We start from the raw sequence: 121,896 nt of genomic DNA on the forward strand, positions 1-121,896 counted from the left end.
TTAGTCAGTCAATATTTGACTCGATATACATTTACATTTCAAAGGGATATATATATTCAATATGTCAACGGGGCAAGTTTACTTTCTCTTAAACTATATAAGTGCTTGATTTGTTTGTTGAGGAATATCTGATTCCTTGTGTCAAGCTTTGGGTCGCCGAGGAGCTGCGCTGACTCGGTCTTATTGACCAGCCGAGAGGTTTAGTGAAACCAATATCCTTCTAGACATAACTTGTGTTCTGTATTGGAGTGAATCACCCTTGTCTTTTGATATTAGATATATCACCACGACTTGATAAAGGGCTTGCCCAGTAATTTTTTCACTTTCATCAACGAGTGTTGATATATTTCTTAGACGTCATAGCATTGTCATGTCATCTAGTTCATGACGCCATATCATTGTGAGGGCATTGTACAAAAACTACTGTAAAAACGATATGCTAGGGGAAAGCAATATCGCCTGTGGGACGCAGTTTTGGGGAATAAACACTTAATAGTGAGTGAGTGAGTGAATATGGTTTTATTTAGCTTTTAGCAGTATTACAGCATTATCATGTTGGGGTCACTAGAAATTCTGCGTCGAGCACTGAACTCATGTGGGGAGTCGAACCCAGGTCTTCGGCATAACGAAAGAACCACTAGACTACCCTAGGAATGCCTCTTTGCTAAAAACTGCAAATGAATTATTATGTTAGACATCTTCTCTATGCCTTGAAATCTATTGATTTGCTTTTTTTTGCACAAATGTACAAGATATCAAACGTGACCGGGTCTCATCATTGGGGCCATGTGATTGCAGGTTAATTACTTTCCCGAGTGTTTGCTAATTCATAGAGTTCGCACATACGAGTTTAAATTCCACCACAATGACCTGAGAGGCCGGGGGAGGGGGGGGGGGGGGTGGTGGGGGAGGGGAGAGACATGTATGGTTAAAAACTTCGGCCTCATATTTCCGGTACTGTTGTTTCAAGAAAGAGGACGTCAGTCTGAATATTTAAATCTTACAGCTGATGATCACGCAAATTATCTACAGGCCGCCGTTATGTAACTGTTATCGACAAAGAAACGAAAATACCGGGGCCGTGAAAATATCATTTTACGAGCGTTTTCATCACTATTAGATCGCTTCAGGCCTTGACGGTGAATGTTTACATGTTAGAGTGACCTGCCCTTGATTGGGAGGAGTCACTATGCATTTACGATAGTTGAGGTTCAGACTGCAAGTCTAGCTGTCGCATAATTCACCGAAAGCGTATCAACGACAGTGACCTAAATGAAAAGAGAAATGTACACACCAGCGATATCATTTCGCGGGGTTCATATAAAGCGTCTCCTAGCACTGGTTATATGCGGCGTGGTCTTAATTTGGATAGTAGGTCGATCACGCCACAAGTCGCAAGCGCAGAAGTCTTTGGGGACCGATCTACTGGCAAACGGAAAAGACAGATACGTTTTCAACATGGATAGCAATCGCCGAGGCATGACAGACGGTACAAGTTTGAGTTTTAGCAATGGACATTTTGTTCTGGAAGGAAAAGCTATAAAGATTTTAAGTGGAGCGATGCATTATTTCCGTGTGGTTCCTGAATACTGGAAGGACAGAATGCTAAAGCTGAAGTCTTGTGGACTGAACACTCTGGAAACGTATGTAGTTTTGTAACAATCTTTTAAAAGTGTTCCTGGTAACTGAAAGATTTGCACAACGTTTAGGAAGGATTTCCGTCCTTAACAGCCTTTTTTTATCATTCTATACCTAAGAATATTTTTTTTTAAATAAAAAGAAGGAAAGAAAGCTTAACCCAAGACCTAACCCATAACCCTAACACCTCTAAATAATCCTAGTAAATAGAATACATTTCAAGCGGGGATTTGGACGACACTCGCCAGGGTGACTGTTGTTGTGTCTGTTGTCGCATTCTGGAACCATCATATAAGACCCCACTAACTCTTGTAAGTCAAGGAAAACTTTTTCCTAAACGCACGTCATCTTTCTAAGAGCAGCACCGCTCTTTTCAGCTGAGGCTCAGGGAAATCATGTCCAAACACATACAGTATGGTTCAAAATTATTGAGAATAGCTAAAGCATTTCATATTATTAAACGAGAACAAATCAGATAAAATTGAATGTATTGTGAAAGTGAACTGACCTTTTCATGTTGTGTAGGTAACAATTTAATATTTTATCAAGTCTCCTTGAGCTTCACGGCACAGTCTAAGACGGGTAGGCATACTTCCTATCAGAGAGGTTAGTGTTTCGTGAGTTATGCTGTCCCAGTATCGGACCACTTCTCTCTTCATGTCTTCAATTTTTGTCAACCCCTTTTGATTCACACATTCCTTCATCATCCACCAAATGTTCTCAATGGGATTTAAGTCAGGACTATATGCAGGAAATGGTAATGCAGTCACATTTTTCTCCTGAAACCACTGCTTGGCATGTTTTGCGGTGTGTTTAGGAACATTATCTTGCTGCAAAATCCAGTCATTTCCATAAAACACATGTGCACTTGGAAGGAGAAAATTATCTAATATGTTAGTGTAGCGTTGACTTGTCAGATTTCCCTCAAACACACACAGCGGGGTCGTTCCTAATAAGGATATCCCTCCCCATACATGAAACTTTGGGCTGTATTTAGGTCGTCGATACAACGGTGCTGACGCAGACTTTGTCCATATTTTCACATTATTGGGATATACCCATATTGAGCTTTCATCAGTAAAAATCACATTTTCCCAGTCAAAGTTTTCATGTGCCAAACACCACTCAACACGCCTGTCTTTATGTTCTTGTTTCATGAGAGGAGAAGGAATTCCAGTCTTTTTCTCCCATCCAAGATCAATCAAATTTCTTCTAACTGTAGATTTTGATACAACTGTTGATCCACTTTCTATTATTTCATACCTGATGTTGGAGATGCTTGCCCTTTGCTTTTTAGACGCTAAAATTCCCAGCCGGACGCGATCTGAGAAGTCCAATTTTCTGGGTCTCCCTGTTCCTTTCTGGTGCCCAAAATCCTTTCCCTCTTTAAAATTCTTCCAAATCCTATACACAGTAGAAAGAGGAGTTCCTGTTCTCTCTGCCAATGTATTTACATCATCAATTCCTTGATTACACAACTCATAAATCAACCTTCTTTTATCTTCAGCAGACATTGTTGACAGTGCTGAGGAAAATGACGTCTGCTACAAATTCAGGGGAGGTAACTCTAATTGTACTATACTCAGTAGGCCAAGATGAGTTACCTCCCTTATACCATTACTTAGTTTTAAGTATCAGTGAATCAGTTGAGGTGTTAGGATAGCTCAAAGTAAGAAGAAAAATTCTCAATAATTATGAACCAGACTATATAATAAAACAATAAATAAGGAGCATTTTCATTATTAGCAGCGTAAATGCACTTTGGTCACACACATGTGAAAAAGCACAAAATCTGATTTTGTGATGCCTGGTTTTAGCTGGTTGGCTGATATACATCTGTCACTCATTACAAAGTTTGGGTGTGCCAGCCCTATCTGGTACAGTGGAAGTTGTCTAAACTGTCGGTACAGAAGAAGTAATCCGATTTCAACAGCTAGCCGGATTGTTGACTGACATGGTTACCTACAACCAGTTTTGCCACTCTCATATACATTGTGTCACATAGTTCTCTCAGTTACTGCACACATTGACACAACAGACTAATTACAAGTACAAGTATACCCATGCTGAACTAAGACTAACTTATCTTTGTCACCAACCGTGTAGTTTCAAGCAGCATTAATTGGTGCTGCCATTGTAACACATACCATTGACTCCTCGCCACACACTGGATTAGACAGTGCTGATTACTGTGTAAACACATATTTGTCCGACTCATTTCATGCCAAGATCCGGAAATGACAGCTGCTGGTTTGTAGATTTGTATGATGATAAATGTATAAGCCACTGTTGGGACTGAGATCTTATGCTAGTATTGACAACCGGCTTGATTAGACAGCTGCCGGTATTGACAGCTTTTGAGTGTTTTCTTCAGGTAGCAAGATAGGATTTTGAATAGTAAATTTGTTACCTCAAAATGTGAATTTTGAACCCTGTACAGTAACAAATTATAAAAAATGTGAATTCAGCTTATAAAGTTGAAAAATAATGCAATGAAAAAAGTCCCGCAAAATCAAAGTTCAAATGATTCACTAATTTCTCCCTATCTGGCGTGAAAAGTTCTTTTAACAGCTGTGCTGAGCTGCACTCATAGTGCATGAGCAGCGAAGAGGTTGATGCAGCTTGAAGCGGGATACCCTGATAAACACACCACAGCCCTGACAGACAGACAGACAGACAGACAGACCCTATGCAGTCCAAACAGACACACCATATGGAGAAACAAATAGACAGAGCCTGAACAGACCATGTAGAAATACCATCTCAGAGATGTTTTGATGTTTCTATGTTCTCTATATATGACAATGTTACTGCTCTTGGATTTCCAGCAAGGTTGCCTTGGCGGATGTTTAATGTGCTGCATCAGGTATAATTAGGTTCAGTATTGAACACATTTTCATTCTTGCTAGAGTATTGCCATAGTCAAGTCAAGTTCAAACTGTCATCACTCTCTGACAGTATGTCACCGAAGACATGGTTTAAGTCTCCAAATGGGTCGTGTCTGTGTAGCCCATTCCTGCTGTCCCCAACTGTATTGGGGAAATTGCTGGAATATTGCTCCAACCATACTCACTCACTCACTCACTCACTCACTCACTCACTCACTCACTCACTCACTCACTCACTCACTCACTCACTCACTCACTCACTCAATTATGAAGTACCTGTTTCATTCACTTTTTTCCATTTTGTTGAATTAAGTGCATCAACGTCACTCGCTATTTGTCAGTATTGTGTGCAGTATAATTTGAACATTCAGTTTGTCATGTTCTGAGAGGTCTGTTTCATTTGTGTCACTATGCTGAAGACCCTGGTTTGATTTCCCACATGTGGTCAGTTTGTGAAGCCTGTTTCTGTTGTCCCCAACCATGCTCGAATATTACTAAAATCAGCATAAAACCACACTCACTGGCCCACTCACCCACCCAGCCACTCACTTACCCACCCACCCACTCACTCAAAATAGATCGAAAGAAGGATGAAAAATAATTATCGGTTGTAAAAAGGTTTTCAATCAGAATTTTGTTGATTTAGTATAACACACATAACTGAAATAAACCAACCATTAAATCTGACAAATATTCACTAACGTCTGCCCCATCGCTTGAATATTACGACTAGGGCCTTTCAGAATGCACACATTTTCAAGGCTTATGAGGCTACACATGAGATGTCATATATATTTCTATATATATAATTGTGTATGAAAGTTGTTGGTTCAGAATCATCACAAAGTAGTGTTTTGTAACATTGTTCCGCATGATATCTTTGAAGGGCATTTAGAAGTGGAAAGTGTAAGAAAAGCCAGGTTTATTGACAACTTCCTCATTGTGGATAACACAACGTTTCGGAGTATAAGCTGATGAAGGAGCAAGCATGCACTCCCAAACACTGTGTCACTGTTACCCACAGTAAAAAAATGGCCTGTTTTTATTGTTGTGCATGACATTGAATGTTAATAACAGATTGCAGATATAGCATACAATGCAGTTATTATTAAGCCTCAACAGCTTGCTTGCCTGCTTGATATGTCCCACATTAATACAAAGCTGATATAGCATTGAAATTCAGTGTGACTTGCGCTGCAGCAACGTGATGTCATGAAACACTAATTTGTAAAATATTAATACCTTTCACCAGGACTGCAGGTTATTACTGGTATACAAGTATGTCACAATACGCCTTTCAAACTGTAGGTATTGCAGTATTTTCCCTCAAACTCATATGTTGGGTAGTAAGAATATGTGATGTGTTGTGACTGTCTCCATGGTTTAAATTAAAAAACACTCATACTTTCATTCACACTAAAATTTCATTGTAATTGACAAAAGAGCGTGCTTCACTTACAATAAATTTTGCGAAAAAAGAGAAAATAAATCCCTCAAAATCAAATCTGAATTTGAAATTTTGTTTATCACAGCAGTAACATTTATTTGAGTGTGTTAGGAATAATAATAGTTTGCAGAAAATAAGCTCTGCAAATAGAATTGATGTCTCTCTCTCTGTCAAACGCAGAAGCACCCAGTATTGATGAAGTGCTAGTATTGATATTTCTCTTGCACATTTTTTGCCAAGGAGGACAAGGGCAGTAGGACTTTTTCAAAAATGTTTGATAGAAAAAAGAGTGACGAGGGAGGAACACATCTTAATTTTTTTCTCACAGAAATACTGCTTGGAAAGATTATGAGTTGCAGATTCAATCACACTCATTCTTACAGACACTTGTTCTTATAGTTGACAAATGATGATCGGGATGCAGCAAAGTCAAAATTAATTTTTTTGAATGGCAATAAAAAATTGTTATGTGCACAAATAAAAGTGACCGATGCCCGAGAAACTGTTATATTTAGCCTAATGCAATACATGTCAGCCCCTGTGGTGGCATGTGCATGGAGCTCAGGTCACAATCAGCTCAAGTTAAACAACATCAAACGCTGAAAATCCAGTATAATTATAGATATTAATACCAGTATCAGAATGGCAATAAACTGCAATGTAATACAATTTCTTGTCAGTACACACCCTACCTTTGACAGTTTTTCATGCATCTCTTCAGTGTGTCACCAGAGTCACTGTCGGGTACATCACGACTACATCGACTCCATGCTGTTATACAACAGACTGGAATATTAATAAATGTGTATCATATTTCATTTGAAAAGAACTGGTATTTTTCAAAGTCATGCTTGTCTGAGTTTATCACCAAATCTTTTTGGCTGTCAAAATGTCAACGAGAAGGATTACAGATTGTTTCACATTTGGTTATCAGCCCACATTTCCCAGAGGTAGGGACCAACTTGCCCCTTCCAATAATATCCTGGCTGTAGTGTTATTGTCAATTTGTTTTAACAAAGTTCATAAGAGAAAACTTTGGACAAGTTGTGTTATTTTAATTTAATTGTGAAATTGTGAAATGTGCTACTGTTTTTTGTTTCTTGTTTCCTGTATACTTTGTAACTGATACTAATTCTGTCATGAGCATAGCAACAGCCAACAATACATTAATTTGTCAAAATTTAAGGGGGATTTCTTATGTAGTTGGGTTAAAAATGAAAACACTCCTTGACATGTGTATCCATGAAGATCTGTGTTAGAACTGATTTTCAGTAATTTGTTCTTTGTCATGAGAGGCAGCCAACAGGATTGCATGATCAGACTCGGTGACTTGGCTGACACATGTCATTGTATCCCATTTACATAGATCGATGCTCATACAGTTTATCACTGGGTTGTTTGATCCAGACTTGATTATTGACAGACTGCCGCCTTTTATAGCTGGAATATGAGTGCTGCTTTGAACCACAACCAAACCAAATACTGACACATGCTTCTTGACGCATGTCGTTCCATTGTCTTCATGGTTTCATGGTTGTCAGGTTATGGTGGAAATATTGCTGATATGATGTTATATTTCAACTCACTCACTCAAACCCACCTACTCGCTCGCTCACTCACTCACTCACTGCCATATGGTCAATACCTTTCAGAATACACTTTCCTTTCTTATGCTCATTGAGACATGCATCTTCATATACAGCAGAAGCTGTCAAAACTGATTCTCTTTGAGACCAAATTCTAGTGCTGATAATGAGTGCATGTCGGTTTGGGTGGCTGCTCTTTTAGGAGAGCTACACTGTATGCGTTTTGTTGGCACACTGAAGTGCCAAAGGGCACGTCTGTAATTCTTTATGAATCACATTTTGCTGTCTTTCATAACACATTTTATCCCTGGTTTTCTGTTTGTTATTTCAGATATGTGCCGTGGAATCTGCATGAAGCAACTCCCGGAATATTTGACTTTGAAGGCATGCTCAATGTCCGGTATGTCAACTTACTTAACAAAACATAAACTAGATCACAGGGTCTGGTGATACTCAAATAATACTATTTTCTTTGAGAGGCATTTTAGAAGTTGTGTAGGTGGAAGAAAACCAAATTCTATGTACAGTCAATTTCTTTATTGCAGTGAGTGTAACATTTCAGTGCAGGTTCAGTGTAAATATTACCAATCTGCTTCTGCAATTCTCGTTCATTAGGAGATCCAAGTTGCATATCATTTACATTTTAAGATTAAGACTTGTAACTGCCTACAAAACCTCACTCAAATATTGACTTCATACAAAACCTCACACCACTTTTGACATACTGTCATCAACTGCAACACAGCAACCCATACATATCAATATCTGTTTCACTTTAATTGTTTGTGACTCACTCCTGAACTCAATGCTTTGGTCCCACTGAAAACTGAAACTGAAAATTAACATTTGTAATATGGCTAGGACAGATAACCCGGATACCCGGGATGGGTGGGTGATGAGTTGGACCTGGGTACCCATCTCAGTGCCCGGGATGGGTGGGTGATGAGTTGGACCTGGGTACCCATCTCAGTGCCCGGGATGGGTGGGTAATGAGTTGGACCTGGGTACCCATCTCAGTACCCGGGATGGGTGGGTGATGAGTTGGACCCGGGTATCCGTCTCTGTACCTGGACCCTTCTTGATCATGTGACTAATAGATTCAACAGTGTAATAAGTTAGTCTGTCATAATTAAGGGATATTTCCTTGAACATTAAGACATGATTACATGGTTAAGATGTTGAAAACCTCATAATTCTAGTAACATGTCATATTTGGAATTACACTTTCTTAGTAAAGTACAAATTCTAGTTTGTTGTTGGCCGAGTCCCATTTTGGATTCAAATCCACTCCCTCAGAGTCCGGCATCTAATCGCCAGCACACAAAGTTAGCCACAAAAATGGAAGTGTTACGGTTAAAGATTTGCCGTGACAAAAGGTGTAAGAAATCCCATCAGAACCAGCAATATATATAACACTGAGAAGTTTGAAATTTTCAATAATTTGTATTCAGCAAAAACAAAGGCAAGATACAAAAGGTTCACAGTAAGTCAATTCTAAAGTAATGGGTCACAATTATGATCTCAACTCACTGAAGTCTTGGTGTGCAAGTGAGAAACAGTTTTACTGAATGCAACATAGTGAGCACATACGACCGTCGCCATCAACGTAGAATACGAAAAGTACTGAACATTTACTATATGGAATGTAACCCATAATAATTATCATTCAAAGCACTAAATGTTGTGACCCAATAATAATTAATACTTACTTAATAGTACAATTTACAGAAAATACACTCTCATAACAGTAGTCTAAACTGCGTACTTTGTGTACCCCTCTGAGTAGTGGCTGAGCAGGTTGAGAGGCTGACTTTGTCTCCTGGAGATTAGGTGCCTGACTCTGTGGGTGCGGGTTCGAATCCCAGATGAGACTCAACTGAAAATGTAGTGGTATTTGTACTTTACCAAGATAGTGTAATCCCAAATATAACATGTTACATTTGACCACTTTCTATATGGCATTGTGTTATCATGGCCGTGCCAATTTACTCTTATCAAGAGTACACAAAGTACGCAGTCTAGGCTACCAGTTGTCCATCTTCCATTTTTGTGGAAGTTGCAGTGGCTGATTGGAGTAGGCAGCTGAGTTTGTGTCTTGTAGATTAGGTGCCTGACTCTGAGGGTGACGGTTCGAATCCCAGATGGGACTCTACCAAAAATTACTTTGCACTTTACTAAGAGAGTGTAATCCCAAGCATGACATATGTTACTTTTGACCACTTTCTGTATGGTATTGTGTAAACATAATTTTAGCCTCCAAGCTTAAGAAGGTGATGCCATTTCTTACAAATTTGATGTCAGGAGTTAGCACAACAGTTATCAGGGTTGGGTAGGGTAATAGTCTGTGAGGTACCTGGGTAGAAAATTTGGACCCATCCCGGTCTTTATGCACAAGCAGTCAGCTTGTCTAGGAAGCACCAAATGGAACATTACAGATTTAGGTCAGGCAAGCCAACAGTGTTGGGCTGGGTTTCTTGTGGTGTTCACAAGCACCTGCATTTATAATAATACATTGAAAATACAGCCTCAGAAATCTGTGTGCTGTATTCATTGCATGTATGTCATTTGCATTTCTGGTGTTCCCTTTAGTGATATTCCTTGGAATAATGCTAACAGTTGGGTGTAGATAAACTCACTCACACAAGCATGTCATGTGCAGTAAACATGCCCACATCTTCAGCTGTTGAGTATCATCTATTTCTTACCTTTGGTGCAGAAAAAATGTGTTTCCCTTTTCAGTTCAGAGAAAGGGTACTCAAGACTCTGTTTCATCTCTTTGACCTGATTTTTGCATAAAATGCCTGGTTCATTTGCACTAGAGCAAGCAAATATAGGCCAGCTTTCTAAGGCTAGTGGTGGCAGGTAGCCTAGTGGCCATAGCGTTGGCTCATCACGCAGAAGTTCTGGGTTTGATTCCCCAATTAGTATGGTAATCCATGATTCCCCTAAGCCTACATGTTTAATACTTAGGGTGAAATGGTATACCACAGTATTAGTAAAGGTGGTATTTTGCCTTTAGTTCGGTATGCCGTTATGCAATAAAGTTTTCTTGTATTTTTGGTTTTCGTTATGGTTTTTCTGTCAAGTCATAAAATGAAAAGTTTGTTAATTCAAAATAGCAAAAAGTATGTTTAAGATTATTTTTCATGTTATTAGACAATGAAAGTCTTGATTTTGTGCCTTTTGATCATAAATCTCAAGTTCCGAACCAAAACAGGTCAAAGCCAACTCCTTGTACTGCAATACATAGTGTACTATGGTAAGAGTGTACTGTTTTGAGACTATTTTGTACAGTGAGTGATTTATGTATGACAATATCAAAGCATTACCGAAGTAACCATGGCAACATTTGTATGGAGACATTGATACAGGTGATGATTACGGCTGCAGGGAATCCTCATGACATGAATATGACACATATCATGAATACTGGATGATGAATGCAAATGTTGGATGACAAATGCAAGTGTTGGGTGACAAATATACAAGTCAGCAGATCATGCTTTATTTGGAATATTCAGTGAAACAGCAATTAAATTGCTATATTCTTTGATGTTGTGAGAGTCTAGACTGATGTCATGAGTACTTAGACAGAAGTCATGAGACTTATGAGTGATTCATGAGACTGAAGAGTGATGTCATGAGAGTCTAGACTGATGTCATGAGAGTGAAGAGTGATGTCATGAGTGTCTAGACTGATGTCATGAGACTGAAGAGTGAATGTCATGAGACTGAAGAGTGATGTCATGAGACTGAAGAGTGACGTTATGATTGTCTAGGCTGACGTCATTAGAGTGAGGAGTGATGTCATGAGTGTCGAGACAGATGTCATGAGAGGAAGATTGATGTCATGAGACTGAAGAGTGATGTCATTAGAGTGATGAGTGATGCCATGCTTGTAACAGTGCCATTTTGTCCCAGTCCAAAGTGTTGCAATGTTTGTCCCTTAGTACAACAGCCCAAACGGGGGACTATGTATTCAACAGTGACACCAGTCAATTTTGGTGACCTTGACCACGACATTTTGACCTCTTTCGAACTCTTGTTAAACCAATATGTCAGACACCAGTTGATTTTGTTCACCTTGACCTAATTCTTAAAGGTCACATGCAACCAAAAAATCAAACATAATTAAAACACATTTATCACTTATTCATGACATATAATATACATTGCTGCTTTTAAAAAAACAAATAAACAAAATTATAAGTGTACAATCGCGATTCAAAAGTGCAATATTTTGTACTTGGGCTTACTTCCCCCGAAACGAAGCCCTCGGGAGACCGAACCCAGTCATAGCGGGTGGATATGCACTCAAGTGTAACGACGGCTTCCGATTGGCTGTTCCATTTGCTGACATGCTGAGGGTTCATTGTGTGTACAGAAAGATGATCTGTTTGATGGGCATTTTAGAAGTATAGCCAAGAAAGTAAGATTCTTTGTGGATAACAACTTCTTTTTGTGTACTTGATGCATCGTTTCAGTATGGATTCATATTCTGTTGTCAAGCAAAATCATATACACCAAAAGAAGTCGATATCCATGAAGAATGTATATAGAGATGTTAGGTTTTGAAAATACATGTTCTCTGAATTTGCGCTCGATCCAATAAAAAATCATGTCAGTAGAGATGGTAAACTACTGCGTGGCTCCAGCCATCTGTCATTCGTCCAAGTACAAAACAGGACTGGAATCTGGAGTTTGCACAAGTTTCCGTCACATCCAGTCATCCGAATAAAATGAATGTAGTTTGTTTGCAACCCACAGACATAAAAACATGTCATGTGTATCACACGTGCCTAATTACATAATGTGGCAGACACGGGACTCGGGTGCACGAGTCATAAATCAACTTATTTTCTTTATGTCGTATAGTCTGATAGGTGTTAAGTTCAAATTGCACGTTGTCAATGATTGAAGCTGTGTATTGCATGTTGTCTTTAGCAGACAGGCAGACAGACATATAGGTGTGAATAAACGAGACACTGAGTTTTCTCTATGACAGAGACTGCTTGCCACAGTCAACAAGTTGTTTTACGTAACGAGTAGATTATGTACTTGTTTGTGTACACAACCGAGATTAGACTATTGCTCACGACCTCAGACGCTGGGCATGCATACTGTTTCAAGCTCCGCGAACCTATTCACTGCGCATGCGTTATGGACGCAGCGCAGCACAGCTGTTGAAACCAGTTTTCCCCCCAGCGCTGGGGGGAATTTAGTAAAACGTTTGAACTCCGATTTCGCGGGCTTTTTTTCATCGCGTTTTTTTTCAACTTTACAGGTTGAATTGGCATTTTTTATGATTTGTTTCGGTAAGTGCACACCGAAAGGTACCAGAATTGCAAAGTTGTATTTTACGTTGCATGTGACCTTTAAGGTAACCACAATACTTTGACCAGTTCTCAAACATTTGTAAGCACAATATCTCATAAATTATTGCACCCAAAAGTCTTCAATATTTTGACAACCTACATTGCGGGATCATGCAGACACCTGTCATTTCAGGCGTCCAGTATGTGACCAAAAATTAAAAAGTAGTAAATGCGTTATGAATATTTTGTTCTTCTTTAGCGACGGGGGACATTGCCATATTAATGGCAAACACTTGTCTGTGCAGAGATGCATCCCTTTGGCACACCAGAAACCTGTGATTGTGTTAGAAAATTGTTTAAAGCAGTTATAATCAAACCCATATATGTGATTCACAGGTGTTTGACCTCAAGTAGAAAAACAGATAATAAGACATTGGAACTACTTGTCATGTATTGCAATAAGATTATAAATTGTTTTCCAGTTTGTTTCTCAGCATTTAGTAACTTAACATCAAAAGATAATTTCCAACTAGACCACGGGGCAAAAGAGTGCACCATAAGTGCCAGTTCACTTCGTCACTTCCTGTTGGGTCCCTTCCTCCTTTCCTCACTCTCTCACTCACTCACTCTTACTGGCTCTTCACTCCAAGCCTACCTCTCCAACTCATTCCTTGTTCACATTCTCTCCAAACCTCTCTCTCACTTCAACCTTTGTCCTTTGACTCCTTCCTTCCCTCCCTCACTCACTCCTTCCTGCCACCTGTCACTCTTCCACTCACCTACAAACTTAAATTATTATTACAGGAAGTACATCCAACTGGCCCAAGAGGTCGGGCTCCATGTCATCTTTCGACCGGGACCCTTTATATGCTCAGAGTGGGACTTTGGAGGACTCCCCAGGTAAGATCATTGTCTTTCTCTGCAAACTAACTGGTAAATGTCATTGTTGGTATTTTCCAGGACTAATTTTAGTTTGTTCAGCTATAATCTAAAGCAAGTGTCCGGGTTCTAAGATATGATTCGTATGTATAATATTGGTCAGTTTGTTGCAAGCATTGTTTACCTGTAATCTATTGTTGGTTGTCAGCTGGCTCCTGGCAGATCCCCACATGAAGATACGCTCCAACTATCCCCCCTACCAGAAGGCAGCCGACAGATTCTTCAGTAAACTGCTGCCCCTTGTCTCTGACCTCCAGGTAGGTTGAATGATGAAGACCTGGGTTCGATTCCCCATGTTGGTACAATGTGTGAAGCCCATTTCTGGTGTCCTCCACCATGATATTGCTGGAATTTCGCTGAAAGCAGTACAAAACCCAATTCACTCACTCACTCACTACAGTACTTTACAGAGAGGTTAATGAACAGGTAGATGTAAGGGTACTGATGTCTATGGGGTCCCAGACTTAGATGCTGTTCCCAAATGTTATGCTTTGTTTGTTCGTGTGTTGTTGTTTAACACTGTAATAAGCGATATTCCATCTATGCAATTGCAGTCTGTAAGTATTTGAGTCTAGACTAGAAAATCCAGTGATCAACAGCATAAGCATTGATCTGTGCAGTTGAGCTGCATTGATAAGTGTAAACCACCTAGTCCATTTCATTGCCTCTTACAACAAACATGGGTTACTGCAGACCTGAAGTTATGCAGCTATATAACAGTGTATGAAACTCCTACAAAAAGACAGGAAGCCCACAGGGCTGATAACTAAAAAATGTTGCGGGCCCTGTTAACATGTAACCAGCCCTATATTAAATATAGGAAACTGAGACATGGTGTTAAAAGAAAGTAATTAATGAATTACTGGGGAGTGAGGTAAATTTAAAGGTGTGCAAAAGCAAATTTAATAAAACCTTGACTTCAATTCATTTAGTGTCACTGCCATCAGGAAAGAACGACATTATTCATTGGTGAAAGCATTCTCTAGACCAGTCACATGTAGTGTTAGATAAATGGGTAGGTTGATCTGTGGAAGTTACAGTTTGATTGATCATGAAAGTAGTATAGGGAATGATAGTCCGAAAACACTTTTCAAAAACCCCTCTAAAAAGCCTCATTTACTAAATGAGGCTTTGGTGGGACCCTTAGCTCTTGCTACTATTGCCCCTACTACAAAACCACGCCATCACGTTTACCGTGACTTGGCAGGCGGTAACACTGTGCCGTACGGTACGATCAATAATTCTTCTCTTACAAACCCCCTACCCGGCCCATCCCTCAAGTAGTATAAGTTAGGTTCGTCGGCTTTCATATCCACTTTATCTATGTTGTAAGTTTTGACTGACCATATAGGATCGGTGGCTCGCTTACGGCTATCGCCCTCGTGTTCCCCCGGCTGGTATAGATACCTCACTAGGGCCCTATCTGGTATCTGTTTCTCCTTCCCACGCAATGGAGCGGCCGACTCTGCAACTATTGATTTTAGTTTGATAGCGTCTGCCGGTTTCTTACCGGTGAGACGGGTGACTTCATGGTTGATTGCCGACACCACCTTGGGTAACCTCGTGACCCATTCAGTCGATCGTTTTCCAGGGGTGGCCATCTCCCTAGCATACTGATAGCCGAACAAGCGCTCAGCCAAAGTCCTATTAAATCTCTCAACTATGGCTTGGCTGCGATGGGCTCCGGCCGTGCCACGCCTGACCTTTGTATCGTGTTTGGCTAGCAGTTGTGACACGGCACCCATGAACTCCCGTCCGGGGTCAACTTGCAGCTCTGTTGGCCACGTCAGCGGGCTGCGTTTGTATATGCGTTCAAATCCTCTGGCTACCTGAGCCGAATCTTTCGTGGTCAAGGGTTCGGCTTCCTTGTAACGACTGGCTACATCCACTACGGTTAAGGCATACTTGTACCTCTTGTCGTGGGGTAGGAACAGTAGGTCTGCCTGGTGAATGCTATTAGGTATGTTAATACCGAACCTCCTTCTAGGCACGTAGCGTGGTGCCGGCAAATAGATCTGCCACAGGGCTTGTTTTTCAAGCCACGCTTTGGCTTCCTCCGGGGGTACTCGCGCTAGTTTAGCTAGCTTATCTACTGCGCTAGCTCCTTTCCAGTACCCACGCGGGCTGTAGTAAATAGCCTCAAATTTTTTCATGTCCATACGCGTATGTGTTTATTCCATCAATAGCTATCCAACGTTTCGTGTCCATAGGCGATAGGGACGTCTTGTTTATAGTCAGTCCGTATATCTTATGCCCATCACTTCTAAGTGTGTTCATTTTATGTCTAAAGGTACGGGTCTTGAACAGGGCTTCCTTGAATCTGGCGTGTTTGATGTGTTGTTTCACCACATACTTCTTAACCCCCTTAGCTTTCCGGATCTCACTATTGTCGGCTTTCAGTATGGAGTACATCTTAGGTCTCAAACCTATGTACTCGGCTATGGGCGTGCCAGCACACTCGTCCTTCATCTTACCTAGGACCTTTTTATTTACCGTACTGTGTAGGGTATGGGTCTTAGGGTAGTCGCTGGTGTCGTATAAATCGAGGTGTTTTTTCATGTCCTCGTACACGTCCTCGGTTCGAATCTCCATCAGCAGGGAATCCGTGTCAGTGTACAGCACTTCACACCTGTCGCCGTACTGTTTCTTGAGCTCGTTGTAGTAAAAGTCGTACATCAGGTGTTTGGATAAATCGAGGATGCTCATCCCCACGTAAACAGGCCGGTTAAATTTTATGTGGCTTTTCTTCATGTGTAGGGCAACCAGGTTGTCTGTGAATATCTTACTACGGTTGAATGCCGGACTGGCTATCAATCTCCTGAGCTTGTCTTCCTCACTCGACCGAACCAGCTTCACGGTCACGCGTTTCCTCAGGTTCTCCATAGTCTTACCAAACACCGAGTTGTTCATGAGCTTGTAGAGATTTTTCTCAAAATCACTGGTGGCTTTTTTTCGTAGGTCTGTGTTCATTCTGATGTAGGGCTCCATCCATGGACTCTGGTCGAACATGAGCACCCTGTGTATTTTGGTCAGCCTCATACCCAACGACAGGTACAGCTGTAGGTTGCGATAGTGAACGATGTACTTGGTCTTATTCATTAAGTTAGGCACGAGTTTTTCAACGTCTGTCACACGACCACCTGACAAGTTATGTTGGTACTCAGACATCCAGTCTGGGTTAACCCTCATACGTTCGGGTGCAAGGGGATAGCTGTTGTGCGATGCGTGTAATGCCTTGGGATACTCTAAGTCAACTTCGAGGATATAACCTTTGTTCGAATCTGGTGCAACCCCCATAACATCAACGTGGGGTACCCATTCGAATCCCCCTGTAGGTAGATACTGACTCATGGCCCAGCCGTAGAGGTTGTTTGCGTCGAGGTAGAGAATGTGATTGGTTGGTTTGTTAGGATCGTAACCTTTCACGTATTGATTATTTGCTTTCGCGTATCGTTTGGATGCCATGGAAATCCCACCTCGCAAGCCTTTCTCAATGAATAGGTGCATGTCGTAATCTGTGAGCAATTCTAAATTAACTCCGGTCTTTTTAAGCAAGGCGTCCCACGACAGACCTGGGCTGGTGTAATACCATGCGGGGTCGAGTTTATACTGCTTTAAACATGTCTGCCGAAACGTTTCAAACACGTCGGCTAACAGCAGTACATCTGTCCTCAAGTACAGGTCGTGATAATCACCCAGGTTCTTACAACCCAGTTTATTCCATACGTTAGTCGCGTGCGAGTAATCATCTCGTGAGACGGACGCCTCATTCAGCTTGCTATAAAAGCAGTCAATAGGGGGTAGTCTGGTCTCGGTGAACTTGGCCCAACTATCCATGTACTCATAGGGGTACACACCCTTCCTCATAAGCAGGGGTCTAGTCTCGGCGTCTGTGTATCGATCGGTGATAGGGAAGGTATTGTTGGCCTTGACCAGACTGTCGAGTGACGACAGGAGGAACTGAAACGAGTCAATGAACCTAAGTCCGTTTAAGCTGAAGGAGATGTATCTCTCCATGTTGTTGGGGATGCACGTTATATTACCATCGATTTTCGCGATGGCCTGCATGATCAAGTGTGAGTCGTACCCTCTCAAGTTGTGAAAGACAACGGGGATGTTTATTGTCTTAGGGTTGATTTTAAGCTTGAGGTTGCACGCGTTGTGAGCGGCGCCTCTATACTTACCAGTTATGTGACAGTGATCTCTCACCGAATCACCGTTAAGCGGTGAGTCACACACGTGACAGTTAGTGCTACTAGCGTGAGCTAGCCTGTCGGCTCGGGTCATACGCATGGGAGCGATTCTATACAATGTATTCCTAATAATTTTTTCTTCCTCCTGCAAGCACTTTAGAAACCTTTCAGCCGCGTCAGGGCCCCTATACACTACAGGAGCTTTCGTTTCCCCGTCACAACGGACGACGATGTATCCAAAACCGCAGGCTATATGCTCTTGTGTCTTGTGGGTGAAGCTACCACTGGGGGAATCCCCACACACAACTAAGGCTTCGAAGTCGGCGTATATGATATAAGGTACAGACATTTGGTTCTTGTGGTTGTCGAATTTTAGGATATTTTCACCTTCCTTAGGCATGTCGACTCGTATGGCCGTCTGCCCCACACCTTGGCAATCCTCCCGGTGGGATTCTAATAAATCGGCCCGACTGAAACCGTGTAGGCATCGTACACAAAAGTGTTTTTCCCCAACGTGTTTCGACTGGTCGTGCAACAACCGGCTGAGATTTTTTATCCACGTGTAGTGATACGTTTCACCTCGCTTGATCATGAATAAATTAATAACTTGACGATCCTTCACCGGGCTGACCCTGTGTACTATTGTTGTGTTACCTTCGTGTCCAAAGACATATATAGCCAGATTATTCTGTTTTTCTACTTTAGTGATCTGGGATATTGGGGTGGGTTCATCTATACCATCCCAGTTGAGCCCATCGTCCTGTGGATAATTAGAAGGCCTGTTCGGATTAGTGGCAGCTGGAAATAAGGCTGACCTGATAGCTAACCTCAGGCAATCGTTTCCTCTATTCTTAACGTTTACTATGGCTTGTTTGTTCTTATAGTAGGGAGGCAAGGCTAGGTATGACCCACCTCTGAACGGCACGTAGTTAGCTATATCTAGATAGACGTTATCGATTTTATCTACAGCCCACCCGGACCCCATGTGCGTGTAGCGTTCTAGGTATTCTCGTATCTGCTGAAAACTATTATCGATTGATGCGTCAATGGTCTCTGTATGTGTGACGACCTCTTGTTTGCCTCGGAAGTAAGGTTGAACATACTCAGTGACCCCTGTGGTGCCCTCCTTATCGAGCGACATTTTCACTGTGATCTGAAACTTGATACTTCCTAAGTTATTTAGTTCCTGGTTGACCTTATCAGCTATCAGAGGCTTGATATCTGTAATGTCCATGTTTCTATCAACGTGCATGCGCCAACCTCTCAAATAGTTGCCTACAGCGCGCTCAGTGCGAACGAACTGCAGGTCAACAGCTCTATTCTGTTGTAATAATTCTACGAGCTGTGGTTTCCTCATACGGGAATACCCGCCTAAACCCAAATCGTGTGCCTCGGTTTTCAGTTGTTTTACAGTGGGTACGGGGGCATGTGATAACAATGCGGTTAACCCGGCTCTCCCCAGGTGTGAATAACCCGTGTGTCCAAGCTGTTTCGCTTGAGCTTTTAACTGTTTTACCGTAGGGGGGACTTCTAAACCTAGTAATCTCAACAATGCTGGCTTCCGCATTCTAGAATACCCGATCACACCTCTCTGCTTTGCGACCCGCTTGAGCTCGCGCACAGTAGACATCGTGTTTACACCTAAGAGAACTAATGTCTAATTGGTTCACAGTAAGGGGAGGTAACTCTTAAGTGGCTATCTTGAGCAGTCGCCTACGTTCTTTTATGTAGCCTTTTTTATTCTCGTAGATGAGTTGATGTCTGACTACGTTCGCTCCGTGAGCTTTACATAGACAGTAGTGTCCTTTAACCCCGATACCACACACAGAACACGTGTAGTTAGGACTTCCCATATGGAAACAACAGAACCCCTGATTCCTGCATTTCCTACCACAGGCCTCGGTCTTCCCCATAAGTATATATTCGCATCGGTATGGAGCGGGTCTCATGTTTACTTATATAGGTATTTTAGTTTAATTGCTTCGCAACCAACGCAGTAGCTGCTATACCCAACACTATGAAGCCCAGTTCACGATTCATTTGTCCCTTGGATGGTGTGTAGTACTGAGCGAGTGTGGGTTTATTGAGCGGTTCCAATTGTTTACCAGTTAGTAGATAGTATTCTTTCATTGCTTCATCGACATCGTTGAATGTTTGAACGGCATGGTTTTCACGCGTGAGTTGTTCGTTAATAAAATCGATCCTCTGGAGGCGTTTTTTAGCGTACTCGGCCTGTGCTCTTTGTAATTTCTCAGTAGCGAGATCGTGTCGCTTCCTTTCTTCCTGTATTTCAGCCGCGTGATCATCTCGTAGTTTCGAGAAGAGGTAATTACTCCCGGAAAATGCCAGGGCATTCACTAACGCCCCACCGACCATCATAGCTATCGTGGCCATCCCTATATTTATTTCATTATATTATCAGGTATTATTCCTTGTTTTACTAGGATGTCTTTTGTGGCCATCGCCATACCAAGGTTCATTATGAGCATACCCATATCCTGCAGGTTGAAATCTAGCTTGATAGTTGGTTGTTTAAGCACCATTTTAGTCAACCGAGCGTACCCTACGGCTAGACTAGCGACCACTGTGGCGTGGTATGCGTCGTTGACGAACGTTTTCCCCTCAGACATTATATATATGATATAAAATATTAAAATTATAACATGATATGCGGATCAATAGTGGGGGTGGGGGGCTCACTGTTGTGGGTGGGTGGTGGCTCACTGTGGGAGGGTACCCCCACGTATAACCATGTTATAACCACGGCAGCAGTTACACCTACAGCCAACAACAGTCGGGTTGGATTGGTCACTTTATGTTGGTTACACCACCGTTTTTTACCGGCAGCTACTCTCTTAGGATTCTTCTGTCTGGTTACTGTTGGGGGTATCACCTCGGGACTCACTGGTTCCGTCACCTCGGGACTCACTGGGGTCTCCTCCTGTGCAGCATCCATCTATACTATTATTATTATTCTTTCTCTCAAATTGGCAATGTTTTGCCGTGATAATCGCCGCCGTCACTGGAGCCAACAACATACCATATTTGTGGTACAGCCCGCAGCTGATAGAGCTCACGGCGTGTTCGATAAAAGGGTCTTTCTCGAGGTCCTCCCACAGGTAAAGTCGGCGCTCTGGTGGAATGGGAAGGAAGTGTGATACAATACCGGTGTATATCTGGGTCATAGCCGATCCTATTGTCTTTGTCATTTCTGCTCCGAGCCGGGACTCGTATCTAGCGTACAGCTTATCGATTTCTTCGGCTGACATTTTGTGAATTTTATCCGGGGTGTAGTCTCCAAAGTAATGTTTGGCTTTGCCGCCAACAGCCAACGCCACCAGTTTCTCTCGCTTGGGGGAATCCCCCACACCCCCACTGGGGGAACCCTCCAACGACAATTGTTCGAGCAATTCCTCACACTCCATCTTATAATATAACAAGTAAGATTTAGTTTTAACTATATAATACCCGATACAGACAAAACACAGAGAAATGAAGGTTAAGTTGCACACGACAAATACTTCAAATATCATAGCTATGCTTAGCATTTGCTTAGCTTTGCTTAGCTTTGCTTAGCTTTAGCTTAGCTTTGCTTAGCTTTAGTATACTATATATGCTACTGGTTGGTCGGTCTTTAGAACGAGCTTAGCGTGTTTAGTTTCAGCGAGCTGTTTCTTCACCCGTTCCCGTTCTAATTTACTCATCACATCGTTCTCTCTCAAACACTCCTCAAACGAATCCCTGTCCTTGCAGTGAAATAAGGCCACCCATCGCGTCTGCTCCCTGAGGTCTTTCAACACCGAGTTGAACTTCTGCGTTAGCACCCAGACGCTGTGATTTGCATGCCGGCCGGAGAAGGCCAGGTACGATAGCATGTCTCTCTTTTTTGTTATCTCGCGATTAGCGCTGCAGTCGTCCAGTATGAACAGCGTCGGTTCCCCTTTAAATTTCTCGTGAAGAGCTTTCAACCAGTCCTGCAGGCGTGTTCCAGGGTCGATTTTGTGTACGTCCGGGTCCGTCATTACCCAAGGTCGCGCGTACGTTTTATTCATGCCCAGAGTAGGGCACATGATAACGATGTTATCGAACACATCCTTGTAGTAACCCTCCAACATATCCAACACGAAAACGGTCTTCCCACAGCCAGTCTGCCCGCACACTATAGCGCAGTGTGGGTCAGTGGGTAACCCCAGGGGGGTGTGGGGGTCTTGTTTATTGTTGGGGGGTGTGGGGGGGTACCCCCCATCAGTAGATGGCTTGCACAAATCTCCCATTGTCTATATTAAGTTGCGCGTCCATAATAACGTACAGATATAATTTCAACTTACCAGCGGTTTGAGCCTTCTTAGTAATCTGGATAGTTATCCCTTCGCTGCCGTTATCTATACGGCGCCCGCTACCGTGCAGTTTATCATCATCCGTGGATCGCATGTCCAACCATAGGGCGTACTTGGTGGTCAGGTATTCACCGATCTGCACGGAGCCGAGGTCCAGGTCCTTTGTTATGTAATCCCCCACTGGTAGCTTTTTTATCTCATCCCACTGCTGGTGTGGCCTCATACCATGACTGAACAGCTGGTTGGGCACGCCCTCGATGGTAACTTCCACCTTTTCAATCTCGGGGTTGAAAAACTTCTCGCTGTCCCTCCGGAATGGATCATAATCCTCCACGGGGACGACCAGGATACCTTTCATCGATCGCGCCGGCACGTTCAGGTTGATATTCCACACAGTGTCGCTCTTATCTCGCACGACTGATCTATGCCTCAGTACGCGATCGTACAGGATAGCCATCTTCCCAGAGTACTGGCTTCGAACCTGCCTGGCCAGCTCCGGGCTAGTGACCATGTCGAACTCCAGAGAGATGTTGTCTATGGCATAACTGGCCTCATCACCGTTCGGCGTACGCACTACTTTGCTATAGTCGTTAAACGTGAGCTCGTATTCGAGCCTATCACCCAGCGCGGCCTGGTAAAACGGCGCGTGTCCAGTGAGCAACTCGAAGTCGAGCGGCACGCAGAATCGATTCCCGTATGCTAGAGCGATGGCCTTTTCACCGTCCGATAGCTTGTCTTGCTGGTCTGTCGTGAAGACGTACCCTATGCGCGCCCGGGTTGATTTGCTGATACCCTGGTACACATCATTGACTCGTTCTCTCTCGCTTTTCCAGAGATCCTTGTAGCAGTGAAACACGTCGCTGTCGTCGATGCTCAGCACCTCGTTACCGCTGATCTTGACGGTCGTTTTCTTGATGATGGCTCGACCCACGTTCCGCACTAACTCGCGTTTGTCGTTGTCGGAGGTCAACGTGATATTGAACGCCAGTCGAACAGTGCCTGGTACAATGAGGTCATTCTCACCAAGGTTTGGAAATCTAACCAGCAGAGTTTGGTTCTGGTCTATCTTGCTGGGATTGTTGGTGATGGTCACCGACTGTCGCACGGCTCTGGCACCTAATGGCTCTCTCAATTTTCTGAAAGGATCTAATTTTCTACCGTACATTGTTATATAAAAGAAATATATTTTTAATACTAATGGATAAAGACATACCTATGGATGAGATGCCGGGCGCTAGTGCCCAGGCATATGATGAGCAGGAGACCTCATTTACTAGTTCACCATTGAACCAAGAACTCTTGGAAACAACGGTAGATGATTATTTCGAAAGTTTAAGAAGAGATAAAAACTACGTTGAACCACAGGGTCGATACCATAAGGATTTTTTTATTGATACAAAGGGTGTTCTACGCCTTAAGTCTGACCCAGGGGTTGACCTCTTTAACAAGAGCAATAAAAAACCACTGGCCTTGTCAACTCTAGCCAGCCGCTATGGTGTCGAATTTATTCGTAAAAATCTAAACATGAATGATTACGGTGGTGCAATACCTAAGGCCGTTAAAGAAGATCTGCAAGCTACCAGATCCCACCTCACCACTAGAGATGAAATGACACCAGAGCGTGCTACAGAAGCCTCGGACAGCATAGAAAAACTGTTGAGCACCTACTGGGACAAACCGTTACCGGGGTTTGACTTTCCGGTAAGGGAACTGTACGGCTTAGACGAAGCCGTGAAACGCGTGCGTGGAGAACTCGTGAACAACATGGGGAAACTGAACGAAATCGACGAGCACATCGCTAGGGAAAAAACCAAACTCAACGAAACTGAAAACGATGATATGAAGCGCCGTATCAATGAACGACTACGCGATTTAGAAGACGAGAGACGTACACGATTGGAATCCGCTTCCTCGAATCGTGAACAGCTTCGATCCCAGATCAGTCGTATTCGGGAAACAATCGATAGAATACTGAACGAGGATACAACTTTAGCCAACAGGATTCGGATATTGTTCCGGGAGCAAGGGATCACCATCGCCAGCATTCTGACTGCATTGGGTTTCATTATATCAACCCTCGTGGTGTCACTGACGGGGGGAACCCCTGTGGGGCCTGCCGGCGGGGGAACTCCCAGCGGTGGTGGGGGTGTTAAAGACTGGATAAAAAAACTCGGGGAAGGCCTAGCTAAACTGGCTGGTAAAGCCGCCGAAGCCCTTCCCGGCATCCTGGGTAGCATCGTCTCGTGGTTGTTGAGCGCTCTGTCTAAAACTGCCATGTGGCTCAGTCAAAACCTGTGGGCAGCCATCGTCGCCGTGGCGGGTCTGGTGTACGTAGCGGCTAAGAAATCTTTAACCAAATAAGTCCCAAAGTTACCCCACCAACCACCAGGGCCGTTTTACTATCAATATGCTGCTGTACCCCCACATGTATATTAGGGTGTGTGGGGGGCACATGAACTTTAGACTCCGGGGGCGGCGCAACTATACCCTTTTCACGTGGTGGGATGTGTGGGATATAGGTGGTGTTAATATCGGGGTTGATACCCAACTTTTGATTCTTCGTGGCTATGACTATTTCGTTGTTATAACCCACCACTTTTTTTACTCTCAGTTGCATATCACTCGGAGCCATGTACAACCCCACGCCGAACACGTAGTCGACTTTCGACCTGGCGTATTCTAACACGTTTTGGTAGCGTTCGATAGCCCGCGGGAGATCAACTGGAGAATTGATAGCATCCTCAACGTTGGAAACGAATTGTGTCTGAGCGTCGTAAGCAGTTCCCTTACCGATTATGTTGGAACGCGTCATCGACTGCGCACCCAACAGCGCCCACACGTACGTTCGAATCGAGTCGTTCAACCTGACTACCCCTGCACGAGTGAATCCTTTCGACGTGTCCAGCATGAACATTTTCCACCCGTCTGTGGTTGACTGCTCCACTTTCTGGATTGTGAAACCAACACCACCTTTTTTAAAGTCCATACGATCATCCCTCCATTCATTACTCGACAAAGCAAAGTCCTGCCTAAGTATACCTAGTGTCAGTAAATCATCACTGGCATCTTTCACTGGTTTTGGTCCAGATTTGTTAGGTTTAGGAACAAGATCAGCTAATGCATGGGAAAAACGTTCCGTACTAAACATTTTTCGTTGCATAAATTTTATTAGTATATGTTTGTCAAATGCCTTTGGCGAGAGCCCATGAGCGTAAGGAATACCCAACCCGTGGTTCAGCCCCGGCAAACGCCAATCCGTCTTCGGGTTTATTTCGAATTCGTTGCAAATACGTTCGTAGGCCCGTCTATCATACGGGTTGTTTGTTGCGTCCCACGCTTTGTCCTGTGGGAGGGGGGCACTGATCTCTTTAAGGATACGTCTGACCTGGTAGTACACGTGGAACTTGAACACAGACTGACTCAGCGGCCCACGCCGAGTGTCGGTCAATGTCACACCACACCCCGTTGTAGCGCACCACACGGCAAAGTTGAATTGGTTCTGCCAGAACTGCATAGGGTTGTTGAACCAAGCGTGGACTGCCTCAATGTTAGTCACCGAAAGCTTATACTTATCAGGCATATCTATAAACTTGGCATTGAAATACAACCCAGGAGCAACCACGATCTTCATGGTGGAGAAATCTACGTCCAGTTTAGGGTACAACACACCAGGGGAATACATTTTAAAACTATTATATAATAAATATATATGTAATATGTACATAACACTTCCAGGAATAACGAGCGGTGAGGCCGTTCAGCTGACGCACGCGATCGATAACACGTCAGGCCAACTCGAAGTCGCACTCTGCGATATCACCTACCTACCGCAATGGACTAACATTAATATCAGCAACAATAAGCTGTTCGTCAGTGGAACTCGCAGTCAGATAACTGACGGCTACTACAGCGTGTGCTCTCTAAACGACGAGGTCTTCAAACCCCTGGGAGCCGAACTCAAGATGAACGACTCGAACGGCACAGTGGTGTTAATCAACAATGGAATAAACCCTTTGAGGCTCGGCCGACCATTAGCGAGGATACTCGGTATGTCTCCTGACGAGATAAAACCAACAACAACCGTCACAGGCACGAAGTTACCCGACCTAGTACCGTACCGAGAGCTGTACATTCATCTCAGTCAGGTGAGCACAACGTATAACATTCAAGGAGGTCACCCTTCCACTATACTGAGAGCAGTGCCGGTGAAAACTGAGAAATTCAACGACGGTAGAACCGAGTCATTTTCACCACGGCAGTATAAGAGATTAACCCAGGGCAACATACCTGAGCTGACAATATCGGTGTTAGATATAAATCATAATCCTGTAAATATAGGATACCTCAGCTTAACGCTTCACGTAACATGACCAGCGCACAAGGGCCCGGAGTGAAAAAATGCGTCAATATCGGGATCTCCGACCTTGGAGACACACGCGGTTTCGACGCTCCCGGAGTAGATGGTAAATCGTATGCCTTGCAACTGAAAAACAACATTTACAAACGCGTTGAAATCCCCTCCGGTGGAACCCTAAGTGATATGATAGATACCACAAGAGCAACAGTAAACACTAAGTACTCCCTTGTCAACACCGGTGATAATAGTTGGGTAATATACCCATCGTTCGGAGGTAAACTGTTCGACTTAGACGATGTTGAGAGCACTACCGTCGTCAAAAACAAACCATATATGCTCGTCTTCACCGAAGATGACAAGTGGGTGTTGTTACCCGATAACAAATGGTTTCTCAATATTAGACTCGTCTCCCCTTACGTGTTCACGGATAACAAAGACAACCACCTAAACAAAGTCGTGAACAATGGAACCCTGCTCGTGGCTTACGTCCCAACTCAGAGACGTAGCATAGTCGTCAGCCCAGTCAACACTATAGCAGCCCACATGCTATCGAGTAAACCGGCCATACAAAACGTGAAATTGCAGTTGGTGTCTGAATTCGAAGGCGTGGTCAAGATACTAGAGAGTCTACCGGCAAACTCAACACTGTTCATCAAAGTCTACCTAGGGGAACCATCGGTGAATGATGTCGAGATCGTGAAGGGGATCAAACTCGGGTGGGTGAAACGACACCAGTATCAAGTTTGCAACGTTTACGTGCGGGTGGGTGTCGACTCCAAGACCAGTCTGCAGGGGGTCAACGTGATCGTGGAAAATAAGATATCACTAATCAATATCTTCCTGCCTGACAACATACACTTCATGGGTATTAAGTTAACCCCTGAATTATTATCAGAAAACCAGTTGGAAATTATATCGTAATAGTATAATAATGACCAGTCATCATCCCAACACTACACTTAACGACCTGGGAGATACAGAGGGGTTTGATCAGCCTGGTGAGGAAGATGAATTTTATATCCTACACTTCAAAGACAACGTGTACAGACGGGTGCCGTTACCAGATTTTACAAAGCCTAAATGGCTGATCAACTTAACACTCACCTCACCTTATATCACAATAGACGAAAATAATTGGATCACTAAGATTAGGAACAACGGTATCTGGGCCGGGGATTTCATTCCGGAGAGGGGATTAACAAAAACTGACAAAAATGGGTTATCAGCTTTCTTCGAAAATAAATTAACATTTAGTAATCCTGAAATAATAACCCCCCCTTTCACACTCATCATAGAAGTCTTCTTTACGGGTTCATTCGATGGAGACCCCCCAATAGTACACCAAATTTTACCCGGGGTGTCAATACGCTGGTCTTACACATACCAATATTGTCGTATTGTTATACAACAGGATACCACGGGTCCTATAAACCACTTAATAAGCCTCAGTGGGGTTTTTATTAGAATAGGATATTTTATTAGCCTCTCACCTATTACCCTGACTAATAATCTAGAACTTATAGGCTTCAAATACATTGATAGATTTTTAACTGAACCCCAATTAAAATATCTTTCAAAATATATATTATAGGATGGGTCTGTACCCAGTCGTAGAGGAAGTAGCTAAGACGTTAGAAACCGTAGATGGGTTCCGCTTGAGGCAGTTATGTGATGTAAAACGTCAACTAGAACAAGACCGTGACACGCGGAAAGCACTATGTAAAAAATATAATAGAGCTTTCAATATCGTGGATGGGGCTGACACTACCCTTATGGCAACCAGTATGGGACTAGGGGCGGCAGGCGTTGGATTGTTAACCACCATCGTGGCTGCACCTATAGTGCTAGGTATTGAAATAACGGCTGGGGTGACAGGGTTGGTAGGGTTGGCTCTTAAGTTAGTATCACGCAGACTTAATCGTAAGGCATTGAAACACGACGAGATCAGGGTTCTGGCCGAAGCAAAGCTGAACACAGTGTGTGAGCGAATTTCCACGGCACTCTCTGACAGTAAGATCTCAGAAGAGGAGTTTAGTTCAATCCTCTCTGAACTCAAAAAATATAACGGAATGAAACAAGATATTCGATCCAAGTCTCGTAAGTCTGCTATCAGCGAGGATGAGAAAAAAAAGTACATAGCACAGGGAATACAAAAAGCCCAGCAAGCCTTTATTATGAACACCAAAGAGATCGTAGGCGGTTCACGTTAAACTGTTTCCTCGATATAAACATGACATAGGGGCGATAGCCGTAAGCGAGCCACCGATCCTATATGGTCAGTCAAAACTTACAACATAGATAAAGTGGATATGAAAGCCGACGAACCTAACTTATACTACTTGAGGGATGGGCCGGGTAGGGGGTTTGTAAGAGAAGAATTATTGATCGTACCGTACGGCACAGTGTTACCGCCTGCCAAGTCACGGTAAACGTGATGGCGTGGTTTTGTAGTAGGGGCAATAGTAGCAAGAGCTAAGGGTCCCACCAAAGCCTCATTTAGTAAATGAGGCTTTTTAGAGGGGTTTTTGAAAAGTGTTTTCGGACTATCATTCCCTATACTACTATGAACTATACAGACATCATCTAGTTACCATAATTGTAAATTATTTTCGAGATATTTCCCGTAGTCAATGACATGGTCAAATATATACCCTTGGAAAATGTATTGGCACACAGGGCTGGCTACAAAATAAAGTTGTAAGCCTGCCATGTAACTAGGAAGCAGCGGACCGTTGGGCAGATGCTATTTTATACACTGTATATAATGGTACCCACTGGTTTTATGTTAATAAAAAAGACCCAACATTTCATGAACATTACACCTCTCCAGCCATGTTTTCAACCATAATTTAGTGAATGTGGACAGATTCAAGAGCTTTAGGAGAGATGAGAAATGATTGGATTGATTGTTTAATACATCTGTCCCTTCGGCTTTCAGGTTATACCAGTCCTCAATGTTTCACTATTCCAAGGATTCCGTATTGTTGTATCAGTATTCCCAGTATTCCATATTCTTGTTTCAGTATTCTCAGGGTGGGCCTATCATTGCTGTACAGGTAGAGAATGAGTTTGGCTCCTACAGCAGTGAGATTGAGCATCTGGACTTCCTACGAGGAGTGAGTTGTACATTTTGTTTATTGCTTTTCATGTGCAGAAGGAAATAGAGAAAGCAAAATGTTTAGGTGATTTTTGTTTGATTATTCACTGTAAAATTTTTCAAAATGAATTAGAAATTATTTGACTGTTATGACTTTATGATGCTGTTAGCTCTAAGGTAATGAAGTTTCAATTAGCTTATCTTCAAAGTCAGCAGTGATGAATGGTATGACCTCTTTTTAAACTTATTTTGTGATTCTTTTGGTATATTAAGTGGGTTTCTGGTATCGATGAATGCATTTTCCTGTAATTGTTCCAAATTGTTTTGCCACATGTGCACAATGTGTGAGGTCCTTTAAACTGGGAGTCCCCCCCCCCCCCCCCTCCTTCCCCCCCCCCATCCCCTTGTGATATTGCTGACATATTGCTAAAAGAATGTAAAAGTAGAATCGCTCGCTTCCTCACTCACTCACTCACTCACTCCCCTTGTGATATTGCTGACATATTGCTAAAAGAATGTAAAAGTAGAATCGCTCGCTTCCTCACTCACTCACTCACTCACTCACTCACTCACTCACTCACTCACTCACTCACTCACTCACTCACTCAAGCAAACAAACATCCACTCACTCAAGCAAGCATCCACTCACTCTGAACTCCTTAACTTCTTTATTCTCCTTCAACCACCCACCGGTGGTACAAGAGTACACAATATAAGATTGCATAGAAAATTACAAGATGGGGCATAGTTAGTGTTTAAAGTGTGATAGTATATAATTAATGAACATCGAGACCTTTATCACTCACTCACTCACTCACTCACTCACTCACTCACTCACCCTGTCTTCATCTACAGCTGCTCCGGCATTACGGCATCACAGAGCTCCTTGTCACATCTGACAATCTCTCTGGTATGAAAAGGGCACCATTCCACGAACGTGAGTAACAGTAGTTTTATTTCCATGAAAATGTGCTCAACACTGACTTGTGTTCTGTTATCAGTTCTCAGGTGTATTGTATCATCAACCTGAAGTCTTACCTGTTGTACCTCATTCACAGTTGTTAATGGAACCTGCAGAATATATGATATAATTCAGTGTCAGCGATGTCATAGACTGGTCTTTCAAGAAAAAAATAAAGGAACTATCTTGTATTGTCCATGTGATACAAGTGACCTGAAAATGTATGCATAAAAGTGAAAGACGTTCAAAATTTTCAAAAAGATAATTTATTATTATGTTACTTACTATATACTAAGTCAGGACAGGATCAAGACTTGTTATCTTTATTGCATAGATCAGTGCTCATGCTGTTGATCACTGGACTGTCTGGTCCAAACACAGTTATTTACAGACTGATGCCATATAATTGGAATGTTGGTGAGTGCGGTGTAAAACTAAACTCACTCATTCACAACAGAGTGGAGATTTAATACTCAGTAGAATATTGCTGAGTGTGGCGTTAAACAGCAACCAAGCAAAACTCAACTCAGTGTCTCCTAAATACTTTATGTGATATCAAGGAACATACTTGAGAACCCCCAAAGTCTTCAGAAGGATTTTTGTTTTTGAGTCATATCACTTGCTTGGTAACGGTGTTAGAAACTACACCAAAACCAACCAACTAAGCATGGTGGATTCACGGCTTGGTTAAGTGTTAGAAATATAAATATAGATTTAAGCTACAGGTGAGAAATCCAGTGAGATAACTTGCAATAACTGCATATGTTAGATCAAAATCCAGGCCTGTGATTGGCTTTGCTTACACACCAATGGGTAAGCTCTCACCCACATGAGATTGAAATCCAGGACCTGTGAAGGTCCCGGGATAGAACAGGCCTTCAGCAACCCATGCTTGCCACAAAAGGCGACTATGCTTGTCGTAAGAGGCGACTAACGGGATCGGGTGGTCAGACTTGCTGACTTGGTTGACACATGTCATCTGTACCCAACTGCGCAGATCGATGCTCATGTTGTTGATCACTGGATTGTCTGGTCCAGACTCAATTATTTACAGACCGCCGCCATATAGCTGGAATATTGCTGAGTGTGGCGTAAAACTAAACTCACTCACTCACTCGAAATCCAGGGCTGTGATTGGCTTTGCTTACACACTAATAGGTAAGCTCTCACTCACATGCGATCAAATTCCAGGTCTGTGATTTGCTTGTCTGTGGTGATGACCTATCATCATATTATGACAAGGACATCTTGACATCAATGCGAATGAACTGCTGCTCCCCTTGTTCTGTTTGTAATCTTATCACTGTTCCTCCTTACTCCATTTCACATTTTTATCAGTCCACATTTTTGTGTCAACACAGTAGTTGTCCATTGTATGCAACTAGTAGACCTTGAACCTGTACATCTAAACCTGGTTCATGAGACTAATCCCTTTGATAACTGCAGTTATATCTCTCATAGGATATATGACATGATGATAAGATATACCTTATTATCCAATGAGAAAAGATTGTTACTTCTTGTATGGAATATGATCCAAGAATATATGATAGACAACAAACATAAAAGAGGTAGAGGCTTAGTACGAAACAGGGAAATAATGCTTTGGAAATAAGTAACAGTATTTTAAGAAAGAACTCTCTCAACAATAAATAAATATATGTTGAAAAATTACTTGTAACATATTTTGGATTACAATTTACTCTTTCTTAGTATAGTACAGATTCTAGTACTTTTGTTGGGTTGCTTCACATCCAGAATTCAAACCCATACCCCTTAGTCAGACACCAGCATACAAAGTCAGATGCCTAGCAAGCTCAGCCTACATGACTTCCACCAAAACAGAACAACTGGTGGTTTAGCCCAGGAACCTTGTGTACCCCTATGTTAAGTGTATATGGATGTGACTCCCACGGCCATCTTTGATGTGTCAAACTTATGTTTCCTCCACACCAACACATTGACTGTTATATGAAATTACCTTACAACAGCTTTATGCCGCATTCACTGACTCACTCCAGATGCTCTGCCGACGGCAAACTTCCAGGACTATGAGAAGAGCAGTAAAGAGTTTAATGCCATACGACAACTGAACCCAGACTTTCCCCTGATGGTGATGGAATACTGGACTGGCTGGTTTGACCATTGGGGAGCCAAGCACTCAACTTTCCCCCTTGAAGGTGGGTTGTGTTACCACACTTTATCTCAAGCAGACCTGGCTGAACAAATGTGTTTGGTGGTAGAACTGATAGTCAGCAAGGTGGAAGCACATTCAAAATACTTATTTTGTATTTTTTAACTGTTTTATTGAATATGTTAAATACACACTTATGACCTGTTTTTTAATTCATTGCCAAGTGTTTGTATTCGATACCTAATATATATCATGTCTGCCTCATAATGGATTAAACTCATGAAGATCCAGGTCAGAATTGGCATTCAGTAACCAATGTTTATTGTACGAGGTGATGAACAGGATTGGGTGGTCAGGTTTGCTGATGTGGTTGACACATGGTCCAATTGCATAGAAGGATGCTCATAGTATTGATCACTGGATTGTCTGGTAGAGGCTTAATTATTATCAGCTCTACCATTGGTGGAATATTGCTGAATGAGCTGTTTAACAGCAAACAAGCAAAAATGAACTCCAGAATGCCACAAGTATACTCAGCCACGTCCATATTTCTTCAGAGTTCTCATGATTAAGCTCCAGACTTGCTGTGATGTTAATGCATCATACAGATAACCCCCAAGGTCTCGAGAAGTGTTTTCATTTTTTGAGTTATATCACTTGCCACGTAACAGTGTTGGAACCTACACGGAAATGTTGCTCTCACTGTAATACATTCATGTATTGTTATTTTTCCTCGTTACCGGTAATTGTAGATGCCAACCTGTGAAGATCCAGGTTAGAATTCAGTGTTGACACAAGAGAGGGTTTTGGAGTGTTTTGACTCTATTTTGTATCTGCCCATCTATTTAACATTGGAGGGGTCCAGAAACATTATTTTCATCAATTTGGACCCACTCAAAATGTCACCCAAATCTAACACTGAGAATTGGTCTTCACCAACCCATGCTGGTTGTAAGAGGTTTCAGACTCTGTTAATTACAAACTGCTGCCATATAGCTGGATTGTTGCTACGTTCGGCATCAGACAACAAATCAACCAATTTCTATATGCCTGTCACTGAGGTGTACTGTTTATTCTACCCTGGTATTGTGTAAACATGTGCCTTTATAAACGTTCATTTCAGATTTTGCCAAGAGTCTGTCTGGAATTTTTCACAATGATTCTTCCATCAATTTCTACATGTTTCATGGTGGCACCAACTTTGGTTTTATGGCTGGTGCCAATTATTTTGAAGACTACAAGCCAGATATTACCAGCTATGGTATGTGCCAATATTTCCTTACAAGTTCTATTTCAAGCCTAGTGGGATAGCCTATTGGTTAAAGCATTTCCTTGAGTTGCCAAAGACCTGGGTTCAATTCCCCACATTGGTACGATGTGTGGAGCCCATATCTGATATCCCCTCCACCATGAAGTGTTGGCATACATCACTGATGTCTAGTGAGTAAGGTTAGTTTACAAGGAAATGTTTATGTAATAATTCCAAAGTTAAAATGAAGAAGTTGATTTCAGTAAAGGCTAATATAGTACAAATATACATGTTGTTGTTCACTGAGTCATTATAAGGCAGTGAGGAAGCCTAATGGCTAAAGCGTTCGCTCGTCACACCAAAGACAAAGGTTTGAATCCCCACAAGGGTACAAATTGTGAAGCCCATTTCTGGTGCCCAACTTCCATGATATTGACTGGAATATTGCTTAAAGCATCATGAAAGTCAACTCACTCACTCAGTAGTCAGTAAAGCATATCATACAGAAGACATATTCAATTCTTCACATTGGTACAATGTGTGAAGCCCATTCCTGTTGTTCACTGTCATGATATCGGTGGAATATTGCATCAGTAGCAAGTGTTATTCCATTTGTCACAGTAACAAAACAATCAGTGGTGAAGGTCAAATAATTGAGGTCCACATTCTGGCTTGATTTAGGGGTTCACAAACTAACATTTATGGGAAGTGGTAATGAGAGAATAAACTTGTCAACATGTGTACTGCACAGTATACCTTAGCATTACCATGAAGTTACATATGGCACATTTGGTGAAAATAGAATATCAGGTTTCATCTAGACTAACACTTAATCTCTGAAGATAACAAATTTTGATAAAAACAAACTTTGAGAACTGGAAAGGAGCCCAAGTGAGATGGGAGATTCGGAACTTGAGGAAATCTAGACTTGCTTCATGTAGATCTTTAGCATTGCTGGAAGGTCTGGTGGATGGGAAACTAATGTGTTTAATCAGCATTTAGCTTGATATTGATTTTTGAATCTACATCGTAATGTAGCTTAAGGTAATAAACAATAGCTTGTTATCCATAAGGTTATATTAAAAGTTAGAGGCAATATGAAGAGTAATACAGTAGATTATAACCAGAGTCAGGATACTCATCAGTCATGGTATATATTATATATTTAGTAACATGGAATGAAATAATCAAACAATGAAAAGATGATGGTAGGCATTGTAAAATTTTAGCCAATTACAGTTTAAATACAGTTCCGGTGTTTTTCTTCCATGCGTGCATTTCACTGCAAGACAGTATTGGTTATGACAGCATTGATTAGGAAAACTCTTGGGGAAACCCTTAAAATGGCAATTGCATTGATAATGTATATATTTTGATTATAATCAATAATGATTCATCATAAGTTATCCGATAAGGGATAGTGGATTTGGTACCAACTCCCAACACTGGTTCAGGGACTGTGAGACTCTCAGTTTAACTCTCCACCTGTGTGTTTTTCAGACTACGATGCTCCTCTAGATGAGGCTGGCAATATAACTCCAAAGTATGAAAAGGCCAGGGAGATTATCATGGAGTATGTCTTGAAAAAACAAGGTAGGTAGGAGTTCTGGGTGAATTGGTCCCTAGCAACCTGTGTTGATCACACGGGACAGCTAAATAGATTGAGTGGTGATGCTCGTAGATTGTATGACATTCACATGCACAGAGAGACAGACAGACAGACAGACACAGACAGACAGACAGACAAATGGATGGATGGTAACACGGAGGGGCAGACAGGCGACCAAAACCATACACACATAGAAAAAACAAACCTACCCACAGAGAGGGACACAGACACCACAGACAGACATGTGTGCATGCATATACACACACAGATGCACGTGCGCGCGCGCACACACACACACACACACACACACACACAGACACACAGAGAAACAGACAGAAAGATTAATTTCCAATTACTGAAGTTTTGAAATGTTTTTGAGCGATTACGGACACTGATAGACGGCCCTATCACATGCATATAACATTTCTTTGAATGTCATTTAGAAGTGAAAATACATAAGAATGAAGATTTTTATGGATATCAACTTCTTTATGTGAGATGAAGGAGTAAGCATTAACTCCGAAACGTTGTGTTCTCACATAAAGAAGTTGATATCCATAAAAATCTTCATTCTTAAGCATATAACATGTTTACAATCCCATGGGATAACATTTGTTTCACACAACGTACATGTTCACAAACCAAGGGTTACATTAGATGTTATAAATCATGGTGTATGTTTGAACCATGTTTGTATATATAATGTATAAAATGTTTTAATCCCCCAGGTATCACCAGTCTTCCAGAGCCGCCACCAAACAGTGCCAAGGCAGATTATGGTGAGTGAGTTATCATCACAGCTACCATCCTGCCACTTTCAGCGTTTGCGTTAATGCAGAAACCTGCATTTTTCTCGCCAAGAAAATAGTAACAACATGCAAAAAATATTTTGTGGGTGTGTTTTGAACGTATAGATTCTGATCTACTTAATCTGAAACAGTAACTTAGAACACCTACGTATAAAAAACCTACAAAACCTACTGCTAACACTGACTTTGAGACAGTTTATGTCTGAAGCAGCTTGTTATTCTATTCTGTTCAAAGTGCAGCAAGACTGTGTGGATGGTCAGTTGACTGAACACTTGTGAGAAGTGGCAGGTATAATCAGTAATATACAATACTAGTTGCCACAGCTGTAATTCTGTTGCATTAAACAATCAACATGCAGTAGACACAGGCATAAATTTAAGATTCCAAACTATGGCTGTTCTAGCGGATAAATTGGGGAAAACTGGTCTTGTTATATTCTTTTATAGATTCAGTTTCACAGATATTACAGCATATATAGCCTTCATGGGTACTACTTTGTGGTCAGTAAGCTGCTTGGTGGACATGTAGTTTTGTCCATTGTGTGAGGACAAGCTTTCTTGTTATGTTTTTCATATTTTTTATTTTTTTCTTCTTATGTTACGTTTCGGTACAGTCAGTGTGCAAAAGAGTCACTGGCCTGCTAACCTATTACTAGTGAAAATCCTATCGGGCCAGTAAATCTCCACAGTCACCAACTGGCTAGTGAAGTTTCATAGGGTCATTGTAGTATCTTCTTGAGATCCATGTCTGCTCAGGGACACACACGACATGCGAGTAGTTCCAATCACCCGCTTTATTATTCTGACGTAGTACACAAGTTCACAAGTTACATCATGTGACCTCAGATGCTATAAGGCATACAACTACATCTCATAACTATGAGAATACTACAATCCTCCCACAGTTAGTATTGAAAACATCCATTATTTTCAAACATAATATTTGAAAATATTTAAATCTACCACCAATCAAGCATGTAATAAATTCCTAAATGTGTTACAACAAATAAATACACCATCAAACATATCCCACTTTCATTATTATACAAGTCTAACAATGACATAATGAAACATTCAAATATTCATTTCTTTACATAGTCTTTCAAATATGCAGGAGCACGACGTGTCCTTTGAGATCTTCTTAAACAAGCAGTATCTGCTAACAGTGTAGCAGATCCACTCAGTTCATTTTCTTCTTCAGTTTCAGTCACATTAGTACTCATATCTACAGCTAGATCAATACACAAGTTATCCTGCTGAACAGTAAAGTTCTCTGGCACTGGCACTTGTACTTGTGACTCAGTTCTGTCTGATACTAAGTTTCTCGGAATCATATCTTCAGGAATCTCAACATTATCAAAGTTCACTGGATCCTCACACGGAGCATGTCTAAGAAATTTAGCATTTCTTACACTGATAACACCTGTATCACAGTTCACAACCTGGAATGTATCACGTTGTTTCTTGTTGATGATCACATATTTTACAGGTTTGTACGTTGGAGTTAACTTACCACGCACAAAATTAGCAATGTACACCAGATCACCAACACTAAACATATGATGTTTCACACTGTTCTTCACATCTGCATATGTCTTCATCTTCTCTGCATAACAGAGTTTTCTTGATAATAATGGATCAGGTTTTGAGGAGTACAGCATTGGATATTTAGTTTTAATGTTCTTATGAAGCAATAACATAGCTGGAGTTTCACCAGTAGCTCGATGTGGAGTAGCTCTATACATTTGTAGAATTCTGGGTAACTGTCGTTTCCAGTCATTCCCATCAGTTGCTGCAGAACGGAATGCATTCTTCAAGAATCTATGAAAGCGTTCGATCTTTCCATTGCTCTTGGGAAAATATGGTGACGAACGGATATGTTTAATCCCTGCCATTCTCAAATATTTCACAAACTGTACGCTCACAAATTGGCGACCATTATCTGAAACTATGCTCTCTGGGAAACCATGTTCAGAAAATATTCTTTCCAAAACTTCAATGATAGCACTTGATGTAATGTCTTTAATCACCACTGCAAATGGATACGAAGAAAAGTAATCTATCAACGTTAACACGTAGGCTGAATCAATAGGTCCAACGATGTCTATACCAACTTTCGACCACGGTCTTGGTGCTGGATCTACAGGTTGTAATGGAGTGTCATTTCTTAAAGGTTGATTCAGAACACAGGTAGCACACTTGTTAACAAGTTGTTCCACATCAAAATCCATCTTTTGCCAATAGAATCTTGTACGAAGGAATTGTTTAGTCCGTACTATGCCTTGATGTGTCTCATGAGCTATACTCAAAACTCTCGACCTTAGTGATTGAGGAATCACTATTCTCTCTCCTCACAAAAGAATTGAGTCATATGTTGAGAGTTCATTCTTGAACTTCAGATATTCCACCGACACATCACTCCAATCATCCGAGTTTATAGCACTTAATACTTTCACAATTTCTCCATCTTTGGATGAACAATTCCTAATTTCATCTATTGTAATTGAATCAATATCTAGTACACATGTGTCAACCACAGATCTGATATAATAGTCAGCCACATTATCACAATTCTTGGATGATAATGATTTTCTTGAAAAGAAATCTGCAATATTAGATTTGCCAGCAATGTGTTTAATTTGGAAATCATATCCATTTAACTTCCATGCAAATCTTTAAATTCTAGGGGGTAACTGAACTGTTTTCTCTTGAGTTAGCATGTGAATCAACGGACGGTGATCTGTTTGTAAAATAAACTTCCTTCCCCAAAGATACTTGTGGAAATGTTCCACAGACCAGATACATCCTAATGCTTCTCGTTCTATTTGTGAATACCTACGCTCAGTTTCTGTCAAAGAACGACTAGCAAATGCGATAGGTTGAAAACTACCATCATCTTGCTCTTGAAGTAAAACTGAACCCAAACCAACTGGACTAGCATCACAAACCAGAATAGTTGGAGCATCAACATCATAGAAAGCTAAAAATGTGGCTTTACTAATAGCCTTCTTCAAAGATACAAACATCATTCCATCTCCATTTCACTCCAGTTCTAGTGAGAAGACGTAATGGTTCACACAGATCTGCAAAACTAGGAATAAACTTCATCAAGTAATTGCACACTCCTAAAAATGAACGTAACTCAGAAACATTTTCTGGAGGATTAGCTAATTCAACAGCTGACACCTTCTTTGGATTAGGCCTGACACCTTCAGAAGAAACCACATGTCCTAAAACCTCTATCTCTGTCATACCAAGTTTACACTTGTCCTTGTTGAGCTTTAAATTATACTCTCTACATCTTTTAAAAACTTTTCTGAGCAAATTTTCAAGTTCTACAAGAGAATCTGCATAACAAATCAAGTCATCAATATATTTCTCCAAACCTGTAATATCACGGAAAACATAGTTCATAGCCTTTTGATATGCTTCAGAAGCTGAATTCAAACCAAAAGGGAGTCTTTTGAATCTAAAGATACCTCTGTGTGTAACAAAACTTGTCAAATCTCTAGATTCTTCTGCCAATAAAATCTGCCAAAATCCCCGTTTACAATCAAGCTTGGCAAAGTAGCGTGCTGATCTCATAGCATAGATTGTATCATCTACAGTAGGAATAGGAAACCTCTCACGAACAACAGCCTTATTGACCTCACGTAAATCACAACAAACTCTAATCTCAGAAGTATTTGGTTTCGGAACACAATGTATATTTGAAACCCAAGGTGTAGCATGATGTACTTCTTCAATGATATCATCATCAATCATTCTCTCTAACTCAGAACTGACTGCTTCCACCATTGAATAGGGTAACCTACGAAGCGGTTGTGTAACCGGTGGGACTGATTCATTAACCTTGATTGTATGAGTAAAATCTTTAATTTGACCCAATCCATCAAATACATCTGAAAATTCATCAAAAAGATGATCTAGATTTGTTGAAGAACTAACCTTGTTTATGTTGATCTGAAGCAAAGACAACTCAAGACTAGACTTCCTTCCAAGCAAAGATACCTCATCACCAGACATGACATAAATCTTATCTTCAACTTGATTATCACCAACTTTCAGAAGAACATCAAAATAACCAAGACATACCATAGGCTGCTTCTGACCATAAGCTTTAAAATGTTTAGCTGTAGGAGAAAGTGGGAAATGTTTGAAATATCTATCATAAGTCACCTCTGAAATTATGTTCCTATATGAACCTGAATCTAAGAACATCTCCAAATCTCTACCATTTACATTCACAGAAGTACAGAGATCTGAATCAAAGTAATACACAAACTCAGCATCTTCTGAAAATGAATCTGATTCAGATGTTTCATCAATCAATACTGCCTTCAATTTCTGCTTATCATTCTGTTGCTGAAATTTAACCTTACCACCTTTCTTTTTCTTTTTAACAGCCTTCTGCTTTGAATGAGCTTGCTTATCAATATCTAACTTACCTAACTGAAACCTTGATGTATAACTAGACCTACTACCTGGAGCTGAACTACCAGCTGACTGTCTAGCTTTACATACTCTAGCCAGATGACCCTTCTTTTTACAGAACAGACAGTTGGCATTAATAGCACCACATTCAGAAGCCTTGTGATCTGAAAAACCACATCTGTAACACCGGCTATAAGACTGATTACCAGACTGAGTAAAGCTAACATCAACTTTGTTAACAGAAATTCCTGCAATAGCTTTAGAATTCTCCATAGCCATCTCATAAAGTCTTGCAACCTTAAGAGCAGAATCCAAAGTTAAATCATCCTTCAGCAGAAGTTTCTCACGGAGGTGTTTCGATGCACATTTCTCAACAATCTGATCTCTGATCATTTCATCATGCAAAGCACCAAAATTACAAGTTTTGGCAAGTTCTCTCAAGTCAGTAACATAATTATCAATACTCTCATCTGACCCTTGTGCTCTAGAACGAAATTTGTAACGTTCTGCCACTACATTTCTTTTTGGATTGAAGTATGCACTCAAAACAGTTTTAGCAGTATCATAAGTGTCCTTTTGACCAGGCAATGTAAGAAAAATTCTCTGACATGGAGTACCTAAACAGTGCAACAATGTTGCCCTTCGAACCTTATCCTCTTGTGTTTCTAGACCACTGGCAACCTCATAAATAGAAAAAGATTCCATCCAAACAGTAAATTCATTACTCATATCAGTGGAATTCATATTTAGAGCTGGCGGGGGACGTAAATGTACGTTAAAGTTCACAGGTGCTGCGACTAGTTCGGGTTCAGCCATATTGGATACACACTGTTTACACAGTTTGGCAAAGTCAAAGTTTATGAAAGTCAAGACAAGTTCGACTAAACAAAATATGGAGAATGTTCTCAATACCCAGTTCATGATGACAAATATGATAAATATTCACATTGAACACATGCTGTTGAAAAGGTGTAGACAGCTGTAGACAAAACTTGTGACATACTGTGAGTCGTGACACTGACAGGCGAGATACATGTGATGCACGAGAATAAATGGCGTCTTCATGAGTGCAAAAGTTCTCACACAAAGTTCTGTTCAGAAGTTCCACCAATTAGTGAGAGTTCGTATCACTAACATAGTTCATGTCGCGTGTATATCACCTTCCCTTGAGGCATTACGACGCATCCCATCCTCGTCGCCATTGTAGTATCTTCTTGGGATCCATGTCTGCTCAGGGACACACATGACATGCGAGTAGTTCCAATCACCCGCTTTATTATTCTGACGTAGTACGCAAGTTCACAAGTTACATCATGTGACCTCAGATGCTATAAGGCATACAACTACATCTCACAACTATGAGAATACTACAGTCATATTGCAAAAATATCTCTTCATTCGACTTGTTAACAGTGTTCACAAATTGTGTTTCAAAATAATAGTGCATTGGGTCAAATAAGTTTCAGATGTTTGTCTGACCTACTGAAAATTCACAGGATAGAATAAAATTAAACACACATTTCAGATTTAACACTTTCTTAGAATTAGCATCGGAATTATCATAATAATAAACAGGCGATTTAAACAGCAAACAAGTGTCATGTGCCACAAATAATAGCTTCAGAAAAACTTATTGTGAAATATTCAGTCAGACACAGGGACTGACAGGTTGGTGACTTCTGTTTGACCGTTGGCGAATCAGCCGGATTTGTCAGAGAGTCTGACGCTATTTGTGAACACTGTGGTAAGTTATGGTACACTTTTAAGTAAGTGGTAGTGGGAGTGAGCCAGGTAAAATGTTCTTCAATTAGCAGCTTTATGCCTATATCTCATTCTCCTTTATTTCTGTTATCTTTGCTTAGTTTCTACATTCAGATTTCGAGCTAGTTAATTATTTTGTGGGCTAGTAACTTTCGGCAGGCTAGCCTGAATGAGTAGCAGAATTTTGAGACTATTTCACTCACTGGTGACAGTAAACGTATCTGTTTTGATGTGCTATGTTTTGTTAAGTACACCTTGTGCAGGATTTTTTACTCATGTATATGGTGTGAGGTCCAGTTTTCTTCGCAGCCTTGTGGATTCTCCCAGCTGTTGGATTTACTTACTGGCTTAGCTATAGATTTGTGACTGTTGTTCCATGTAACATCTGTCAGTCTGTGCCTGCAGAATCAACTGTCACAGTTTATGGTTTCAAAATCAGGCTTATCTAGGATATTTCAGCCAATCCTTCTACTTGAAATATGAAGAAGATAGAAAATAATTCATTGAAAATCAATTTTGATATTGATCAAAGACATCTGTCATTGTTAAACGAATATTGGAGGAATATTTTTGATCAGAAAATGTCCAAGAACAGTTAAAGAAAACAACATATTTTACATCAGTGGTGACCAGTAACATCTATAGCAGTGTTTGCCATGACCCAGAAAGACTGTATATTTGACACACATATTATCTTTATTGTTTTTCCTCATTGTTGACGCAATTCTACTCAGCATTCGGTGAAGATAATCCATTTGGATCACTATTTTTTTTCGAGGATCTTAGTTTAATGTCAATTAACTGCTCAGTGCTGATTATTTACCTGAACTGCCTTACCTTATGTTATATCATTAATTTCTTTTATTAAACAATCACACTTGATTTCTTGATGGAAGTTCAAAACTGAAATTGACTCCCAAAACATGTCCATGACTCCCTCTCATGACACCAGGGAGTCATAATGACTCCAAATTATGCAGGCTTGGTTATCCAACAAACACAATCCTGAACATATACTTTAAGAGCAGCCTATGAATAAAGATGTAACTTTGTGTATTTTCTATATAAATTTTTAAAATATTTCAACGCAATGGTTTGTGAAGAATAGAATCAGTTACACAATTTTCATATAGATAATTATTAGTAATGATTCCCATCAGTGATATTTCTGATTTTCAGTCGTTCTAGCCAGTCCAAGTATGAGTAATGCAGGTATATTGGAACCATGACTACAATGAGGGTATCTAGTGTGTGTAAACTCCTGTGTTGATTCATCAAACTATCAGTGGATTGAAGTTGTTGAGTCTTCTATAGCAATTAGTTAATTATAGAAATGAAAAACTGTTGATGCATTGACTGTCAGTAGTGTAGTAATTGACTTCCATTTGATAAATGTGTAGCACGAAATACAGGAAGTACCAGATTCGTTCACTTTGATCAAGAGTTGTCTGCCCCTGCTTTGTCTCACACAAACTTGATCTGGGTTTGAAGTTTCTTGTCAGTTGTAAACTAAAACTATGTCAGCTTGTTTTCGTTTCATCTAAACTATTCATTCATTCATTCATTCATTCATTCATTCATTCATTCATTCATTCGGGAAATTACTTCAAATTAGACAATTTAATGAGAGAAAAACTATTGGTATAGTATGACAATAGATGGTTGCAATAGACTATCACTTTCGCAATAGTTACTTGCAGTGGACTATCACAATTACAATAGTTGTTTTCCTCTCAATACCTGTCACCCCAAGTAATCTAGATGGCAATAATCATGTGGAGAGTTATCACATACATACACCAAGTCCAGTCCCCTGTGTTTGATGTAATTCAGTCATTGTTGTATTTGCAGGTCACTTGGCCATGGAAAGTTATCTCTCCTGGGATGCAATGATAAGTCTAATGGAGGTATGTGTAACTGTGCTGACAGGAACACAACAGATGGGATTATTTAGAAGTAGGTGGTGAATAAAGTATCTTGAATATTCATGAAAATAACAGTGATTATCTCCTCTTACCGGGTGATCCTGTGGCATTAAATCCAAAATACAGAGTTGGCTTTCTTTGTTGTGCCGGACTTTCTAGGTTTGTTAGTAAATACATATGACCCTTGTTGTTACCGAGGACTCTTTTGCTAGTCCCGTGGTCAAACAAAGTGGTCTATTTGCTCACTTACTGAAGCTTTTGGATCAAGTGTATTTGTCACTATATTGTAGTAGTATAGGGAATGATAGTCCGAAAACACTTTTCAAAAACCCCTCTAAAAAGCCTCATTTACTAAATGAGGCTTTGGTGGGACCATTAGCTCTTGCTATTATTGCCCCTACTACAAAGCCACGCCATCACGTTTACCGTGACTTGGCAGGCGGTAACACTGTGCCGTACGGTACGATCAATAATTTGTTGTAAGTTTTGACCGACCATATAGGATCGGTGGCTCGCTTACGGCTATGTCACGTTTACATCGATGAAACAGTTTAACGTGAACCGCCTACGATCTCTTTGGTGTTCATAATAAAGGCTTGCTGGGCTTTTTGTATTCCCTGTTCTATGTACTTTTTTTTCTCGTCCTCGCTGATAGCAGACTTACGAGACTTGGATCGAATATCTTGTTTCATTTCGTTATATTTTTTGAGTTCAGATAGGATTGAACGAAACTCCTCTTCTGAGATTTTACTGTCAGAGAGTGCCGTGGAAATACGCTCACTAACTGTGTTCAGCTTTGCTTCGGCCAGAACCCTGATCTCATCGTGTTTCAATGCCTTACGATGCAGTCTGCGTGATACCAACTTAAGCGTCAACCCTAACACCCCCGCTATCCCAGCTGTTATTTCAAAACCTAGAACTATAGGTGCAGCCACGATGGTGGTTAACAACACAACTCCTGCCGCCCCTAGTCCCATGCTGGTTGTCATAAGGGTAGTGTCAGCCCCGTCCACGATATTGAAAGCTCTATTGTACTTTTTACATAGTGCTTTCCGCGTGTCACGGTCTTGTTCTAATTGGCGTTTCACATCACATAACTGCCTCAAGCGGAACCCATCTACGGTTTCCAATGTCTTCGCTACTTCCTCTACAACTGGGTACAGGCCCATCCTATAATGTATATTTTGAAAGATATTTTAATTGGGGTTCAGTTAATATTCTATCAATGAATTTGAAGTCTACAAGTTCTAGACTACTAGTCAGGGCAATAGGTGAGAGGCTAATAGAATTTCCTGTTGTAATAGAAACCCCAGGGGAGCTTATTAAACGTTTTATAGAACCCGTGGGGGTATCCCGTTGTATAACAATACGACAATAATGGCTTGTGTAATTCCAGCGTATTGACACCCCGGGTAAAATTTGGTGTACTATTGGGGGGTCTCCATCGAATAAATCCGTAAAGAAGACTTCTATGATGAGGGTGAAAGGGGAGGATATTCTATCAAGATTTCTGCTAAATGTTAATTTATTGTTTGGATAAGCAAATAACCCTTTTTTGTTGTAACCAGCAGATTGTCTGTGTACTAATTCCCTCTCCGGAATGAAATCCCCTGCCCAGATACCGTTGTTCTTAATCTTAGAGACAACCCCATTATTTAATGTGATATAAGGTGAGGTGGGTGTTAAGTTGATCAGCCATTTGGGCTCTTTTAAATCTGGTAACGGCACCCGTCTGTACACGTTGTCTTTGAAGTGCAGGATATATAAGGTGTCTTCCTCACCAGGCTGATCGAATCCCTCCGTATCTCCCAGGTCGTTAAGTGTAGTGTTGGGATGATGACTGGTCATTATTATACTATTATGATATAATTTCCAACTGGTTTTCTGATAATAATTCAGGGGTTAACTTAATACCCATGAAGTGTATGTTGTCAGGCAGGAATATATTGATTAATGATATCTTGTTTTCCACGATCACGTTGACCCCCTGCAGACTGGTCTTGGAGTCGACACCCACCCGCACGTAAACGTTACAAACTTGAAACTGGTGTCGTTTCACCCACCCGAGTTTGATCCCCTTCACGATCTCGACATCATTCCCCGATGGTTCCCCTAGGTAGACTTTGATGAACAGTGTTGAGTTTGCCGGTAGACTCTCTAGTATCTTAACCACACCTTCGAATTCAGACACCAACTGCAATTTCACGTTTTGCATGGCCGGTTTACTCGATAGCATGTGGGCTGCTATAGTGTTGACTGGGCTGACGACTATGCTACGTCTCTGAGTTGGGACGTAAGCCACGAGCAGGGTTCCATTGTTCACGACTTTGTTTAGGTGGTTGTCTTTGTTATCCGTGAACACGTAAGGGGAGACGAGTCTAATATTGAGAAACCATTTGTTATCGGGTAACAACACCCACTTGTCATCTTCGGTGAAGACGAGCATATATGGTTTGTTTTTGACGACGGTAGTGCTCTCAAAATCGTCTAAGTCGAACAGTTTACCTCCGAATGATGGGTATATTCTCCAGTTGTCATCACCGGTGTTGACGAGGGCGTACTTAGTGTTGGCTGTTGCTCCTGTGGTATCTATCATATCACTTAGGGCTCCACCGGAGGGGATTTCAACGCGTTTGTAAATGTTGTTTTTCAGTTGCAAGGCGTACGATTTACCATCTACTCCGGGAGCGTCGAAACCGCGTGTGTCTCCGAGGTCGGAGATCCCGATATTGACGCATTTTTTCACTCCGGGTCCTTGTGCGCTGGTCATGTTACGTGAAGTGTTAAGCTGAGGTATCCTATATTTACAGGATTATGATTTATATCTAACACCGATATTGTCAGCTCAGGTATGTTGCCCTGGGTTAATCTCTTATACTGCCGTGGTGAAAATGACTCGGTTCTACCGTCGTTGAATTTCTCAGTTTTCACCGGCACTGCTCTCAGTATAGTGGAAGGGTGGCCTCCTTGAATGTTGTACGTTGTGCTCACCTGACCGAGATGAATGTACAGCTCTCGGTACGGTACTAGTTCGGGTAACTTCGTGCCTGTGACGGTTGTTGTTGGTTTTATCTCGTCAGGAGACATACCGAGTATCCTCGCTAATGGTCGGCCGAGCCTCAAGGAGGTTCTTCCGTTGTTGATTAACACCACTGTGCCGTTTGAGTCGTTCATCTTGAGTTCGGCTCCAAGGGGTTTGAAGACCTCGTCGTTTAGCGAGCACACGCTGTAGTAGCCGTCAGTTATTTGACTGCGAGTTCCACTGACGAACAGTTTATTGTTGCTGATATTAATGTTAGTCCATTGCGGTAGGTAGGTGATATCGCAGAGTGCGACTTCGAGTTGACCTGACGTGTTATCGATCGCGTGCGTCAGCTGAACGGCCTCACCGCTAGTTATTCCTGGAAGTGTTATGTACATATTATATTATATAATTTATATATTATAATATGGATTTAGCACACTTGAAAATCGTGGTGAATGCAGATGGTACTGGGTTTAAAACAACCTTTATTGATATCTTTGAAAAGTATGTCGTGTCCGTTAATAACGCGCAGGCGGTGGTAAACTGGAATCAAAACCCAATGCAGTTTTGGCAGAACCAACTCAACTTTGCTGTGTGGTGTGCGACGACAGGGTCGGGTGTGAAACCAGACTACGGTATAGACGAACTGAGTAAGGCGGTTATTTTGTTTCATATTTATTATCAAACGAGACGAATATTGAAGGAAATAAGTGCTCCTCTTCCCCAAGATAAAGCGTGGAGTATGACGAATAACCCCTATGATAGACGCGCTTATGAACGTATTTGTGGGGAGTTTGAGATTCCAACGAATAAAGACTTTCGCCTTCCTGGTGTGAACCATGGTCTCGGTATAGTTCTCGTGTACTTCTACAGGTCCGGAAAATATTATGCCGGTTCTAAAGATGGTTCATACAACCCACACCGTCATACATTTACAGGCCCCACAACGAATGAAAAGATCCATGTCAGCTGTATAAAGCAAACCAGTCCTGATGCAGCCACAGCCTGGACTAAAATGATCTCAAAAACATCGAAAGGATTCACTCGTGCTGGTACAATACGCTTGAACGACTCGATTCGAACGTACGTGTGGGCGCTGTTGGGTGCGCAGTCGATGACGCGTTCTAACATCCTCGGTAAGGGAACTGCTTACGACGCTCAGACACAATTCGTTTCCAACGTTGATGATGCTATCAATTCACCAGTTGATCTCCCGAGGGCCATCGAACGCTACCAAAACGTGTTAGAATACGCCAGATCGAAAGTCAATTACGTGTTCGGCGTGGGGTTGTACATGGCTCCGAGTGATATGCAACTGAGAATAAAAAAAGTGGTGGGTTATAACAACGAAATAGTCATAGCCACGAAGGATCAAAAGTTGGGTATCAACCCCGATATTAACACCCCACATATCCCACACACCCAACCACGTGAAAAGGGTATAGTGGCGCCACCACCGGAGCCTAAAGTTCATGTGGAGGTACCCCCGGGGGGTGTGGGGGTTTCCACCACCTATCAGCAGCATATTGATAATAAAACAGCCTTAGTGGTTGGTGGGGTAACTTTGGGACTTATTTGGTTAAAGATTTCTTAGCCGCTACGTACACCAGACCCGCCACGGCGACTATGGCTGCCCACAGGTTTTGACTGAGCCACATGGCAGTTTTAGACAGAGCGCTCAACAACCACGAGACGATGCTACCCAGGATGCCGGGAAGGGCTTCGGCGGCTTTACCAGCCAGTTTAGCTAGGCCTTCCCCGAGTTTTTTAATCCAGTCTTTAACACCCCCACCGCCACTTGGAGTTCCCCCACCGGCAGGCCCCACAGGTGTTCCCCCTGTCAGTGACACCACCAAGGTTGATATGATGAAACCCAATGCAGTCAGAATGCTGGCGATGGTGATCCCTTGCTCCCGGAACAATATCCGAATCCTGTTGGCTAAAGTTGTATCTTCATTCAGTATTCTATCGATTGTTTCCCGAATGCGACCGATCTGGGATCGAAGATGTTCACGATTCGAGGAAGCGGCTTCCAATCGTGTACGTCTCTCGTCTTCTAAATCGCGTAGTCGTTCATTGATACGACTCTTCATATCATCGTCGTCAGTTTCGGTGAGTTTGGTTTTTTCCCTAGCGATGTGCTCGTCGATTTCGTTCAGTTTCCCCATGTTGTTCACGAGTTCTCCACGCACGCGTTTCACGGCTTCGTCTAAGCCACGCAGTTCCCTTACCGGAAAGTCAAACCCCGGTAACGGTTTGTCCCAGTAGGTGCTCAACAGTTTTTCTATGCTGTCCGAGGCTTCTGTAGCACGCTCTGGCGTCATTTCATCTATAGTGGTGAGGTGGGATCTGGTAGCTTGAAGATCTTCTTTAACGGTCTTAGGTATTGCACCACCGTAATCAGGCATGTTTAGATGTTTAATGATAAATTCGCCACCACCATTGCGGCTGGCTAGAGTTGACAAGGCCAGTGGTTTTTTATTGATCTTGTTAAAGAGGTTGACCTCTGGGGCAGACTTAAGACGTAGAACACCCTTTTTATCAATAAAAAAATTATTGTAGTCTCGACCCTTTGGTTCAACGTAGTTTTTATCGCTTTTTAATCCTTCGTAATAATCATTTACCGTTGTTTCTAAAAGTTGTTGGCTCAATGGCAAACTAGTAAATGAGGTCTCCTGCTCATCATCGTATACCTGGGCACTAGCGCCCCGCATATCATCCATAGGTATGTCTTCATCCATTAGTATTTAAATATATTTTATTTATATATAACAATGTACGGTAGAAAATTAGATCCTTTCAGAAAATTGAGAGAGCCATTAGGTGCCAGAGCCGTGCGACAGTCGGTGACCATCACCAACAACCCCAGCAAGATAGACCAGAATCAAACTCTGCTGGTTAGATTTCCAAACCTTGGTGAGAATGACCTCATTGTACCAGGCACTGTTCGACTGGCGTTTAATATCACGTTGACCTCCGACAACGACAAACGCGAGCTAGTGCGGAACGTGGGTCGAGCTATCATCAAGAAAACGACCGTCAAGATCAGCGGTAACGAGGTGCTGAGCATCGACGACAGCGACGTGTTTCACTGCTACAAGGATCTCTGGAAAAGCGAGAGAGAACGAGTCAATGATGTGTACCAGGGTATCAGCAAATCAACCCGGGCGCGCATAGGGTATGTCTTCACGACAGACCAGCAAGACAAGCTATCGGACGGTGAAAAGGCCATCGCTCTAGCATACGGGAATCGATTCTGCGTGCCGCTCGACTTCGAGTTGCTCACGGGACACGCGCCATTTTACCAGGCCGCGCTGGGTGATAGGCTCGAATACGAGCTCACGTTTAACGACTATAGCAAAGTAGTGCGTACGCCGAACGGTGATGAGGCCAGTTATGCCATAGACAACATCTCTCTGGAGTTCGACATGGTTACTAGCCCGGAGCTGGCCAGGCAGGTTCGAAGCCAGTACTCTGGGAAGATGGCTATCCTGTACGATCGCGTACTGAGGCATAGATCAGTCGTGCGAGATAAGAGCGACACTGTGTGGAATATCAACCTGAACGTGCCGGCGAGATCGATGAAAGGTATCTTGGTCGTCCCCGTGGAGGATTACGATCCATTCCGGAGGGACAGCGAGAAGTTTTTCAACCCCGAGATTGAAAAGGTGGAAGTTACCATCGAGGGCGTGCCCAACCAGCTGTTCAGTCATGGTATGAGGCCACACCAGCAGTGGGATGAGATAAAAAAGCTACCAGTGGGGGATTACATAACAAAGGACCTGGACCTCGGCTCCGTGCAGATCGGTGAATACCTGACCACCAAGTACGCCCTATGGTTGGACATGCGATCCACGGATGATGATAAACTGCACGGTAGCGGGCGTCGTATAGATAACGGCAGCGAAGGGATAACCATCCAGATTACTAAGAAGGCTCAAACCGCTGGTAAGTTGAAATTATATCTGTACGTTATTATGGACGCGCAACTTAATATAGACAATGGGAGATTTGTGCAAGCCATCTACTGATGGGGGGTACCCCCCCACACCCCCCAACAATAAACTGCCCCACCTCCCCACTGACCCACACTGCGCTATCATATGCGGGCAGACTGGCTGTGGGAAGACCGTTTTCGTGTTGGATATGTTGGAGGGTTACTACAAGGATGTGTTCGATAACATCGTTATCATATGCCCTACTCTGGGTATGAATAAAACGTACGCGCGACCTTGGGTGATGACGGACCCGGACGTACACAAAATCGACCCTGGAACACGCCTGCAGGACTGGTTGAAAGCTCTTCACGAGAAATTTAAAGGGGAACCGACGCTGTTTATACTGGACGACTGCAGCGCTAATCGCGAGATAACAAAAAAGAGAGACATGCTATCGTACCTGGCCTTCTCCGGCCGTCATGCAAATCACAGCGTCTGGGTGCTAACGCAGAAGTTCAACTCGGTGTTGAAAGACCTCAGGGAGCAGACGCGATGGGTGGCCTTATTTCACTGCAAGGACAGGGATTCGTTCGAGGAGTGTTTGAGAGAGAACGATGTGATGAGTAAATTAGAACGGGAACGGGTAAAGAAACAGCTCGCTGAAACTAAACACGCTAAGCTCGTACTAAAGACCGACCAACCAGTAGCATATATAGTTTGCTAAGCAAAGCTAAGTAAAAGCTAAGCAAAGCTAAGCAAAGCTAAGCAAATGCTAAGCATAGCTATGATATTTGAAGTATTTGTCGTGTGCAACTTAACTTTCATTTCTCTGTGTTTTGTCTGCATCGGGTATTATATAGTTAAAACTAAATCTTACTTGTTATATTATAAGATGGAGTGTGAGGAATTGCTCGAACAGTTGGGGGGTACCCCCAGTGGGGGTGTGGGGGATTCCCCCATGCGAGAGAAACTGGTGGCGTTGGCTGTTGGCGGCAAAGCCAAACATTACTTTGGAGACTACACTCCAGATAAAATTAACAAAATGTCAGCCGAAGAAATCGATAAGCTGTACGCTAGATACGAGGCCCGGCTCGGAGCAGAAATGACAAAGACAATAGGATCGGCTATGACCCAGATATACACCGGTATTGTATCACAATTCCTTCCCATTCCACCAGAGCGCCGACTTTACCTGTGGGAGGACCTAGATAAAGACCCTTTTATCGAACACGCCGTGAGCTCTATCAGCTGCGGGCTGTACCACAAATATGGTATGTTGTTGGCTCCAGTGACGGCGGCGATTATCACGGCAAAACATTGCCAATTTGAGAGAAAGAATAATAATAATAGTATAGATGGATGCTGCACAGGAAACCCCAGTGGAGGTACCCCCAACAGTGATGGAGGAGACCCCACCCCCAACAGTGACCCCTTCAGTGGAGGTACCTCCAACAGTAACCAGACAGAAGAATCCTAAGAGAGTAGCTGCCGGTAAAAAACGGTGGTGTAACCAACATAAAGTGACCAACCCAACCCGACTGTTGTTGGCTGTAGGCGTAACTGCTGCCGTGGTTATAACATGGTTATACACCTCCCACAGTGAGCCACAACCCAACAGTGAGAACAGTGAGGGTATGGGGGTATCCCCCATGGTAGACCCGCATATCATGTTATAATTTAAAATATTTTATATCATATACATAATGTCTGAGGGGAAAACGTTCGTCAACGACGCATACCACGCCACAGTGGTAGCCAGTCTAGCCGTAGGGTACGCTCGGTTGACTAAAATGGTGCTTAAACAACCAACTATCAAGCTAGATTTCAACCTGCAGGATATGGGTATGCTCATAATGAACCTTGGTATGGCGATGGCCACAAAAGACATCCTAGTAAAACAAGGAATAATACCTGATAATATAATGAAATAAATATAGGGATGGCCACGATAGCTATGATGGTTGGTGGGGCGTTAGTGAATGCCCTGGCATTTTCCGGGAGTAATTTCCTCTTCTCGAAACTACGAGATGATCACGCGGCTGAAATACAGGAAGAAAGGAAGCGACACGATCTCGCTACTGAGAAATTACAAAGAGCACAGGCTGAGTACGCTAAAAAACGCCTCCAGAGGATCGATTTTATTAACGAACAACTCCAGCGTGAAAACCATGCCATTAAAACATTCAACGATGTCGATGAAGCAATGAAAGAATACTACCTACTAACTGGTAAACGATTGGAAGCGCTCAATAAACCCACACTCGCTCAGTACTACACACCATCCAAGGGACAAATGAATCGTGAACTGGGCTTCATAGTGTTGGGTATAGCAGCTACTGCGTTGGTTGTAAAGCAATTAAACTAAAATACCTATATAAGTAAACATGAGACCCGCTCCATACCGATGCGAATATATACTTATGGGGAAGACCGAGGCCTGTGGTAGGAAATGCAGGAATCAGGGGTTCTGGCCGAAGCAAAGCTGAACACAGTTAGTGAGCGTATTTCCACGGCACTCTCTGACAGTAAAATCTCAGAAGAGGAGTTTCGTTCAATCCTATCTGAACTCAAAAAATATAACGAAATGAAACAAGATATTCGATCCAAGTCTCGTAAGTCTGCTATCAGCGAGGACGAGAAAAAAAAGTACATAGAACAGGGAATACAAAAAGCCCAGCAAGCCTTTATTATGAACACCAAAGAGATCGTAGGCGGTTCACGTTAAACTGTTTCATCGATGTAAACGTGACATAGCCGTAAGCGAGCCACCGATCCTATATGGTCGGTCAAAACTTACAACAAATTATTGATCGTACCGTACGGCACAGTGTTACCGCCTGCCAAGTCACGGTAAACGTGATGGCGTGGCTTTGTAGTAGGGGCAATAATAGCAAGAGCTAATGGTCCCACCAAAGCCTCATTTAGTAAATGAGGCTTTTTAGAGGGGTTTTTGAAAAGTGTTTTCGGACTATCATTCCCTATACTACTATTGTAGAGATCCAATACCATGGACAATCTACCATGAATTCATATAGGTCTGTCCAATGTATCTATTGTGTATTTACTCAGTTTTGATTGGTCAATCAGAAATATTTGCAGTGAATTTGGATAAAAATCAGTTCTGATGGATACCTCAGACTGAAACAGCCCATTAGACAATTGTATCTCTGTGGAAGATAATGTTTACGGAAATGTTTTTGTATCCCTCACCTTGTGATAGCCTTTGCTAGACATTAGGAAGATGCTGGTTTGGTTCCTCTCATGGGTACAATGTATGAAGCCCATATCACTTGAACATTGCCCTCCTTCTTTATTGCAATGTACATGCCAAGAAATTTGACATTATAACAACTAGTAGGCATGTTCATGAAGAGTGTTTTACCACTGTGGAGGATATTGATGACTTTGTCTTCTTGTTTTTTCTCAAAATGATTAAATATTTTCTTACCAGTAACAGTCCGTCTTATCGAGTAGATTGTATGAGATATTTTTGTGAGGAAAAGTTTCAAACAGTTTCCATGAAGCTCCATACAAGTCTCCCCACGGGGTATTCCCTGGTTGGAGTTTTGGTGAAGGTTACTAATGCTAGTGATTTCCCCCATAGACATCCCTGGAGGTGCAGCAGCCAGACTATATGGAGAACATCAAGTTGATTAATGGTGTGGGGCAAAGCTACGGCTACATTGTCTACAGGAATACCCTCGACAAGGCAGGCTCACGGCTCAAACTGCCTGGACATGTCTCAGACAGAGCACAGGTGAGTGTCATGTACACTTCTAGTACTGGACCACCTCACCTCACCCCACCTCCTCACCACATTACCTCACCTCACCTGACCACATCACCTCACTGGACCTCACACTACACCACCTCACCACACCACCTCACTGGACCTCACACTGCACCACACCACCACATCACCTCACTGGAACTCACTGGAGCTCACTGGAGCTCACCTCACCTCACCTCGCCTCGCCTCGCCTCACTGGACCTCTCCTACACTTCGTCACCTGACCTCACTGGATCTCCCTCACATCAACTCAACTCAACTCAACTCACACTATATCACCTCACCTCTGGGTCCTGCAGCAGACAGTTCAAGTAAAATGTCACAAAATTTATCAATGGCTTTACCTGTAATTAAGAAACATTAGAAACACATGTAATTTAAAGACAGAAAAATAGAAATAAAACAATTTGAGCTGCTTCATACAGTTGCTGACTGCTGACTAGTTGGTGGTGAGTCATGTATGAGTCATGTATACTCAAAGTTTCAATATGTTCCTGTCAGTATTGTCCAGTGTACTTAGGACTGAGACGTATACAGTGAGGAGTTATGTCCCTTATCTACAAATCAAGATGGCAGCTGCTGTAAGTCCCAGATCATTCCCAGTGCTATCACGGTGTAGTGGTTAGAACGTCCACCCAGAGGGCGGAGGTTGCACGTTCGATTCCTGGCCTCATCAAATACCGAAAGGTGTTAATAATAGTACTTGTCAGTCCCTGCCTGGTACGCGACATTAATGGGTACAACATGGATCGATTGGAAAGGAGTTTGTAGGGTAGGGTATTCATGCTTGACTGTGGCATGGTATTTCAGTGGGCTAACACAATAAAAACAGTTCTAGTTTGGGCTTGTACAAATAGCCAGCCACACATACACGTGGATGCACATAATCACATGAGTGAAATATTCTAAAGTACGACGGAAAGCCACATTTCATCTTATCTGCAGGTGCTATCTTCATTTTTTTCTTACGTGTTTATTTGGGCTTCTTGAAAGTGATTATTCAATTTTTAGGTAATGATGTTTCATTCTAAAATTTTTAGAGAGAGAGAGTCAGAGAGAGAGAAAGAGACGGAGAGAGAGAGAATACAAAAATGAACATGATACTCTCTTGTGTGTCATGTTGGTAGAGCTATCCCAGTTGGTCACACATGTGTCAGCCAAGTCAGTGATACTGACCACCCCATCCCATTAATTGTCTGTTATGACAAGAATGGGTTGCTGAAGACCAATTCTAACCTGGATCTTCCTTGGGTTTATCAGGTGAACCCAACTAGGGACTTCTAGACAGTATCGCACAACACAAAACCAAGTAACTGGACTTTGAAAATGCTTTCTGTTCAGACTGAACATATCCTGTAGACAGAAAGTATCTGTCTTCTTTGGCGGGCAGTTTAGAAGTTGAGGTGATGAAGAATGATGACAATTTGGGGGATAATTAAATGTCACGTCTTGATAAGAGCATTAGAATCTATGTTGAAAGGTCGTCTTTCACAGAATAAAACAAGTTGTATATTCATTAAAATTGTCATCATTCTTTTGAAAATGTGTGCTAATAGCATTTTTAATGCCTGCTAATGTCCTTGAGAATGTGTGATGACCTAAAACATTTCTAGACAAGGTTTTGAAAATAAATCCTGTTTTAGATTCTACTGAATTCCAAAGAGACAGCCATATTGGATTGGCACAAAAACGACCCGGAGATTCACTTGGAAGATGTCAGGGTAGGTAACTCTTCACATAGCTTGAGAATGTACACGTCTAGCAATATGATTATTGAGTATTTTCAGTATGAGAGCCTGAAATTCCATTCTACAGAAAGTCAGTTTGGTTTTTGATTCCTTTGCCATAAATGTTCTTTGTCATTATTTGCTGTACCCATTATTTGCTGTACTCAATGACACTGCTGTGTAGAGTTATGCCCCTTACCTGTGGCAGTATCTGTAGCTATTGACTTTACACATTAGTGTTAGAAACCTTTGAAAATTTCCATCTAGACTACAGGTCAAGTAAGTGGACAATAATAGTGGTCCTGTTTCTGCCTGACTGGTCCAAAACAACACACGCAGATTCACAAAACTATCAATGCAAACATATTCATTTGAACTCTTACTGCTTTTATGTTTTTTTAAATCACTGGCCACCAGGACAACTGCAAACTTACCAATTTCTGGTCCTGATAAATGTTTACTAGTCATGGACCACAGGAGCAGCCTAAATTTTGCACACTGATCAGCATACTTGTATGTTGCAAAGTCTATTTATACCTCACCTTTGTCCCACTGACACTTAGTGATGAAAAATGATGCACTATTCCTTGACCTGGTGGGGCCTCATGCGCACCATAGAAATACAATGACTCATAACAATCAGGCATAAGCTGGCATATCCTACCAAACCTGCCAATATTTTCAACTTGTTTTCACTTTTTCTAGCGATCAGTTAGCACTCACAATCTTCATAGATTGCACACTTTCCAACATCCAGTGCAGTGCTTAAATCAATACATGGAGCAATGTAAATAGTTGAGTCTGGACCACACAGTCCAGTGATAAGCAGCATTAATCTTCATAGTGCGATGCACACTTTCCAACATCCAGTGCAATGCTTAAATGAATGCAGGGAGAATATAATATGTAGCTTACTCATGTCATGCTTTGTGTCTACACATAATAGTTATTACACCCCTGAACAATAAATTTGTATATCAAAGGGTGGTAACAGAATTTGAAGATACAGTGTACTCTGTCAAACTAGGACTTGGTGTCATGGCCTTTCTCAGATTGCTGTACAAAATGAACGTGTGGTCCCCATGTAATCCTTGTTTGTTGTTATATTGAAAAAAGCTCTGTAGCTTGGACTCTCATTATTTCAGATTGGACCAAAGTGTCTGTCTGAAAAGGTAGTTACACTTAAAAACATTGCAGTATGATCCAGACATAGATTAGGCAATAGGCCGTGAATAAACAACCTGTGAATTGGTTTGGGTATTTTCTTTTATTTAATGAGCAGGAAGTCAGCTTGGCAATGACAGTTTTTGCGTGAATACATAAATTATTTAGACCCATGTTTAATTACATTTAAATATGATTAAGGTTTCATAAATGTATGTTACAAAAACGTGGTTCTAAAAACAATGAATACGCCAGAGAATATAGCATGTGATCGAAACAAGCAATTTGATTGGCTGGTCAAATTGTCAGCAAAATGCTTCCTTTCCCACACATACATTTGCTTCAAGGAAACATTTTGTATTTGCAACAGGTTGTCATTGAATTCACGATGAAGGTTGGAAATGTATAGCTTTCATGATATTTGTCACATCTACTCTTGTATGTATGTATGTATAACCATGGTGTTCTGATTTCTGCGTCGAATTTGAAATGTAGATCTTGAGTTTAACATTTCTCAATTTTTGCAAACATAATAATTGATGTTCATGTCTTTTAACTGTAAAAATATTGATCTAAATTCATATTTAATTCATCAGCAGTGTTACTGTAATATATCTTACGGCCAACACAAGGTCAGTTCTGAAATCTCTTGACCAGGGAATAATTCGAACCTTCAGTCTATAGGAAATTTCTCTATCTAATTTGGACTTTTAGTCGGTCCTGAGCCTGTCAGAATTAGACAGAGTATACTGTAGTTATTTGAATGAAAATGTGGGAAGCAACAGGAAACTTAGACAGGATCTTGATGAAGCAGTTGTCGCCTGGCATGAAAAAAGAACCCCAGGATAACTCATAGTGGCAACCTCAGCTAGAATTGATGTGAGTACACTTGTGAGAAGTGGTTTAACTAGTTAAACCCATGTTAACTAGTTAAACAAGTTTGCACTCACGAATGAAAGAAGGTGGTTGCCAAATGATACCTAGGAATATATTATGCAAGCAGTATGTGAACTTACTTCACATTTGCGGGACATAAGGGACCTTTTTATAATATATTTTGGGGATGGGGGTGTCAGGAGAATGATGATTTTAAGTGGTGACGTTTTTGTCCTTTGGGGATAAAAGTCATCAATTTTATACACATATACATGACAATGTTGTGCTTAATAATTATGGGGTTGGATCGGGCTTAATTCAACTTATTCAGCCTGATGTAAGAATGAAGAATGTCGAGTTTTGATATGTTCACATGACTTTGACAAAGTACCATGTACGATCCTCGAGCAGGGAGTACAAAAGTCATATTATCCATCTCACATAAATATAAACAAGTCACTTCAATACGTATTGTTTTCTTATGATTTAGTAAGAACACTTGGCTAAATAAATGCATTAGCACATCATGTCGAGGGAAATACAGGGTTTCATCAGTCCCTCATGAGGTTGTATTCCCCTTGCCACCTCAGGTCCTTACTTGTGACTGACATAACCCTGTATTTCCCTTGACACGATGTGATAACTTACATTATTCTCCCTACAGGTCTTACAGTGTCAAACAGAAACACGGAGAAGTGTTTTCTCTAGCATATATACCGTCAATGATGGATAATTACAATGTACAGTGACGTGCATAAGTATTGCAACAAACATGGCTGACGTCACCGGTGTTGAGCCAAACGGGCTCAACAAAAACATGTCGTTGAATAAAAACAGATGCAGTGACTTACCGAAACTTGTTAATATTTGGTAATAAAACCCTTCTGGATTATAACACTTCGAATTCTCTTTGGGATCGACCGGTATAAACTCCAAATGTACACTTGTGGAAGAGTGGCCCAGATTTGTTGTACAGAAGCTATTAAATCCTCACAGGAGTTGATGTTTTCACAGCGTTTCTGAAGTTTGATTTTTACACATCTCCACACATTTTCTATTATATTAATGTCCGGGGATTATGAAGGCCAGTCCATTCCTGGGATGTTATTATTAGTTTTCCAGGAAGTGGTCTTCCGAGATCGGTGTACAGGCGCATTGTCATCTTGATATATCCAGGGGCCGTCTCCGAATTCTTTAGCTACAACAGGCCACATATTGGTATCCAGTACATCAATATACTTGCCAGAGTTGATATTTCCTTCGACTGGAGTCAGTACGCCAACACCATTGTAACTAATACATCCCCAAAACATTACACTCACCGTGACAGAACATTTCAAGACGTTTAGACATTCCGGTCTCCACGTTTCGTCGGCCTTTCTCCAAACAGAAATAATTTTACTTTTTCCCAAAAAAACTTGTGTTTCATCAGTAAACAACACTTTCTTCCACCTATCAAGTCCCCACATCAATTTACCCCTACACCATCTGACACGCTTCTGACGGTTGACCTGTGAAATGGTGATACCCTTTCTTATCTTTCGTTTTTTAATGCCAGCATGATGTAAATGTTGCTGAATTTGTCCTGCTAGAAACTTGATTGTAATGTTGAGAATTAAATTGTTCAGTTATATCTGTCAGAGAACGTCTCCTATTCTGACGAACAACGCGATAGAGTCTCCTGTCACCCCTCAAACCAATTATACGCGGCCGACAATTTCGAGGCCTGTTTTCTAAGCTTTCACCGTTGCCAAACTTTTTCAAAATTCGTCCAATAGTAGACGTGTGAACAGCTAGCAATTCTGCAATCTTACTATTTTTCAAACCTTTCTGATGTAATTCAATTATCAATTCTTTTTGCCCTCCAGTCAATTCCTTCGCACTGCAAGCCATGTCGTCAGTTTGGCACGTGAAGGACGTAAACACAAACAATGACGTCATAAACGGTGTCATACGAAGAAGCAGCCTCTCAAATATGATCACTCCAAATTTTACAAGAAAACATTCAGTGGTTTTCCAAACTGAGGCTTTTGTTTGCAGTAAATATTTCCGTGGTTTTTGCAGCTAATGTGTTTGTTGCAATACTTATGGCACGTCACTGTAGATGATCATTTGATGAAGCTACATAACAAGAACTGAAGCGCAGTGACTATAAATGGATAATTCAACCCCACTTCCTTTGTTGGCCTGGTGGTTGTGTGGTAGAGTGTCTGCCTAGAAATCTGAGAGATGCAATTCCAATTTTGCTATGGAAAACATTTGCTCTTTGAACATAATCTTGTTGCCACAAGTATTGGGTAGACCGGTTCGCAAAAAGTGTACCACAGTATATCATATTACAAAATTTGAATGGCAAACCTGTGTTAAACCCATGTTAACCCAGTTACAACTCGTGTTAATCCAGTGTTACACCAGTTATACCAATATCAAACTAGTTAAACCAGTTTTAAACCAGCATTAACCCAATTACACCAGTGTTACACCAGTTAGACCATTGTTAACCCAGTGTTTAACCAATTCACTAGTGTTGACCCCATGTTAAACCAATTACGATAGTGTTGAACCCATGTTAAGCCAGTGTTGAACCAGTTAAATGAATGTTAAAACAGTATTAAACCCACATTAAGCCAGCTTTAAACCAGTTAAACCATGCTAGATCCATGTTAAACCAGTTAAACTAATGTTAAACTAGTGTCTCACCACTAGTGTTGAACGAAGTAAACTAGTGCTAAAACAGTTTGAACCAAGTTCACTAGTGTTAAACCAATTAAAATAGTGCTTAAATTGTGATAAACCAATTAAACATGTGTTAAACCATGTTACCCTTGTGATAAACCAGTTGAACAAGTGTTACTTTTGTATTGAACCAGTTAAACACATGTTAGACCCGTGTAACCAATTAGACAAGTGTTAAACCCATGTTAAACTAGGTATACAATGATAAACCAGTGTTAAACTAGTGTGAAACCGGTGCCATAACAGTTAAACCCATGTTAACCCAGTGTTTACCAAGTATTGCTAACTTTGCGAGCTAAGACAGTTCCTAACTAGTTACGACAGGAGTTAGGACAGCCTACTGTAAGGATAAAACCCATGCTCGAAATGATCCTATCCCTGTCCTAACTTTAGGTACAGATGCTGACTAGGGTGGCGAGCTCTTCAGTATGTGAGACAGACAAAATCTTCATTAAGTTGGAGATTCACCTAAATAATACCAATAATTCATTGCATGAAAAACACATATTCAAGGGCGCCTACGCTCGTTTACAAGATAAATGGTAAGACTAGAAACTGAATTAAAAAGTTTGAAAGTGGTGAAATTCAACTTTTGATGGACTTACTTGATCTGGAAGAAATAATAGTTATTTATTGCTAGAATCAAGATTCATATCTTGTATCCAGAAAGACAGTGTGAACATGTAGTCAAATAGATTTAAAATATTTGATCAGTTCTGAGTATTGTTACCTGTTAATATATTTGATCTTTTTATCACATCAAATTCATTTATTCAAAAAGGAGAAAACATTTTCTGTCAGATTTTGAAACGGTCGTCCAAAGAGCATTAAGACGTGTGAAAAATATTTTCATTTGTTTTTTTTTAATAATTATCATAACTTGAACTTCATTTATGCGTCATCTCACAAAGTAAAAATTCACTTGAAATAAACAGGACATAATTCCTTTATTGAGTTGGCCTTGACCTTGACATTTCACAGCAGTGTGACAGAAAAGAGCGATGTTGTGAATTAAAATGTATAGAATAGGTAAGAATTGAAGTACTTTCGTTTGTAAATCTAATGATTTTGTGTATTGCAGCAAGTGTGTCTATTCAACTCACACTTCTCAACTCATAAAAATCTGTGCACCATAAAAACTGTTTAGTGTTGCTAAATTAAGAAACAAGTACCACACCATGTTTACTTCCACTAAGGTAGATCTAGGACAAGTCAGAACCTATCCTAGTATTTGTCCTAAGGTAGGATATCCTAGCACTAGGATATTTTTGAGAAGAGGGCAGGAAAAAGACCCCTGGATCAAAGTTAGGATATACTAGGGCTAGGAAGCTTTCAAGAACTTTGGCTCAGGCTTAGACCAGTTAAACCCAGTGTTGAAGTGTTAAACCAGTGTTAAACCTGACTCATTCACTGAAACAGTGATACCATCCCAACTGATATGGCTATAATAGCAGTACAGAGTCCAACCAAGTGTCGGTCAGTATACACCTGTTATCAATGCCTCCAGTTACACTGGGTAGGCGACAGTCTAGTGGTTACTTCGTTTCCTTTACCAAAGAAAAACCTCAACAGGTTAAGTCGGTTGACTTCAGAACCACAGATGCCATCCTGCCCATTTTTTCCAACATTGGGAGACTATCATAGTGGGAGTCCGTTCCAGTGACAGGACTTGTAGCTGACTAGATTCATAAAATGACGTTATTTAATTTGCCCTGATGGTCATGAGTTCAAATCCCTCATATTTCGTGATGATTGTTTTTTATTTCATTTTTATAGTTTGCTTTATTTTAAAAATTATTTTTAGTCCAAATGATGTTGGAAATTCTTGAATTTATTTTTTCATAAATAATATTACATTTTCAGTAAGGTAAAAGTAATTGTTTTGATTTTCAATTGTATTTAAATAATTAATGATTTCATATATTATGATCAAATCAATTAATGTATATTTTTATTAGTTATGATTTGAATATTTTGTTCAAAGTGATATTTAAATGTGAAAAAAACGACATCATTGCAAGAATGTGACAAGCAGCTGCCTTGGAGCTCAAATGATCTTTGCTGAACATTGCTCAACATTAATTTATAAAACAACCACCACCACCAACAACAACAACAAAATGAACAAAAAATGTTTCTTAACTTTGAGGTTTGAACCTGTGTCTCTGAGACAAAGATCTTGTCTAGTGTTCAAATCAAGAATCCTTGATGATAACAGTAACCATGACAATACCATAAAACAGGTGACAGGACAGCGCCTGTGGTCTCACTGCTGCGTCTCCAAGGAAACGGCAGCAGTGGGGTAGAATGATATATTCTAGCCAAAGGGCCGGGATGTCATCCGAAGTAACCACACAACCAAGCCTGCACCTGGGTGGAGAGGGGAAATATAAGCTATATACACCGACAGGTAGAAGCTATTTATATCCTGGAGATCAATCAACCAATCACACTGGTCTCACAGCTAGAGGATACTGTGATAAGGGTTAGACACTTTCCATTCACTGTTACCAACTCTTAAGAGGGACCAATAGAGCATGTTGCTACTTGTTATTATCAAGCTCTCTTACTATACTGCAAGTCTAGACTCTCTCAGGTTCTCACTGGGACTCGATTGATTTAAAAGGAAATATTTTTTTCTGTCAAGGTTATTTACATTGTGAGACTAGTCTCACTGTCCCTGAAGCACATTAGAGTCTCTTCTTTGCAGCTCATGCTGCAGTGCTAAAGCCCTGAATGAAACAACATTCTGTCATATTCAGAAGCTAACAGTGAGTCAATCTCATGTAAGGCTGACACAGAATCAGTTGGTTTTCATGGCATCAGTCAGCTCAATCTGCCCAACTGCATGTGGGTGACCAGTGTAAAACTAGCCCTCCATGACCACCTCTTATGTCTGGAGCAGTCTAACAATTCATTAAGTCTAAAAATAACATTGCCCACTACCTTCTAACTGAGCAGTGTTTATGTTAATCTGGTTCTGTAATGTATTGTCAATAGAAAGTCTGACCTACATCTGACTGTGACGTCAGGTGACCTAAATATTCTGAGCCGCCATTTTGGGTGTTGCCATATGTGATATTTCGTCCTAAGTGTGAGATATATGGTTCAACTAGCCATTTTCAATCATATCCATCCTATAGTACACAATATACAGTCCACCTGCAGCTAAATATCACACAGCTGAACATACGTTGTTGTATATGAGCCTTAATTTGTGGATAGATTCTGTGGGGGCAGGCTATGGCTGTTGGTTACTTCGTATTGTTCGGTTTGCTCACCCAAGTTGATAAAAGTCGGCATCAACAGACTTGTGTCTCATCACAGGTTGGTTAATATGCCGGCAAGGACCATGGCTGCCACCCTGCCCAACCACTTTGAAGAAATATGTAGGAATACTTTCACAAAACACACTCAATGAGCTACTTATCTTTGAAACTCTTCCACATGGAGAGTTTATGAGTTCAGATCCACCAAGTCATAACAGCAGAAATTATCATAACAGTGTTTGCCATGTTTTTTGTTTTTTTATTTAGAGTTATTTACAGCGTTGCCTAGGGTTGGTATAACAATTACAAGTAAAATGAGAAAATCCAAGAAAATCAAATTAAAAAATAAATAAAGAACTGAAATTGTGTGCTCTGGCATCCTAGCAACAGCAGGTCACTTTGTGTTGACTATGCTTGTGTTATCCTGAGGTCCAGGTTCACAAAGTGATCTTACCTATAAGTCTACATTAATATTATCTGGTCTAGCCATGTAAAGAAACTCATGTTCTTTACCTTTGATGGAGAGGTATAACAAATACCTATGTTTTCAGTAAATAGTTACTAGCATGTACAGGACAATTGTATATTATTCCCAGTAAATGTCAAATTTTGCAGAGAAATCATTTTCAAGTAGTGTAGTCTGAAAGCACATTACCCTGTAAGCTTTACAAAATCTGAAAATTACATTTTATTTATTATTGTTTAATTTATGCACATTGTAGACTGATATTTATGATTACTGCTAGACACATATTAAATGATCCTTGCGCACAAAACGTATTTGTGACAAGAGAGGCGGTACAACGAATTGGGCGAGTACACTTGGCTGCTACAGGTAGCTTGACGATTATGCATGTGCAATACATGCTAACCGTGACGTGAAATCAACACCTCATATTCCTTCGAATGATAAGACTGCAATTTCAGGCATAAGATACTGATATTCCATGCTAACCTTTAGTTAAGACGAAGACAAATAGATGATTGGGGCATTGACAAGCATTTTAGATATTGAACAATTTTGCTAAAAAAGACCCCAGGAAAATGTCATTTGCTTTGTGAAATGGATCGGTGGTCCTAAACATATTTGCTCAGTATATTGTGTTGATTCAATTCTTTGGGATTGTACCTGTTCCCAAATCGAGTGTGCTATAACAATTCATGCATGAAACGCCCGGGGAAAATGAACTTCTCGATATTTATCAGACCACCTGTCTTCCTCTTGTTTCAAGTGGATCATTCTGTGGGGCGTTCCCAAGTAAGCAAATTGGGGTCATTTGTCAGGTCGTGGATCATCTTATATGTGTTCACCAGTAGAACATGCGAATGTGATGAGATTTGTTTGAAAAAAGCATTAATATTAATACTGTCCATAAACATTAGCATTAATAACAAGCATTGTCGTTAAGGTGATGTAATCTCCATTGCAAATTATCAGTCAAACGTAAAGGTCACGTGCAACATGTTATGATTCAGTCCCTGTTGATGTTTATGAGTCTGTGCTGTACGGTAGTACCTACTCTTGTTTGACAACGGTATAAGAATCTATAAGTTGCATCATATATGATTGAAGAAGTTATTTTCCACAAAATTAATAATCTTACTTTCTTGATGTATGGTATGAAAAGGCCTGTGACAATGAATGGAAAAAGATATTTGCTGTGCTGAATTCATGAAAAGAGGAGCGATGGGGTAGCCATGTGGTTAGAGCATTAACTTGCCACGCCAGTTCAATTCTCCACATGGGTACAATGTGTGAAGCCCATTTCTGGTGTCACCTGGTGTAATATTGATAAAAATGGTGAAAAATGTAACTCACTCACTCATGAAGGAAATACTAGTATATAGGTGGTGATTAGGATAATTATCAGATCTCTACAGCACAGTACATATATTCACATCCCAAGACCCTCATCTTTCTAAGGATCCTTATGATTAATTTTGGAGTTTTCCTGAACATGCTTTGCCCTTTCTGTGACTTGTTTGTAGTTTGCTGGAAACATACATAGTTCCATATTTATTGATGTGGGAACTACACATTTCTACAGATTTTCCAACAAATGATCCAACTCAAATACCCTTTTAAGTTTTCATGAGCTTCTTCTGAAAACTAGCCTGTGTACAACATACTGTTGTGAAAATTTACATTGTTCTGTTGTCTGACAACAAAAATGGCAGCATTAAGATTATTATTTACTTAACGGGTCTTCAACAACCCATGCTCTTCGTGAGACAGGACTGATGGTATTGGGTGGTCTGGCTTACTGACTCAGTTGATGTGTGAAATGCTCTTGACATCAGTCACAGCAGGACCTTGTTTTACTCTCAGTGATTAAGGTATAACTGGAGTACTGCTGAATGCAGTGTTTGACAAATAAACAAAAAATGCTGAATGATGATAATGGTGATAACATATGTCACAGTGTGAAATAGCTCCTGGGGCAATTGCATGTAGCATTAGTGAGAAGTTGGTCATTTTACTCACGGTACAACTCAAACACAGCCATTTTATCTTGTCAGTTGATCTAAATGTTTTTGGAAATATCATTTTTTGTTTGTCATATTTTGATAAAAATGGTAAATATAAAATATTTACATGAAAAAAAATGTTCCGCAAAGTAGAGACTTGAACCCACCTTTCCTAATCGACAGGCTTATCTACTGTTGCTGACTATTTGACACATTTTCAAATGATTTAGACCCAAAATTGGTGTCAGGATAGCGTCAGTGGTTGTACCACGGGGCTTGGAACCCGTCTCCTCTTCTTCTGTAAGATGGCTGCATCCTCGGTTTGGACCCATGACAAGTAAGTATGCAAGAATATCGAAGTAGCCACATGACTGAGCCTGACCCACTGATCTGTGGGGGAAAATAAGCTATATAGCCTGACTGGCTGTGGTGCAATACAGTGGAGTGAGGCTCTCCACTGGAGAGGTGATATATTGTGCATACTGAATCAATAAGCTTCTGTGTCAGTACAGTTACATGAGGCTCTGTGTGGGAGGGATGCATGGTTGAAAATACAGGATCTGCAGGAGGGGTAACTTGGTAAATGGTACAGTTTTGTGATTCGGTTGTGTGAGGGTCTGTATGGGGGTAACATAAGTGCTAATGCAGATGTGTGAGAAGCTTTTAAAGGGCCACATGGTCACTGATACAGTAGCCTGTCTCACAGTCCCACAGTATTTTCCAACTGCCTGTTCCTCTCTGCAATGCTAAACCCTTAAATGAAGCAAGTCTAGATTTCCTCAAGTTCAGGCTCTGAATCGCCCTGGGGCTGCTTTTCAATTAAAATGGGTTTGTTTGCTACTATCCAAATGGTATATATTTAGAGACTGTGGCACAGTCTAATGATACAGTTGTGTGAGGGTCTGTATTAGGTAACATGGGTGAAAATATAGATTGTGTGAGGGTCTATAGGAGTGGCAATGGCTGAAGACAGTAGTGTGAATATCAGTATGAAGGTTAACATGGGTGAAAATACAGATTATGTAGGTACTAAAGGAGTGGAAACATAGCTGATGATACAGTTATAGGTCTGTACTACAAGTAGTGAGTGAGTGAGTGAGTTTAGTTTAGCTTTTAGCAATATTCCAGCAACACACACTTTTGGGGGGGAGGTTCGAACCTGAGTCTTCGGTATGAGAAGCTTGAAGTAACATTGACAGAATACATAATGGAAAACATTTTCTGATTGTTGTGCAAGGTTTAGAGACATCAGCATATACCGTTATCCCAGCATGTTAAACACAATTTGTTTACTGTTTTATTTCTGAATGGATGTTCGTGTACCCGGAGCACACTCTACAGTTTGCTAACTGTGTGACATTGATTCTAAATCACACAATCCTGTGATTTATATTACAGTAATCAATATAAGCAATTGGAATACAATGACAGGCATCAACCAGGTCAGCGAGTCGACCATGCATGATTACCTCAACTGCCCGTTATGACATACATGGGTCGCTGAAGATCAGTTCCATCATGGATCTTTATGACTGCATATGGATCTTGACTATCTTTGGTATATTAATCTGTAGTGAAGACAGAGCAAATCATTTGATAAAAATATCCCCTCGAACATTTATGATGACTATTTATTAGTTCAGTATATCAGTTAACATCTTGGTCAGACGCAGGAGTCTGACTTGAGTACATAAAGTACAGTATTAAGTGACAGCTAGAATTGTTGAACTTGCCAAATGTTTGAGCCCAGTAAGCATGGTTTTACCCCTAATATCCATTGGAAAATTCTAATGGGTTGTCGGGGTTTGGGTAGCCTAGTGGTTAAAGTGTGCGCTTGTCTTGGGGAAGATCCAGTTCGAAGACATGTGTGAAGCCATTTCTGGTGTCCTCCATCATGATATTGCTGGTATAAAAGCAGAGTTAAACCATACTAACCAAATCAAATGTGCTTACAAAAATTGTGGGAATCAAACCTGGCCTTTCTGTGTGATGTGTAGATACTTCGACCACTTACCTCCCCTTCCACCTTTAAGCTTGCACTGATGGACATTGTGTCTACATCAAGGTGCTAGGTGAATGCTCATTAATCTGTGCGATGCTGGATATGGAAAATCTCTCTCTCATGTCTTTTCATACAAATTTTTCATACGAAATATATCAACACAGGGTCCAAAACATGGACAAAAATAACTTAATGCAGTGACATCTTTATTTACAACTAAGGGAGATGACAGTAGTCAGTAAATATCGACCAATCAGAAATATGCACAAAACGATATGTCCTTGGAGGTGTATACTGCTTGATCTTCTACAATTGCTGTTTCCTGTGGAAACCATTGTTGGAAGATAATACTGTGAGCACATTTTTGTTTCTAGATAATGTCGTTAAATTATTCATTATGTGTTGTGTGATGTTTGATGAAGGTGAGGTGAAATGGGGCTTAACTTTGGACGTAGAGCATTTTGTACTAGCTCAGACTTAAGCTGGTTATACAGGGCTTGATTTAAAAGATGATAAGCTACTTACACCATGTGCAACCTAGCATAAGGACCTAGTTGCACCAACCGAATTCCTGTTGGAACATAGTGTGTTAAATGAGGATTTGGTGCATATAAACATATGTCCGTAACATGGTAACAGTGAAACCATAGCAACACACAGACACGGCTGATCACTTGTTTACAAGAGCGGTCATAGGCGAGACTCATATTTGAATGGCAGTGTTTCAGTGCCATAGCTATTCAAAATTTTGAAGAAAATGAGCTGACATATTTATTCTTTACATATTTATAGTTTTATAGATCTTGTTGATTTATTTCTTTAAAATTGACTTGCACCTTGTTCAAGTTAACTCATACACAGTTCTTAATATTGGTTTGTACCAGTGCAAGTTAGAAAGTACTAAATCGAACCCTGTTATATAGTGCTATCTCACTGAGATGCCATGCAGCAGTTAAGTATGATTATCTCACTCAGACACAGTATACTCTGAGCTGACTAATTCATGTTAATGCTCAGTGCCAGGGAGGAACAAGAAGTACCATATTTAATGTCTTTTGGCATGCCGCTCTCCAAGCAGATGTTGTAACCACTACACAACGGAGACAGCTTGATGATGGAGGAAACGAAAAAGGTTGTTTTGTTGAAGTGTCATATTAGTTCATCATTGTGAATGCAAACACATTCAGCTTAAGCGATTCGACCAGCTGACCATCTTATATAATTTCGCAATTGTCATCTTCACAGTGTGGTTGCATTTCAGGCAAACACGGTGCTGGACATTGTTGTGGAAAACTTGGGGCGTGTCAATTACATCCTGGCTGGGTCTGAGGTCCTCAACACACAGCGCAAAGGTGAGTTTCTACAATGTAGGATAAGTCACTACAGTGTAGGGTGAATTACTACAGTGTAGGATTAGTTCCTGAGTGAAGGATGAGTTACTGCTGTGGAAGGTGAATTATAAAAGAGCAGGGTGAGTTATTGTAGTATAGAGTTACTGCAGTGTAGGGTGAATGTCTACAGTTTAGGGTGAGTTTCTACAGTCTGTGGTGAGTTACTGTATAATGATTTACTGGAGTGTATCGTTAGTTACCAGAGTGTAGGGTGAGTAACTACAACATAGGGTGAGTCACTACAGTGTAGGGTGAGTTACTAGTTACTATAGTACAGGTTGAGTCACTGCAGTGTGTCTTGAGTTACTAGTTACTATAGTACAGGTTGAGTCACTGCAGTGTGTCTTGAGTTACTAGTTACTATAGTACAGGTTGAGTCACTGCAGTGTGTCTTGAGTTACTAGTTACTATAGTACAGGTTGAGTCACTGCAGTGTGTCTTGAGTTACTAGTTACTATAGTACAGGTTGAGTCACTGCAGTGTGTCTTGAGTTACTAGTTACTATAGTACAGGTTGAGTCACTGCAGTGTGTCTTGAGTTACTACTGTGTCGGATGAGGTAGTTCAGTATAGAGTGAGTTACTGCATTGTAAGGTCAGCTAAGATATGAAAATGTAATGTAATTTTGGAATCTATGTGATGATTTAAAAATTATGTTTTTTTTCTATTTTGAATATGCAATAGTACTACCTTTCCTGTAAAGAGTGCAGTGTGTTTGTTGTGTTTGTGTTTGTAGGACTGAAGGGGATTGTCTACTTGGATGAAAAAAAGTTGGAAAACTGGAAGATCTTCCCCCTTGACTTTAGCAAGTCTTATGTTGACAGGTGAGTACAGACTGTGTTTACCATGACAGGTGTGTCTAGTGACACCTCATTTATCTAGACAAATGAGTACTGTCAGACCTCAGTAACCTGAACAGATAAGTATATGCAAATCTCACAAACAGGGGCAAGTGTGTACAGTCATTTACCTGGACAGGTCAATACAGTTATTTACCTGGACAGGTGAAGACAGTCATATTCCAGGACATGTGAGCACAGTCATTTACCTGGACAGGTGAGTGCAGTCTGACTTCATGAACCTGGACAGTTGTTCCATACCTGAGTATATGGGAATAAATGAGCTCCTAGCAACTAGGATGTTTTGCAGTTATAAACCTGAGTTGAGAAACTTGTACCTCTTTTTTCTGTGAAATACTTTTGTGTGAATGTTATATATGAATTGTAGCCATGTACAAATGTATTAAGAAACTTAGTAAATAGAATGTTTCTCTTCTTCATGTTTTTTCCATGCATTCAGTTTATCCAACCTGTCTGTGTATAGGCTGTCAAGGTCGACTGAGTGGAAGACATTTGAGGTGCAGGTCAACACGCCTTGCATGTATAGGGCTGAGCTGAAAATCACTGATGAGCCAAAGGACACCTACATGTTACTGAAGGTATGACACCTATAGACTCCTTACACCCACTGCCTACTACATGTGTCAGGGAGGGGTTGCCAGGTCAATATGATACTTGCCTGATGAAGGCATGAAAGGTGTGGGGGATGGGAACACTAGGTCTGTATGACACCTGCCAGTTGAAGGTATGACAAGTGTTAGGATAGGATGGGAAAGGGGTCCCTGATCTATATGACACCTGATGAAGGTGTAACAGGTGGGTCTCATATAACGGTCGTCTCAGACCGTCTTTTCAAGATCAGGCCACATGGTTACACTATTTAATCAGAGATGTATATTTTAAGTCCCAGGGATGTGATTTGTAAATACCTGGAATATAACTAGATAACTTTGTCTTTCTATCACTGATCGTAAAATATCACATATTGGAAACATATATATATATTGGTGACTCTGGTTTTGAACCTGCAAACCTTTGCTCTCTAGTTTGGCGGTTTTATCCACTAGACTACAAAGGATGGCTGTGAAGAATGAGATTGTATGTCAGTATGAACCATGTGCTCCTCATAAGACGAGTGCTGAGGGGAGCTCACATGCAGTATGTGGAATGCACATGCTGTTCATGAAAATCGTCCAGGTTACAGCCCTGCGATGTCAACGCACTCACTATACCGTGTACCTCATGGAGATCTGTTATGAGGCACTGGGGCCTCGTGATATCAATTGTTATGTATTATTTCAAAAAAATATTTTTACACAAAAACGGTGGATAAGTTGGTGAAACCACTCCCACTTAGGTTTACAAGGGATTGTGAACCCTGAGAGATGTGACATCCCTCTTCACAGGGTGACAAAGTTATGACAGGTGTTAGGGAAGGAGGTACTTGATCTATATGACACCTGATGAAGGTACAACAGGTGCTAAGGAAGTGGGTACCTAGTCTATATGACAGCTGATGAAGGTATGACAGGTGTTAGGGAAGTGGGTACCTAGTCTATATGACACCTGATGGGGAAGGGAGCACCTGATCTATATGACACCTGATGAAGGTACGACAGGTGTTAAGGAAGTGGGTACCTGATCTATTTGACACCTGATTAAGGTATGACAGGTGTTAGGGAAGGGAGCACCTGATCTATATGACACCTGATGAAGGTACGACAGGTGTTAAGGAAGTGGGTACCTAGTCTATATGACAGCTGATGAAGGTATGACAGGTGTTAGGGAAGTGGGTACCTAGTCTATATGACACCTGATGAAGGTACGACAGGTGTTAGGGAAGGGAGCACCTGATCTATATGACACCTGATGAAGGTATGACAGGTGTTAGGGAAGTGGGTACTTAGTCTATATGGCACATGATGATGGTATGACAGGTGTTAGGGAAGTGGGTACTTAGTCTATATGACACCTGATGAAGGTATGACAGGTGTTAGGGAAGGGAGCACCTGATCTATATGACACCTGATGAAGGTACGACAGGTGTTAAGGAAGTGGGTACGTAGTCTATATGACACCTGATGAAGGTATGACAGGTGTTAGGGAAGTGGGTACTTAGTCTATATGACACCTGATGAAGGTACGACAGGTGTTAGGGAAGTGGGTACTTAGTCTATATGACACCTGATGAAGGTATGACAGGTGTTAAGGAAGTGGGTACGTAGTCTATATGACACCTGATGAAGGTACAACAGGTGTTAAGGAAGTGGGTACCTAGTCTATATGACAGCTGATGAAGGTACGACAGGTGTTAGGGAAGTGGGTACCTAGTCTATATGACACCTGATGAAGGTACGACAGGTGTTAGGGAAGTGGGTACTTAGTCTATATGACACCTGATGAAGGTATGACAGGTGTTAAGGAAGTGGGTACGTAGTCTATATGACACCTGATGAAGGTACAACAGGTGTTAAGGAAGTGGGTACCTAGTCTATATGACAGCTGATGAAGGTACGACAGGTGTTAGGGAAGTGGGTACGTAGTCTATATGGCACCTGATGAAGGTACGACAGGTGTTAGGGAAGTGGGTACTTAGTCTATATGGCACATGATGATGGTATGACAGGTGTTAAGGAAGTGGGTACTTAGTCTATATGGCACATGATGATGGTATGACAGGTGTTAAGGAAGTGGGTACTTAGTCTATATGGCACATGATGATGGTATGACAGGTGTTAAGGAAGTGGGTACTTAGTCTATATGGCACATGATGATGGTATGACAGGTGTTAAGGAAGTGGGTACTTAGTCTATATGGCACATGATGATGGTATGACAGGTGTTAAGGAAGTGGGTACTTAGTCTATATGACACCTGATGAAGGTACGACAGGTGTTAAGGAAGTGGGTATCTAGTCTATATGGCACATGATAATGATGACAAATCCTTAAATGCTGAATAATCACAATATGCTTTAGGCATGTGTTGTGTGTCTGCAGGATGTAAACTGTACAGTTTGAGTTGATACATGTTCCTCTCTTGAAGAAGCAAAACTTGGCTTATACTTAATACAGAAATATGAAATCTTTGTGTACAGGGCTGGAAGAAGGGTGTGGTGTTCATCAATGGCTTCAACCTCGGCCGGTACTGGAACATTGGACCCCAGAAGACTCTGTATGTGCCGGCACCCATACTAAAGACTGGAACAAACCAGGTAGGGTTGGATCAGCCTGGTTGTAGAGAAGCATTCACATGTATCGGAAAAGTGTTCAAACAAAAACCTTCATAACTTCTTTGAGTGGCATTTCGAGTGAGTGAGTGTTCGAGTGTGTGTGTGAGTGAGTGAGTGAGTTCGAGGGTGAGTTTAGTTTTACGTCACACTCAGCAATGTTCCAGTGTTATGACGGCAGTCTGTAAATGATTTAGTCTGGACCAGACAATTCAGTAATCAGCAACAGGAGCATCGATCTATGCATTTGGGATACAGTGACATGTCAACCAATTCATTGAGCATGTCCTAATTTAGTATATGACTATGCCGTAAAACGTTAACACACATTCATGATTCAAAACTGATCTTTACTGTTTGTCTATACAAATATGGAAAATCTATTTTAGTGGTTATTTAGGCTGTGAAATTAAAGATGAATCACTGATCAAAATATGAAGAAATGCAGTTCATCTTGAAACTGTGTCATCAAGTTTTGAATTATTCTACATATTGTTCTTGCCAGGTCATGATCTTCGAGCTACACAAGCCAGCACCTGAGATCACCTTCCAGAGTACACCGGACCTCGGTTGAGGAGATTACAACATTGCCATCAGTCCTACCACCTAAAGGTTCTTCCATCTTAGTCAAAATGTGACAGGACAAGCAACAAGATTTGAGAGGTGACAACAACCTTGGACTTGGAGAAGCAACAAGATTTGAGGACTAGCTACAGGCTTCACCTTGGGATTTGAGGTCTAGCTACTAGCTTGGATTTGGCCAAGCCAAAAGATTTTAGGTCTAGTTACTAGCTTGAACTTGGCCAAGTTATAGGATTTGAAGGCTGGCAACAACCTTGAACTTAGTCAATCAATGGGATTTGAGGGATAGCTACTATCTTTGACTTGGCCAAGCAGTAGGATTTGAGGACTAGCTGCTATCTTTGACTTGGCCAAGCTACAAGGTTTGAAGGCTATTTACAAACTTTGACTTAATCAAGCTCCACGGTCAACAACCTGTGACCTTATTGTGGGATTCTGACTTAACCTTGACCCCTATCTCAGTAGTGACAGGAGTTGTCTGTGACTCGCTCCATAATATTATCCCTGACTCTTAACTCTGTTGTCAGTTCCTCTAGGTGTGGGGGTAAAGTCTTTGGTACTGGAAGGGTGAAGGTCCCCCCAAACTACATCAGCCTCTCTGTGATAATCTCCTTGGGACACTGTAATGCAAGGGACCAATTTCAGTTCACCTGCTTCGTGGATGACAATGCTTGTTTCTTACATAAAACATATGTAATTAATTGCAATCTGAGCAACAACAATCATCATTACTGCACCAGCATCATGAGCAGGATGTTTGTCATTTACTCTGATACTATTCTAAGGAGGGTGGTGAGTGGTTAAAGCATGGGTTTGATTCCCTACATGAGTACAATGTGTGAAGCCCATTTCTTGTGTCACCTACTGTGATATGACCTGATATTCTATAATTACAGTATTTATTCAAAGTCCTTGTTTTAGGAACAATTATTATGCTTCTAGGAACAAAATTATGCAACCTGTTATAATCTGTGATAATATATACATTACATGATAAACTGTCACTTGTATGAAACACAACTGGAGGTATAAACTGTTGCTTATGTTAAACACATTCGGTAGGGATGAACAATTGCTTGTGTTAAACACAACTGATAGTTATGAAGAGTTGCTTTTGTTAAGGAAAATATGTGGATAGAAACACTGTGTATAGCACAGACGTTTGCTATTAGTCAAAACAAAGACATGTGAAATAAAAAATATGCCGGGGCAGTAACAATATAAGTTGTTCACTGGTCACGAGAGGGGCATGGGTTGATGTACCGTTGATGAATGTTTATGTTTCCTGTGCCCAAAGGGCGAGGGGAACATAAACAAACATCAAGGGTACAGCAACCCACTGGCCCTGAGGCACCAGTGAACAATGTATTTATCTTACCTAACACCTCAATGTTAATTTTTGACCTGTTTGAAGCATGGGAATCGGATTGTACAGTTCAGCCAACCTGTGTGAATCAAATGGTTTGAATCTGGCGTTTTGCTCTTTTTCCTGCAGGTATTATCTAAGTAAAATATCTTAGTGTAATTCCCCTTCTTAATAATCACAAGGACTACATTTGAACGTTTTGTCAAAATGTATTTGCTGGAATGTGAGGCAAATGTTTGCATATTAAAGCAAATTTACAGTTATATCCCTTCTTTGATTAGCATTCGGAAAATATCGGTAATTTACGTGCATCATGCATGATTCAGTGTTGCTTGAGATATAGAAGTACTACCATGAAATACCAAATGAGTTACCATTAGCACATTGCAATGTACCTCAATTGTAACAGGGTACATTGAAAATAATAGAAGAGCTCTTAGCCAATCAGAAAACAACATTATGTGTGAGGTAAGATAATGATTTGTTAATTCCAAAATATAATCTTGAAATATTTGGGTGTGAAAAAAACATCAAAAAGCAAGCTTGTGCTTAATCATGATCTTTTTTTGTAAAGAATAGACTGAATGTGATATCAGACTGGATTCCTGTTACCAGTCTGGGTTGATCAGCATTATGAACAAATTGCTTGTCTTTAGTGTCTGTTAGTGAACACAATCTACTACATGTGGCATTTCATCTTCCTGAGTCAAGGGAGAAATCTGACTACAAAAGAGTCCAGGGAGATAACTGACTACAAAATTCAAGTTTCTACCCTTGCCTACTGGGGTTGGAAACTGGCGCAATGTTTTGCTTGCCTTATGAGTCTGTTCATAGTCCAATCAGTATAACATCCATGGCAGTAAACACTGCAACTGCCTTGCTGATGTGGGTAGAGGGCATGATAAACAAAAAGAGGTTTGTCAGTGGCTGAGCGTCAACAAATATTTCAAAATCTTTTCCTAAGTTGTATCCTTGCTTAAGTGATTTAAATAGCTTTGCAAGTTCCGACTCCAATTTGAAAGTAAATCTTCACTATGGATCAGCTCATCTTGAATGATATTACGATTTTGTTTGAAGTAAATAAAACAATTTGATAGCTGTAACTTGACGGGCCATCTGGAGGAACATGTCGTAACTTGTAATAGCCCCTGGTGACGATGCAATCAGATCAGGAAATTCCATACAAGTTTGTCAAGGCTGGAACCTAGAATGTTATTGTCAGCTTACATCTCTACCTCAGGAAGATCTTACAATTCATTGAAACTTAATGATCAGTTTTATGGAAAATAGTTCAGAAGACAAGCAGTAAATTGGTACAAGTTATTTCAGCAAAATGTCTTATCAGTTATTAGTTTTAGGAGAACAGCTTAGTTAGTTTTTGGCCAAAATGGTTCAAATGTCAATTAAAATGTTGAACTGAGAGGATGTATGGCAGAATGGAGAGAGCACGTATCATTTAGGGGTATTCAGGGGTGGTGTTAAACGTAACTGTTTACCTAATACAATGCAGCTACGTTCAAGAGGTTGGGGTGGTTGATGTCTATAGGGTTTGATGTTTATATTCATATGAGCTGTTATACAACAAGTGTATCATTTTGTCATTTGAAAAAAAAAATCACTTCAAATCTTTTATTTATATGCCTTTTTCTGTTGGGTTTTGCTGTTTGTTTCAGCCAGTCATGCAAATATATCCTTTCAGCTCTAAACCTACCTCAGTAGTCAGAGATGGCACAATAATTCATTGTACAGAACTATGTCCCTTAGAAGTACAGCATTTGTCATTTGGAGCAATGTTATAAAATGCCCCCTTTCGCTACGCACTTTTCACTGAGCTTTCCCTAAGTTGATGTGCACCTGACAATGAGATCCTGAGGAAGCAAAGAATAATGAATGCCACAGTTGTATAATATAGACTTGTATTATAATCAAGAATATGTTGACAGTGTTACTTGTAAACACACAGTTGCCATCCTCGTTTATCAGGGTGATAAATGCTCTCACCGTAGTGACATTCAAGGCAGTGTGAGTCTGTCCCTCGCATGGCAAATTGAGAGTCTGTGACTCAGCCCTTTACATCTGTGGTCTCTAAACAAGCATCTGTGCCCTGTTCAACAAAGTGATCATAGCACTAAGATCATTGTAACTCCAATACCTTAACGCAGTCTTACGACTGTCTAGCTCTACAATTGGTTTGTGCAATGTGACCTTGAATATTAACTTTGGAGTGTATCTACATTCACAATTTCGTCCAGCTTAGATTAAGTTAAGTAAACTATGTTACTAACAAACTGACAGACATATCAAACAGAGTTTTTGTTTATTCACTAGCTGTACATTTTAGTCAAAAATGTTGCGGACTATGGTTAAATCAAACCCAAATAAGCAGTCCTTTTGAGTTCCCTACAACTGTTTACAGTCGTATTAGAAAGTTGTTTCAAGTTTCCTTAGTACTTTAACAGGGTAGGCATTATGCTTGTAGCTAGTGTGGATGTGCTTCAGTTGACATGAACAAATTGAGTAACGGTGATACTGCTTGACGTTCTAGTTACGGAGGGGTGAAGGGGTGGAGGCGTAGCTTTGTGGTTAAAGCATTTGTTCATCACTCTGAAGACCCGGGTTTGATTCCACACATGCGTCCAACGTATGAGGTCCATTCCTGGTGTCCCCCACCATGACATTGCTGCAATATTGCTTGAAAGTGTACATACTCAAGCACTCAGAACTGGGTACACTGGAGTTGTGATCATAGCACAACAGAACAGACACTGGATATCGAGGAAACAATGTGTTCTGCCCTACACGTTTCTAGGTAGTCTGCACATCTCAACTCATTTTGAACGAATGCTATTCAATAATGTATGTTAATCCAAGAACATGTATTTATTGTACCATTGTGTTGATAAGTATGTGTGAAATCTTGTGATGTAATATTTTCCCAAATGAGAATGGAAATGATATATTCATATATACAAGGATGTATGTATAGATCATTTATATCGTTATGTTATATGTATCATATATATACCGTTGTTTAATGGAAGTAATATATATATATATGTATCTCACATGTGTACGAGGAATGGCTGAGAAGTTCTGAGATAATTTGATCAATATTGATGAAGTTGGTTGCTAATGATTTTTCAACATTCTTGCCCATAAAATCCCACTGATTTTGTTGCGATGATGCAGCGATGATGTAGCGATGATGTAGTATGTTCCAACTGGTTTAGTAGGCTGCACAGTTTGAAGTATCTCATTATCATTTGCATAATGATTTCTGCATGTTTCTTCTGCTTATCAAGGGGTCAGATAGGTTTGGAACTAAATTTTGCAGTCATTTTCCTTTCATCCACCCTTCAGTCATATATTGTTTCATGTACAAAATATTACAACGATATGCAGTGTCATTTTTGAGTAGCAGTACTGGCTTCGCCATGCACGAGATCAACGCTGTTAAATTGTACTTCATAATATGGCCAGATGCTGTATGTATCTTTAGCATCTAGGGCTATGTTGTGTTATGGATCATACAGATACTGAGTATTGATACATATCACAGAAGTCTTCGAGCAAAAAGTTTATTTCAACATAATTTACATCACTGATGACACATTCATACCTTGATTATTTGCAAAAGCAGCTACCTGAACATAATCTAGAAGCACTCAGTGAATAACAGTGTGCCAGCAGCTTTGTTTATTTATCAGCCAAAGAACTCTTAAAAGTACCATATCATAACACACTTCCCTAGAAAATAAAAATGTACTTTTCACAGGAATACTAACAGCCCTTAGGGAAGTAACCATATAGTTTCCCCTAAAAATTAATTAATTGCTTATTTAGTTTCTGATATTAAATTTAAAAGATCATATGAATTAATGCAACGGTGCATTAAATCGACTCCCTCTTCTAACTGAAAAATATTTCAAGCAAACTCCAAGGTGTCATGTCCTTTGAAGTGCTCTTTATGAATATGCTACTCACAGGTTGTCACTGAAACCAGTTCAGCAAACACCAACAACATCACATGCAACAGTTCTTCAATGTACGGAGCAATAGTCTACATTCCATATATGGCAAGTGTTCTCTGTTTGGAAGCTGTTCGTCTCAAAGTTTCAATTATCAGTTTCAGGTGAGTTATATGGGATAATAAGTCTTTCATTGCATCAATAGGAGGCAGAAGTGAGTGCATATGTCCCAGTGTATACAATACAATACAAGCCAAAAGTTTGTTGACAATGTGTGACATTATGCCTTTGAATAATTGATATACAGTTATAAAGGGGATTGTCAAAGGTATTCTCTATGACACAATTTTCTTATCAATTATCGTTCATAATTATTCCCTCGACAATACATCTGATGGTCAATCTTATGAGCCAGCCTTATATATATCCTGGTATGATGTACGTAGTATGTATATATGTCCAGGGCTTGAAGACTACACTTGACAATGGAGAAATGTTTTTGTATGTTTGACACTTGTATATACTGACTAGCGGAAATAAAAAGGGCAAAAAACATTAACAATGTATTGGTTACATCTGTATTTTCACATATTTCTTAAATAACATGTAAATGATGTATATGTTCATGTATGCTTATTAAGTGCTAGTATCTAATGAATGTCATGAATGAAGCATGACTCAGTGGGAGGTAAGTGAAGTGGGCTGCAGTGATTTTCTTGCCACTAATTTTGCTATGCTTTGTACCATTATAGAAATTATTTTCTGATGTCATCTTGGATTGTTGGAACACTTTCATTTAATTGTTACATATTTTGTTAATTATTTGGGGAATGTGAGTATTTGCAGTTTATCTATTTACACATGCTGATTTTTTTACTGCTTACCAATAAAATGATATCTCTCACTAAAACTTGGTTGCATTCATGATTCAGTGGTTTTAACATTTTCAGTCAATTTGTTTTTCTTTCACATATGAAAAAAGAGACAGTGAGTAAGGTTTGACCGATGCATTGTCGTCAGCATGGCAGTGAGATACAGGGAAAGCAGGTCCAAAAACATTTATTATGCAGTAAAACATTTGGAATGGAAATGGTGGTGACAAGTAATTAAGGTGCATTGATGACGTAACAATGAAATTCTTTCTGGATCACTCACTGACACATCAATTCCATCCTCAGTCACTCATCTTGTGTAGGAGATACACTTACTCTGGTTGAATTTAATATTGATTTCAAATAATTCAATCTTCAAAATAATGTGATAATAATGTCCACTCATAATGCAAAGACACATGGGCACAATGTGTGAGGCCCATTTCAGTGTCACGAATGTTGCTTGAATAATGGGCTTGTGAGGCCCATTTCAGTTTCACTAATGTTGCTTGAATAATGCTAAATGCAGCATACTCACTCACTCACTCACACTCACTCACACTCACTCACTCACTCACTCACTCACTCACTCACCAAAGTCCTTCACTCTCCAAAGTCCTATAAGTAAATTGAGTACATAGTACCAGTATCCGGTCACATGACAACACCTTAACAGCTGATTCCTGCATCATGCAATAATACAAACCATTAAGCAAATTTTATGAAATAATTTATTGACATATTAGCAGAAAAATAAGAAAACAATTGTATCAAACAAAAGTATATCCGATAAATATACTATCACAGACCATGCTTCATCACGCTCAGCTTTGGAATAAAGACAAATTTATTGGGTCTTCACATGCACATAAAACAACGAAAAATGTTTTCTGTGCAGAACAGTTACAATAAATATCAAGATCAACGATTACATAACAAGATGTCATCAACTGTGCCTAATAAGCTGGAACTGACTCTCAACTAATTCATTTTCAGTAAATATAGTCAGTTCAAAAAGAGTGAGTGAGTTTAGTTATATGCCGCACTCAGCAATATTCCAGCTATATGGCGGCGGTCTGTAAATAATCGAGTCTGAACCAGACAATCCAGTGATCAACAACATGAGCATCGATCTCCACATTTGGGAACCGATGACATGTGTCAACCAAGTCAGCAAGCCTGACCACCCGATCCCGTTAGTCGCCTCTTACGACAATCATAGCTGCCTTTTATGGCAAGCATCGGTTGCTGAAGGCCTTTTCTACCCCAGGACCTTCACGGGTCCAGTTTGAAAAGAAACAACACTGTAATACAGTGGTTAAGAGACTGATGTTTGTTCCTGAAGAAATTCAGAGAAAACAATGTGAGCTCTTCAGGGAACACACAAATGATTTTTATTCATAACCTTGACATGTTCTGTGGTAACTTCAATAAGACCTTATATTCTGCCATAAGATAATGCCCCTTGAAAGTCCTGAGAAAAGACATGTCAGTATGGAGTATGGCTCACTGTGCAACCACCAGGTTATCATCAGGACACATAACAAGAATTACTACCTGAGAATTCAACATTCATCACTTCACCTTAATTTACGTTCTGTTTTGTGTAATTTCAAATATTCATACGTTTCTTTTGGAAATGAATTTATAATACCAGTACTATATTGTCGCATGAGCTTCTAGCCAGCTATACTTTTGGTATGTGGTATGTAATTTCAATTCAAACCTTGCCTGGGCAGTCCAGTTGTCACAAACAAAGATTCAGGTTTGAATTGCCACATTCGCTAAATGTGTGAAGCCCCTTTTTCGGTGTCCCCTGCGGTGATATCACTAAAAGCAGCGTAAAACTAAACTCACTAATTCACTCTCAAATATTTTGTGGTTAACAGGTTCAGTTGATAGCAATGATAGTGAGATGTCAACAGATGATATTGATGAATGCAACTAGATTCATTTCCTGTTTGTCAGATATAAAATATTTCTAAAATTGTCCATCAAACCTATTCAGCTGACTACTGTTAAATGACACCATGTCTCACCATTCACAACTAACAACAGTAAGATCACATGCAGATCTTGAAGACTGTAAGAGGGTCGGGTGAGCAGTTCTCATAATTTCAGTCACTGTGTCATGATAGCCGATTATTAACAAAATAACACAAAGATCACAATCCAGTCAAGTATCATCTTTGTTGGAACTACCTCAGAATATCACAGTGTTGTTGCATAAATTTTCTGAAAACAATGATATAAAAATACTTGGAATCACTTATTGGAAAACATTGTGGTTGTCTGTATCCGTGGCAACCGTTCATTGGTCCTGATCTTGTCCAGAGGGGTCTGATCCACCAGGCTTCTGCTTCTTCAAATAGCCACGACTGAAAAACACAAACAACACAGTGTTTCACACTACACAGAAATGTGTCACATGCAAACAAATGTACAGAATAGGTGACAGGCTGCTGGGGGCAATTTTAGCCCAGATAACCCACAAGGTCCCAAATTAGTTGCCTCTTTCAACTTTGGGTCACATTCTAATCTATGCATGATCCCTAGCAAAATACACCTTTAACACCTCATGTGATAATATTACTGTTATAATATTACACAGTGCAAAATCAGACTGATACAGGAAGAGAGCATGAGCCTTGTTTTACAAAGCTATGATAGCGCTGGGACTGTTGTAAGGCTATGTTACAGTATAGGAGGTCAGAGAGTCATATCACTACAACAGCTTTGTGAAACAGGGCCCAGAACGGATGCAGATCTACGCGTTTACCACTTAGTTCAACTGGAAGCAGAATCATAAATAAGGGACAGAACCCTTGAGAGACATTTAGTAGGACTCTTATTTAGTTGTGTCAATGTTGTGGAAGACAGGACTCCCACTCCCATCCAATCTGAAGTTTGATGTAGGACGCACACTCACAGTAATGCGTTGGTCTGCTGCAGCTCCATTATCTTGGCCTCCGTCGACTCCATCCAAGCTTTGTACTTCTCCCCCCAGGACTGCTGCAGCTGAAACAAGTGGTGTATAAGTTTTGTAACATCCCATGTACATCTTCCTCACAACTTAGTGAGGATGTAAGGGTACAGTGCTTTTAATGTGATACTGTCAAGAAGTTGTTACTCTCAAAAATCTTACTAAGAGTCCGTTGGACTTGCAAATACTTAGACCAGATAAATGCCAACCTTCACCTTCAGTTTCTACTCTGTATATCACCAGCCCCTCAGTTAGAATTGAACATAAACAAACCCTACCTCCTTATTCACCCAGGTATATCTCTACATCTAACTCCACCCAGGTAAAGCTCTACCTCCACCCTCACCAGGTAAATCACTACCACCACCCTCTCCCAGGTAGATCACTACCTCCATCCTCACCCAAGTAAATCTCTACCTCCATCCTCACCCAGGTAAATCTCTACCTCCATCCTCACTCAGGTAAATCACTACCTCCATCCTCATACAGGTAAATTACTACCTCCACCCTCATCCACGTAAATCCCTACCCCCATCTTCATCCAGGTTAATACCTATCCCCATCATCATCCAGGTAAATTCCTACCTGCAACTTGAGCTTCTCCTCCCTGTCACACCAGCCTGCTTCCTTGACACTAAGCTCCATGGCCAGGGTGTTTACTCTCTCCCTCAGCTCCTGGTTCTCCACCCTCAGGGCAGCGTTTTCTCCTTCAGCCTCACTCAGTTCCACCCTCAGTCGGGCCAGCTCAGCCTCATGGTCACACTTGGATTCCTAAAATTTGAGGTCAGTCCTGTGAGGGTAGAAATGCTGTTTTCAAGGATTCATCTTGACCGTCTTAGAAGTTGGTCCCATGTCCACAGCAAACATTTTTTAAAATTTCCAAATCAGAACGAAAACTTCCCATCTTCATATCTATGTACAGCTTATTATTGAAAGCTAATAATGCTGAGCTGTATGAGGGTGATAATACCAAAAATAAAGAGTGACATCCCAGGTAGGAAAAAAACAAAACCAAAGCGCATCATTCATAACTTCAGACTACGGTTCCTTATGCATGAGTACTTATGTATATTAATTGGAAGTGATTCTGTGGGATGTGACTGGCCAACCCAGCAGTATTTCCAACCCACTAAAAGAATACCCATTGTCACCCAGGTAAATACCTATCTCCATCATCATCCAGGTAAATAACTACGCCATCATTGTCCAGGTAAGTACTTATCCCTATCGTAACTGAATTACCTACCCCAGTTGTCATCAGAATCAATCTACGCAACTGGGATATACAATGATATGTGTCGCCCAAGCCAGTGAGCCAGACCACCTGATCCCATTAGTAGCTTTTTAGGGCAAACATAGGTTACTGAAGACCAGTTTTCAAAAAAGTCTTTGCCAACAAACCTGTGCGTGTTGTGTCTTCACAATTTCCAGTTCTTTAGCAAACTGCTTCCTCAGCTCATCTATCTCTTTGGCTGAATCAACAGTGCCCTCTTTCTTCGTCTCAGACTTGCCTTCTCTAATACATTAGAACACATGAACATTTCAGCAATATCATGACAGAAGTAGGCCTGACACATTAGTCACTGGCATGACCACCATTGGGCCACCGACCTGCCCTGAGTTCCAAGATCTTAATCTAAACCAGACTCTCTTTTCGAAGTGTATGAAGTCTAACATAATGCATAGCTGTAGATGTCATCTCCTGCAACCCATGCTTGTCATAAGGGGTGACTAAAATGATTGCATGGTCAGACTCTCTGACTAGGTAAACACATGTCATTGTATCCCAATTGCGTAGATTGATGCTTATGCTGTTTAATCACTGGAGAGTCTGGTCCTGACTCAAATATTTAGTGACCGCTGCCACAGAAATCAAATATTGCTGAGAGCAGAGTTAAACATCAAAAAAACCCCCACTTTTCTGAAAGGTTACCATTCTCTTCCCACAGAGGTTGCTTGTCATATCTTCCTACGAACCTCTGTTCTAATATGGCCATATTTCGCGGTTCTCAAAAATTACCCTAGCGGTAGAAAATGGCAGATTTATCTCCCCTTTTTTCTGTCCAATCAGAACACGTGTTACATCAACCTAGATTCAACTTGACAAATGCAAGCAATGTGGAGAAACAAACATGACATGACTGAGTTCTGTCTAGAAGAAACATTTGAGTATCGCGCGCGGGAAGAGGTTCTAGTTTTCACAATGCATCTGGAAATTACCGAGAACTTGTGAACACTCTTTTTTGAAACAAGGTTGCTGAGTGCACTACTAAATCTGATTGCCTCCAATCATGAGTCTTGAACACTCGCACCATGAAAGGGTCGTATTAGAACAGAGGTTACGTAGGAAGATATGACAAGTAACCACTGTGGGAAGAGAATGAAAGTTTACAAGAAAAGACGTAAAGATCAATTTAACAGATAAACAGACAACATGCAAAATATGACTTTAACCTTAGATTCCAGTAAGTTTAAAAAAAAAATATTCATAAAATGGATTAAATGTTGTAGCATTGCTGGATACATACTACTCATACCTTCTGCCAAAGGGAACTCCAACATGGATGACTTCTCGTTCCCTCTTATGTATAGTGGTGTTCTTGGCCCTCCGAAGGTCATCAAGTCTCTTCTTGAGGCGGGCAACTTCGTCTTCCAACTGTAGAGTAACACAAACACAGTAGTTATATCCCTTACTGACTGCAAATATAGCATCGACTGAAAAACAGCCTGACCTGGGTTTTGGTTTTGTTATTAGTTGTTGCCTAGGGACTATCAGCGGGAACTGACAGAGGTTTGAAGAAGACTGATTAACACCACTGTCATTGCAAGGTATTTTCATTTGGCTGCATAAGAAAATGAAATGTGTCATGGGCACACATTTTTCAAAAGTGATGAGGACGGTAGGACATTTTTTAAACATTTTTGATAGAAAGGAAAAACAAAAGATGGAGGAGGAACACATTTTTAGAAATACAGCTTGTGAAGTTTAGCCCGTGTAAATGAGTTGTAGATTCAGTGATACTTGTTCTTACAGACACTCATTCTTACAGTGGACAAATGGATGACTGGGACATGGTCACCTGGGCAAGTCAAAAAACATATTTTTTGAATGGCAATAAAAAATGTAATGCACACAAACAAAAGTGATGCGTCGAAGAAACATTTCACTCTTTTTATTCAACCTTCTGCATTCGAGTGATGAAAAATCACACAAATTTGCTTCAACTGGTACTGAAAGATGAATACAGAGACAGTTATAGCAGCAAACTGGAGTATGAAAAACAAGCACACATTGTTTCTACCCATCACAACCCTGAGAGAGACTACCATCTATTCAAAAATAAACCTGCCCAGGACCCAATACTTAATAACATCAACTGTGAAAGCAAATTTTGTTTCATTCATGTCAAAGCCAGACAATTTTGTTTCTTGTTTTACAGATTTGAGTCCTCAGAAAACCTAAAGGTAGACGGGAAAAAAACAAATCACTAGTTAAAGTAATATTCCTTCTAAATACTAAAAGTATTTTACTTCTGGTAATTTTTGAAGTGTATATGGTGCAAAATACAATATCAAAAAAATTCATTTAAGTTTATATTTTGGCCAATAGAAGGATTTTATTTTCTGACCTGGGAAAATTCACTTATATTAGTTTTCTTATTCGTGAAATATTACGGCCTACTGATCTGTAAAACAAGAAATAAAATTGGTCTGGCCAAAAAAGATCATAAACTCCCAATCACTCACTCATTGTGCACCTGAAGACCCTGTATTTTTTAATGTATTTTGGGCGAACTCAATCAGTGTCACTGCCAATTAGCGGTGCTCACTTTGAAATCAGTGTATGGTGAACCCGGGAGTCCCAGTTACCAGTAATTAATGGTTTGAATAACCAACTGAGCAAACTCAATCAGTGTCAGTTAGAGGTGCTCACTTTGAAAACTGACCTATAAGTTAGACGTCAGTGGTGGTACAACACTTGCCTCATGCTGTCATGGCGGGTTGCAAAAGGAAAGCCATTGGTCTTGATACCAAACTGAAAATAATCCAGGTAGTTGATTCAGGTCTTAAATCCAAGAGAGACATAGCCTTTGAGTTTGATGTTCCAAAGTCAACACTCAGTACGATAATAAAGAATCGTGATTCCATCATCAATGCGACCATGTCCACTGACTTCAGTCCAGTACGAAAAGAAGATGCGTGCAGCCAGCCATCATGATGTTGAAGACGCACTATTCAAGTGGTTCCAAGCTGTCAGAAGTGAGAACATTCCGTTGAGTGGCCCCCTGCTCCAGGCAAAAGCGGAAGAACTTGGTGCAAAGTTAGGTCATTCAGATTTCTCCTGTAACACAGCTTGGATTAACAGATTTAAGCAGCATCGAGGTATCGTTGCTAAATCATCACATGGTGAAAGTTCATCCGTCAACCCTGACCTCGTCAGTGATTGGTTAACTTCCCAGCTGCCTGGTTACCTCAAAAAGTATGGACCATGTGACATTTTCAATGCTGATGAAACGTGACTTTTCTTTAAGTTAACGCCACAAAGAACCCTCCACTTAAAATCAGAGAAAAGCAGTGGTGGCAAGAAGTCTAAAGAACGGATAACTTTGTTAGTAGCAACCAATATGACAGGAACAGAAAAGCTGAAATTGCTAGTGATTGGCAAATCTGAACACAACATCGTGAAGGCAGCATCCAATCAGAACGACGGAACCTCACGAGCTGATTCGGAGTGTGATGATGATGAAACAAACAGTGATGAACCAGACCAGGCCCCTCCTTCGTTTGCCGATGCCAATATGGCGCTTCAAACATTGAAGAACTTTCTGGTTGCTCAAAATACAACTGACATGTCTTCATTTGATTCACTAGCTGATTTGAGTGAATGAGTGAGTTTAGTTTTACGCCGCACTCAGCAATATTCCAGCTATATGGCGGCGGTCTGTAAATAATCAAGTCTGGACCAGACAATCCAGTGATCAACAACATGAGCATTGATCTGCGTAATTGGGAACCGATGACATGTGTCAACCAAGTCAGCGAGCCTGAGCACCCAATCCCGTTAGTCGTCTCTTACGACAAGCTGAGTCGCCTTTTATGGCAAGCATGGGTTGCTGAAGGCCTATAATTCTACCCCGGGACCTTCACGGGTCATGAACGAGGCTGTTGCACGCATGCAGTCGGCCAAGCGTGGACAAAGCAAGATAACTGACTTTGCAGTGAAACGTATGTAACTGTCGTATGAATGAATGAATGCATGAATAAACTGAGTACATCGTAGCTGAATACACTGTAGTGTGTTTTTATTGTTCGAAGGATTTTCGTGAATATCGAACTACGGATATAATGAACTAATTTCAGTGGTCCCTTGGAGTTCGTTATAAAGGTATTTCACTGTACTACTTACAACATTATTGTCACTTCTACAACAACCGTGCTTTAGAGGAAGAAATCGTTATGCTAAACTTAAAGGTTGCGTCATACAAATTCCTTTTGGTCATCAGTCATTTGCTACAAGTAATAAGTCGTTTTGATTTTTTTTAACCCGAAAGAAAATCTAAATAGCAATTTTGATCTTGCAAGCGAGGTGGGGGTCGAACCCTGCAATTTAACATACACTACAGGCTTCATACTCGCTGCAGGGTCTGGTGGAAATCTGTGCAAGGTGACACCATCATCTGACCTGTGGCAGCAATTGTCAGCAATGCAATGATTCAGCATGTCTTTGCTGACTTGACAAATCAGCACAATGATGAGCTTCTTACACATTTTCTATACAACTAACTGAAAATCCTTCTTCACATGATATCAATGTGGTTTGCTGCAGTGCCATGGTGACAGTTACGTAACCTGTCTGAGGTTTTGATGGCGGGTGAGAGTGAAACAGATGACTTTTTGGCAACTTTCAATTGCTTGGTATTAATTAACCACAAGTTTTTTAAGAATGAATTTGGTGTTCCATTTAAGACTAAACACAGGTCTTTCAAATGTAATGGTTAAAAGAGTTAAAAAAACAAAAGTTTATTTGTTCTTTAATGGAAAAAAACAACTCTGACTCAGTTTCTTGTCTTCAATGAAAATCTACTTAACAGCCTTTAAAAGAGAATCACAATGTTTCTCACCTCTTTTACTTTCCCCTTCAGAAAAGCTTCACTGGATCGCTGCTCAACTTCTGTTGTACTTGTGCGACGATTTGAGGCCATATTTGGACTTTCCTTCATTCCTTGTAAGGCCAAATTTGATTCAATGCAAAGAGACAAATGTATCTGACTTTATGCAGTAACTGAATTTCAGGGTATGATCTCTTTCTGAACACGAATAAAATCAAATTATTTACCAGTTTCCAATGTTAAATATGTGTTCAAATGTGATGAACTTAATACCCTTTTCCCTTCAATCCTTTACAATGTTAAGCAGGGTTGTAGAGACCATTATGAAAAAAGCAGGGTTTTGCACATGATTTTTCTAAGAAAGTTGGGCAAGTGAAATCCTTGATACTAGCTATATAAAAAAACCCTTTCAACCTATCAGACTTGCTCTGCACCTGTTATGACAAAATAAACTACAAACATTTATTTGTGAAAGGAACGGCCTTAGCCTAAATGTGTGTACTATGTTTAATGTTAATAGCACTGATACCTTTTGAGAAACCAAAATTATTTTTCCCGTTTTTCCCATCTCACAACTTTGACATTTGACCTTTTAGCTGCATGTTCCAAAGACAACTCCTTTGAACCATTTGGAATAATTTTCTTTCATCACTGCTCATAATGCAGTTATCAAAAATTACTGATAGCTGTGGTTGAATTTCACTTAAACTACAGCTGCCATGTTTCATGGGGCCGCTAATAATTTAGGATTTTAATCAAGCACCTAACAATGTCTGCACTGGCCCACATACCTTAAGATGAGAAATATGGGTGTGCATGTTGGCTTATTTCTTTACTTATTGAAATGCACCATAATCACATTTTCATATTCTGTCAGTTATTTACAGGGTCCTCTCATACTGCTGAATAGTGCTGACTATGTAGCTATATTATAACATGAACAAATCCACATGCGACAAACTTACACGGGAGAGGTGATAGAGTAGTCTTGTAACCCTGTGAGTGAGTGAGTGAGTGAGTGAGTGAGTGAGTTTAGTTTTACGCCGCACTCAGCAATATTCCAACTATAGGGCGGCGGGCTGTAAATTATCGAGTCTGGACCAGATAATCCTGTGACCAACAACATGAGCATCGATCTGCGCAATTGGGAACCGATGACATTTGTCAACCAAGTCAGCAAGCCTTTCCAACCGATCCCTCTGACGACAAGCAATTTGTCCGAAATTAATAGTCCCTCTAAATGTGATGCAAACCTCAGCAAAAATGCATCCTGGATGCTCTGAATGCAACACCTGTAATGGCACCACAAAATGAAAAGGTTAGATCAAAGAAAATAAGCCTGCTTATGATTTCTTTCCAAAGGTATGGGATTCCAGTCCCAGGTTACCACTAGCATCTTGGTGGTTATACTGGTGAAGCCGAAGTCCTGGGTTACATTTCCACATCAACACAATCCCTGAAGCCATTTTCTGGCACCCCGTCAGATATTGCTTAAAGAAACAGCACAAACCCATACTCATTCACACGCTTACAAGTGACAAACAAGAGTCATCAGAAGATGACATATCCCCCCGGCACCCACATATTTGAAAGGCAAATCTGACAGTTATTTATTGTGTTTTTAGACCATGTCTGAATTGTTTCCATGGAATTCATGAAAAATATAAATGCCATATATCTGTAATCCGAAAAAGTCACCATTTCAAGATCTGTCTCATATATCTGTCATGATCTTTTGAAAGATATGAAATGGTTTTCGAGTTGTGCTCCAGAAACGAAGTCCGAAACGCGTTCATGGAACCGAGAAAATAATAAATCACAAAAACCTGTAAGCAACAAAATGCACCACTTTAGGTTCCGATTGATATATCTACCAAGTTTTGCAGAAAAATATTGAAAGTTTTTTGAGTTCTGCTTGGGAAACGAAGCCCACCCCACCATTAGACTAGCAGCAAAATGTTCCATGGAAAAACAAAAACAAGAATTGATAAATCGTTTCCATGGAAGTCATGAAAAATATAAATGCCATTGTCTCATATATCTGTCAAGATGTGTTGACAGATATCAAATGGTTTTCGAGTTGTGCTCTGGAAACGAAGCCCATCCCTCCATTTGGGGACTAAGTCAGAATTGTTTCAATGGAAACCGTGAAAAATAAAAATGTCAAAACATTGTAAATAGAAAAAGGCACCACTTTGTGATCTGCCTCAAATATCTGCCAAGTTCTGCTGTAAGATATTAAATAGTTTTCTAGTTGTGCTTTGGGAACGAAGCTCATCCCTCCATTTTGAGACTAAGTCAGAAATGTTTCCATGGAAACTGAGAAAATAATAAATCACAAAAACCTGTGAAGAGCAAAAGGCACCACTTTGGAATCTGCCACACATATCTACCAAGTGTTACTTTAGGGTCTCCCCTGCATATCTATCAAGTTTTACAGAAAAATATTTAGAAGTTTTTGGGTTGTGCTCCAGAAACGAAGCCCATCCCTCCAATTTGAGACTAAGTCCAAATCGCTTCTATGGAAACATAGAAAATTATAAATCACAAAACCCTGTAAATAGCAAAAGGCATCACATTGGGGTCTCCCACACACATATTTACCAAGTTTTGCTGACAGATATTGGGAAGTTTTTGAGTAGTGCTCTGGAAACAAAACACACCTCTCACTTTTGAGACAGAGTCAGAAACCTTTCCATGGAAGCCGAGAAAATAAGAAATCACAAAAACTCATATAGAGCAAAAGGCACCACTTTAGATTCGGATGATATATCTACCAATTTTCCCTCCATGTTGACATCAAGTCCGAAACATTTCCATTCAAAAACCGAGAAAGTATCACTAAAACTTGTAAATAGCAAAAGGCAGCACCATGGGTTCAGACTGATATATCTACCAGGTTTTGCAGAAAAATATTTAACGGATTTTAAGTTATGCTCCGGTAATGAAACACACCTCCCGCTTTTGAGAATATGTCCAAAACGGTTCCATGGAAACCGAGAAAATAATAAATCACACAAACCTGCACACAGCAAAAGGCACCACTTTAGGTTCATCTCACAGTTACTCATTGTTTTTTTCGATTAAGTTTGAATTGTTTCAGTGGAATGCATGAAAATTATAAATGCCATATATCTGTAATCAGCAAAGTCACAATTTCAAGATCTGTCTCATATATCTGCCAAGATCTGTTGAAAGATATCAAATGGTTTTTGAGTTGTGCTCTGGGAACGAAGCCCATCCCTCCATTTGGAGAGTAAGTCCGAAATGTTTCCATGGAAACCAAGAAAATAATAAATCACAAAAACCTTTAAAATACAAAAGGCACCACTTTGGGGTCTGCCACACATATCTGCCAAGTTCTACTGACAGATATTAACAAGTTTTTGAGTTCTGCTTTGGAAATGAAACACACCTCTCACTTTTAAGACTAGGTCCAAAATGTTTCCATGGAAACTGAGAAAATAATAAATCACAAGATCCTGTACATAGCAAAAGGCACCAGTATAGGTTCTGACTGATACATCTACCACGTTTTGCAGAAACATATTGAAGGGGCGTTGTGTTTATGGGCTGCGTTTGTTTACATTTGAGATGCAATTCCTTCAAATTTGCCGTAATTGCTAATTATTTTGAAGGGGGGTGGCTGGGTGGGTTGATAATGACACTGACATTCTGTGGGGCATTTAAATAATCTGAAAAAAAACTGATAGAAACTTTTAGATTGTACTGGGAATTTATTCTTAGGCTTACCAGTGCAGACATCAATCTCCGGCCAAATACAGTGAATATATGCACTGAATAGGATTCCCTGATTTCTGGCAATAACATATTTTACTAGTAGTTCTTTCCTAGGTAGGGGGCCATTTTCACCATCTTGTTATCGAAATCTGAGCCGTGAACGATTCAGCTTACGTAAAACCTGGGCTTTGCTTGACACTGGATAAACACAATGAAGGTTGAAAAATAACAGTATGACCTCTAACACACCTAATACATACTATACAAGCAGCTAACTTTAAAGAGGAAGGCGAAGCATTCAAGCTCCCATTACCAGGACGTTTGTATCAGCTGTGATCGCGGCAGCAAGTGTTTACGATGTCAAACTCAAAGGTCAAGGCCAGATATCGATCGTTATTTTTTTTTCATTATTTGATATAATTAGCGTGTAAATATATTCAGAACAGTTCTTAATAGTTCCATTCCTTCACCGCTCGTTCGTGATTTTTCTTTTACAAGTTATTTTGTTTTTGAATTGCTCGTGGCAGCGCCCCCTTCAGTTATATGACGGCCATATTTGATACCGATATTGGTAAGTCAACCTAGCGAATCCAAGTCATCCTCTATGTTTAAGGATAGGATAAGTGAAGTGACGATCTGGAATAGAAGTAAACTTATTGACGTTCAGGTTTCCATTTCGATTTTAGCTTGAACTGTTTCCGTAGCTGAGAGCTGCAACATTTTAACGCCTACCTGGTACAGCAAAATTCTAGATTTGTTTACAGCGTGAAATTGAATACCGGTTATTGTGTCATTTTCCATTTGTGTATGTAACTATTTCGTTCATGTAAAACGGATTTACTCAGTAATGAAAATATAAGTTGGTGCATTGGTCTCTTTCAAATGGTTTCCATAATTTCGACATTATTATGCACGGAACATAATGTCAGTTCTGAGTTGAGGCACAGCCGACGCCGTGTATGTCAAATAACAGTATGTTGAAAACTGTTAGGAGCAACGCTGAATAGATGCCATATGAAAATATTATTGCGAGCGTGTTACATATTTGAAAGTGACTGCTTCTTAGCACTGATATTAGACCAAATGTCGGGCGTTCAAGTTTCAGAATACTGATTGAAGTTCGGAAACAAGTAGGTAATCAAACTGACAGGGAGAATCCAAATAGGAGATATAAATACTTTGCCTACAGATTGGTCAGAACATTTTGTGTGGTCCTTGATACTGATAGATGAGTTAAGAATAGTGATTACTCTAATGATTGCCTGTTAGAACTCTGAATGATCAGGTACTATTTCATTTTTCAAATTGATGTTTTACTGTTGAGAATGTCATTATCCTTTGTTGTTTGGTGATGAGGCAAATATCTATAGGGTTTACAAGCACAGTCATACTATACTATTGAGAATTACTAATAGAAAAGCACTTCAGCTGTTGAATCATGAATTGATGTAAAAACTTCCTCCCGTATCCCCTGTTAAATTTCATTCTAGTCAAATCATATCATAAGAATATTCTTACTCTGATAACAATGAGTTTTGTCATGTTTGTCCAGTTGTATCTTAACATACTGAAAGACGTACCAACTTCTGAAAATGCCACTCAAATATTTCCTCATTTTTAAAATTTAGGGGGTGTAGAAGCGGAAGTCTTACCTATTGATATGGTGTTACACTTCTTACTACTCTTAGTCCTGTCTAATTCATGTTTGAACTGAATTTACCAGTGAATATATTCTTGTGTTAGCAGATGAAGGATCAGGGATTATCACAACTTTGAGAAAAATTGCCTTATTTTGTTGGGTCATGTCTGCAGTATGATGAATGTCTTTAAACATTATAACAAAGCAGTATTTTGGCATTGATTCAGCTGTAGTAGGTAGTAGTAGATATCATCAATCATCAGTCACAAACATCTTCACTTCACTTCAAATAATAGCTGTTTTTTTTATGTTTAGTTTTGACATTAATTGAAAAAAAAAGCCTCCTAAACTGGCAGCTTGTGAAAACAGTCCTGTAGTTAAACTTTGTTTTCCTGAAGTTATTTTCTCTCTCATTTCAGGTGTCTCTATGCTGTTGTGATACTTATCCTGCGCTTATACGAAATTTAGAAGATCATTGGACCTTCCTCTATCCAGTGTTGACATATTTGTATTTGACAAGATGGCTTCCCCACAGGTGGAGCTGCAGAATACAAACAACCATACTAGTCATGCTAATGCTGCCGACATCAAGGCTTCTGCTGCAGCAAAGTAAGTTTTTGGTCCTTGGCAATATGCAGATTCCATTGATATCAGTGGTGATTGTTTTGCTGGCTGTGTTGACAGTATCTGAGCCAATAGTGAGTGGGTGAGTGAATTTAGTTCTACGCCATGCTCAGCAATATTCCAGCTGTGTGGTGGTGTGTAAATAATCAAGTCTGGACTAGACAGTCCAGTGATAAACGTCATGAGCATATATGTGTCGACCAAGTTAGCGAGTCTGACCACCCAGTCTCATTTGTTGCCAGTTATGGCACGTATAGTCACCTTTTATGGCATGCATGGGTTGCTGAAGGCCTGTTTTACCCTGGACCGTCACTGGTACTGAACTAACCAACCTATATCTGATAGTGTATAGGACTAATACAGTGTTTGCTCTGGGCATGAAAATGTAGGAGTCATCTTGACTCCCAGGTGCCATGAGATCGAGTCATGGACATGTTTTTGGGGTTTTTTTTGGTTTTTTTTTCAGTCCAACTTCAGTTTGAACTTTCAGGGCATCAACTGTATTTGTCTAATAACATGGTAAAGCAGATCAGGTATTTAATCAGCTCCGAGCAGTCAAGAAACATCACAGAAAGGGCCAGTAGCATTCCATCAATAGGGCCAGGTTCTAAATTCACTGCATTTTTTTAGAAAATTTGTGCATTAAAAACGCAGACTTTGGAGGTCATGGCTAACACTGAAAGTAGTCACGTCTCTCCATTTTGTGCTTGGCTTCATTTTCAATATTCTTTTCTGACAGTTGATTCATTGGGCATGAAGTCAGCTTTCCTATTCACCCAAATTTGAAACTGGACAAGGAAGATACAGAATGCATTGAGCTGGGTCACCATAAGTGCACATGCATGTATAGTTTGAATGCTGTTAATTCATAATGCTCTTTTGTGCCTTCAGACATCATCTCAATTTCGGGTTCAGTTTCATCTCCACATTGACCCTAAATTGGCTTAGAGTGAAGTCTTGTGCTTTTAGAGCATGGGAAGAAGATTTGCAAATGTGTTCTGATAGGGAAGATTTAACTCTCTCTAGCTGCAATCAAATTTGTGAAAACTATTGGGGACTTTTATCATTAATGATGATAGCAAACAAGGAATATTGTTTCATTTGAATTAAAATATTTTTTTAGTTCAGCTGTGTATGTGTCTGTGGGCTCCCATGTGTACTGTTAAAATGAAAGGTTTGTAGCAACTGAGTAGAAGGATCACAGGAACCTTTATGATTTCAAACAGTGCTTAAAAGGTAATGTGGTGAGCAACATGAGCCCTTCATCGCTTTAGGCTGACTGTGCTTTCCAGATTCTTGTTAGCATGGTATGAATAGTTTTAAGATGTTGATTACAGCTGAAAATATCAGCTATGATGTATGTATTTCCATGCTGATCTTTGGTAAAAACAAAGTACTTTTGCAAGAATACTTAAACAGCTTAACAGTTTACATCATGCACCAGTGTAAAACCACGGTATTTTGAAATATGTTTGTCTTGCCATGGGGAAAGGGTATTGGTACTGGTCCAGTTAGAGTTGTGACGATGCGCCCATGCCACGATACGATACGTATCATGATACTGGTTGTCCGATACATACGATACAATACGTATCACGATATTTTGTCCTCGTATGCAGAAAAATAAAAGTACTAGAAATAATGTGCTGTTATTTCAGGGAAGGTATTCTTCTACCGAGAAAAATATAACATGTCATCATGAAAGACATTTTATTAAAAATGTTTGGCATGTTTCAGTAAAGTTATGTTTTCCCAAACAATGGAACAGCAGGGATCAACATTGGCACAACTGTCTTTTTTGCACAAATAACAAAAAAATTTGTGAAAATTATCTTAGTCAGAGCATGTCCATGACAATGTTTACCATGAAAATAGAAGCATGATAAAACTGCTAAACTCACAACATTTTCAAAGATTTTGAAAGATGTGGCAGTTGCTCATCATTCAAGATTCAATATTAATGATAACTTAACCACATTAAAAATAATGAACAACCACTTGTCAAGATAAGTCAAGTCTTAATATATTGAACTTGCATTTCACGAACATTTGTGGAATATATCAGAACAGCTGTTCCCTTTATGTAATGCAAGGTAGGGTTCCAAAGAATTAGAATTAGAAGATATATTTTCTATTTGGAATAAAATCATGATACTCTTGTAGGAAATCGCTAAAACCATAATATCTTTCAATTTGAAGGTGACTGTTCATTCATCGCGTCCACCCCATCCGCCATTTTTTTACTTGTAAATACTACGAGAGTTTGCTTTGCATAGCAACCTGAAACATGACCGTTCCTCGCTGTCGACTTGTTTATCGTAACAATTTTATTGACTAATTTTTTTCAGGTGTGGTATAGGGTTATTTTTAGGTATATTAGTAGTGTGTTGAATCGATACATGACAATCGTATCGATGTATCGCATCGTGCAGCTCTTGAATCGCGATAACCTGCGTATCGATTAATCGTCACAACTCTAGGTCCAGTTTGTATCTGTTTGATGTCTAGAGGGGTAGACTAAATACCATTCAATTATTTGTGCGAATCATTTGGTATGTTATCAGTCACTTTTTCTTTCAGTGACCAAGGGTGGAAAGCCCAACTTAAAAAGCCACCAAAAGATTGTAGAGTGAGAACCTCAGTGAGTATTCAAGATTGTTACAAAATGCCTCTCATGTTCGTTCCAGCTTGTAATTGGCCTTCAAAAACCCTTTTCTTGTCCGATTTGGCCATGTAATGGACCTGTGCACAGATTTGGTGTAGTAATCCATTAGGATCAAACCTTCTTTCATTTTGATTTATGTTCATGATGTTAATCACTTGTTTCTGCTGGACCAGAGAAGATCGATTCCAGGCCAACATCACCTGGCTTGACCGTTGCCAGTGGCAATTATAGACGTTCGCTTCAATATATTGTTAACATTCATATTATGGGCTTCTGTGCTATTGATGTGGATGGGGAAAGGTTAAAAATATTTTCTGTCGTTTCAGGATGTGACTAATACCAAAGGAAATGAATTTGAAGATTTCTGCCTGAAACGCGAACTTCTGATGGGTATATTCGAGAAAGGTTGGGAAAAACCCTCCCCTATTCAAGAAGCCAGCATTCCTATTGCACTAACAGGGCGTGATGTTTTGGCAAGAGCCAAGAATGGTACTGGAAAAACGGGTGCCTACGCAATTCCAATTATAGAAAGAACAGACTCCTCACGAGATGAAGTACAAGGTAAATAAATTCTCTTGTGAATTTGATGCACATTACTATAGGTAAAGCTTTTATACACTTGGGTACAAATGTGTTTATGCAGTCAGCACACAGATTGACAGTGACAGTCTGGATAATGTTTAGGCTTGGTTGATGTACAAATTGTGATGGTTCTTTACACAAGGATAATGTTTTCAGATAGCAGAATTAACAAATTTTAGAACCTAATTCTCACTTTATGGTCGGTTGTAGTTTCTTGGATGTAAGGGGCTTATGTTACTTTTCTGATCTTTTACTGGCTCTGATTGCTGGTGATTACATTGGTACTGTTGCAAAGAAAAGTTCAACTGCTGGCATCATGATTTTTACATCTACACAGCTCAATAGCCTTGAGCTAGCAACCTACCATGAACTGCCAAAGCTGATCATACATAGGAAAGAACAATCTTGGAGTTTAAAATAGGTTTTTGATATTAAGGTGTGTGTTCTTGTGAAATACAGGTATCTTTTCTGTTGGAATATAAAAAAAGCTATATAGATCACTAGTTACTTTGGCTTTTTTTTAATAAGAAAAAAACCTATGTATTTCAGCAATGATAATAGTACCCACAAGAGAGCTGGCACTCCAGACTAGTCACATATGTATAGAACTGTGCAAGCATCTGGGCTGTAAAGTCATGGTCACAACCGGTGGAACAAATCTCAAAGATGACATTATGAGGTTGTATGATCCAGGTGAGGTGAATCACTTTGATTTATCTGATATTGACAGTCCCAGCCAAATAATCAGGGTGTCTGATTCGTTAAATGTCATTGACTAAGGTCCTTTGTGATGATGATGTGATACAAAAGGGATTTTGAACACAACAGATCAGTCGCTTTGTTTAATCAATCTGTGAACTCCATTTAATGATGATTACTTCAGTTCTGCTACTGAGACAAACTGCTGATTTTACCAACACTGAAAATGGAGTGAGCACTTTTACATTTATCAAGTCATGGAAAAACAACAGGATTGCCCCACCACATGTAGAAGTTTGCAGAAAGAGTTTTGCAGAAATAACTAGATCATAGATTACAACAAGCAGCATGGTCAGACATGTAGAACATCAGACTTTTAAATGTCAAGGTAGTATGTTAACTGGTTAGAGCAAAACAGAATACTTGTCTCAACTTGACCTTGGTTTTTCAGTGCATGTTATTATCGCCACCCCAGGGCGTATCCTTGATCTCATGAACAAGAATTTGGTGAAGATGGGCAAATGTGGCATATTAGTTCTTGATGAGGTATGTGGAAATTGATATGATCAACCAGGCATGTTAGTGATGCATACTTGTTTAATAATTGAAGCTATGTGGTCTGTTACCCTAGCATTAAAAGTTTAAGTGTTTTTAGGTTCAAGGACTCCCCTGAATTTGAAACACATATCTAAACTTTTAAAGCTTTGAGAATGAGAGTGATGTTAAAAGAATTATGGCCTGGTCAGAATTCCATTTTCTCCATTTAATGATGAAACATGATTTTAAATCCTGCTGATTCAAATGAAGTTCTTTTGGGATTATCTGAAAATGGAGATTTGGCTTTTATGATGCAGTTGTAGTTAACTTTTTGAACATATCCCAATACCTATCTTTTGCTCACTGATGTCTCTGAAACTGTGTTGGTGTTCATTAGTTAACCATGGCAGTGTTATCTCTTTTTCCTTGATGACAATTCAGTGCAGATCCATGTTAAATTGGTCTTCAGCAACATATGCTTATAGTTTGAGAAAATTAACATGATCCGGTGGTTGCTGACTTGGTTGAAACACACCATTATATCCCATCTGTGTAAATGGATGCTCGTGCTGTTGATCTCTGGATTGTCTGGTCCAGACTAGATTATTTAGAGACTGCCATCATAAGGTTGGAATATTTACGAGTGCGTAATTAAAGGTCACATGCAACATAAAACATAACTTTGCAGATTCTGATACCTTTCAGTATGTACTTACCAAAAAAAATCATCAAATATGCCAATTCAACCTATAAAGTTGAAAAACAAAACAAAACTGGAATGAAAAAAAGCCTGCTAAATCAGAGTTCAAACGATTGAAAGAGTGGTTTCAACAGCTGTGTTGCGCTGCACTCACATCGCATATGCAGTGAGTAGGCTCGTGGAGCTTGAAACAGTATGCCTGCCCAGAGTATGAGGTCGTGAGCAGTAGTCTAATCTTGGTTGTGTACATAAACAAGTAAATAATCTACTTAGTTACATAAAAAAAAATACATGTTGATGGTGATAAGCAGACTCTATCAGACTCAGAGAGGAAACTCGATGTCTGGTTTGTTAACACCTATTAGTCTGTCTGTCTGGCTGCTAATGACAGTTTGCAATGCACAACTTCAATTACTGATCATTTGCAATGTGAAATTAACTCCTGTAGGGCTTATAAACCATAAGCACCATCCCTGACTTAGTTTGGTATTGCGGCTGCTTCGTTTCGAGGGGAGGTAAACTAAAGTACAAAATATTGCGCTTTTGATTTGCAATTATACACTTAAAAGTTTGTTTATTTGTTTTTCTTCACAATCACCAATACATTTTATATATCATGAACAAGTGATAACTGTGTTTTAATTATGTTTGATTTTTTTGGTGGCATGTGACCTTTATCAGTCAGTCTTTTATGGTCAACTGTCATTTACTGGTTGTCATTGCTGTGTAAATGGTAGGCTGTTGGCAAGTCTTGTCTCTGGTACTTGTGTAGTGAGATGTGTGCGTGTGAATACTGAAAGACTGTGGTCATGGGTTCTGGCATGTTGGTTCTGTATAATAATGACTTAGCTGAACATATGTTATGTTTAGAATCGCATTGTAAGGCACAGATTCTGTCATTTTTGTTAAGTTAAATCCATCTGGGGTTTGAATATTTACCCCCATTTTCCATTGCTATGAAAAAGTCTGTGAGTTTGCGGTAACATTATGATTTCAGGCAGACAAGCTGTTGTCTCAGGACTTCAAGGGGATGTTGGACAACATTATAAGCCATCTACCACCAGACAGGCAAATCTTGCTCTACTCAGCTACTTTCCCTCTGACTGTGGAGCAGTTTATGGTCAGTATGATTTCAGCAACTTCAGAACCCCACCTTCTGATACAATTCAACTGTATAGTGAGTGATGCTGCATAGCTGCAGAATGGACCTTTAAAATACAGAGAAGAATTGGCCTTCAGCAACCTAAGCTTGTTGTCATTATGACTAACAGGATCAGGTGTCCAGACTTGCTGATTTAGCTCCCACAATATTATTAAATCCCAGTTGCATATCCCATCAATACTCATGTTACCAATCATTGGATTGTTTGGTGGTCCAGATTCGATTTTACAGACCTCTGTCATACAGCTGGATTATTGAATGTGGTGTTTGACAGCAGACGAACAAGCAAATGCTGACAATTTTCTGATTGTTCTGATATTCTTTCCTTGTTACATAATTACAGCTGAAGTTAAAATTGGTATATCTATGAACGATACTGGATCTTAAAGAGATTCATCTGGAAGTTGTTGTGGCTTAGTATCAACTGATCAGATCTTGGTTCAAATAGTATAAGATGCTTTATAAGTAAAAGAAGAATTCTGACTATGGGTAGTGGTTGAAAATATGTTCTGACTAACTTACATAGTACTTGTCTGTATTGCAGAGGAAACACTTGAAAACCCCCTATGAGATTAACTTGATGGATGAACTCACACTGAAGGGTGTAACACAGTATTATGCATTTGTACAAGAAAAACAGAAGGTTCACTGTCTCAACACATTATTTTCAAAGGTAAGTTCTTCATTGTTTGTCACATTGGTGTGACAGATTTGAATAACATTGCCTGAATGACTAGAAGGTTTGACACAAAACTGAATAATGTTTTGTTTAGATTAGGCCTTTAATATATATTCATGTACAATGTCAAATCAGTCCTGCATGTAAATATGTGTGTTTTGGTTTGAAAACTGAAAGAGAAAGGCATTATTTAGCCAGACCTCCAATTCATATGCCAACTTGTAATTTAAAAAAAGGGTCGTTCCTCAAAACTCATAGATCTGTCAATCTCTACTGAGAATATGATAAGCTATCAGAGGAATGCACTTGCCACATTATGGTATGTATACGGTTACACATCATCATTTCGGTCTATATCCATTAGGTACAGATTCTTGTACCATTGTCAAGCAGGAATGATACATCAAATCCATAACAAAACCATACCCATAACAATTTGTCCTATTTGTACACCTCCACTTCTAAAATGCCACTCAAACAAGTTATGATCCCAATGTTGACCATATCCTGCAAAGGCCCCCTTTATATGAGTATTCCGGTTCAATTTGGATAGGTCGTGAGTTGTGATTGTGCCAACATTATACAAAGTGAAGGCCTGGCTCAGACTGTTTAGACCTACTCAGAAACTGATATTTGGCCTCAACTTTGCTGCAAATTGTTAAAAGTAAGTTTTTTCACCAGGCCATATTTTGCAAATAATTAGTTAGTTTTCAAAATTATGACATGGGTATTCAGGCTCCATTTAATGATGATTAACTTCAGTTCTGCTACTGAGAATATGTGCTGATGTTACCAACACTGAAAATGGAGATGGAGATCAGAAAAAGAGGGTATTCTGTGACTGTCAACATCTTGGTGGTGTATTGGTGCAGATGTTTTCATATCACTGATTCAAAGTACATGCTTGAAGGTTGAAATGTTGGCTAATTTATTGATACATAGCTATCTCAAGCATTTCAGGAAAGTCTGTATTGGTTAATAGACAGGTTAATCCTCATGGTTTCATTTTGGATGTCTATAACTAGTCAACTTATTTACAGGGTCCCCACAACTTTGTTCTAATTTCAGTAATGATATGCCAACTAAAACTTTGATTTGCGATAAAGTCAAGTTTGCTATGTGTACTGATATAGATTGTGTATAGTGACTTAGCAGATTTGATGTAGTTGCACATGTGTAACGTTATTCCTTTAACAATGACACCTTCCTTTTCATTGTGCTAATTACAATTAGGGTCCTTTCCCAAACAGTGTTTGAGGAATGAGCTGTTTTGGGTAACTCTACTAAGTACCGTACCTGTCAATCAAGCATACCCCAAGGAATACTTTATGTCCAAAATTATATGAACAAACATTTCCATTTTGTGATGATCATCTTCAGTTCTGCTACTGACATACAGTGCTGAATTACCAAGGCTGAAAATGGAATTGGGAAATTTATTTTCTGTATCCTTTTCTAGGGAAAAGTGACTAAGTTCTATAACAATTGAGTCATTTTTCTACTTACTGAATGGTGATCAATTTGTCACGTGCAATGTGAAAATTGATGAGTGCCTGTCATGTCCTGAATATGATGATGATTTAAGGGTCTCAAGATTCAAATACTATTACAACAAACCTCACATACTCCAGTAATCCACCCACCCCCCACCCCCACACCCCACCCCACCCCCCACCCCCCCAACCATGCATTTTAAGACATCAGCCACAAGGTGTGTAACCCATGTTATCTCTTCTTAATACCAATAGATTTGGACTTTGTGGCAACTAGTCCCTCAAGATAATCTGTAGTCTTATTTGCATACTGCTGCCCTACTAAAAGTACAGATTTGGAGATGACAGTCCAATGCCACAAGGTGATCATCATAGAGCTATGATTGTGTTGTTTAACTTCAACCCTGTTTGCACCTAAAAGAACTAGAACCTTCCTTTGCCTTTAGTTTTAAGTAAAAGACTCCATTTAATGATAATTACTTCAGTTCTGCTACTGAGACAAACTGTTGATAAATACCAACACTGAAAATGGAGAAAAGTTCATTTATTGTTGAAACATTCTGCTTATAGTTTGTGGTTTTATGACAGTACTAGAATTTACTTGTTAAGGTTGTGGATGATGTCAATAGTCAAAACATAAGTAGGACGCACTGAAACAGTGATAGAAATTTCTATGAAACTGTATCCACTAGATCACATTCAAAATTGTGATGTCACTTGTCTGTTGCATTTATAAATCAGGAATTCTGGGTAGACAGTGAAGTAAGCCTTCATTTGATTAGCTTAACTGGTGTTCAGTGGCCAATAAGAACGCATCTTGTTTGTATAACAACTATGACAGTCTCTATGAAGTTACGTTAGATGTCAACTGGAGACCAGGCAGTAGCTTATGATTGATATGTTAAATCCATGACTTTTCACAATGCCTGTAAACACTTTTACATTTCAATTTATCACATGTTATCGGCAGAATTAAAATCAATAGCTATATTTTGCATCAATTCTTGGAAATTTTTGGCAGCGTCTCCACAATGAAATATTGTCAAACAGCAAAGTAACAATGTTTCAAGCAAATCATTAATTAAATTGAATAAACTAATGTATAAAATCAACAACAGTGTGCATGAGAGTTGTCAAATGTACACATAAATTATGTGCATTAAATTTCCATTGTTTTGTGGGATCTTGTAATGTAAGTAAGGTCACTGACAAGTCATCTCGGATTTGGCATCTTTAATCTTCACGCTTGGACATGTTTAATGTGAAAACATATTCATGGAGCTTTTTTGTCACAGGTCTTAACCCAGTACAATACGTCCAATAAGTTCCATAATATACGCATAGGTAGCTATTTCCTGCTTAATATGTTCTGAGTAACATTATTTTATCAACAACTCTCATCTAAATCCTTACTGCAGACGTTGGAAATGTCGTGAGAAACCAGTCTTTATCCAATAAAATTGCTTCTTACAGCAGTCAAAACACCCTTCCCAAGGGAGTATTTATTTATGTTCAGAGCTTTCGAATGATACCTGCCATCAAACAAATCATCTCGCATGTGATTCATACAAAGCTTGGAAATGGAGATTTTCCGCTGTTGTCATACACCAAGCAGAAAGCCACTGATACTGGGAAATCGATGACCATACATTTTTTTTAAGAAGTCTCTGTATGATAATTTTCAGATTACGTAAAAATATAATTTGAAGAAAAAGGCATGGCTACATTATGACATGTCACAAATTGGAAAAAAGCAGTGTAGTTTTATCTGGACATTTAAATCATAAGCTTGCAGTTTCTTTAGAAATGAATTTTATTAAATTGTAGTTGTATTGTCTGAATAATATGATAAAAATAAAGTTCACATTTATGTACAGTAGGGTTACACCTTTCAAAAGGCAAATGAAATGTAGTAGCAGTAACGTTTACAAGCTCACATTTTCCTTAATAAACAGACACTTTGTCACATTTCTTATGGATTTTTTTTTTGTATGCCAAGTTGCCAACCAAGGCAGTTTGCCGACTTCTACCCAACCTGTGCCATTCCTGCCTTGAACTGTTCTCATTATCATTAGTAAAGTGTTTGTTAAATTTAATATTGTGATTGTGTTGACTCTTGAATGGTCATACACACACACTTTCATGGTTAATTTTAATTGACATTACTTACTGTCATGACCCTGCCATGTCGAAAATGACTTTAATCTGTAAAGGGGCCACTAAACCCAGATTGTGAATGTCTTGGCAAAACACTGATGAGGGATATAAATCCATTTAAAGTATGTTAAGTGAAGAGTTTCAATGGCTCTGATCTGGCTGCAGTCTTGACTTGTGCTCTTGTTATTTTAATGTGGGCCACCTAAAAGTGGTTTTGGCCACTAACTTTCAAAAAGGGTTGGGCAGACTTGAAATATTTGATCCACTTAAGATTTTTTTCGAGTTTCTATCTCTGCTGAGACTGAAAAAGTTATTTACCATTACATGGTACTAGCCACCTAGCAGTGTACAAGGACCTCTCTGTCTCTGCCCAGTGGCCTGTATTTGGCCCTAGGTCTCTAGCCCATGGTGCTAAATATTTCTAGTTTGAATTGATTTGCTAACCCTCCTGAGTTTCCACTGGAGGGAATCCTAGACAAATTGTCAATAGTTGGTGAGTTATGTGAAGAAAGGCTTTTTCAAATCTGCTGGTTCAGCAGTGTTTTATTCTTGTGAATAGTGTGGTATTATTCTAGAACTGAAAATCTGGGGTGGGATGGGGATTTGTCGCCCCCTTACATAAAAGGGGGTGGGGGGGGGGGGGGGGGGAAAGTAGGGAGGAAATACCTGTACTGTCTTTCAAAATAGTGTGGAAACACCAGTGAAACTATTGCTCTTTTTATTTTGGCTACAATAGTGACATATCATAGCACCAAGATCATTTTGAGAGAGCAGAGACATGGCCATTCTTTTAACTATTTTTTTCTGAAAAACACTTGGTTTATTTTTTTTTTAAAGTCGGAGGGACCAGAGTCAGTCTCAGGGTTTTTGCCCACCTTTCGATTCACACGTCTCCTTGACAGATGTATCGGTCTGGGGAGATGTGACTAATGCTGTTGCTTTCTCAGTGGTATTTTGTGCAAAAAAAAAGTCAGTTATTTTCATTCTTATGCGTGACATTCACGCCAAATTACCACAAACCGTCGTAAATAAGAATTTTGTATTCATTTGTCATCTGCAACTTCAAGTGATAATATTTGTTTTCGAAAACAAAGCTAAAACAAACTGATGTTCTAAAAAAGATCAACTAAACTGTTTTGCAAGCGCTGTACACATGAACTATGTTTAGAGTTCATAGTCTAAAGTTGTCTATTAATTAATTAATCAAATCATAACTTCACCGAAAAATGTGAGCTATTTTCATACTGATATGATTGGAATTTCGTTTACCCTGTGCCGATAGTGGTTTTAACCAAGGGAGGATACTCTGTTATGTTAACATGTCACTCGAATTTGACTCCATGGCTTGCTCCGATTTAAAAAGTCATTCCTTGTCAATATAAAGCTTTTTTTGTATGGTTTTTGAAAGGTAGGTATGGAGCAAGTTACTATGCGTGACAGTTCACACTCTGTTGTTTTTATGAGGGACGATTTGATCATTATCAGCACGAATTGCGCAATCAAGCATCCTGGAATAGACACTGACTTTATTATTAGAACAAATAGAAGATGTACTCCATTTAATGATGATTATTTCAGTTCTGCTACTGAGTCAAATAGCTGATATTACTAACACTGAAAATGGAGTAAAGTTCACACAGTTGAAATTGACAAAGTTCCCTGTGTAAGTTCCAACCACACAATGACTTTGCAGAAGGAATGGAACTTCTTACATTTCATGTAGTTGGATGTCACTTTGCTAGTTATAAACCTCTATAGGATCTTGTTGCCCTCTAATCAGGTGAAATCTCATGAGAGTGGATGTTGAAACATTCATTGGTATTTCATTTGTAAGCTTCCGTTAATGATGTAATGTCTGAATTCCACTTCTTTGAGATTGTTTCTGCAATTGAACGTTCAGTAATGTGAAATGTGAGGAATCACATGAATCACAAAGACAAATGACTATTGGTTTTTGTATATTTCTATGGACTAAACTAGCTATGTTCATATCAGAAGCCCACAGTTCTTCTGTACCAGCAAGATATTTTGTTTCTTGAGACAGGGAATGACGATACGCCGATGTGACGTTAAATATTAACTCACTCACAGTGTATGGTTGATAAATGTGGATATAAATTAGAAATGAGTGAGGTAAAATGCTTCCCCTTGAATTTTTCATGAGATTGAATGTTCTGGGATTTGAATTTTAAATATTGTGGGAAATCTCGGTTGAGTTCTGTTCATAAATGACATTCTGAAACAGGAAACTGTACATAACAATACATGCTGTTTGTTAGGTTCTTTCTATTTTTTTTTCTTTTGGCTCCATTATGTTGGTGTAAATGAATTCAAACTCCATTTTATGATGATTACTTCAGTTCTGCTACTGAGACAAACTGCTGATACTACCAACACTGAAAATGGAGCTAAAATTCATATTAAATGAGCAAAGGTCAAGTAACTTACGCAAATGTTACAGTAATGTTACTGTAACTTACAAACAGATAAATATTTTGCAAGATGTTAGAACACTCCTTAAGATCTCCAAGGAGATTCAGTCCGTGATCACAGCGTGAAGACAATTATGAGAATTTCTCTTCTGTGATCACAGTGTGAAGACAATTATGAGAATTTCTCTTTCAGTAGAAATGTTTCCAATGTCTGTATCTAGTATGTCTGTATCTGTTTCAGCTCCAAATCAACCAGTCCATCATCTTCTGTAACTCGACAAACCGTGTGGAGCTGTTGGCCAAGAAGATTACAGAGTTGGGTTACTCTTGCTACTACATCCATGCCAAGATGAACCAGCAACATCGTAACCGTGTGTTTCACGACTTCAGACAGGGGCTCTGTCGCAACCTTGTCTGCTCAGGTACTTACCACAGCATCTTGTAGCACCCAAGTCAATACGCACAATGTGCACTTAATGAATGTATAGCAGTTACATTTGATGTTGTGGTATGATCACTTTGGGCAAATAGATACAGAAGTGTACTGTTGATTTCCTGATCTAGAGCAATTCAGATGCTTCACTCAGTTCTCGGATTGGTCAAAGGGTGACCAACATGGTAACTTTGCTTAGATGGAACATTTGCATAACAGGATAGTCTAGATATGATGGATAAGATATAAGCTATACTAGTATATTTGGATGTTATGACTCAATGTCAGATGTGTTTGTATTCAACTGTTATGCCTATGTTCATGGGTTATACCAAAGTGTAATGGTGTCATGTAATGCTGCAGCTCAGATTTCTCCCCACCTCGCCCGCCTCTCCTCGTCTCGCCTCATCTCCTTACATACAGTAATTACATGCCCTTCAAAGTGGTCTGGAATATGGTACATGTATTCTGCCTTTTCAGATCTGTTTACAAGAGGCATTGACATTCAAGCTGTCAATGTTGTCATCAACTTTGACTTCCCGAAGCACGCAGAAACATACCTCCACAGAATTGGTCGATCAGGAAGATACGGCCACCTTGGTGTGGCCATAAATCTGATCACTTATGATGACAGGTAAATGTGGTAGTAGACTTTAGGCCGGCAGAGACTGTCAGTAGTATCAGATTGACTTAAATTTGGTAGATTAAACGTCAGTAATTCCCATCATATCTTTTGTAACTCAGTATGGTAAATTATAACAACACATGACCGTAATTCGAAATTGGGAAATTTGAGTATATGTGGAATTTTCTTATAGAGTTAAAAACACTATCATCTGCTTTTGCATTACTGTAGCTCTTTAATATTTAAGTTAAGGTAATATACTGTGTTTACATGTGTGTGAAATAGTTGGATATGTTAGTATCCCAGCCATCAGTATTGTAATAACTGTGAAGTTAACATGTACAGAAATGGGATGGGGCATGAGATTCAGATAGTAGCGGGACATCCCAAGGACACCACTACCAAGATAATTTTAACCTCATCATTCATGTTTTTGCCATGTCTATATTTCAGATTTGCATTACACAAAATCGAGCAAGAACTGGGCACAGAAATCAAACCAATTCCCAAACAGATCGACCCCTCATTGTATGTGGCAGAGTATGGGATGGAAAGAGAGGACGATGATGATCCGCGTACAGGGGCAACAGCTGGGGGCAACTGAATCAGCCACCGTCCAGCCCCGCCCTCTCCCCACCTCCAACCCTCCCTTCCTCCCTCCATGCCTCCCTCCCTCTGTTGACTACAGCAAATGCCAAACAATGTATATAGACTTGTACCTATCACACGAAGATGCAGCAGAAAATGCAGCAGCAGTACCACCACACCCAAGCCTGATCTAGCGGCAAACAGTGGGTAAATGAAGCCATTGTCAGCGCTGGAGTGCTCTTTGTTTTCGTTTATTTTATTATTTATTACTGAAATCAAGGCTGATGCCATGTCTGAGTGCAACTTCCAGTTTTGATGTTCAACTCATGATTACAAATTTGAAAGATGTCACGATTGTGTTTTGGATGACTTGAAGACAGAGCCATTGCTGGAAGTACGAGGACAGTGTTTCTTGTTTGGAGCTGTTGAGTTTTACTTTCTGTGCATGCTGAGTGCTGTCTACTTCCTAAGACAGGACTAAGGTTTGAGAATGTGCGTTCAAATGGTGCTCATTTGTTTCTGATGGTTTAGGATTGGGTTGTGTTAGAAAAACTTGGGGGGGGAAAAACCTATGAGAGGATTAGGACTGCCTGTGAATTAAATGCTTTCTTGAGAAAAACTTAAGACTGGAAATCTGGTATGATCATACACACAATTTGAAAAGTTTATGAAAAGTTGAACTTTATTGCAAATTCCAAGTTTAATTTGCATCTGGATTCCCACAGGCGAAGTGTCCACAATCTGAGCCCTTGCATATTCCCCGTTGCCCAGCTCTCCATTGTTTCAATTACATTGACTCAGTTTGAAGCAGTACTGTACATAAAATACTTTGCAGCCATGGAAATATCATCAGAACTTTCATCACCCTTTATCATAATCCTCATTCATTGTCACGAACTAAATCCTATTTCACATTTACTCGTGTACAGATTGCCTGGTTCATAGAGAGGTGTGATATGCTGAAAACAGGCCTCTTACATGTCATTATGCAGAGGGCTTAATAACAAAAGATATTGCACATTGATTTAAAGTCATCATATTACATGTCTCAAAAGGGCTGTCAGTTTTGCCCAGTACTAGCCCATATGACATGGCAAAAGACTCTGCATATATGCGTTGGTAACCACATAGTATATGTGCTGTACAGGAACTGTTCTGATATTAAAAGTGGAAATGAATGGAAAACAATTTTTCAGACATGCATCTGGCCTTTTTTTTTTTTTTTTTTTTTTTGTTTCTCCCATAATTGCTTTGCATTTAGCCAGAAGTATTCAGTAGACGGGAACAGGTTTCTGTGATTTTAAAGAACATGCAGGTCACAAGTTGCTCAAAGTAAATCAGCCTTGACATGCCAGTTATTTGTCATAAGACTTCTGACATAGATTTGAGTGTTCTAATGTTCTGTTAAGATTTAGCAGACCATGATTCATTGAAATGCCCAAATAATATAAGCCATGTGATACAGTTTTGAACACTGGCATCTCGTCCAATGCTATGTGGTGTTAGGATTGATTGCTACGGATGGTTTTGCAAGAACTGCAGGGGATCTGAATTTGGTTGATGTGAAATGCGATTTAGTTGTGCTTTTGCATGGTGGAATTGTTGACTAACGAGGTGTGTTTGATTATGAGCCTGATATGAACAAGTGTTGACAATTCTGCCATTTAGACAGATCACCTGCCTACCCAGACATTGGTTCTGATGAATTTTCCACTTCTAGAGAGTTTGTAATATATATTTTTGTACAGACAAATTCTCATGTTGAGGGACTTCCATAGCTGACTGACTGACTGACCCAGGAATAACTGGATTTGTGGCGATGGTGATGCACACAAACATTGCCTCAAGTACTGGCAGGCAAATCTGAAATGAGATAGGACTCCTAAGCCAGTACCTAGGACAGTGTGCCCTGTGCATTTCATGCTGAACAAATCTGCTGCCTCCTGCTGAGATATGCCAAGGTACCATTGTGTAAATATTTCATGGAAGTCGGTTCATGACGTACATATCACTTGATCATTGTGTATTGTGTGACATGAGCAGGGTGCACAGCTCTGTACAAACCAATCTATGTGAGAAGGCGACAGCTCCATTGTAATATGCTGTCGGTACACTGGAAATGGATCCTTGTTCATCTTGTTCATTCCAGTATTGACATCGAGCACCATGTTTTCATTGCATATGTTACGACTGAGTAATGGAGACAGTTGACTAACTGAAGTCCCAGGAAAACATTCAACTTCATTGACACTGTACAGCTGGTGTAGAAATCAATGTGTCATGGCTGTAAGGCCATAAGTCATCGTCGTCCATGCAATACATTGTGAGGATAGAGACCTCTTATCGCTGGTGAGCAACCAGCAGTTGAGTCAGGTTGACCAAACACTGACCGGACCGTGTGTGAGAAGTAAGCAAGGCCAGGCCAGTACTCTACATAAGTAGGATGGGGATGTATTGCTGACCAGCTATCTTCTGACAGTCGTGTGATCATGAAATGGCTAGGAGGAGACAAATCGCAAAACTCTTCAAAGAGACAACGACTCTTGTGCCACAGTGCTGATAATCTATTCTTTGACAAGGGTGACCAGTCATTGTCAACACTGAGGACAAACCACCTCTCATCTGTATGCTGCAACAGGTGGTATCTTGTTCCATGTGACAAGTCTTGTTCAGAATCAAGTCTGGTTGGTATGGAAAACATCAAGCAGAAGACCTGTTGCTTTGTCCATGATTGTCGAATTCTTGTGTGTGTTTTCAGGTTCTGGCAAGGATGTCTCAAGAGACCTCTGGAATGTGTACTGGTGAGAGGTTTGTGTCCAGGTCCCACGTCTTCGTCCTCTGACTGTTGTATTGGAACTGTCCTTGTGAGTCAGCTTGACCACCACAAGTAGTTTCTCCACATGTGCCATGATGGTTGACCCTTTAGCAGAGCAGTTAGTGGACATGCTGGCTTTCATGGACAGAACCTGTAACAACTTTCATGACTAAGAAATGGGACCTGAACATGTTTAACAGAAGTAAAAAAACACCATAATGCCGCTCACAAGTGACGTGAAATATTTGGTCATGTCATTCCTTCATTGAGAGATGACTGAGGTTCATTAGACGTCTTGTAAAAGATGTGTACATTGTGAAGTATTCACCAAACAATGTCGGTCGTCACAGAAACACACAGTCTAAGTAAACTTAGTCTCAGTGTATTTCGTTACACTCCACCATTTTTACTGTGTTAAAGTTTGACTTGAATGGACTGCCATGACTGACTAATCTCTCCTTGCTTGGAACTGCATTACTTTAATTCAGAATCCTGCCCTATCTTTATTCCAGGCTGATAGGCGCCATGCTCACTTTTTATTATTACGAAAATCAAAACATTTGAACCTATGGCTGAAAGTGCCAGATAAATGTGTGAATATATATACTGTGGTGATCAATAAGAGAACAAAGCAATAGTGAAAACACTCATAAAATCCTAAAGAGTTACAAATAATTAGACCTTTCATTTGTCTCCGTTCATATGAGGCGTGTGTACTGGACATTGCTGTGTCCTTATTTTTTGCCATCAGTTTGTGGAAATAGTTGGTGGAAACAAGACTTGCTAACAGTTTCGTCTGCAGCCTGGGATGGATGGGTAACTTTTGTTGATTGTTACAGAAAATACAAACAAGTAAAAAAAAAATAACCTTTTTAAGTGTTACCTGAGAATACGGATGTATGAAACAGTTGGATATTTCTCGAATCAACAGTGGCGATTGCCAAAGTAACGTTGTATGAACACATTTGTCACTGATGCTGTTGGGAAATGATCGTGTTGATTTCTAGGAAGATTTTATTGCTTCATCATTCAGTTTGGACATCAATGAAAGCTTGGAAATTGACATGGGAATAAACTGAAAAGATAGTTGTCCAAAAATATGGTCCTTTGTTTTAATAGACCCACCATGTCTGTTGTACAAGAATGTCACAATAACATGCAGAAATCTTAAATTATATTTCTGCAGGGCCATATGTGTAAATTCAAAGTTATTTATTTGATTTCGATTTAGAAGTAAACTTTGAAAATTTTCAAGTCACAAATCTGATCAATTTCATGGATAATTACAAAGTTCAAATGTTGAATGAAATTGATAGATTTGTGATTTTTTTCTGCCTGTAGAGGCATATTGTGTTAGCATGTCAGCAAGTATCTACAGGTTTCCTAGATCCATAAAAAAGCAGAGGTGTTAACTATGTTAATCCTTTTCACTGAAACAAAAACTAAACTAGGATCACTGCCTGTTAGATGCTTGCTGGCATAGCATGGAGACTAGGTCTCTACCACATTTGGGCTACCTTGAGAAGTTTCTTTGACCACAAAGTTATCAGCTAGTTGGAATTGGCTGCAGTGGTATGACATTACCTTTGAAGTCTAGAAAATCTAGGTCCTTTGAAACAAGAGATGTCAGCATTATGCGTGAGCTAGATTAAATTCAGTTTTGTGGTTATAATACTTTTCAAGGTTGTCCTTATAGGCAGCTGTGATACTGCCTTAGTAACCATGGTAACATTCCTTTTGATGTTGCCATGGTGATGCTGAACTGATCACATTGCATTGTTCTCCTGCTCTCTATCAAAGTTGCAAAATTGCGAGTAGACGTCAAATCCTTGTTTTTGAAAGGAGGAGCATGAAAAGAGACGGTTGGTATCGCCAATATTAACAAATGTGCTGGGTTGTTGTGTTTATGCTCTTGAAAGGATGTCAAAACGAAGGAATATTGATTGGACTGAAATCTGAACTCAAGTTTCGACAGTCTCTGCAGTTCAAAAGCTTTGTGGGATGGGGCCCAAAAGTCTTCAGTATGTCCATTAAGGACTTAAATTGTCAACACTGGTATAAATATTACTGTCCCTGAGAAGGTTTGTGTGATGTGGTCAGTTCACATTTATTGCAAGTTAAGGGATGATAAGGCTTATGGCCATGTTTAAGGGAAGGGAGTAACAATTGTTGGGAGGGTGGGGCTATTAAGAAATAAAATAACATCAACATGAAATTTGCTGGAAGATCAAATCGTATGTAAGATGTATTTTCACATGGTACATTCCCAGTGTTTTCTGAGGGTGTCGAATGAATCAAGATAAGTACCATATCTATCGATCAATGAAACTTACCATTTAAACTTTCGGTGTTTTTCATATTTTCCTTGAATTCCAGCGTGAAGAAGGAATCTAGGAAATAGAATTGTTGCATAAGAATTTCATGAGCTAACACTTCTTTCTGTACAAGGATGTAACTTGATATTTTTATGCAACATTTTAATTCTTGCCAAGGTTCTTTCTTCAGATGTTTGACTTGAGATGTTGAAAAGATGTTTTAAACAGTTAACAATCATTTTTGAATGGCGTTAAGGGGGGCTTTTTTTTTTAAACGGTTCAAGGGTAGATGACAACTTTCTGGTTTAAATTTCATCTCTATGCCACACAGAAAGGTTTTCATTCACATGAAGTCCATTCTGTATGTCTGGGAGGTGAGTCTTGGCAGATCAGGTAATTGTCATTACATCTCGTAAAGGCCCATTGACAGTTTATAGCGGTTGCTACAAAACTACAGATACTTGGTAGTTTTATATGCCAATTATCATAAATCTATTAAATTATCTATTATCTTTGCTTGACAAAGGTACAAGCAACTGAACTAAATCATTGCAGTGAAACAGTCGGCATCAAATCTGTGGTAGTCTATCTTCACCGATGCTACAGCTTTTAAAGTGCTTGGAGGACTACCTGTTGAAACTGACTTAACAGCGTGTGTTTTTAGGAATAGTTTGTTACAAAGTAATTTTCAGTCCAAAAATGGACACCAAATACTTATAAAGGTTAGTTGTCAATATTGTCAGTAGTAACAGGAGTTTGCCAAAAACTGTCAAGTCAGAGGTGACATGCCTATTATCTGATCTGCCTGATTCCTTGCTTCTGTAAAGGCCTTCGCACCATGTCTTGAGTATGATGATCTTTTGTAGTGTTGTCATGGCAGGTAGTGCATTACATGAGATTGAGAATTGGAATAGCACCGATAGTATTGCTTTGAAATACACAGACCATGGGTCCCAAATTTCTAAATTACAGGGTCAATTGGGTGTTTTTAAAGGAGTCATTGCTCTTGGTCCCTTGGTAGCTTGAACTATTAAACTTTTGCAGCATACACAGTAGTTAATGATACAGGCTGCAGCTTCACGTTTCACATGGTCCTTCAGGATTTCTTTGTAGGAACTGTAGCTTGCTATCATACAGGATGCTTACTCGTGTATTCTGCTTGAAAGTTTCAGTAGTTCTGAAGAATGTTGATATTAATTACAGGAAATGTCTATTTCTGGTTGACAGGTAGTTTTCCTATGATACATTGGCCCTATAGCAATTTTATGTTGAAATTTAATTGATCTTACTCCAAAATAGTTACTTTCATCTCAAATGTTGCTTCATTTTGAAAGCCATATTATTTTCTGCCAGTATTTAATGTCCTGTTTCAAGATATTTCATTAAAGTTCCTGTTTTATGTTTAAATTACTACAAGAGATTGGTTTAGCGATCATACCTCGTGTGTACTTATTTGCTGATATTGCAAAATTGTTTAAAATATAAATGAAATTACATGTTTTCTACCTTGCATCCTTCTGCTGCACCAACATCCTATTCCACCCATAGTTTGCCAGATATTGACAGCTTGTCAATCTGTTCTTCACCCTGAACAATCTTCCAGAAAATTTGTGAACTGTCGTAGGTCTGTTAGTCTATTAAACAGGCAGTCAGAGCAGGAAAAAAAAAATATTCAGTGAACACTCTGTGGTGGGGAATGGTTTATTCTGAAAATACTGCCCGACTTTGCTGTAGGGTTAGTTGGAGATTGTTTTCTTAGTATCTAGTCCTGGAATGATGTTATGTGCAGCAGTAGTGATAGATTTGTCCTGTATGTACACACTTTGTCTCTGTCCATTGTCAACGTTGACTCAAGTGCCTTAATCGTCAAGACATGATGCAGATGCTGAATAAACTTTTTTTTTCCTTTCCATGAGTGTAAATGTCTTTGTTATCACGGTCCAAATTGAATGCAGTGGGCAGTTTTGTTGATGGATCCCCATGCCCTAGCAATGTTCATTGCTTTTTTGGACATATGGATAGAGCATTTCTTCAGAGAGGTCATTCAATGGATCAAACAATGAACCTGTTTTGGGGTCGGTCAGTATTGAGTTAAAATAGTGTATCCATTGTCAGTCAAAAGCCAGGAAGTTGAACTGTTGGCTTGTCATGCCAAAGACACAAGTTCTATTCGTGGCATGGCTATCATGAGTGAAGCCTGTTTCTGGTGTCCACTGCTGTGATACTGCTCACATATTGCTAACAGTGGCGCAATATGCACACTCAACCGATGTCAAAATGTGACTGATATGTTTGTAGCTCGCACTATCAAACAGGCACATGGTTTTATAAGTACACTGATCTTGAAAAGAGCTCCAGATAGGCCATGATGGTATGATACCCATACTTGTGGAACTAAGCGGGTGTTTCCATTTTCAAGTAGATATCTATACTTTTTGATACCCACCATATTTTTAAAATCTGGATATTTTTATCAAATACTGTGTTTAGGATGTGCAACATGTTCCATTTGAAAATAGAGAAATACAAAATCCTCCAGGTTAAAGATGAATAGCTATTGATAAATTATGGTTTTATCCACTCGCGCTGTATTAAATGCGTGTGTTCATCAACATCTGTTTAGGTGGTGCGAACAGCTAATGTTATAACTCCATTTAAGATATCACCTTAGTCAAATGAATCTGATTGTGAAACTCAGTACTTGCTTATTAATTCATCTAGCAGCCATCAAATGAAATAGGTTTCTGTTTGTAGTGTGAAAAACTAGATATTCTATTTTGAGTGTGAGCTTTTAACCATGCTCTCACAACATTATCAATTGTTTAGATTACCTGTAGAAAGACAACAGCTATTTCATTGGTTGCTATTTATAGATGGACCAATCAGCGATGGGTTAACAAACCATGACTGGTATTATATCTGTGTTGTTGCATTTTCAATTATTCAAGATTCATTTATATGCGAAAATTCGGAGATGGAAAAGCTTAAGGTCTGTTTTGATTGGCTTGAATTGAGACTATACAGAACATGATTCTGGAATCCATGCATACTTCACAGAATTCTAAGAATCACAGTAGTCCACAAATGTGGGACCAGGTTAGAATTGGTCTTCAGAAACCATACTTGTAAGTGGCAACTAACAGGATCAGGTGGTTAGGCTTGCTGACTTGACTGACACATCAGCTGTATCCCAATTGTGTAGATCGATGTTCATGATCTTGATCACTGAATTGTCTCGCCCAGACTCATTTGTTTAGACGATATAGCTGAAAACTTGTTTGAGTGGCATTTTAGAAGTTGAGGTGTATAAATAGGACAAATTGTTGTGGATAACTTCTTTATTGCGTTTTCATAAAATCCAGACCTTGTATATCTTGCAATAAAGAAGTTATCCATGACAATTTGTCCTATTCATATAACTGAAATATTGCTGAGCATGGTGTGAAACAACAAAACAACAGTCTTCTGGCTTTCAGTGACCATTTACATAAAGTCAACCTCTATAGGAGGATCTTGAAGGTGTTATTAAAACTTTTGTTGAACAGTTCTCAAACTAAAATATTTTGGAAGGATAAAGGTGTTAGAACCTACACCAAAATGCCGCTCTCATAGCAATAAGGAAGTTCATTCATATATTGTCATCCTTCCTAACTACTCCAACTTCTAAATGCCTCTCAAAGAAGTTAAAGTATTCTAAATATACAAGTCACCAACATTTTGGTAGAGACACATATCAATCAACAACACTCACCAAATTATAGTCTCATTTGATTTTCTGTATAACCAAATTACAAGAGAAGAATGTGTTAACTTCACATTTGATAATGTCCAGTTTCTATTTTCTAAAAATGTTTTAGACACAATATTGGTGCAATATCAAAATAATATATGTCAAACGATGAATCAATGCTAAAACAAATGAATCCAGTATCATGTCGGCAAAACTTGCCAGCAATGTTTCGGCAAATTGTGACCTTAGATCATCACCACGATGTAGCTTTTAACATCACTTTTGAGTTGGACTCCGCTGAAAGAAACTGAATTTTTTTTTTTTTTTCACTGTACTTTCATATAATCAGTATTAAAAAAAACATGACATTTTGCAAATTGGTCAAACAATTCAAGATTGTCTTTATTTGTCAGAAATACAGAATATTTCCACTGTATTATTTAACATATGAAAAGTATCAACAAGATAAATAACAATCATACTGTGAAGTAATTATGCCCATACAAATTCCCTTCCTCTGTATACAAAGAATGATGCTCATGCTGTTGATCACTGGATCGAAACTCAATTACACATTACCACGATATAGGAGGATTATTGCTGAGTGTTATGGGAAACTAAACTCACCCTTCCTCTGGAGACAAACATTTTATTGTTATTCATAATATCTGATAATTACCATGTACAGCATAAACAAATGACAACTCTCAGGTCTAACTGAAGTTACCATATTCACCATATATTAGTTTTTGGAATTGGAAATGAAATCCACTATCGAATATTGGAGGGCTTATTGATTATAATCCAAGTGTTTGCATTTTCAATGTAATCACCAAGATTAGTGGGGTTCCTCAGGGCTTTTCTGATTGATGTCTTTTATTACTAATACTGCCGTACAATGAAGTGCATGCATACTAGAAAGACACTGGCATAGTAATTCGATAATAACTGTGGTCCAAATCTTTCACTTCACATATTATCAATCTGTTGAGTGCATGTTTGTTCGTGAACATTTGTTAAATTTAATGGTTAGTTTACTTCATTCAAGTGTGAAATACTAAAACAACTAAAATTTTTGTCAATAAAAAATCTGTAGTATTTTTTCAGTCGATACTTTTTAGACTTCTTTAGATTACTTTTTCAATTATTTTATCATCAAAACACCACTACCATATATATTAAGTACCCTTCTCCTACACCCCTGACCAACTGTAAGAAGTCAGTCAAAACACGAAGAAGGGAAATTTTCATGATGGACCATATTTTC

At 39.9% G+C, this 121,896-nt stretch overlaps 3 protein-coding genes across 7 annotated transcripts; 2 read left to right on the forward strand and 1 right to left on the reverse strand.

Annotated features, from left to right (window-relative positions):
* Positions 1-1,180: 1,180 nt before the first annotated feature.
* Positions 1,181-81,958, forward strand: LOC137287600 (beta-galactosidase-1-like protein 2). The gene is made up of 18 exons (XM_067819977.1): positions 1,181-1,643; positions 7,891-7,959; positions 13,679-13,774; positions 13,962-14,070; positions 29,724-29,816; positions 30,653-30,734; positions 32,780-32,938; positions 34,016-34,153; positions 35,642-35,734; positions 36,479-36,529; positions 44,606-44,661; positions 55,247-55,399; positions 57,076-57,153; positions 70,937-71,027; positions 71,802-71,889; positions 72,389-72,503; positions 75,001-75,117; positions 75,638-81,958. The coding sequence occupies exons 1-18, from the start codon at positions 1,273-1,275 to the stop codon at positions 75,704-75,706; spliced, it is 2,028 nt and encodes a 675-aa protein (XP_067676078.1). The 5' UTR covers positions 1,181-1,272; the 3' UTR covers positions 75,707-81,958.
* Positions 81,959-82,633: 675 nt separating this feature from the next.
* LOC137288010 (keratin, type I cytoskeletal 18-like) lies at positions 82,634-95,132 on the reverse strand. 4 transcript variants are annotated; one of them, XM_067820372.1, is made up of 7 exons: positions 95,068-95,132; positions 91,026-91,126; positions 87,441-87,559; positions 86,305-86,419; positions 85,489-85,674; positions 84,850-84,938; positions 82,634-84,298 (listed from the first exon to the last, which is right to left on the reverse strand). In XM_067820372.1, the coding sequence occupies exons 2-7, from the start codon at positions 91,122-91,124 to the stop codon at positions 84,232-84,234; spliced, it is 675 nt and encodes a 224-aa protein (XP_067676473.1). In that variant the 5' UTR covers positions 91,125-91,126; positions 95,068-95,132; the 3' UTR covers positions 82,634-84,231. The 4 variants fall into 4 exon arrangements, with proteins under 4 accessions (XP_067676473.1, XP_067676487.1, XP_067676481.1 ...); XM_067820386.1 differs by having other exon boundaries at positions 95,015-95,122; XM_067820380.1 differs by having other exon boundaries at positions 95,004-95,116.
* Positions 95,133-95,270: 138 nt separating this feature from the next.
* On the forward strand, positions 95,271-112,954 carry LOC137287804 (ATP-dependent RNA helicase cgh-1-like). 2 transcript variants are annotated; one of them, XM_067820196.1, is made up of 11 exons: positions 95,271-95,325; positions 96,813-97,002; positions 99,598-99,658; positions 100,009-100,243; positions 100,814-100,957; positions 101,415-101,509; positions 103,198-103,320; positions 103,907-104,035; positions 110,365-110,545; positions 111,037-111,190; positions 111,635-112,954. In XM_067820196.1, the coding sequence occupies exons 2-11, from the start codon at positions 96,914-96,916 to the stop codon at positions 111,783-111,785; spliced, it is 1,362 nt and encodes a 453-aa protein (XP_067676297.1). In that variant the 5' UTR covers positions 95,271-95,325; positions 96,813-96,913; the 3' UTR covers positions 111,786-112,954. The 2 variants fall into 2 exon arrangements, with proteins under 2 accessions (XP_067676297.1, XP_067676303.1); XM_067820202.1 differs by having other exon boundaries at positions 95,325-95,401.
* The last annotated feature ends 8,942 nt before the right edge of the window (positions 112,955-121,896 follow it).

Source organism: Haliotis asinina, chromosome 1 (genome assembly GCF_037392515.1).
Source record: "Haliotis asinina isolate JCU_RB_2024 chromosome 1, JCU_Hal_asi_v2, whole genome shotgun sequence".
NCBI lineage: Eukaryota > Metazoa > Mollusca > Gastropoda > Lepetellida > Haliotidae > Haliotis > Haliotis asinina.

Bases quoted from the DNA above. Each gene is read 5' to 3' on its own strand.
- LOC137287600 (XM_067819977.1), top strand. From the start codon at position 1,273: ATGAAAAGAGAAATGTACACACCAGCGATATCATTTCGCGGGGTTCAT. The intron at 44,662-55,246 runs GTATGTGTAACT...TTTCCCCCATAG, and splicing joins CAATGATAAGTCTAATGGAG to ACATCCCTGGAGGTGCAGCA. The intron at 57,154-70,936 runs GTAGGTAACTCT...GTTGCATTTCAG, and splicing joins TTCACTTGGAAGATGTCAGG to GCAAACACGGTGCTGGACAT.
- LOC137288010 (XM_067820372.1), bottom strand. From the start codon at position 91,124: ATGAAGGAAAGTCCAAATATGGCCTCAAATCGTCGCACAAGTACAACA. The intron at 87,560-91,025 runs GTGAGAAACATT...GTTACTCTACAG, and splicing joins TGAAGGGGAAAGTAAAAGAG to TTGGAAGACGAAGTTGCCCG. The intron at 86,420-87,440 runs GTATGAGTAGTA...CTAATGTATTAG, and splicing joins GGAGTTCCCTTTGGCAGAAG to AGAAGGCAAGTCTGAGACGA.
- LOC137287804 (XM_067820196.1), top strand. From the start codon at position 96,914: ATGGCTTCCCCACAGGTGGAGCTGCAGAATACAAACAACCATACTAGT. The intron at 99,659-100,008 runs GTGAGTATTCAA...CTGTCGTTTCAG, and splicing joins ATTGTAGAGTGAGAACCTCA to GATGTGACTAATACCAAAGG. The intron at 110,546-111,036 runs GTACTTACCACA...CTGCCTTTTCAG, and splicing joins TCGCAACCTTGTCTGCTCAG to ATCTGTTTACAAGAGGCATT.